The sequence below is a fragment of the Nesoenas mayeri genome, assembly GCF_963082525.1.
Source record: "Nesoenas mayeri genome assembly, chromosome: 1".
Classification (NCBI taxonomy): Eukaryota; Metazoa; Chordata; class Aves; order Columbiformes; family Columbidae; genus Nesoenas; species Nesoenas mayeri.
The window spans coordinates 47,862,809-48,006,987 of record NC_137541.1 but is presented as its reverse complement, the minus strand read 5'-3'; the positions used below and the strand labels follow the sequence as shown (position 1 = coordinate 48,006,987).

The following is a 144,179-nucleotide window of genomic DNA, read 5'->3' as shown; positions in this document are numbered from 1 at the left end:
AGTTCTGCTGCTTTTAGAATTCTCTTTCATCTTTCTTTCCCCATCCTTGAACAAAATAGTTAACACTACTAAGTAAGAGATTTGCTTACACATAATTATCAATTGTAATCTTGGTTTACTGGTATGCAATTTATCAAGGGCCATATTTTAACTTTTCTGCTGACTTCCCAATAGTCCTTTGTCTATCTAGACCATTTAGCAAGAATTCATCAAGATAAAAAATTTATCAGTTCAAATGACACTTATTTCTTAGTTTGTCATAAGTTCTTTATTTTGAGACTGTGCGTCTTTCACTTTTCAGTCTGCCATTTTTCTGCATTTTCTTTGCTAGCTATAAAAACATAATCCAGTTGAAGGTGTTTCTTTGGCAGGCAAGGAGAACAACATTAATGTATGAGAAATTATGTACTTTGATTGATTAAAAGTCTACCTAGCCCATACTACCAATCTTGATAATAGCTAGCAAAAGTTGTTTAAGGACTTCCTGAGCCAGAGGTTCCATCCCAAATAGTTGGCAAGGGTTGTTCTTGCAAGAATTTGTCTGATCCTTTTTCGAACACATGTAAACTTTTAGCTTCTAGAATATCCCACGGCAATTAGTTCCACTATGTATGTATGTGCTGTATGAAAACAATTCTTTTTGTATGTGTGTTTTAAACCAAATCACTTCATTTGAAATGCTTTCATTTCCAAATTGCTACAAATAGTGAATTGTGGTTCCAATTTTTTCTTCCCTTCACCATATATGATACTAGAAATTCTTTCATAGACCTCAGCTCTTTTTTAAGCTCAAATCCTCATTTACTTAATATTTCTTTATCTGGAAGGAGGTGAATAATCATTTCCAAAAGGCTTCCAGGAACACCTTGAGCAGACCCACAGAACATTTGATTTGAGGACCAATGCTCAGGTTCCATGCACAGCCTCTCAGTTATAAGACAGGTAGTGGTGCTCTGCATCACTCTCTGGTCATTTGTGTGGCTCACTTTCAGACTTATTGCAATGCCTTTAAAGTCTGAAAGGTGTGGGGTCACTTTGCAGCTTACCCTGTCACAGGAGACTTACAGTTGTAAACTGTGCATCAGAGTCATTTGGCAAAAATGTAAGAAGGGAGAGCACAGCACAACTTGACAAGATCTTTCAGATCCAGCACATCTAGACCTCAACTGAGCCTCTGAGACATGCAGGTAAGCAGCCAGACAAGCACCTGCTTAGTACTCAGCCATCTCTCTGTTACCACATTGCTTAAGAAAAATGTGCAATTACTCCAGCAAGCAGTTTTACATGATATGTAGGCAGACTGTGTGTGCTGCACTTTAACAGCCTCTAGCTATAAATAACATTATTAGGAAAGCACATTGCCTTAGATGGAGAGAACAGAGATAATCACCTTTCTGACTGTCTAGAAATATATTTAGATTTCATGTTTAAAGATTAAAAATAGACTCAACAAATGCATTCAGTTTTAGATATTGGGTTAAGTTTCTTACCCAAATGATACAATTGACACAATAATGTCAACAGTTTATTAAGTTTTGAAACTCATTAAAATCCTGGTCAAAAATCTGAGACCTTTAAAGGATCTTTAATTAAAAGATGAAAATCAGGGCTGTGATAAATTTGTTCCAGGAGGTAAAACACAGCTGGCTGACACAGCTACTCCCCAGCTTTGTACACGTACCACCCTCCTGATGGACACCACCGCCCTGAACCTGGGACAGCTGAACCACCACAGATTTCGCTTGGGTTTCCACCCAGTATTAAGTCTGGTTTATGCAAAATGCCAGCTGGGAAATTCTGGCTGATTTTGAGGGGGACATTCTGCATGGCTCCCTGCCACATCAGGGATGTTATGGGCTAAAGTCATGTTCCTATTGTCCCTGCCCCAGGACCAGATGGTGGGGCTACTTGGCATGTCCTGCACTGTCCTCTTCATACAGCAAAATAGAAAAGTGGTGGCTGCAACCTATCACTGACGTCTTTCTTGCTCTCATACCTTCAATTCCTCCTTCTTGGTGATGGAAAGAAAGACCCTGAGCCCTGTGCCTCTGTTTCTGCTGTTGCACTGCTTTGTCCATTCCACCTTTCATAGACATGCTGGCCTGCTAAAAAAGCTGAGTGTCCCACATGGCAGAGCCTAACCTGGGAAGCCTGGGAGCCATTTGTCCAGCCAGCTTGTCCCCAGGAAGCTGTGTAACCACACAGCATGCAGCTCCCTGTGGGCAGCCACTTCAGCATACCTTCTGACTCAAGAAAGTGCATATGGCTTTGTGGTAAGCTAAATGAGTGAGTTTTCACAGAAGCCAGATTAACCCAGCCACCTTGTGCTCCTGCAGTCTGTGGATGTTCATGCCACAGCTTTCACAAGCATATACAGAAAGGTCTGCACTGGATGTCTGCAGTGGACACAATCAGGACCATTAAAGACCTTCATATTGTTTCTTTCAGTTTGGTCCACTGAAGGCCCAAGCAGCCTCAAAACAGCAGCGTTGCTCCAAAGCCTCCCAGCCTCACCTGTGACCAGCTGGGTATGCATATCTCTGTAGAAAAAATTAACTGGCCAGACTAGTGAGCTACCTATCAAACTAGGCCAACTAGGCTGGACTTCCATTTTCTGTGTGTGGAGATACAAAATAAATACATGTGTACATTAAACCACAGCACATTATTTAATGAGCAGAGGACATAAGTGGCCCATACAGGATATTCATTCACACAGGATACCTGCTCCAAACACTCCTTGCTATAAATTTTGGTTTGGTTGTTTTCTTGACAGAAGGGCAATCCCACACCCAGGCACTCCCAATATGTTCTCAACAAAGTTGTAAAACGAGCTCTCTGAGTCAGCAGTTACACATCATGGGTAAATACATTTGATAATGACCCACAGCCTCGCCAAAGGTTTACGTTCTACAAGGATGTCTAGTGTGGGACTTTGTTGGCATGCAAGGTCTTGTGTGAGTGCCAAATCTAGATTAAATCTCTCATGTGGAATAAATTATTTTTATCATTTATGTAGAGTATAAATAAGGTAAAAAATCCTGTATTTTTGTCTTCATAATTTTGTTAATTTGAAATCAAATTTTTGCACCTTCTTTTGATTATCACATACTTGCCTCTGCTCATCATCTGTTCACCTAGCCAGAATGATTGGTCCTTGATCTTCATAACTTTCCAAATTTCATTGTAGCTGACCTATTATGGTTGCTCATCTCAGCTATTTATTGAGGAGAGAATGACCATAAATAGAGATGTGTCTTAACAAAGAAGCACCGAAGACATAGAAACTACCTTTCTCTTAATGTTTATATCACATATTAACTGAGTAGCTGATAATACAAGTGACATCCAAGTTAAAAACAAACTGCCTCATTATAAGCAAGGCAGTGAGCAGACATCTGGCTTCTAAAGGATATTCTACTTCCTGCTGCTTTCCACATACGTAATGTTTATTTTACATTTCAGCAGGCTTATGCAAACTGGACAACTCTACAAATTTCTGATTAGATTGTTTAACTTTCTGGTGAATGAGTGGTACAAATCCCTCTTTGTGACAAAACCCAGAAGTCAAACGTATTGCAGACTCTTGCCATAGAGATTTGGCTCTTTAATTTGAACAGTGGCAACTCGGGGTCTTGGTGTGATGGTGAAGAAAGTACCACAATCCTTGCTTGCACAGACATTAAGCCAGTGGATAATGTTTGATATGTGCAATTTTTGTTTACTTTATTCTAAAAACATCCACTTTGTAATTGCTATACAGGGTATTTAGAAGCTTCATAATAAGATAGTTCTTTAATTAAAACAATTTCTCCCCAAATGATGAGACTGTCACCACAGACTTCAGTCAAACACAGTACCTCTAAAGCAAGGTGAGTTACACAGTCTTTTTCCATAAGCATTTATTATAGAATATTTTTAGATTAGTTTCAGTTGCTATTAATTCCCATGAATATTCCTGATCTAACCTCCCTTCCTACTAGGGGCATGACCCAGCTCTTAGCAAAATAGATGGGAACCTTTCCATTAATTTCAGTGGGAACTAAAGTGATCCCTAAAGATCAATTAGCAGATCATTGTTTAGTTATGTGCAAAGCTCTGCTAGGGATGGATTTTACAACTATCTTGTAAAGGAGCCATCCAGAAAATGGAACTTTGTTTCCTGTGATTCATGGCCCCATCAAGTAAAGCAATAGAATGCATTATGAGTGCTAATGTGAGTACCAATATCTAGACAAATATATCGTTTATTCACTGCCATCAGGGCTCTTGAAAAGAATACCCCATAAATTCTTAATGATAAGTACCTAAAATAAGTGTCACTGAGACACGATCAGAGCAGAAAACAAACAAGATATCATATTCTGAGATCTTTTTAGTAGTGTTTAATTATTACACTTGAAGAGAGTACTGTCCTTTCTGAAATAAATATTTTTCTAAAGGTGACATTTACATAGATCATAAAATAAAGTCTCCTAATTAGAGCATATATGAGGAAATCAATGGAGGAAAAAAAGGTTGCTTCACTGTTTCATACTCTCTCACAGCTTAGACAGTTAAAAACAGATTCCAATTTCCAGATAATCCACATTTGTCCAGAACCAAATGCCAACACTTGTGTTTTCGTTAAATCAGTATCTAACTAGCATTTTGAAGAAATATTAGTTAGAGATGTGGGGAAAAAAAAAAAAAAGAAGTGATCAAATAAAGTACAACATGCATTTACTATGCGAGGCTATCTGTCTTTCAGGAAAAATAAAAGGTGGGTAAATCATTTGAGAAGCGTCACTAGGAAATTCTTTATTCAATAAAGAGGTTTACTGCAAATATAGGTGAATAATGAAGAGGAGACAACAGGTAATGTTGAAAGGATAACTTGGGGCTAGAGGAAGATTAGCAAAGGATTTTCTAAAAGATCAGTCAGAGCCCATTTTCTTGAATACTGTCATGAGAGAATTTGGCACAGAAATAGAAATACGCTAATGAAAGCTGGTGACAATTCTTACTTGAAAGTATTTGCCATCACATTGGGGGAGCAGGCTATTTTAAAGGAAGTAGACAGCTTTGCAGCCTAAAGTATTAGAAATGGGATAAAATGCAACATTATCTTGGATTTGATGATCTGAAAGGTCCTTTCCAACCTGAATGGTTCTATGATTATGACTGCAAAGTTTTTCAATTACTAATAAGAAGGTACATTGCTAGAACACACTGGGTGGAAAAAAGTAAGGGGTAGAAACAACTGAGAGCCTCAGTTGCTCACAGGATGATTACGATCCATCACTGTGATCTGACTGTGAAGAAGACAACTTGCAACCCCCATAAATCCTTTTTCCAGGAGACAAAATAAACTATTAATGTAATCATGAGACCTCCTCTGTAAATAGATCTATTGCCTGTGTTCAAGAAAGATGAATGCAAGCTGAAAGAAATATAGTGAACAAAGTAATGACAAGCAACTGAAAGAGCTTACCTTGTCTAGCAAAACAAGAACTGTGAAGTGATATGTTTGCCACACTTCTGGGGTAAAACAGAGGAGACAGAAAAAATAATAGAGCTAGAGGACAATGTCAGGATGATTAAGGCCACGTATAAACCAGCCATGGGTGAACATAGTCTAGAAATTAGGAAAAATTTTGTAACCATCAGAACGTTATGATCTGGAACACCTTTTCTTCTACAAGTGTGGGGCTATACTGTTGCAGTGGAGCTTCATGAGTTTGTAAGGAAGACAATATAATGTGGCCATCTGAGACAGAAAAGATTTGCACTTCCAAGCTGAAGTTTTATACACATTGATTTCAATCTTCACCTCACTTAAAATCTCCTGGGGTGCTTTTGATGAGTAGATAGGTGAATCTGGATCATTCAGGACCCAGCTGCAGTTTCACCACCAGCCCTTGAGGCTGATGACTGGTTGCAGCAAGTTCAAGAACAAATTACCAATCAGACTGTGAACGAGAGGTAAAATGGATGTAATCTATGGCAGAATATTTTCCCTTGCTGCTACATCACACGGTATGAAGTGTCTTGAAGAGATGGAACAATTTTTTTTTCATTCCCTTCACCTTTGCGTCATATTTACCTTCATAAATGTAGGCCATTAAATTGACTGATGCATAAGTATTCCCAAGGAGAGAAACAGAGTAACTCATATTCTTGATATATTCTTGTTACCAGTTGAATCTAGGATTATTTTCTGCGAACATTACAAAAGCTTTCCACAGGTGCAAACTACGGTGATAACAGTGTTTCTTCAATAAACGCTTCTCAGTATCATCAAGATTTTTTGTTCAAACCTATAGTTCTGCTAAGTATCTGTGTGGCTTTGTTGTAAAAGCAAGAACTGTCTCAGGTTGTTGGAAGGATTCAGATACTAGCAGTAATTTTTGTACAGTTTACTTTCATTTGCAGTCTTCCCTTTTGCTGAATGAACATCATGCGCTTTCACGGTGTTGTATGAAGTGCTGTTAACTTTGCTTTACAGATGGGGACCTGAGAGACTATATGACTCACTGAAAAAGAAGTACAGAAATACTGTGAAGAGATCACAAGCAAAATATCCCAAGGCCTGAAGTAGCATTCTAGACATTGAATAACCCTTCTCTTTCAGCCTAGAAAACTTCAGCTGAGGTTACCAGGGGTTCCTTCATGTGAAAGGCCAATGGGATACATGCTTGGAATAGAAAGTACTCACTGAAGTCACATATATTTCTAGTCTGTGCAGCTGAAATGACAAACAAAAGGCCATCAATACTTCCTACGACACAGAAGAGATGTGGCTACAGAAGGACTCTTGGCACTCAAGCCTGTTAATTTTGGCTCTCTAAATAAAGGGTTGTGCTGTCCTGGAAAAAAAGGCGTTCTGTTTCTGTTGTAAAAGGGGATGTGTAAGAACAGAGACAGGCAAATACACAAGAGAGCTTAAAGAAGGAAACCTCTGATGCACTGTGTGTTTCAGATCTTTATCATTGATTTAACTTGTCTGTGGCAAGTACCTGTTGTTTATAGACCTCACGTTCCTCTCTGATGAGTGATTTGGGCTGTGTTGATTATGAATAGTGAATAGTCTGACTGTTTATAACTGATCTGCTTTGCCTACTTGCCCTGTAGAAGTTATCAAGAAGTTTTTTCCAGTGAGATATTCTCCATGGTTGCTGAAATCTTGTCTTATGTCTTCTGTTCAGGACTAAGCACCTATTAGAAATACGGGATAAAGTTGTACTCACACTGCTTTACTTTTAGGGACAAGTGTCTGTCAGACATCTCAATGTCCAGTACCAGCTGACAGAGTTACACACCCACATCCCACTTACTGAGGCAGTTATTTAGAGTTAGTCAATAAGAAACACCAAGATTAGGGTTGTGTTTTAAATAACCTTTTCTTTAAGAGTTAAGGTCTCTGAAAGACACCTATGAGGAAAGACCTTGCAATATCCTTGAGGTCCATACCCCCAGATCTAACTTTTGGATAGGGTTAATTTGCACTTTTTCTTTATGTGGTATCAATAGAGAAGGAACCAACCTTTTCCATGATGGCCTAGTGGCTGTAGCATCTTTCTTTTGCCTGCAGAGGATTAGAGCCATGTCTCCCTTCTAAAGTGAGATTACACAGATAAGAAAGTTATTGATTAGCCTGCAACTGACAAGACTCTTCTCTCCCTCTGCTAAAGTATGAAGCAAAGAGGTAAAGACTGGTGGGAAAGAGAAATAATGGCTCCATGGTCTCAGTAGTCAGCCTTTCTCTTGTAGGAGAGCTCTGCAAAGCCACTGCTACCAAGGCACTGCAGTCCTGGTCCCTTGCTGAACAGTGGCATCACTGACAAAATAGATGGGTCTTCCTGCAAGTTTGGTTTGAAATTTCTAATGCTGAGAATGGCTCCAGATCTTCTTCAGAAGAAATATAAGTCATTACACAAAAACTGGACTCCTAAATCCCTAGCTTTTCAAAAAGAAAGTGGCCAGCATTGGTTTTTTGAGAGGCTTTATGCTATCAGCATATATTAAGGATTCTCTGAGCATCAAGTGTCTCAAGGAACTTAGATGATGGAACTACTACTGCTGATCTCAGATGAGGTCTGCTCAAAAGAGATCTCTGTGACAAAGCACAGACTTATAACACTAGCCACCAGGACAATTTCAGGTTGAAGAGGTAAGCACATACTGAGGTTAGCAGCTTTTTCTAGCAACCAGGTTTTCTATCATGATTTCAGATTTAGGTTCCTCAGAAACACTTTTTTCCTACTTTAGGATTAAAATCCTCTGCAATACATAGCTCTTGGTCCAGTCACATGCATTAGCGGTAAAGTCCAAAAGCAAAACCAAGCATGAATTGTCAGCTTTGTCCACACAAAAATACTCATCAAAAGTGCAAACATGAAAGGTCTCTGGAGGCTGTTACTCTGGATATCCACTGTGTCAGATTTTGGACCCTGCTGACTTCAGAGACATGTAACTGAAAACAGATCTTCACCGTGTACGTCTAAATGGCTTTGCTTTATTTGTATTATGATCAGTTAACTCACCTTAGGTGCCAAGTGTTGAAGGTGTAAGTGAAGCTAAAGTGGAAAAATAATGTGTTGTTACATACCCAAAAAGCCTCTTCATTGTGCGAACTCTGACCATTGGTACTGGTGATATTGTGGTATCAGTGACACTGCAGTGACATTCCTTGTGAATACAACAACCTGGCAAGAAAGCATAAAGAAATCACATTTAGAGAAACTTCTCTTTCATCTTGATTGCCCTACATTTTGAGAAAAACTGGCAGAAACCAGCTTTGAGGAACAGCTTTGCCCTGCTTGGCAGATGCGTCCTCTGTGCCGGCTGCCAGCAGAGCTCCAAAGTGATCTCACCATCATCTTCTCTTTAGCCTCATTTCCTGAGGAACTTGAGCTTCTCTATTCATGCTGCCTTTCCATTTGTATCCCAGTTTGTCTGTCATTCACCTCCTACCCTGGTACCTTTTAAATCTGACAGCTGCTGACAATAACATCAGACAAAAAGGGAGGATTTCCAATGGGAGGTAAGTTCCTACAAGGTTTGTGAAAATCAACAGGTGGGTAGAGGAAAGTAATTAATGCAAATTAGAGAAAAGAGAAACAGAGAAAAGTTTCAATATAAGCTCCACAAGACCTTCTGGCTGGAAAATCACTATGCATGTTTCTACTTTCTGATCAGCATGCATCGGCAGCACTGTGCTACCTCAGCCCATAGTTAAGGGATATAGGGGTAAAATGAGGTGAAGAAAAAATGGGGAATTAGAGAAAACAGAAGTAAGTAAGGATTAATGTGATGATATATGGCAGACGTGAGGGAACTGGGGAAGTCTTACAGACTTTTGAGAGAAACTGTGATTATTATGGGAAGGTCCGATGAAAATCCATAGGAAGTCAGGCTTCCTTGTTCAGTTTCTCATGAAACAGGATACATGACAAATTTAAAACTGAACCAGCTCAAAGTATAGCAGCAAAAATGCAGGCGTTCAGAATACAACCAATCTACAATTTCATTAGATACTGTCTTCATTCTAGATTAGGCCCAATTTAACAACAGATGCAGCTGCGCCTGTGCAGTAACCATATTCAGAGTGAAAAAGGACTTCATAGAATCATAGAATGTCCTGAGTTGGAAGGGACCCACAAGGATCATCGAGTCCAACTTCTGTCCCTGCTTATGACAACCTCACAGTTCACAGTGTCTGAGGGCGTTGTCCAGTTTTTTCTTGAACACTGTCAGGCTTGGGGCCATGACTGCCTTCCTGGGGAGTCTGTTCCAGTGCCCCACCACCCTCTGGGTGAAGAACCTTTTCCTAATGTCCAACCTATACCTCTCCTGGCACATTTTCCTGTCATTCCCTCAGGTTCTGTAATCAGTCAACAGAGAGATCAGCGCCTTCCCTTCCTCCTCCCCTTGTGAGGAAGCTGTAGACTGTGATAAGGTTTCCTCTTAGTCTTCTCCAGACTCAACAAATCAAGTTACTTTAGCCGCTCCTCATACAGCTTCTCCTCTAAACCCTTGACCAACTTTGTAGCCCCCTTCTGGACACGCTACAGTAGCTTTATATCCATTTTATCCAGTGATGCCCAGAACTGCACCCAGTGCTCCAGGTGAGGCCGCACCAGTGCAGGGCAGAGTGGGACAATCACCTCCCTGGTTCATCTGGCAATGCTGTGCTGGATGCACCCAGGACACGGTTGGCCTTCTTGGCTGCCAGGACACACTGTTGGCTCATGTTCAACTTGCCATCGACCAGAACCCCCAGATCCCTCTCTGCAGAGCTGCCTTCCAGCACCTCGTGCCCCAGTCTGTATGTACGGCCAGGGTTGCCATGTTCCAGGAGCAAAATTCAGCACTTGCCCTTGTTAAACTTCATGCAGCTGGTGATTGCCCAATCCTCCATTTTGTCCAGATCTCTCTGCAGGGCCTCTCTGCCTTAAGCTTTCAATAAAAGCTCTTGCTTTGTTGCTCCGCTGCTGAAAACTGAGTATCTGAGTTTAAACTAAGGAAACATTGGCTGCACCAAGTACTAAATGTGGGTTATTTCCAAGCATAAATGATACCCTTGCCATGGATGAAACAGGCCCCCGTCAAAGATCAACAGACGTCTCCACTGTCACATACTTCAGCTTCCTGTTTGCTGCCAGCATCTGATCCTCTCATCATTCACGCTGAATATATGCTTGCTCACTCCCAGGCTCCCTCCTGAAGCAAAATGACTAGTTTCCTTGGAGAGGAAGCCTGGATGCAGTTGACAGAATAGTTTGCTCCAGGCTCCGCTCCAGACAGACAAAATGCACTTGGACTGCAGCAAGTTTAACTCTCTCAGCCCATGACAGTTGTCTGATGTTATTCCAACAGGCCTTGTGTCCTCAAATCCCCTACATGCTGTCATGGCACACCACAAACAGGCAATACATACTTTGAATTAGTAAATCACAAAAGCTTAATAAATAAGCTCTCAGGGCCATATGGGGCCAGAGAAGACCTGAGCCAAGCACTATCCCAAATCCAGCCACGCTGCCCTAAAGAGAGTAGCTACTCCTGAGCAATACAGACAGGAGTCATCTTGCATCACTTGGCCTGGGGTCAGAGACTACCCTTGGGGCAGCTGCCCTGGTAGCACCAAAACACAGTCCCAGAGAAGCCAGGGCAGACGCTGTGGAGCTTACAACAAAAGAAGTTTGCTGGACTCACCTCAGGCTTATGGCTGGAATTCAAACTATTCACACTGATAGGTGCCACCCCTCACCATCAGCTTTCAGTTGGGAGACTCTGGCAGCCCCTACAGCCCTTATCCTCAGAGACTGGTTAAAGTATTCTCTCAAAATAGATAATGAGGTAATAATTTTATTTTCCTAGTTGCTTAAGGATAGTGTTAGAAGAGTTAATCCAGGGATCAAAGGTCTTTGTTAGCAGAGTGTCTTTTGAATCCCATGTGTGCTGGTCACAAAAATAACACAGAAAGTATACAGATCTGAAAATGACAGACAGGGTGGAAACCAGATAAGCTGCTACCTTTTAATGGCATTTATTGTCTTCTAAATGTTTGGGTCAAGTTTGATTTCACTGATTTATGTAATTTGTTGGGGGATCTAGCCAGCTGCTGAATCTTTTCATGCAAGTAAAACTTCCCAACAGGGCCTTAAACTCCAGTGACGAGTACAGTTGTTTGTATGTCAACTGCGGCTTCTATTTATAGGATGATGAAAATATCCCCCAATCAGTAAGTCTCTAAGAGACAGGCATTTCATAAAAATAGGTTATTAAAAAAAACAATCAAACAAACAAACAGAAACAAAAACAAAGCATGTTTTAGGTTAACCAAAACATTGATATTCCAAACTCTCCTCACAACCCTTATATTTAAGGCATTCATAAATTCAGACAGTAAACCCATTCAGGCACAAACACACCAGCTTTACATAGGATAAGGAATTCAGGTATTCAGGGAAAAGGAATATTAATATATACTATGGCGAATGAACACAACACTAAGTGGAGGTTTTTAATGACTCACATAAAATTAAATTAACCGCTTTCTGTGATACCCAGTAGAGCTTGCAAGAAGGTACTTACCAGAGGTGTATGTGCTTTTAAAGGGTGTTGATTTAAGACCTGATTTGTTTGAAGATTGACTTGAAAGAATTTCAAAGGATGTAGCTTAATTAAAAATATTCCAAACTCTGCATTCCTTGTAAAACCTTTTGACCTCTCACGACATTTAATGCTTGAAGGTGAGGAGCTGACTGACTGCTTCTCACTTCACCAAAGGCATCCTGATCCTTCCCCCCATGCAACAACCATCATTAATTGTTGATAGGTGCTCATTACACCAACCTAAAACGAGCGTCTGGAGAAGTGGCAGGTTAGTGTGTTGCAGGCACCTATGGCACTGGGGGGCCTTTTTCCAGCTGTGTCTCAGACCTGGCTCACCCTTTCAAAGATCCCAAGAACAGAAGATGCACGCAAAGCTCTGTGCATTGCAGCCATCACAAAGTCTGGCATTCCCACCAGTGGAGGAATCAGATGGAGCTATCCATTAACAGGCCAGCAAGGAGTCATTAGAGGGACTCCTCCAACCCCTGCTGCCTCCCGTGACAGATGGTCTGCTGTCACCCCCTCCAAGGGGGCCTCTCACCATGCAAGCTGTTTGCATTCAGTCAACACTTTGCTTTTATAGGCCTGTGGAGCCAAGGATTGCTAGACTTTTGAACCCCAGGCTAACTTCTGTCTGGCTACAGCCTCATTTTCTGGAGCCGAAATCTTTTTTAACAACTACACAATAACAAGTAATTAGGGTAAAGTCTGCTAATCTTCTCCTTTGGGCCTGGAGGTTGTGTATTCAGAATCCGGTGAAGGTAGAATTACTGCCATCAAAGCCTGAGGTTACTTTGTAAAAGGGGTTGAACTCTAGGTCAAGGAAATGTTAACTGGACTAAGAGAGATCAGGGCAGATAGTGTTAAAATTAAAACTGTCTTACTGAGATAATGCAGAATTGACTGCTTTTGCTCTGGAAACTAGCTGAATGCAAGATGTGAAGGGAAGGCTAGAGCATTTCTTTCAAAAGGTGTAGCAATAAAGAATCTATTGACTTACTTTCATTTGGGAATTTATTTTTAGTCTCTTTATTCAGTAAGACAAAAGTAAAAGATCTTATTTTTTATGCCATCTTGTATTTGGGCCAGGCTGTTTCCTAAAGCTGTTTGATTTACTAAATTAAATAAGCTATTTCTTAAATATCTTCCCTCTCTCTTCCAAAAGCCTCAGCACAAAATTCTTTAGAAATTGAGAGGTTTCTGCTTTTGACTTAAGAGTTCTGTGGACAAATGGGACTTGCTGCGTGGTCAGAAGAATAAAAAAGGATAAACTCACATGTACAGTGGAAGAAACAAGCAACACAAGAGAGTGGCATTTGTGCAGTGTCCTGAGTATAACATGAGGCTGAGTTTTGTGCCTTTGCTGCTTGCCCATAGCACAGGTTGAGGGCAGATTCCAGTTTTTTAAGTGATTAGGGCCCAACCACTGAAAATCTTTAAATATTCAAAACAAGATCAGAGATTTTGCCTGGAAATCCATCACAGAGCGGGGCAGCCCTCATTCCACAGCATGGAGTCACTCCAAAATTAATTCCGCTCGCTGCCGTCAAGGATAACAGATATGCCGCTACCTCCTCGCCAGTATCAAAGCTGACAGCTCCAACAGGATCAGCGGCACTTTGTTCTCCCTCATTGCTGTGAGCAGCCCTCTGCCTGCTGTTGCCAGTAGATTTTGAGCCCCTATATGGAAGCGGAAGAGTGGAAATGTCGAGGCCAGCTATTTCCCGTGCCAGGTCCCGCTGGGCTCTGTCACAGCACCCTGGCCACTTCCCTCGCTTTTGGGAAATGGACGGAAATGCTTTGGCTGACATAGGCAAGGGATATCTTTGGAAATCCTCAGTATGTGACGGTAATTAGCACAGCAGTGGAATTACCTTGCAGTTCAATTCTCAGAGCAAAGGTGTATTTACTGTGCTGTAGTTGCCAGCTGGATTAAGCCAAGCACAGTAAAGCACACACAGCTTTCTGCTTCCAAGCTGAGCTGTCAGGAGGATCCTCTCCTGACTCTTCTGTGAAGCTGAAGGCTCCCAGGGTGGCTGGTACATATACTGTCATAGCAGAAAAAGTGTTTTGTACAAGAACAATGGTAGCAAAAACAACTCTCAGCTCTGTGGTGGGACACTTGTGTGTGCACAGAAAGATGCCTCCAGCCCAAGGAAGTGGCATCCTAGAGCTCTCCCCTGGGCTGTGGATAGGAGGAGACTTTCCAGTCTCTCCAGAAAAAAAAAAAAAAAGATAATAGCCAGCCTTCTTTAGTTTTCTGTCATTTTGTTGGCATTTCCCAGGGGTTTTTGGGAACGCCAGGCTGGCATGAGAATGCAAACTTTCTCCACACGTGAACTAAATGAAACAGGTCTCATCAGTAATAGCTTCCTTTTGTGATGAGAAAGTTTTGCATATATTTTCTTTTAATTATATCAGAATAAAATAAATTAGTGGTGATGACTAATCAGAAGACACAAAGCTTTTTTTTTTTTTTTTCTTTTGAAGCATTCTTCTGACAGTGCAATAGAAAATGACAAGTGCATTTTTATGTTAATTATGGTCATGTGAATTACCCCACATAAATGGCACAACAACAATGCTAAAATCCACCAAAATGAAGGGTGCCTTTTTTTTCCAAAACCTAGCACAGGAGCAGTGTCCATGGTACAACAAACGCTGGGATATGGTTTTTCAAGTTCAGATTAGAGGAAACTGCTCTCTGATGCACTAGCAGCAACACTAAAACTTTTGCAGCCTGACTGTCAGCTCCATCTCAATGTGGTGACTATGACTGCTTCCCTTATAGTCTGGTGGCTTTTTAGTTTTCTGTACAAACAACAGCTTGTTCATCGTATTCTTGTTATTGCACGCACAGAGCAAGTATTTTAGTACTGCTCAAGCTTTGTCACACACTCCTTACCTTGGGCTATAACTCATGTCTGCTTCCTACCATCTTTGTATAAAAGAGCATTTATTAAACTCTCTGGTACTGAGTCCAAAAGAAGCAAACATACTGTCTTTAGCCAGGTCTGTGATTACCAACAGATCAAAGACACACTTGACAAAAATTGTGACTTCTAGGCAGACACTCGAGATACAGAAGGAGCTAGAAACTTCTACAGGGAATGAATCAATCATCACCATCACTGTAAACAGAAGGCACAAGGAACAGAATCATCTGACGTTCACTCTGGAACAATACAGGTTCCTTTCTGTCTTTCTTGAATAACAGAAACTCAGATTTACAAGAATATATTAGAAAGTTTATTTTTCCTTTTATCCCTCAAGTAATGGCACTCACACATGGCTCCTGGGCCTCATTCCTCACTGTATTACTTCAGCTTTATTTCAGGGACCCAATTTATAATGCTGCAATGACATGAAGCATGAGTTCTGTCTGTGATGCTCTAAAAAGCAAAAGCATAGGATGGACTTTTAAGTGGCTTGTGACTTAGGACCAAGTTGCCTAAGTTCCCTGTTTGATGTTCCTCTGTTTGTGAGGACCAGCTCCCCAGGGTGTGAGGGCTCTGTGCTTCCCAAACAGTTTCTTCCTCCCTTATGCTGAGCGACCAAAACACAAGGGCATTTATAATAGTTCATTAGTTAATTCAGAAAATTCTAGTACTGTGAGAAATTGCCTTGCCCAAGAATTCCTGGCTTCTTCTATTATTAGTCGATATTATTAATTACTATGCAGCTTGCAGTGTGCAATGTGTTTTCATAGCCAAAAGAAAGCCCCAGTGTCTGATTTTGCAAATAGTTAAGTGTGTGAATAACTTTACTGACAGGAATAAGCTCACTGAACTCTGTAATAAGACTCAGCAATCTGAGGAGGTAGATAAGAACTGTCATTCTGGAATACAGCAACATGCACATTCTTTAAGTCAGGCTACACACTACCTGGCTGTACAGGACTCAGGAAAAAGAGAAATTTACTTTTCACCACAGATAACTATCGTATTTATTATTAACATCACAATAATGGCCCATAGCTCTAACCAACCCTCATTAGACAAGGTACTGTATAAACATACCAGATGATTAAATCCTTGGCAAAGGAAGCTTACATACAGTTTGAAGCATAAAAAATGAGAATCCTGTTAATTTTATCTCACAGTAATTGACAGATTCTTTTAAAACCTTAATACTGTAATAACAAACTGAGGGCTTGAGTATGATCTCCACTACTCTTGTGTAAAGCCACAGGAATGCCGTTCGTTTAGGTCTCATCAGAGAGGTTCAAATATGTATTACTGGGATGAAGCAAAAAACGCTATTAGAAGAGTATTATTAAGGTTGCGATGCCAAGCACATTGAAGGTTACAGAAGAACTTGTGCACCTACCTGACACCTAACACTCCTCAAAACACACAAAGTTTAACTGCTGATGAACCTCAGAAAGAGCTATCTTTCGTCATCTCTTGCCTTTCCAGCAACAACACCATGACACCTTGCTTTCTGTCAACTGGCATACATTTCCTCCTCTGTCTAACCCCAAAACTGTTCCTCAATAACTGATCTCATCCATATTTTGCCCAGGAAAAAAAAAAAAAGGGATGTAAAGAGTACACTCTTACACATATAAACTGCACAGAGTAGAGACATTCGAGCTAGCTGTGATTGGTGGGGCTGGCATTTCTGCAAGCTGCTCAACACCAGGAGCCATCTCAGCTAAATTTTATTGCTGCTAACTTTAAAGAAAGTTCAAGATGCAGTTGCTTCGCATGTGCAAATCACCATCTTCCAACTGCTCAAATCCTGGGCAAACTGAGGTTTTTGGGGAAGCAGCACCAGGCGCGTTCCCAGCGTACTCTGCCAGATCTCACGTCCCTTCCTGCAGGCACAGAGTGCCGAAGCTGTTCAAGGAAACAGTAACAGATTTTGCTACACAGACAAAAAATAAGGCATTTTCTTTTTTTTTTTTTTTTTTTAAAAAAAAAAGGGGGGGGGGGCAAGTCTATTAGAATGACATTTTCATAGGGACATTCTTTTCTTTTCATCTTTATAGACTGGCCTGAGGCATGTATATTCAAGTCCAAACAAAGTCTAGCAAAGTTGTAAACATCTGAAATTAAAGTTCTCCTATAAGAGGAAGCATTGGTCCACCTTAATAATAGACATTGTTGTCTGCTCTTACGGTAATTTGCAAATATAAAAAAGCTTCTGTCCACATAGAGTAGCCTGCAAAATTTCACTTCAAACAAACAAACAAAAAAACCTGGGTGCAGGACTGTAAAGATGTGTGTGAAAGACTAATTTGTTTTTCCTGTTTTGTATTCCCAGAAATCAAACGTATTTTGTCTGTATATGTAACAAAAACATCCTCCATGGAATCTGAGTGTTACTGAATTCCTGATGCTTAAATGGGATATCAGCTAAGTGTTGGGCTTCAGCATGGGCTCAATTTCAGCCCAGATGAGAGGTGCTGCACTACATTTCTTCACAGAGAGCAAGGCTGGCCTAGAAATTCCTCAAATGAATGGGAAAGAAACACTGACACAAAAAATGAAATTTAGATCCTAATCAATTGAGCAATAGCTGAAGTCTCACTGATTCTGAATTTTTTTTTTATGTGTTAGTAGGTTCCCAGGACACTAAAATTATCATTTTTTGAAACAAGGTGAAAATTTCTCTCTCACTGCATTTAGATGTTTTTATTTTTTCGCTCAATACCTAGTTCAGAATCCTATAACATTACTGTATGCAGGAAAAATGTTCTACAAAAATCTATAATGTCCATAATGGTCTCTATATAGAGGCAGATAATGTCTTCAAGGGATTCAAGAGGGTTACAACCACCAGTCTGTGGCAGAGTCTCTACTGGTAGTCTCTGCTGCTATACTGATGTACATCATTTGTGTGTCCAACCCACCAGCTGAACAGTTAATGTGTTTTCACAAATACTAAATACTAGTGCTTCTAGTCTGATTTTGTTAGGACATCATTTTCCAACAAAGGGAAAAAAACCACCACCTTTAAACTATTAAGAACTTTTGCCCTGAGTAAACCAAGTGTCAGTCATCAATTTGTTTTTCAGATGGCTTCACTTGCAGATGGGAATCTATTTCCTAGAGAGTTGAGGTCAGCATGGGGGGAAAAAAAAAAAAAAAAAAAAAAAAAGAAGAAGAAAAAAAAAGAAGAAAAGAGAAGCTTCCATAATGCCCCAAAACACGACTTTAACAGAAAAACAGAGAAGTTTGTTAAAATAAAAATCTTGGAGTTACGCAAGGACATTGCCCATTTGGGAAAGTAGAAGATCTCAGCAGCAGGACTTTCCAAAACACTTGTGCCTCCGGCGAAATGAGCAAAGTGCTTCACCATGGTCTCCACATTATGGTAAACAGACCTCCCACATAGTATCATTTTATGTCGCTGGTATCTGCAGTGCTGGAACGGCCTCGGGATGGGAGAGCGCCAGCATTGCTGCGCGCTTCCTGCGTCCTGGGGATCGCAGCTGTGAAATGGAGCAGGGTGCACTTTCTGTTGCATCTCTCAAATATAGTCCTGAATGCAACTCCTGTCATTAAGAAATATTTCCTAAACAGACTCTATACCCCCACTTTCCATCTGATAATCATCTCCTTATGTTTGTGGTAAGTCAACATGCTTCATCTTTGCCTTATGAGGAAAGGCTATGGCTGTGAGCACTCCAAAATTCCCTCAGCACTTGCAGATCCCTACGATAACAAATAACAGAAAACATCTAACATTCTTTTTTCTTTTCCTTACAGAGACAAGCACTTTATTCAAAAGACAGCAGCTCACATACCAGCTTTCTGCCTGTGCTATCTACTAAGTTACAGCACATGCTTATCTCTCAAATTTGGCAACGAAGAAAGGAGGTGCGTGATGCAGCCCCATCCGTTTCTGGCTGTTGGGCGTGGGAGGAAAGGGCAGAGCTTGCATATTCCAATGTCACCACACGCCATGAGAAAACACCAGTGGGTAGCCTTTATTTCCCTTTGGCTATAAGGTGTTTGAAGCAAATTCAGCCACCTTCCTGGAATGCAGCATCGCACTGGGGTCTCAGGAGTCACTCGTGTGCGCTGCTGCATGATGAAGGGGTCTGGCCCCATATTTGTGTTCCTGAGGTAACTGGGCAATGCTGAACACGCACACTAAAGGTCTATGGGGGCATCGAACTGAGCTTAGCAATTTGTTCCACTATCTTCACTCAGGCAAAGCTTCTAGTGATTTATAGCAGTGTGGAGAGAAGGCCTAAGCTGTAGCCTTGTTATAATGTTCACATGCAATTGTTTTTGCTGGAGCTCTGGATAAAGTGTCATCGTGCTTCTCAACAAGGAAAAATTTTTGAATAAGCTTTTCAGAATGCAAAAGAAGCCAAAGAAATACTCTCCAGACACACGATCATTAAGCCTGGCTTCAGTTTTGTCAGCAGAGCCGCCTTTGGCAGCCATGTGTTAGAACTCTCCCTGCTTTCGTCCCCACTCCCTGTTCCTCAGAGGGGATGAATACTCTGGATGGACCCAGACGAAAGGCTGCTTCCCCATGCCCACATTCTCTATTAGCAGTGGCAGAGCACTGGGTGCTATATAGGGAGGACCCAGGGAAGCCAAACCTACACAATGACAGGGAATGGAGATGGAGAATAAATTCATCTTCTGGTAACTGGCAAGAGGACAGGAGTGGTATTTTCTTACTTCTTCTTCTCATATACACCTTTCCTGTAGTTCACTAAAGCTGATTGAGTCTTTGATACTCATCCTGTTTTTCACTGTGAAAGCAAAAAGCAGCAGGGAGGCTTAAGGCTGGGAGAAACTGGAGTTGATTTAGGAAACAAGACAAACAGGAAGAGAGCAACTGGGAAAAAAAGGTAAGAAAATGGAAGAGAAGAAAAGATGGACCATGGAGCTTAGGAAAAGATCTGGAAGAAAGCATGGGAGAAGAGAAGCATTAAAAAAGGACAGAGAGAATGTATAAAGAGAAAGTGATGGATAGAACAACAACAAACAAAAACCCAACCAAACAACAAACGCAACAACAACAAAACACAGAAAGAGATGGAAGATATTTCATATGTGGCCATAGAGGGGTTTGAAAGGGTGTGACCAAGAAAGAGGAAATGCAGGAAGAGGAACCAGCACAGTGAGCTACACAATGTTCTTGCAAAGAAAATCTAAAGCAAAGTGCTAATGTGCATCCAAATACTGAGGGGAACCTCAGCCTCACCAGAGCAAAGGGTACATGGATGCCAAAGGACACAACTTCACTCTTAGTGTTAAAGACACAGATGGGTTCAGTGAGAAAGTTCTGATCACTCTTGAGGGTACAGTTTTCCTTTCTGAGATCTCCATAGCTTCTGAAAGAATTCAGAAGAATCCCACTTCTATAGGACCATATTGTTTGGAAGTGAACCTCAGGTTCATCAAGTCAAAGCATAACCTAACTCTAGCATTAAACCATGTCCCTAAGAACCTCATCTAAATGCCTTTTAAACACCTCCAGGGATGGTGACTCAACCACTTCCCTTGGCAGCCTGTTCCTATGCCTGGCAACCCTTTCCAGGAAGAAATTTTTCCTAATATCCAATCTAAACCTCCCCTGATGCAACTTGAGGCCATTTCCTCTTGTCTTACCACTTGCTACTTGGGAGAAGAGACTAACACCCTTCATGCTACAGCCTTCTTCCAGGTAGTTGTAGAGAGCAATAAGGTCTTCCCTCAGCCTCCTTTTCTCCAGGCTAAACAGCCCCAGTTCCCTCAGCTGCTCCTCACCAGACTTGTGCTCCAGACCCCTCACCAGCTTCATCACCCTCCTCTACACTCTCTCTAGTACCTCAATGTCTTTATTATGATGATGGGCCCAAAACTGAACACAATATTCAAGGTAGGGCCTCACCAGCACCAAGTACAGTGGAATGATCACTTTTCTATAATATGAAGTAGGCTGTGACTTTCTTAGCTGCAAAGGGGGGATATTCTCCCTCCTTTCCCCTATATACATTAGGTCTGTCCCTGCAGGCACAAAGGATTTATTCTTCCCTTTACATATTACTTTACCAGTTGAGGAATTGCAATAGCTGCCAAACCCCCCAGAAGTACAAGACCTCTGCCTCATCCCAGCAAGGACCAAAATGAGGGAGGGGAAAGATGAAGCAAGTTATTTTGAAACAAGGGCTGGTGGGGGGCAGAGAAGGGGAGCAAGTAAAGCCCAGCCTCAGTAAAGCTGGCAAGTGTTTGTGTATCGAGATCCATTCTCTTCCCTGTGCTAGAGCAGAGGTACCCAGGAACCTGCTTGGAGAGGCTAAGCATTACTGGTGAGCAGCCTCTCCATTTTTCCTTCCAAACCATTTGTAATTAAGAGCTGGCACATGAGAGAAAGTGAACATCCCCAGCAAAAACAGAGGCTGAAGCAGGTTTTGTTTTGCCTGTGACCAAAATTATTCCCACCCAGACCTGGTTCAAGTTCAGCCAAGGTTTCTGACTAACAGCCCTGGTTCAGGCCTCGCTCAAGGAAAAATCTGGAACAAGTTTTCTGCCCAACTCTGCTGTAGTGTGCGTGTGTGTGTGTCTGTGAGCAAAGCTGGCTTGCGTTGCTTCCTTGTCCTGAAAAATGATGAATTGCAGAAGTACCCATTTGGTGTTAGTCATTCGGTGCAGCAGGAAGGAAGCAGGAAGCCCTTGTGAGCACTAACTTTTCAAAGCAGCTTGCAAAGAAAGCCAAGGCCCTCCTCCCCTAGGCTACATCTCTGCGTGCTGCTCTTTACCTCCTCACCCCAACAGGGCACCTCATCACAATTAACATTTGCAGCTCATTCAGCCAGAAATATTTGCTCAGTGCAAACAGCTGAGGCATTCGGCTCCAGCCCCTTTGCTGTGCGAGGCATATGAAAAGGCGGGGGGAAGAGGAGCCCTACACTTGCTGAACGAGAGAGACCCAATTGCACTCAACAGGTTCAGTTCACGCTGTGACCCTGCCCGGCTTCCTGCTATTCAGATGTGTTACTTCCCCTTTGTGGTAATGGCCTGTGGCAGCCGGCCAGAAAACACTATTAATTTCAGAAGCGGCCTGACAACAAACCCACATCGAAAACGAGAGGAAGTGGCGGGGAGGCCATCTGTTGACTTCAGCAGAACAGTAGGGACACAGCTATGTAGGTTCTACAAGGAAAGCAGATTAATAATCCACAAAGAGGAAACTGGCTAAAATTATCCACAGATCATATTTTAAAAAAAAAAAAAAAGGGAGTCACTTGAGCTGCAGCTGGACAGGAAATTGCTAGAGCTGCTTGCAAATCTCCACTTTGAACAGAGCAGCACAGGGAATGCCAAGAGCGGAAACGGTTCAAAACTGGATTAGCACAAGCCAAGTTTAACTGCAACCCACTTCTACTTTCACAGTTTATGCACTCAATCTAGGCCACTACTGCATGAGACACTGACTCACTTTTTTCCCATGTTTCATTTGCTTTTCATTTCACACACTTGCAGTTTCTAAAATTACTTGAAATTTGCTCCGGCTGCCAGTTCTGCAGAACCCCAGACAACAGCCCCAGCTGCAGCATCAGCCCATCGCCGCGGTGCTGCACGCGGATTTTTGGCACCATCCTGCCTTGGGCCACTTCTCATCAGGAAGGATGTTAATGGAAATAAATGGCAGCAGGAAGCGTTGCAATCACTATAATCCCCCTTTTTCCTTCTGCAGAGGCAGGACTACTTGGAGGGTCCAAAGAGGAAATGAGGTGACTAAGGGTATATAGAGACTTTTCCTCCTTGCCTTCACCTGCTAAATTGAAATGTGGCTGAACAACAACAGAAAAAAAAATAGAAAAAAAAAAATCATTTACAGGCTGCAGACTGTTGATGAATCTGTGGAATGAGCTCCTGCCAAACAGAAAAGGAGAGCACAAACCCAGCTCCTGGCACCTGTAATAGAGCGGTCAAAACTTGTACTCAAACCCAGAAAACAGCAGCTCCCCACTCTTACAAAGAAAAATCCATATGGCCCAGGGCCAGGTATATCCCTGAGGCAGCAAAGGGATGACACAATACTTACAAAATACTTTGCAATTAACCTAAAGGCCTTCAAAAGCATTCTCTTCACCAAAGCAAGACAAAAATCCAGCACATGCACTGTTTATTCATTTAGGCACCAGTGGACCAAAGGGGAAATCAAGGCTTTATTGTCTTAGGGGTTGTACAAAAGCTATTGAAAGCAATCATTACCTCTAAACATAACCACATGTGTATGTGCAATTAACCACACCCACACAGAGGGGAAAGGGGGAAGAAACCAGCCAGGTTCTCAATAGCCAAAAATAGTTATTTATTAATAATTTAAGGTTTTACATTCTTATAGTAAACTCCATCTTAAAACTTTTACACCGTGAATTAGACTCTCCCTTATTGGCAACCGTGTGCAGGTTCACTGTGCGTACACACAGGTACAAATGCTCGCACATACTTCCAGTTTTATATGAAAAAAAAAGAAAGACGCAAAATATTGCATTTGAGGTGAAGCTCCCTGAAGAATTTGTACAGAGGTAATGCACTGTTTAGCACATCTGAAGTTTTAAAAAGTGATCAAAAATCTTTTGCATTCAAAGACAAATCTCCTCCCAGATGATCTATTTACAAAAGGTAAGGCAAAAAATTAATTTAATTTAAAAAATATATATATATATATCATGTGGAAACCACATCAAGAGCGTGAGGAAAAAAAAGTCACCACAAGAAAAATATATGAAAGAAGAGACTGTACTTGCTCACAAAACATGACTTACAAACTTCTCACCATTGCCATTTCTCCCTCATGGAAAACTTGCTTCAGCTGAACAATAAAATTATGCATGCTGCAAATATATTCTTTGCAATTAAAAAAAAAAGAATTTATGAAGAGAACAAAAACATGGATCTCCCTTGGATTGATTTCTTGAATACATGTGAATTCAAAAAAATAAAAACTCAAATCAATTTAAGATTAAATATTTACATAGATCAAGTAGGATACTACCAAGCTTCTGGCAAACAAGTACTCCAAATACAACTAAGCTGAAATCTCTTTCTTTGGCTCCTCTAAATTAAAACAAACAAACAAAAATAACCAGTCTTCACTGAAGACAAAAATGTGTGTCACAGATCCGAAAGCAGAGAGGGAAGCAGGACAGTTGCAGTCTCCTGAGAACACATGCTCAGCCTGTCCAGCCTTACCCTACCCCCCTGCAAGTCCTCAGATCCAAGACACTGCACAAGCAGGGACGAGCGCACTGCCCACCTGCCACCAGGTCACTGTGGTGCTTCCCCGAGAGCTCACCACATTCCCTCCCTTCGTCATAGCCGATTCCATACTGTGTAACCTTTCCTAGCTTGCACTGGCAGCTGCTTTTTGATAGCAGAGGCCAGAAAAGGAGAAAGCTGCGTTTTCTTTATCACTGCCAAAGAGAAACCGTTGAGGAGTGATCCCATGAAATGGACAGGAGAAGGGAGGTGGTGGGAGCTCACGTGGACTGCAGGGAATCCACCTGGAAGACGTTCTGGTTGGAAGGGGTGGTGAAGTACAGCTGCTGGTTTGGCACTCGATTGTCACAGGGGCTGCTCAGCCCCAGAGTCCGCTCAAAGTCCAGCAGCTGACCCATGAAGTTGAAATTGGGTGAAATGTTGGACTTCTTCATTTTGACAATATCATAGGCATCATTCATAGACAAGTTGAGCTTCTGCATGAGGTAGGCCACTGTCACCGTGACCGAGCGGCTGATCCCTGCTAAGCAATGCACCAGGACACCGCAGTTCTTCCCCCGTGCTTCATCTGTACAGAGACAAAGAGGCAGAGAAGGACACATAAGACAGGGGGTTGGTAACTGATCTCTCAACACAAGTGAGATCAGTATCAAGCAGGAAGAAAGGACGATTCTGATCCCAGTGGCCAGCAGCGCAATGCAAGAGTTAACCTCACTGGTTTAAAACCAGAACAAGAGGAGAATCAACCCCCCTACGTATAGGTACCCAAGTCCAAGAGCTGAGAACACCAAGAATGAGACAAAGGGAGCAGGGTATGTTGCATGACACTGTTTTAAAAGTCAGTTTTAAAAGACAGGCTTTTGCCTGGAGATTTGCCTCGAATTCTTACAGTCCCCTTGCCCCAGCATGGAAATCCTGCAATATGTCACTGAATGCCTTTTATACAGACCAGCAGACTGCAAAGGTCTATTAAATTATTCTCCAACTGTTGTGCAGCTAACAATGGAGGTATTCAGGCATTTTAAAAGAATGAGGGAAGTCACAGGGGACAGCCCATTAGGAGGAACAGGATGTCAACATTGGTTGAAAATGGGTTCCTTTGTAATAGGAAATGCATTACAATGCCTGGAGATTAGTTTCTTTGTGGCTTCCAGCCCACATTTCTTCCTGCTGGGCTCAGATTACCTACATACTCCACTACTACCGGTATCATTCAACCGGATTACAGCACAGCTTCCCAATAGATAATGCAATGCCCACCCCGCCGCACCCCGATGGGGTGTTTTTAGTCCTCCCTGAAACGAAGGAGAGTTCAGATTTTAACCAGAACTTCTTGAGCCCAAGGGAACGTGTTTCCAAAGCTCACAGATAACGTCTAAGGGCCGGTTAAGCGAGGCACCGAGCCCGAGAGGTATATCATTATTACCATAAGATTTAATTAAAGCTCTGACTATACATTTGCCAAGGATACCCGTTATGAATGACTTGTATTTAAAACTTGAAGTTAGCTTCTCAGGTATTTTTTATTATACTATTATTTAGTAACCTCAAGCGAGGAAAAAAAAAAATGAACAGCATGCAACAAAAGTAAGGATGAATAAGCCATCAACCCCTGGCTCATCTACCTGCCCCCTCCCGCCAGGAAGAGATTTAAAAAGATCCCCCATCCTGCACATTGCTCAGTCCCCAGCTCCAACACAAACTGCTCGGGGTGGAATCCCGGAATCCCAGAGCCTGCCAAACCAAACCAGCAATGCGTTTGCAACTTGCAAACGTCGCGCTTACAATTCACCAGGGCTCCCCAATAACCCCCAAAGAGCCCCCATCCGCCCTTCAACTTAAGATGGCTTTAAAACTAGAGAGCGAGCATTCCCCGGAGACTGACAGAATCGCTGCGACCGCTTCTCGCCCGAAATTTCCTTAATTCTGCCGCTTGACATATAGGTGGTTATCAAATAAACGGGTCTCACCTATAAAGGAGATGGCCTCAGGAAAGAACTGAGACAGATTTTGGCTCCAGTGGTCAGAGATCGGGATCTGTTTGTACTTGAATTCGCCGGCATTTTCAAAGAGATTAGGCAGGTTGGGGGTAACATTCAAGATGTATTTAATGCCAAACTCTTCTAAAACGTCCAGATTAGTGGAGTCCTTGGCACAGCCTAAGTAGAGGTAGGGTAAAATCTCCACCGGGAAGGAAGGCTGGTTGTTGGAGAGAGGGCTGCCATCGGAGTCCGTGGCACTATTGGGGTCTCTGTCAATGTCAGATTCAATGTCTGATGAGGAATCGGAGCTGATTCGAAGGCCTCCCAAGCCCAGAACTGGCAAAGGAGGAGAGCTGCTGCTACACGAACTGTCTAGGTTAGTTTCGCAGTGCAGGGCGAACTCGGCCTGGAACTTGCTGAAACCACCTGGGGAGAAAAACGAAGCGGGGGGGGAAAAATGTAGCCTGATATAAGATGGCAAGCCGACTTCCCTGGTACCGTCCTGTCTGCAAAGGGTCAGCTGCTTCCCACCCTCTGGAGCCCCGGAAAAAAAAAAAAAAAAAAAAGTCCCAATCTCAGGCAGCCGGACTAACCTAAAAGAAGGCTTAAGAAAATCGCCCGCTGCGGCGGAGTGCTCAGCACATTGAAGATTAAAGCCCTGTGCCGCTTCGCCCTGCGGGGACCTCTGGAGACATGTCTCGGCGGCAAGTCCTTCTATCCTCCCCGGCTCATACCGGGATTCCCGTTAGCCCTGTCCTTCCCACGCCGCTATAGCGACTCCAGCCCTCGAGGTCTCTTTAAACAAAGCGAGGACAGGGATGCTGGGGAGGGAGAGGGCAAGGGGCTTTTCAGGTTGGCGTCTTCCAGAAGCCTCAGTGTGCAATGCCTGGGGGACGCTGCGGACAACCTCCCTCCCTTCCCCGGGCAGAGAACCGCACCGCCGAGTCGCGGTGCTCGCCTCCCCAACACCCACAGCCCCGGACCCCCCGGCAGGCAGGCAACGATCTGTCCCCTAACCCTGGGCGGCCCTTCTCACCTTCCAGATAAAATGCCTTGCAACCTTCGTCTTTAAGGCGTTTGAGGAGCAGCCCCAGCACAGACTCGCCGCCCGTGTTCTCGTTCCAGTCGCGGCTGTGCTCGTCGTACAGCACCACCGTGTCGGTGCCGCACCGGCGGGCGAAGCGCTCCCGGTCCTCCTCGCTGCTGGAGACGAGGGAGCGCAGGGGCAGGTTGCCCTTCTGCAGCCGCCGCAGCATGATGCCAGGGATGGCCACGTTGATGGCCGACTCGATGTGGGACGACTCGTACAACTCCTGCGGCCGACAGTCCATCAGCAGCAGCCGGTCGTTGCCCATCTCCAGCTGCTCGTTCAGCCACGCTACGGATTTACTAATCGCCATTTCCGACGCGAAAGGGACGGGTCTGAACGTATCTAGCATGAGGAAGGACGGGGGAAGCGGAGCGTGCTCTGGAAGCGCCCCTCTCTCTCACAGAGGCATGAGGCTGGCTTGGCGGGCGGGCTGCACCCCTCCAACTCCGCACAACTTATCTCCCTCCGCCCCAGGAAAATGAATCACGCAGCCCCCCCGCGCCGCCTCCCCCGCGCCGGGCGGCGGTGGAGTCACGGGGAGGCAGAAGCAGCCCCGGCGTGTGTGTGTAAGTGTGTGCGCGTGTAAGTGTATGTATGTATGTGTGTGTGTGTGTGTAAGAGTGTGTCTGTGTAAGTGTGTGTCCCTGCGTGCGCGCAGCCAGCCTGCCCGGTCTCTTCTTTTTTTTTTTTTTGTCAATGAATCCCTGAATGAACCTGCCTAATCGCTGCTGCAGCCCGAGCCCTTGGGCTTTTCCTCCGCCCGGAGTGAATGAAATCCAATTAACGTGCCGCCGCGCAGGGCTCCCCCACTCAGCGCAGAAACGCGCCGGGGGTGCCGGTGTTGGTGCCGCCGCTGCCGCTGCCCCTTCCCCGCCCGCAGCAGCAGCCGCCCCTCTGCCGCGGCCCCGCGCAGCCCGGCGACTCCTCAATGGGCACAACCGCGGGACGCCTCAATGGATACATTCTCCAGAACAGCCAATGGGGGCGCGCGGAAGGGGCTTGTTGCCGCGGCGACGGGCCGGCTGGAACAGGTTGTGTTGATGAATCGTTAATGAGTTTGTCATTCACAAAAAAACGGAAAGGAATTTCCGCTCCGGATAAGCCGAGTGCAAACAAGCGGCAGCCGCGGCGCGGCGGGCGGGGGTGGCGGGGGCAGGTGAGGGGGCGCGGCCCGGCCCGGCCCTCCCCTCCCCGCCGCGGGCACCAGCCGCGGGCGGAACAAAAGGCATCTTTTCTCTCTCTGTTTTCTCTCTCTAAATCTGATAGTAGTGGGGGGGCGGCTGCGTCCCCCTTAATTCCTCAGCACTGACCCCGGCCCGGTTTTTCATTAGGGAGTTCCGGGAGTCTCATTTTTAGGGAGGCGGGTAGCCCCTGTCCTCAGTTGATCTCTACACGGGTGAAGGGTAAACCCCGAGCTAACCTCTTCCTACGCGGCCCGGCTTTATTCGCTGCACGAAACGCAGCTGAGTAGCCGGTACCGCCGCAGGAGCAGCCTGCGGGCGCTGCTAGAGCCTGCCCGGGCCACCCTAAAAACGCGACCGGGGAAGGCGGCGCGGCCGGCCCCTCCAGGTAGCCGCTAACTGAACCGCGCTCACCCGGCTGCGACGCGGGGCCGCCGCTAGCGCTGAGCCCCCGCCAGCGCGGAGCCCCCAGACGCCCCCGGTGGCACGGGGAGCGCCCTGCCCGCCGCCAGAACGGCGGGGTCCGGCCCGGGGGGCCCGTCGCACCTGGCAGCCCCCGCGCAGGCGGCCCCCGGCCGCCGTACCGGCTCCTCCCGCGGGCGTCTTGCGGGTGGGGCCCCGGCGTCCAGCGCTTCCCCCTAGCCCCAGCCGGGCGGAAGGGCACTGCGGTCTCCGTCGCACCGGCAGGCGGTCGTGAGGGCTGCGAGGCTCGGCGGAGCGGCGCCGGGGTAGCTGGGGGCGGGAGCGACCGGGCGGAGCGGCGCCTGGGGGCCGGTGGAGTGGGGCTGGCGATGTCGGAGGCTGAGCCGGGCGGGGTTGTTCCAAGGTGCGGGTTAGCAAGGAGGTAAGTGAAAAACAAGGAGAGAAAATAAATCGGGAGAAGCCTGTCTTTAAATGCTAATCCCGTCGCCAACATCTGCCCGGGAATAAAATTGTTCTGAAGAAGCTAATCTCATTTACACTGCTGCTGTGCTTCAGGGCTGATTATTTTTAACCTCGGCTGAAGGAGGTTCCTTAGGTAGGAAGTGACTGGAGAGCGTTGACCCTGGGAACACATGGGGTATGGACAGTCCTGTGTGTTGTGCTCAGAAAAAAGCCATGACGTTAATTAAAGTTGGCACATCAGTCACTGCGGTTTCAAGCAAGGCTGACACCCAGATGGTATTAAAGACATCCTCCCAGCGGGGATTTTGAGAGGATCCCTGCTTGCTACCTTTTTCGAAGGCCTGAAAGTGGGACTGAAGTGTTACACAAATCTTGCCCTGGCCCTAAACTGGGGCATTTAGCCAGTCCGATGTGCATTTCGCTGGACACATGCACACATACCACCTACCTTGTCCCACCGCTCAGTGGGGCCAAATTCTCCAGTTTGCTTTGCCCGCCATTAAAGACTTTCCAGGCTGTTCTTACCAAGTGCTTTACTTGCTGTTCAGCTCTGTGCCTTCAGGGTACGGTGTTTAATTGTTCAGAGCAGTAACAGAGCAAAGCAGGAACCTTTGATTTTTATGTATTAATTTGTTGATTCCCCACCCCACTACATTTAAGTTTTTGGTTTTGTTTTTTTTTTCAACCCATGTAAGTGCTCAAGCAGGACAGCAAATTTGTTGGGGCTGGCACTGTTGGTCATGCAGTATTAATATGGCAAACAGCACAGTCCTGGTAAAATGAATAATCAGGTCATTATTTAAGTCCTACTTTTATTTATTCTTAAACGTGGCACCATATTTATTCTTTATCTTCTCAAGTGTATGAGGTGAACTTTTGTTCAGATTTTACAAACTAATGTAACCCTGACCTCAGCCTTACCAACCATCGATTTCAGGCTTAAGAAATGGAATTTCTGGAAACAGAAGTTCTGTGAAACACAAGCAAATGAAAGAGAAACTCTCAAATAACCTCAACTGTAGTTATCTCTTAAGTTGCAGTGTAATGCAATGTTTGTCTTACAGCCATCCCGAACATTTTCAATATAACGATTTCGATATAACATTGTGACAATTCCCAGCTAGTCTGACATAATGGTAAATACATTTTGTTCCTTGTAATCCATGTTGCTATTAATTAACATAATTCTTTGGGGTTACATTGTATTTGATTACACAGAAAAACATCAGCATATTACAGAATTAGGATTAAAAGAAAACAGAACAAGCCTCAAATTACTTCCATCAAACACTTCCACATTCATATAAGGTAAATTTGCCTCTCTGGTGACTAAAATATTTTAGGAAGAAAACATGTTCTAATTATCATCTTCAGGGCATTTTCAGTGACGTTTCATGGCAGTGGTTTAAAATAAAAATCTTAGTCATTCAACGTTTCAACCGAAAGCTACGTATTATGCAAGCAGTTCATCAAACCCATTGAGATACCTGCCTAGCAGTAATGCAACAATAAATAATGATAGCATTTAAAGAGATTTTTATTGCTAGCACTGTCAGATCAGATTGAAATGTTACGAGCATTAAGGTTAAGTATATGAAGGCAATAAAATGCTAGATGAAGCATGCTCAAGAGAGTTGTATTTCCCCAGTGGAGCTGGGACAGAGACTTGTAATGAGGATGGCTATCACCAGCTAATTGCATGGCAGCACTCTGAGGGTGGCATTTGTTGAGCTGGGACCCAGGCAGGAGGTTTTGCACTGCAGCAGAGTTCAAGAAGTAAAACTCTAATTACACCTTTTGAATTTGTAGTGGTACCTCCCTCAGCACACACCAGCTGAAGAAGACTGAAGGAGAATGAAAACTATGTGGGACATTGTTATCTTTGTGTTCATGTGCATGTATGAGCTCACTTTTCCTCTTTCTGTCTGAACCACACTGTCCTGTCAGTCACTGAGGGATGCAGCAGTGGACTCAATTAACCATGCTACCATTGATGCTTTGTCAGAGACCAGATCTACAGCCCAAGCCTCACCAGGAGGTGAGGTCACTTATCCTTCAGCTTCCAGAAGTTTTTGCAGTACCTAGGCAGTATAAAGAGCCTATTCCTGTTAACCATGACCCCCTCAGTCATCCACTCACTGACAGAGTTAGCTTTTGAACCCTGAAATGTGGGGTTTGTCTTACTTTTGGTTTGTTTTTTAAATTTATACCTCCCTGGCTGCAAATGAAACCTCTTCACCCTAGCTCAAAGCATACTCATCACAAAAAGCCTATTTTGCTGGTTTTTGGATCATAATCTTTTGCTCATTCTTGGCATGTGTAAAAGCCTGAATAGATCACTGTGAGTGTCTATAACCTGAGCTTGTCTTGCCCAGAGATGCAGACACAGAGGACAAGTCCCTCATGGAGGATGGAGATTAGAGTTCAGTGTTGCTTTGTCCAGTTCCTTCATGTCTCTCCCTGCAACAAGAACCCTGGCCCTGAATTAGGCAGGCAGGCTATCTACATAGTGTAATGGGAGAGAGAAGTACCAAGAAGGCAAGTATCTATGACATTTTGAAACCAGGCCAGCTGGGCCGCTGTGAGACCTTTCACAGCCTGGGATACCGAGGCAGCGATGTGGAGGCATCCTCAGGAGGTCAAGTACTGATGAAGTTTCTTCTTTCATCAGACATCAGGGATGGGAAGTTTTCTTCTTATGTGTTTTCTTCCTCTAAAGGTGCAGGTTCGGCCTTCTACTTGACTTGGAGCAGAATTTGATAGAAGCCTGTCTTTCCATGAGAAGATGAAGCCTAGAACAGGAAAGGCTTTTCTGCTTCTTTGGTCAGACCTTTCCCATGTTGCATCAATCAATATTTATCATACAAATGCAGGGACTCCAGCCTTGGTTTTCCACATCCCACTGATGACTTGAATCGAATTTGCAGACACACTGTCTTTCTCAGTGCTGTTTGATGTCAGGCAAGTGATGTATACTCTGGGATTGCCTGGTGGAGAAGGCCAAGGAGCATGAAACATGCTGGCATCAGGATTTTGGTTGAGAAGCAAGCTCAACTCAACTCTGCAAGTGCCAGTGCTTGGAAAATGTAATGGAGACAGGTTTCTCCACTGACAGGTCATGCTTAGGCATGGGTTTTGAGGATCTTGACTGTCAGCTTTGACTGAACCATCAGATGTCTGTGATTCAGCTAGGTAGTCATTCAACTTTAGATGTCAGAAGTTAGATGTTATGTGTCAGCTAGACGTTTCTCTTAATAATCACTTTCAGGGGGTCTTCAGAGAGGACAAACTGCACACTGGAGCTGCTCGGTTCCCTTCACCATCTCTAAATAGTGCCTAGTGCAACCAGCCCTTGCTTTTAGGTGCTTACCTTACAGTCTGTGATTCTTACCTATAGGTTTATCTGTAAGTCCCTCTCATAGTTCCTTTTAATTCCAGTGAAAGTGAGAATTAATGGTCTGTCTGAGTTGGTTTGTGTGAATGATCTATTTGAAAATAGAAGTACAGAAGCCATCCTGCTGTCCATGAAGTACAGTGCCTTTAGTGCAGCACTGGTTTGTGGAGGGTGCCTCAAAGAGAGAACAAAATTGCCCTATAAAGCATTTTACTTGTTTTATGTAAAGCACAAACAATTTATGGAAATGGCATTTAACCGATTATTCAATGTCCAATTATTCATATCTAAAATAATTCCTGAAGTTGGAGAAATAAAACACCGAATGACTCCATTTAGGAAATCCTTTTGACTCAAGTGCTTTCCTTGAAACAGCAAATAGCTGGATGACCTCAAGCACATATTTAATTGTGCCTTGTAATAAAGTAATTTAATTAGCAATTACTTAGGAATGATGCTTTATAATACTTAACAGCTGTTACAGGCATGCATTTATTCAAGAGATTTTATTTTCTTTCAACTTCTTACATTATAAACTAAGTTCCCTTCTGAATGTAGCTCATATGCAAGTTCTCCAAATGGTTCCTCAGGGTGCACAAAGGTGAGCAGTTTTGTTTGACAGCAGATCACTAATGACTGTAGGAGTCTCCTTTCTTAGAGGATAAAACTAAGCTTGTGGGAGGGCAGTGCAAGACACATATGTAGCCAGGCTCACAGTGTATTGGCCAAGCAAACAGGCCAGCACTTTATCTTTTATTTTATTTTTTCCCCACCAAGTACTGCCATTGGTAGTGGCAGTTTTTGTGGCACTGGCCTGTGTATCACTTTGCATTGGTTTGCATTCTGCTGGCAACAGATTCGTAGCACGAGTGGGCAACTCTGTCTTAAAAATAATAAATATTAAGAGAACAGAAGAATAAATACTAAGAGAACAGTATGTGTGTGCATACTTTTCTTATGATCAAGTACATGTTAATTTGAAAGCTTTCAAATTAAAAAATGGACAGTATAATAAAGGCAAAAAAGAGAAGCAGACAATTTTAAAAGTGGTACTGAGACTGCAACTGAATAAAAATACTGATATGACCTTAAATTTAGTGGTAGTAATGAAATTAATAAATTAGCTTACTAGCTGGAATCCAGATTCATATAATTCTATTACCTTAGCTGAGGAAAAAAGCAACTCCTATTCAAAAGTCCCAATCTGTGATGCTATTTATATAGGGACAACAATGTCCTTATATCAACTCTTTGCCGACACCAAGGAGTTCAGTAGAACCTAAAGCGTATTCTCGTGTTTTGCATGCTGGTGTGTTTCTCTCTACTGTTGCATGCTATTCAGGGACAGCCTGTATCTCGCTTTACTGGACACATACATCACACCAGATGAGGCTGCTGAGAAAATGCTATAATCTCTTTAGTGCTGCCCTTTTTGATGTGCTTGTAAGGGCTTACTAGGCACTAACACGTGGGCTTACCTGGGAGGGTATTAGTGCTATCGCTGAAGTATGTTCCTTCAATAGCACTGTTCCATTTTCATCAAGTTCACTCATCCTGCAAGGAGGCAAACCTGACAGCATCAAGCAAGTATAGAAACCAGTGCTAAAGTTGTATTTTCCTCTACGTTTACAAGTCCCCTGCTCCCAAATCTCTCTTGTTGTCACCATGAGAATGAAGCCTGCCCCTAGGATGACTGAAGGCTTGTTCTAGACCGTGAAAAGAGTAAATAAGGACTGTGTTTGCACAATGCAGAGTAAATCAGCTGTACAGAGAGCAGAGCAGGGACAAATTACGTAAGAAAAATGATCTTCATCCTGGGACAGGCATATTCAGGAAAAGAAATGCCGCACAGCTATCTTATGTTCTGGTTCCAAAGAGAGGCAATTAGGAGTCCAACCCAGGCATGAGCAATTCAATTTCTGCTCTCTGGTTTTCATATGGCCACTGGAATATGTGCTGGGGACCCGATGGAGCCAAGCACACAGTTTGGCTCCAGGATGTCACAGGGGGAGAAACATGGACAGATACATGTCCTGGCACCTGCAACTCTCATTTAGCACATCTGCTTTACTCTTCACAGATGTAACCTGCACGGGGACCTCTCCTGGGCCAGGCAGGACCTGCACCAAGTGAGGTAGATGCACTGACAGAGACGAGCATTTAGTTGTTACTGGATCTGGGGGTTTCCCTGGTGACCTGCTGATGTCAAACACCATTTGGTAAAAGCTTATCGAGGGGGAATCACCAAACTGATGGCCTGACTTAGGTGCTAAAAAGTCCTACTCTGTTAAAAAAAACAGGGCTCAAATCACATGCTGAATTTGAAGCACCAGCGGCATTGCTGGCTTCCAGGGGACAGCGTGTCACATAATTCTTCATGTCCTGTGGTGCAAGGACCTAGCTTTCTGGTTTAGTTTGCTACGTTGTGCACCACCACACTTTCCTCCCCATGCCCACCCCTCTTCCCCCAGCCCCCCTCAAAAAGGCAAAAACCAAAAACAAAAAACAGGAGATAAAAAAGAAAACTGCCAAACTACAGTGGTCTCAAGGGGTCAGTCACCATAACTCGTAAGTCTCACAGATCGACTTAGTAATTTAATTTGGAAGCTCAAGAGATGCTGGTCGGTGTCAGAGGGAAACCAGTAGAAAGAATTTGGTGCAAATAGAACAAATGGGGAAAGGATAATGCTGTAAACATGGAGCAGTATTTAAAATGTCCAGGGCAGTACTAGGTTGTACGTATTACTAGAGAAGTATATATTTAAGGTGTGCAGTTTTTTTAAAGGTATGCATCTCAGGTACAGCCATGAATAGGTATGGTAGTTATTCCTTCACCTTTGATTCAGCATTTAAGAGCTTTGCAGTATACAACATGCCTTGAAGACTGGGTGTGTACAAGTGTAATCTCTGCAAATGTTGACAGGAGAACTGCTGCTCTTAAATTTATCCTGGCTTTAGTATGCTAGGATATTTATAAGGATTTAATACAAGAACTGTCCCATCTGAGTACCAGCTCATCACTGGTTATGTCAGAGCACAGTGGTTTGATGATTACAGTACTGTTCATGGTCACAGTTCATGTTACTCATTTGGTACATCAGTGCCATCAGCATACCGCGAAGGTAAATTATGTTAAATTATTACTTTCTCTGAGCAGTTTTGTAGTATGGCAGTAAAGCATAAACCATTTTCACAAAGTTTCCTATTCTGGCTAAACTGTGCACATACATCGTTCTTCAAGCATTCACGAGAGGTTGCTGTAGAGACACCTACATCCCTAAGGGTGTATGCATCCAGTGATGCATTGGAGCCTCCCTGCTCTTTCTCAGAGGTATTCTCCATACTTTATAAATGTTGATTTCTTATTTTGTTTTTGCTTCCAGTCCCATTTTGCACCCGCCTGCTTCATTTCATGTGGCAGTCCCATCAGATCAGAGAAGTGTTTCTGGATCACATTGGAATGTGCATGGAGATAAAGAAGCGTGCAGGAAGCAAGGACCAGGATCCAGCAGTGCCCTGCTCCCTTTCCAGTCTGTGCCAGGTCAGAGCTAGGATGAGCTGCACGGAGGGGAGTGCTGTCCTGTAGATAAGAATGGCCAGCTGTAATAGCTGGATTCAGAAAGGTGAACATTACACAGCACAGAGGTCAAAACTGAGTAGGCTCTAGGTACAGTTGCTTCTGTGTCTTTCTAAAGCAAGGAGAATCCTGAAGATCATGGCCAGCCACATCCAGTCCCAGCTCTGGCCTTGTATGGGGCTCAGACATTTTCAGAGAGCAGATACATTCTGCAGCACTGCCATTTTTGGCTGCTGCCTCTGTGATGGGTGGGCAGGATCTCAAAGATATAGATTCCTTTTTTTTTTTTTTCGGCGTGAGGCGTAACTTTCTTGAATCAGGGAAATCACATTAGAATTACGCTGTGGATGATGTATCCTAGATGGTAAGATCTTCAGATACGTAGAGGAATGCTCAGTGAGTCAGCCCTGCAATTTTTGGTGGAGTAGGTCTATTCCGGCGTGTGGGTGTTTGCAGAACAATTACGTAAGTGTCAGGGTAGCGAGGAACTTTTGACATTTCTGGCAGCTTAACTTTCTTTTCAGTCAAAAATATATTAATTGTTGTTCTCTTGCATTAAGCACACATCATTGCCTTAACTGGATTTGGGGGGCATTTTTTTTAAGCATCAGTTGTCAGGGCAAGTCTTGGAGCAGTTTTATTCTTGAGGAAACGGGAGATTTTTCACAGCTACAGTGAGACGAACATTTGTGAGAACCATTTTAAATCATATAAGAGGGTGTGAAAGTTGCTGTGCCATATGCCTAGAATTTACTATGGTAAAACTAATTACTGCCACTGAACGCAATGGCCTGTCAGCATTGTCATCATCACACCCACCCTCAACACCTTTTCTTTTTATTTTTTTTTGAGTTTTAGTTTGCCTGACTATTTTGCCTGTGTAGTTTCTGGGCTGCAGAATGATAATGCAACATCCTAACTAACACTTGAAATGCCTTATGGTTTATATTTGAGATACGTTTGGTACCCCACTGAAGTATGGTGGATATGAGGCAACTGCTTTCCTGTGTATTACACAGGGAAAGAAAGAGAACTGGTTTTTCTCTCAAGAGCAAGATACCAAAATTAGTCTGACTAGGTCAGTGTCCAAATGGCATTTTTGAGAAGATTTCTCTCTAAAGATTAACAATGAAAGAAACAAAAACTGATAACTGTTTTATTTCTTATTTAAGTTGTGCCTTTGGTACCAAAACTCTCCAGTCAAACTAGCTAATGAATTTTTTTTTCTTTTTTAATCTGGATAAATGTGAAATATTTCTAATTATCATGACCTTGATATACTGTTTCTTCTTTTACATGGTACGATTAATGAGCTAGGTCACAATGCTGAATGGTGCTGGTCATGCAGCTGACATGCCTGAGCAATCATCTAGCAAAACAGCATTTGTCTGTGGCTCTTGGAGAGTCAAAAAACAGCTGTAGGATGATTTTCACTTGAAAAAGTGTATTTTCTGAAGTCAGTCAGAGAGAAGGGTTCTCTTACATGCTCTGTGGGTTCAGAGGGAGGACTGAACCTACCATCTGTGTGGATGCTTATCTACACACAGCATGTTGGCTGTGATAGCTCTGATAGTCCTTACAGAAACTGGAAGTGTGTAAGATGAGGACACTACCACTCACAGTATGTAGTGAGGAATCACTGAGATAACCTGTGGGTTTGGGGCTCTCACCAGTATATTTTTGTCCAGGAATTGTCCTAATTAGTGAGGACAACTTCAGCCTGGTTGTTCTGGCTTAATGATATCTACATTATACCAGCTCAGACTCTTTGCATAAAGGGGTACATTTTATCACTTGTCTCTGAAAATAGCAGACTCAAAGTTTGAATCTCAAGTCGCTGCAATCATCCAATTGTTCCTCCAAAACTTAGAAAATTTTGGAGATCTGCAGTGTGAATCTGTGGCCTTGTATCACACGCAGCCTGGTGGACTGAAGGGATTCATTGTTCTGATGTGTGCAGAAGGAATTGCATAAATCCAATGAGCAAAAACAAAGGGACTCTCAGTGCCTCATATTTCCTCCCAAGGTTTTATGCAAAGTAAATAAAGGAAAGAAGTCTTCTGCCTTGAGTGTTCGAGACGAGAGCACTCTTCACTTCAGGCCAGTGCTTATAATCACCACCCATGTCAATATATGTAGTTACTCAGAGAAAACTGGGAGCAAATACGCATGAGTTCTTGCATACCAAGAGCTCTCTATGCTCGCTGATAAAATTAATTTCTCTTACACTCAGACACAGACTAATTATTTAAAAACAATTGCTCCCACTCCCTTGGGACTCATTAACAACACACATGATGCCTCTGCTACATCAGGTGGATGAGAACTGTTACATACAGGTAGGAAGAGGTCACCTACCTGCATCATTCAGCTTCAGGACAACTCAGAAACCTTCAACAGGATATTTCCTTTGAAGGGTTTTGTTAGCTGGACTTTTTTTTTCTTTACTGAAAACCTACAGAAGTAATTTCATGAATGCTGCATTATTAATTGGGAAAGCTATAGGAAAATACTGATTAAAATCTGCTGTCAGATGAACACCTGTCTGTCTCTATTGAGGATGTATCACTTGATTCAATCACTTTGATGCTATTTATCTCATATGAGTAAGATGATCAGTATTCTCAAGCTAGAGACTGAACTGGAAACAAATAAAGAGTGGTAGGTATTCTGGTTTTAGTGGAGACAACTATAGGTACTTCAATCCAATTCTCTTTATCAATATGTTTCACAACAAATAGTAACTGTAACATTAAAATAGTAGCAAGAAACAATAGGAAAATTCATAGCCATTAGATTAACATCAGCCTGAGCTGAGGAAACTGTTTTAGATGTAGTGCCTCAGTTCCCTGTGAGTGGCGTTACAGCAGTTTTCAAGCTAGGTGAGCTGACATAGTAGGGCAAAAACAGTGTCTGAAATAGGACCCATGATGTTAGTTATCTGTCTGCTCTTAAAAGCATAGACCATATTCATTTTACAACTGAGCGCCTGCAAAAATATATTTCATTTTACTTGAGAAGGCAAATGAGGCCAAAATTACTGAGAAATTAACCAAGGCCTTTTTCTTCTCAGGGCTTGGAATTGATCAGTCACTCTGGTCATCCATTAAGTTGGATTCAGCACATTGCCTTTAGAAAAAAAGGGGAAAATGGACTTCTGACCACAGAGTCAGTAGACATGAGATGGGAAAAGGTTACCAGAGGGATCAGTTCCAGCTGCGGCAAGGCAAGCTCCAAGCAGGGCTTGCAAGTAAGGTGAAGGTGACCCTGAAACCTCCTCTATACCAACAGCTACCCTGAGGATCTGTGCAGCTCTAGCCCCGAACCCCTTATCGCCTTTCCTCCCAAATTCCCACCTGACCTTCATACTCAGGACTCCAAAAAAACATGTGAGCTTCCTCTATTCACTGTGGGTTGAAGAGTTTGCCTGTGAGCAACTCCTGGGCATCTGATGTGTGTCCTACATGCACTGCGGTGAGGCACGCTGATGAACGGGTTACACGGGCTGGTGAGGAGGGAACTGAACATTTGCTGAGGTTGGTTTTGCCTAAGGCCATCCCTTAGAGCAAAAGCCTCTTTGGGAGCAGCCAGGAGACTTTTTTTCTCTCTTGGGGTGGGGTTATGAGCTGTGCCTGAGGTTGGTGAGGAAGTAGCAAGGTCTAGACAAAGTGGGGCTGCTGAACCTGAAGTAACAGCCCCGCATGAAATGTGGTCTCTCTATCTGAAAATGGACTGCCCAGATAGTCCAGTCTCTGTCTGAGCTCTTCTTACTGGCATCAGGAGAAAACACCTTAGCCAACATATTTTTAGAGACTGTTTTCTATAGCTCTCCATAAGCTACCCAGCAAGGCCATCTGTTGAAACTCAAGGTGTTTGTTTTTGTTTCTGCTGCTGTGTGAGATGGCATCTCAGATTTCTTTGTGGGCATGGTCTAGTTCACTTTTGGAGGAAATACAAAATGCTTCTTGAGAAGTGGCAGGGAGGACTTTGTTCTCTGACTCCTTTCCTTCCCTTCCCTCAAGTCTGAAGAAGGGTTTCTAGGAAGCAACTTTTGGTTTGGTTTAGATTGGGGTTTTTTAGAACACATAGCACTTTAGGAACCTACGGTCACAATATACTTGGAAGAAAGAAGAGGGGTGTATGATTTCAGAGGAATCAAAATGAATTCCTGAGATCTGTATGTCAAAGATTTCCTGCAGGGGTTTTCTTAGCACATGTCCATGTTCTTCTGAAATTTCCTGTGTTTTTTCAGGGCTTTCATAAGAACATGTGTGCAGTATTTGCTATGGAGTACCCCTTTGACCAGTGTGAGTTTTACCTTCCAAGAATCAACTTCATCTGAAGCAACCTCAAGATCACATAAAAAAAATATTTTTGCCCTGCTGTCAGGGACATTTGCGAACGATGGAAAACCATCCATATGGCTAAACAGACTATCTCCACTCCCCCACAAGTAGCGACTTAGAGGATGAAAGTAATATTCATCCTGATCATCTGTTTTGTAACAGGATATTTATCTCAAGCTTTCAAGAATGTCATTATTATTGGGGGAGGAGGGGAATGGGCAGTACAACAGGTTCTGTAATAGATTATTGGTGCTGGGAAGCAGGTAAGCTGGAGGGAAGGAAACCTGCCTGGACCCCACCAGCCCTGCTGTTGCCCAGGAAGAAGGGCTGTGGGCCCATGATGATACAAGGAGGAGGAAGCATTCCCACTATGATCTATTAGGAGTCCAAGGAGACTACGTGGGGTTTGAAAAATGGTAGGACCCTGAAAGGGAGGCAGGGGGGATGTGTGAAGAGAGGACTGGTTAGGACAAGGACTAGGAACAAGGCTGCAAAAGTTTCAGTGAGCACATCCTTGAAAGCGAATCCCATTGCACTGCACAGAGGCTGGTAGTGGAGGAGGCTGAACCTCATCTCTGGGTCTCTGATCCAGTTAAGCAAATGGCACCATTCTGGTTGATACTGACCCAGAGTATGGCTTAGTGTTTGTGTATGCCTTAAAATGACCTAATTTAAACTCAATTTCTGAACTGAGGAGCATGAAAATTTCAAAGCTTTTTGCTTGCAGTCAGGACTTCCAGGGCTGGTATTAATAGCTTTGGTGTACTGTACTCCATTGATTTAAAGCACCTGTGCTTCTAAAAGTCAGGATTTTATCAATTTTTTTATCACTTACACAGGAAACAGTGCTGGACTTAATGCTATTTATCCAGCTGGACATATTGACTTTGACTTAGGAGATCAAAGCATCTGGGTTAGGGATTGTGTAACATCTTCCTATAAGAACTGTCAGGGGTAAATTTACCAAAGCCTGAAACTTTGATTGATGGTCGTTTTGCATGAGTGTTCAGCCTCAGGAAGCACACAATAGATCCTTTCTTTTCATGGAGCTGCAGGCTGTGGCACCTTTAAACATACATATTTTGAAACACATTTCATCATCGTCTGGAACATAACAGTACACAAAACCCTGGAGGTACACTTGAAAGTGAGCTTTCCCTTGGCTCCAAGGTGGTGACCCAAGACCCTTTAAGATGCAGCTTGCTGTAGTGCCAGCTGGGAACCAGTAAGGGGAAAAAGTTTTTTTGTTTGTTCTGGAGTTTTGTTGGTTGATTGGTTTTGGTTTTCTTTTGGTTTTGGCTGTTTGTTTTGTTTTTGTTTTGGTGGTTTTTATTTTGGGGTTTTGTGTGTTTGTTGTTTGTTTTGTTTTGTTGGGGTTTTTTTTGTTGTTTGTGGGGTTTTGTTTGTTTTGTTTTGTTTGTTTGTTTGTTTCCCTTGTATTACTAGCATTTCCCAATAGGTAAGAGACTGGAAAGTGCTAGCTCAGGAGCTCAGAGATTCAGTCCTGTGCTCCTGTGACGACTTCTCGCTGCACTGGAGGCAACAGCACAGCCTGCCAGAAAGATGCGTCCCTTCCTCTGAGGCTGGATAGGAGAGACTTGACTTCTTGTCCCAGCTTAAGGTGAGACAAATCACCTTTGGTGAACTGACTTCCAACTTTCCCCATCTATGTATATATGAAGGGTACTAAATACACTTGTTAAACACTTTGACATCTTATGTCACCAATTATTGAGGGTTTATTCACATCCTCTAACTTTTAAAAGGTGAGGTACTGTCCCCCTTCACTAGAGTAATGAGGAAAGACTACACAGAGCAGAGTTCAGCAGGGGACCCAAATTTAGGGGCACTAGCTGCCTCCTAACAGAGAATACCTTCTACTGTTGGCTATAAAGGGACCCATGGAGAGTAATCTCTTGCCTCTGTTTATTACTGTCCATCCCTAGGTTTGAAAGCCATACAGAGCTTTGATCTGCTCTGAAAATCATTAGCATTGTATAAGACAGCATTACTCTTTTTTTGGCCACGTGCTGAGGGTGCAGATGATGCCCAAATGATGGGCCAGCTCTGTTTTGGCCCATCCCATCTCTGTAGCTGTGCCCTGTGGGTCTGCCTTTGGGGCACTTACCCAAGACTTAGTTATCTGTAGCCAGCTTGCTCCGACCTGGAGCAGTGAGGGTGTTTTGAGTGGTGGTAAAGTGGCTTGTTGCTACCACCATCATTTTTTTGCAGCCTTTGTCCTGAGCATGCCACCGCCTGCCTGCGCACATCTGGCCTGTGTTGCTGCAGTGCACACAGGCCTCCTGTCCTGCAGAAGTGCAGCAATCTTAAAATGTTCTGTGGGATTTTCCTTTTTTTTTTTTCTTTTCTTTAGCTACAAACAAACAAACCCTAAATATTTGGAGTGCAGATTGCATGGCTCAAGGACTCAGGATGATTAAAAGCAGGAGCCACACAGAGACATCCAGAAATGATTGTTTTTAACAAGACAGGAACTTTGTCTGAAAACAGGATGACCTGCTGCAAAAGACGCCAACAAATCCCCGTAGAGCTTTAGAAAAATACAAGCAGGCGCCTGAGTGTGCTTTAAAAAAAAAAAAAATCCTGCCTAGTAATAAAAAGAGATGTGAGGGTAAACAGGAAAAGAGCACTCCACACTGCGAGAGCAGCCAGGAGGAGGAGAGGCTGGGGAGGGCGCTGATCTGAAAACCTGATATGGAAACTGAAAGGACAGATTTCTTAATATTCCCCAGGACAAACTCCCTGTGAAAACACAGCCTCAATGCAGCTTTGAGTAGCAGTTCCCTACTATTTCTCCTTGTGGCTTTGTACTGGTAGTATGGAGGGTTTAAGAGGGTGGCACAGGCTCTGCAAGTTTTGTTGGGCTTGCTTCAGTTGCTATAAAGAACTGTCATTTCAGATTTCCATGACATACAGACTTAAGAGATATTTCTACTGCATAACCGTATTTCCTGAAGATAAAGTTCCTCAGTTCTGCACACCTGTGCTTCAGTTATACTGCAGTACGTCTTGCTTTCCCAGTTTTGGTGTGAATCTCGGGACATATGTTGTGTTTGCCACTAAGACCTAGCTTCTGAAGTTGTGTGATTTCATGACAATCTCAGTTTTCATGTATCTGAAACAAATCTTTCTAGGCTTCATGCCTAAGAAATCAAATCTTGAAATCATGTAGGCAGCTTACTATAATGTGTAGACTGAAAATCCTAATATTGCTATTTTCTGATGGTGAATTTTAAAATCAAATACTGTTTTGATTTAAGTAGTGCACTGCACTACTTGAGATTAAGGAGTAACAGTAGGCACTATGATCCGAGAATTTTACAATTTCCAAGAAATGAAACTAAAAATGAATTAATTTTTTGTCTTATCAATTAGGATATTGATATTTGGGCTTGATTATGATGACAACTTCTGCTTGTTGGCAGAATTTGTGGACCCAAAAATAAGCAGGTTTTCCATTGCAACTGTCAGTGAGACACCTGTAGCAATGAACATGATGGGATATGTACCCAGCACCAGGCCCAGGGATGGCAAAATCCTTTACGGAATGTTTCTCCTCAGTGCTGCTCCAAAGTCAAAGACTTCCTCAGAACTAAAATCTCAATTTAGCAGAGCTTGTGTTCATATATGACCAGAGACATCACAGAATCATAGAATGTCCTGAGTTGGAAGGGACCCACAAGGATCATAGAGTCCAACCCCTGTTCCTACATAGGACACCATGTGTCTGAGGGTGTTGTCCCATCACTTGAACACTGTCACGCCTGGGGCCGTGATGCCTCCCTGGGGAGACTGTTCCAGTGCTTCACCACCTTCTGGCTGAAGAACGTTTACCTAATGTCCAACCCAAAGCTTCCCTGGCACATCTTCCTGCCATTCCCTCAGATTTTGCCATTGGTCACCCATGAAAAGAGATCGGTGCCTGCCCCTCTGTCTCCCTTTGTGAGGAAACTGTAGGCCATGATGAGGTCTCTGCTCAGTCTTCTCCAGGCTGAACAAACAGATTCAGCAGGCCATAAAATCCAATGATGAAAAAAGATTCATCCTCTCAAATGTATGTCCTGGCCCCTACCAAAAGGCAGGGGAGTAGCTTGGGCTGATGTCAGTGTTTTGGCTTCATGTTGGGGCTTTCAACACAGAAGTTGCTCCCCTCAAACACCAGACTTCAGCTCTACTGCAGCAGCGATCCTTCCGCCCTTGCCCAAAGACCACAGCTTTTCTGTTCCAGTGGCTCCTGTGGAAAACACTGTAGTTCAAACACCAATGGCCTTGCAGACACTGAGGGGAATGGGAAAGAAGCTTTTGGATTGTCTTTCCTGGAAGCAGCCCTAAGTCCCTGGTGATGCACCTCTGGTGCCCTGGTGCTGGTGCTCCATCAGCTCCCTGTGGTTGTTCACAAGCCCTGGCCTGGGAGTGCTTCCATGTCCCTCTGTACCAGGCTGCCTTCCAGAGAGATTACAGCCTTTTTGGGTGGGGAGGCGGTGGAACAGAGAAGGAAGACTTGTTTGTGAGCTCTTCAGATGATGGAAAAGACATTAGACTCCACCCTCTTCTGGGTATTGCTTCAAGGCTGACAAAGAACAGCTCCTCCCAGGAGGAGGAGGGGTGCTGGGAGTGCTGCGGATGCAGGACTGTCTTGAAGCTGGGCACCTTGTGTTTGGGTCACAGCTCTGGGGAGGGTCATAGGGGTGATGGCTACGCCTGCATGCCTTTTTGGCCCCTGCATCTGATACAAAATGCTTCCCACTGAGGAGCTATTCAGTTTCGATTTGCCACCAGTTCACCTGCACTGTGTTGTTTTGTACCTGCTTTCTCAGGGAGCCAAGGACCCTGGGGACAAGAATTTATCCATTCTCTTTTTTATTGTATAATGAACACTGGGGATTTGCTTTTCTTTAGTATAAGTGAAAGGTGACTTGGTACTATTAACGTATGTGACTGCCCATAGATCAAATACTTATCTGTGGCCTGCAGCACCCTTCAGCACTGCACTACTTGAGATTAAGGAGTAACAGTAGGCACTATGATCAGAGAAATTTCCAATTTCCAAGAAATGAAACTAAAACTGAATTAATTTTTTGTCTCATCTAGATGGACAGAAGTACCAGCTTCTTAGTCCACAGGTTACCTAGTTATCTGATCTTCACATTCACGCTCACAAGGACACAAACACCTATAGCAGCACACTTCAGATTGCCGCTATAACTTCCAAGCTCACTGTGACCATAGAACACAAAAACCTACTTGCAGGGCACAGATAAGCTTAATTGTGGAAGGATCTTGAGAACTGTATTCTTACAAGGTGTTCTTGTCCTCCTCAGACAAGCAAAAACATGATATCATTTATATTGGTCTGAGAAAAATTAATTCTAAGTCGACATGTCAAGGCGGTAACAGCTTGATTAAAAAAAAAGAAAAAAGATTCTACAATAAGTGTGCAAGATATTTCAATACAACATTGGCGAAAAAAGAAAAAAAAAAAGTTAATTCCTTCTTCATAACTCAGAGATGCTTTAAACTCTGCCTTAAAATGAATATAAATCGTGTGAGATGTCCTAGGTCCCAAATTCATCTCATGAATTATCAAAGGAGTCGTAGCATCACTGGAGATCTAACATGGAAAAAAAGAGTTTCATATATACTATAAAATGGTGAGTTCAGGGCGGCTGCTCTAGATTTCTGCAAATATTTTTTTTTTCCAAAGATCTGTCATAAGTTAGAGGTAATGGCTTCTGTTTGTCACTTTTAATTTGAATGGTGGATCTTATGAACCTTTTTTAAATTTTGCATTTGCATTTGAGGACATTTTAACTCTTGCAATGAATTGTTCACCTCAGCCTCTTGGAAAGGAGTCATGGAGGACTGATGCCATTAGTGTCTGATAACTTCTAGGCCATTCACTCTTTAATGGGCTATGAAGTAATTGGCTGTTTTGGTGCTGCCCAGCAGGGTCTCTGGCTTGCCCAAGTATTGCTCCCTGATAGTGTCTGCAAACGCCTGACCTTCTTCACTGACAAAAAAAGGCCATTCAAACCAGCCATTTTACTGCAAAAAGCTCACTGGTTTGAGCAGTGACACAGCACCACCTTCTCTCCAGGGGGATGCTGCCTGTTGCAAGGGTCAGCCAGTGGGGAGGTGGATCCTGGAGAGAAGGCAGTGGGGAAAAGAGCAAAGGGGAAGCAGGCTGTCATTAAGATTTGAGAGAAAGGGGTTATTTAAGCAACAGGCCAAGGCTGACGGGGACCTCTGGAGACAATCCAGTCCAGGTTGCCTTCTCAGAGCAGGATCAGCCAGAGCAGTTTGCCTGGAACCAGATTCTGTACCTCTAGCTGTCAGCAGTGTAGAAGCAAGCCCAAAGTTGGAAGCCTTGAAGCCAGAAGTTGGGCATAGCACATTTTATGCCAAACTCATGCTGAGAGGTTCTGAGTTATGAGGGATGATACTCTGAAAAGACTATTTCAATGAAGCTCTTTGTATTCCAACTAGTCACACACTTTTTTTTCTCCCTCCAGATATTATTTTGCATCATCTTTGCCATATGGAAGAAAGGAATGATGCTGTTCTGATCTGCTGCCATAAAAATATGAAATGTTGTTTGTGTGATCTTCAGAGTAGATTAGAACTGGGAATTTCCACTTTGAAGGGATTTTCAACATGTTGAAATTCGTTTTCTCCTTTCAATCTAGACAAGTTACAGTATTGTCAAGTTTTCCTACAAATGAGAAATCCTGTCACAAATGGATTTGTAAAATATGTAAATGTTTTATTAATCTTTATAAAGAGTGTTTCAAAGCAAAATGTTAATTGATAACTGCCTTTTATTATTTTGATAATTTGATTTTTAAAGTAAAATTTGATCTTTTTGGCTATCTAGATTCTCAAAGTATTCCATCAGGAAGGACTCTCGGAGACAGTCAGCACCTGCATTGCTGCTTCCTCTGAATTCATCATTGACTTCTGGGAACAGAAAATAAGAAAATCATGAGTGCTGTTAGCAAGCCCAACTTTAAAGCATGCTATTTAGTACAAGGAGTTAAAAAAGAAGCACTGTGAAGATGGGAGCTGTGGGTAAGAATCTCTCCAGTGATATGTGTCATCTATGATTAGTTATACCTGAGATGTGAGGCATGATGATGGGGCTGCCAGTGCAGGGCACCTTGAATACTCTGTTCAGTTTTGGGCCAGTGACTACAAGAAAGACACTGAGGTGCTGGAGAGAGTTCAGAGGAGGGCAATAAGGCTGGTGAGGGGTCTGGAGCACAAGTCTGATGAGGAGTAGCTGAGGGAACTGGGGCTGTTCAGCCTGGAGAAAAGGAGGCTGAGGGGAGACCTTATTGCTATCTACAACTACCTGAAAGGAGGTTGTAGCAGGGAGGGTGTTGGTCTCTTCCCCCAAATAGCAAGTGATAGGATGAAGAGAAATTGCCTCAAGTTGCACCAGGGGAGGTTAATATTGGATATTAGTAAACATTTCTTCACAGAAAGTGTTGTCAGGCATTGGAACAGGCTGCCTAGGGAATGGTTAAGTTATCATTCCTAGAGGTGTTTAAAAGACATGTAGATAAGGTTTTAGGGACATGGTTTAGTGCCAGAGTTATGTTAACAGTTGGACTCAATTATCTTGAGGATTTCTTCTAACCAAAATGATTCTATGATTCTACGGTAAGTCTCTGTTTTCCTAACATAAAATGACACATGGATTTCCTTTACAGGAGACTGGCTATTCCTGGTAATAGAAATGATACAGACAACACAGGTACAACCTAATTCTCACAAAGGGCTCATGTATCGCTGCGTTGCCTTTCCCAGCAGTCTGGCTTCTGAAGAGACACGTTGGCTGCGGTGGCAGCGAGCCAGTGCTCCCTAGGCAGGTTCTCTGTTCCAGCTAATAAATCCTCCAGGACCTGCGGCTGGTAGCGCAGACTTGTGGTGGAGTGGCACTTCATCGGCTTGAACAAGAGATGGCCCAAGTGTAGGGTTCATACACCAGCAGAGCCACACTAGAGACAGTCTGCCCAACGTCCCAGCCACTTTTCCATGTCAGGAGTTGGTGCACTCGTGTCCCAGGCAGCGCTGCCTAGAGCTGATGGGTTTGGGCTCAGCCTCGTGGGGACATAGTCATCCTTCTTCTTGTCTTACCTGGCTCTGGAAGCAGGACAGACATGTCTGTGTGGTGATTCCCCAGAGTCAGCAGTCCTAGCTGGTTTAAGCCATCATCCCAATGGCATTGTTTGTCCCCCAAACAGCTCAGCAGTCCAGACACTGGGATAGAAACAAGCTCAGGGAGACCACCTGGCATAATTATACCTCTATAAGAACCAGATAAATTTGGTACTCTTACAAGGGCACTTACAGTACGGGGGAGATTGGACTTTGCATCACTGAGTTTATATGCCGTGGCTTGGGCTGTGGCAGCCCAGTCCCATGTGAAGACGGTTTTTACCCCTTCCTGTCTTCATTTCTTTATGGGGCATAAGCAATACAATATGATTTATTACGATACATTATACCAGTGCTTAAAAACAATGCAGCAAAAAGAAAAATTACAATTAACAGAGGACTGTATCCTCATGTATCCTAGTAAGTGTTTACAATAGCACAGAACAGGTTTCTGAGGCATTTGACATACAAAGTTCACCTTATGGCCTTTCATGGTATGAAATTCAGAACATTTTTGAAGTTTCTTGGCACTGCAGACTGCAAGTTACTGTTGACTAGATGAAGTGATGCCACAAGTGGGAAATGATAGATGAGGAGACAACGACAGATCTTGGGGTACAGACGAATGCATCTCCACTGTGTCTTGTTCAGTCTAAAATTGCTTGTAAGTTATTACTGTCCAGTGTCACCGCTGAGTGAAATAAAGCTGAACTGATTGCTAATACAGAGTCACTAGTCCTTGTCTCGTAGTCTGAATCTATACATCACAGCTCCAGGTTAAATCATATGTGTTAGGAGCAAACATAAAATAGCTACAGAGCTCAGAAGTGCAGATGACTGGGGAATCACATGTTAATGAGATAAAAAACTACATTTTCCCTCCCAAATGCAAAGGGACTGCTTAAAGAGGAGATTTTTCCTTGGTGGAAAAGCCATTTCCAAGTTGTTGGTTGTTGTGGGTTTTTCTGTTGTTTTGTTTGGTTTGGTTTTTTTTACATTGTTTTTGAGCATCATTCTAGCCTAGATAAAACAGCCAAGCTACCAAGAACAGGGTGATGTCACCCATGAATGATGCAGGAGCAGCTGGGAAAGGGAAGGAAGACCATCAGGGGCAAGGTGCTGGAGAGATACCTGGGAGCTTTGGCAGGGTGTTGAGCTAAATCCTGAAGAAAATCAAGCAGAGTCTAACTGGAGTCAAGAGCTGCTGCATGAGGGAGAGAAGGAGATGGGTGGATTCTTCTTCCCCATAATGATCCTGTGGTAAAAAACGACCAATAACTATAATGAGAAAAGAAATATAAGCGACCAGTGGAGAAAATGCTTAGTAAGGGCCAGAAAATGCCAGGCCTTCTCATGGTCCACTGACTCCCCTGCCAAGTAGCTGTGTCCTGCAGCTGATGGATAATCCTGGACACGGAACAGTCAGCCAGGGAAGGCTTTTCATGGCAGTGGTGTATACAAGGCAGTACTTCATCTCAAGGCTTCAGTGGAGGAAAGAGAGCAGAGATAACGTCCTGATGGGTAGTAGTGGGCAGAGATGTGGTGTTCTTTCATCATGCTAGTTTATGGCGTGGCAGCTGGGCTGAACACACTCATTTGTATTGAATTGCACAGTGTGTGAGTGTTCAGCAAACAAAGAGGCAGGTATCTGAAAACAAGGTATTTATAAAGGCTACAGATCAAGAGCAGGGTGAACTAAACCTGATCACAAATAGGCTTTAATGTTGCATCGAGGACAGTAACTCCCGCACAAGAGCAAAGAAGGGCGTTTGAATGTGTCGGCTGCTGGCTTCATGCATTCTGGCAAGGACCATCATGCTGATGTTTATAAACTCTCCCACAGGGTGTCTAGGAATAGCACAGGGGCTCTGGAAAGACAGACAAGTTCTCCAACAACAAATTGCATTTGAATTTTTTTGGGGGGTGAGGTAACTGAGCTGGGCGTGGGCCATCCAGCAGCAGTCCAAACCTGGCCAGCTGTGACAGGCTATACACTGGTGCAGTCCTCACTTGGGCAAAGTACTTCATTGGGGCTACCACAGCCCAGGCAGCCTTTGCTGGTGGGCCTTTCACTTCCTGAAAAGATCAGAATTAAAATGAGCTGGACAAGCAAGGCAAGCAAGGAAGAGAGATTTCGGACTCCTCTGCAATGACACTATAGCTAAGTGTCTGAAAATGTGCTTCCTGAGAGCAAACTGTTGCACATGAAACACTATGTTGTGACACGGAGTTGAAGAAAAAAAGATCAACGACTTTGCAGATGAATGAGCAAAGGGCCAAGACGACAAAACGAGCTCTTAGTTTGCCATAAAGCTGTTTGTTAAGCTTTCAAGTGTTGAGCAACAGGAATGTAAAACCTTTTTTCATTTTGGTGGCAAGAGGCAGCTGTGAAGGACGGGTACTCGTCTGCATTAAAAATTGACTTTTGCTAGACGGGTGTTCCTGGCAGGTTACACCTGCTTCCCACCCAGTGCCTTGCTGCCACTCTGTCTGGAGCAACGTGCTCTTAACAATAGCTGGTGGCTGGAAGGTACAGCGTGTGCTGCGCTGCTCATTTCCCCTTCCTCCCAGCCTGATTGTTATTGCAGTGCCCAGCAGCAAGAAGGGCTCTTTAACGCCATTAAGCTGTGAGAAACTGCCGCTGTGACAGTCAGGGTCTGACTTCACACTATACGAAGCTGAAAAACATGTAGAAGAGAGAAGATGCCTTCCTGTAAGTACTTTGTACTGTAAAGCATGTCTAGATACACAAACACCCGCAAGCACATGCATCCGGGAGGAGGTGTGTGTCCATGGGGGGAAATCCTGCCTGCACCGAAGTCAATGACAAAAGTTCCCACTGACCTTGGCAGGGCAGAGCTTCAGCAACTGCCTGTGCATGTGGTGGGATGTTGTGCAAGCGTGCAGACACACTGCGAGCGTATTTACTCACGGTCGGGCTGGGGGGTGGCAGCCTGAGACACACTAGAAATGTGCTGAAATACAGCTGGGGAGCGAGGGCTCACCCTGAAGCCAAGCCCCACACGCCAGCAGTGCTACATCGCCATGTTGTCACATCCTTCTGCATCACATCAGAGCTGGAGCAGCTTTATCTGCGTGCAAGTCACGAGAGCGTTCCTAGGCAGCGACCTTGCCTACCTCAGGGGACTAGAAGGGGTCTTGGGTTGCTTGTTTGGATTTGGCTTGGAGACTTTTTTTGTTTTGGTCTTTTTTTTACGTTTGTTTGGATTAGTCTAAAAGTTGGTGAACTGCTTTCATTTATTCTGTTCCCAAAATAGGTAGGATAGTTTTCAAGGGTCAATTAGAAGGGCTAAGAGGCCCTTGGCTAACCCTAATTCTACATTCAGTGATTTCATCCAGTTTATTTTACCCTTGGATCTGCCTTTGGGGAGGCAGAAGTTCAATCACTTCAGTCCCTTCTACAACTGACGTTAGAGTACTGTCTTGAAAACTACTATTTAAAGATTGATTATAATTCTATTCCAGTGATTTTTTTTTCAACTGTTTTGAATTTGTGCAGCTCTAAGCATCTTTCAGTATTAACATAGATGGAAATTTAAGATCTTAGCATAATGACTATGAAACTTGGTTTCCTTAGACACCTTTTGGAGATTCATTAAAAGTAACTTAGGGCACCAAAGTTTAAAGACCTGCTCTAGTATGTTTAGCTATAATGTGCCAAAACTTAAGTGGCTATTTTCACGTCAATTCCTGCATACAGTGGCTATTTTCAGATCAATCCCCGCTGTTACATTTTAATTTAAAATGCATATTATATTTATGGATTCCTCCTGTTCAAAACTGTAATTTTGTAATAGCTGGAGTGTCATTTTTTCTGTCCTTCTCTGGCACCGCAAGCATCGCAAACCTCTGTGGGGCACAGAATTAGGTGACTTCCCAAATTGGAGCTGTGATTCCTGTAGGAAAGCACCATGTATCAATGCCTGAGACCAAATTAGGGGCAGTATGCCAAGTTCTTTTGAGAATTTGGCCCTAACTGTAATTACCATAGCTGATGGCTGCCCACTTCTGAAAATCTGCTGCAATGTGCTGAACATTTGGAAACTCTGGTGATAAAGAGCAGCCAGTCAGTGGAGTGCTGTTTCAGTTCGAGGGCGATGTGAAGGACAGTAGAATGGGGGCCGGAGCTTCCAGTAAAGAAAAGCAGAAATGCATTCGGACTAATAGACGGTGTCTGTTCAAGATTCCAAACACCTGGTGAAACCAAACCAAAATGGAAGTATTGCTAACAAACGTCAAGCATACCTAGATCTGCCTAACAAGTATACAATGCTAAATCACTTCTGGCACAAAGAGTCTGAATTATTTTTGCAAAAGACTAGCATGTCCTTAGCTCCTGCAGAAGAGCTCTGAACTGAGATCCTGAATCCAGAGCCTTACTGTTTGGCAAATGCATCCTCACATCCCTACAGAGCTGTGACCCCTTAGCCATGCTCTGTGTTTCACTGGAAGAGCTGGGAATATTGCAAGCTGCTGATGAAGAAAAACTCCTGAACTGTTTTGGAGCTCTGAGATCTGGGTGGGTGAAATTTATTAAAATTTAATGGTTTTTTTTTCATCCATTTTAAAGATGTGTATGAACTACTTTCAGGATGTTATTGTCATCTGTAATTCTTTTTTTTTTTTTTTTTCAGTAAATCTTTACACTGACTATTTGCATATTCTTTATATTCTCTCTTTGGCATACCCCATACATAGAAACCTATTCAGGATAACACATAAACAACTGTAGTAACCACTCTATAAAGATTTAAGTGCGGTCATTGCCACAGTGCCTACAAACCAGATTCTGTCAAATTTACCTTCAAACAGGGATCTCAGTTGCCCCTGAGCATATCTGGATGACCCCTACATGTGTTAGCAATATGCTGCAATGACATACATGTGTTCCCACGTGGCCTATCCCCACACTGACGGCACAGGTTTCTTTGTTCAGAATCACATTATGCATATGTTTGTTATTCATGTTTCTGCTTCCTCAACTTTCCTTTGATGTAAATTTAATACAACTTTTTTCATCATTATTTGAAACAGAAACCTTGGGACAAAAGGAGCATCAAGTTTAGGATATACGGAATAACATTAGGCAATGTTTAATACTTTTTCTGCAAGCCTAAGCCATAATACATAATGCATAATTTTTAGAAGGAAAATGGAAGTCTCAGCTTTTATTCAGGAGCTACAGACCTAAAGTTATGTTCAGACTGAGATAATCTCAATGGCATTGAGCTGACCGAAGTCTACTGTAGAGAGTTTGTGTCAGGAGAGGCAGAAGGAGATTCAAATTGGCTTCAACTGTGCTGGAGACATCTTGTTCTACATGGACATTAGCTTCTAAGTCCCCTAAAAGTCCTATACTGTGTCATATGCAGTTCCAGAGAATGAAGGGAAAGATGCTTACATAAAGGTGCTTAATCTTAAGCTTTACATTTCTCTTTAAATATTTCTGAGCAACACCTTCACCTGTTATTCTCTTGTACAGTGTATGAAGATAAAGCTACTCTGTGCTTAACCTTTAAACAAAATTTCTGTGATTACTGGCCCTGGTTCCCAGAGTGACTGTGAGAAATGAACAGGGCAGATGGGAGCAGCCTTTCCCAGTGGATGCTACAGAGCATTTCTGTAATGATTTAAAGCCATGTTAAACAATAGCTTGTTCACATTCCAATGCAGAGCATCCCAAGATGCTGCATGAGGCAGGAGAGAGAACTCAAATTGCTTCTGCGGAGATGCTAGGCAATAATTAAAGGCTTATGTCTGAATCTTACAGCTAACAAACTGCTGTACAACAAGGGAAACTGCTCCCTAAGTAGCTTTTTACAAAACACTAAATATACTGTCATAACAATAAAACCTAACTATCCAGCTGCCTGTGAATTATGTGCATGTGCATGTGGACATCACGTCCCCTCTCTCCACTTGAATCCATGTCTTTCTGCTGCTGGAAAGTAGCAAAGGTCCTCCCAGGAGCAGCTGAAAAGTTTAATAAAAATAAGTCAGAGCTGCTTAATGTGCTTTTGCAATCTGGCTGCACTTTTTTTCTGAAAATCATGATTGTTCCTTAGGCAAAGTTCAGGGTGAAGAGAGAGCTGTTAGCATGGCCCCAAAGAGGGGGGAGAAAAAAAGCCACTTGCTCTCCCCCTTTTTGACATGACAAATAAAGACAAATGTGTGAAGGTATTAGAGCCCCACTGCAGAGCAGGAAGAGGAAAACAAATGGCAGCACACCATATGCCCATAATCCCAATTAAAATGTATTCAAATTCATTTCTCTTCTCCTCAGCTTCCCTTTTCCACACCAATGAGCAAGCATGTTTGACAACAGTGTGGGAATTTCTAGTTCACTGGGCATGTTTCCTTTCTCTTTGCCCTTGCATCTACCTGAGGCTGCTGCTCCAAACCCTCATTGTACACCCCAAAGCCACCCCTGTCTCCCCTCATGATACAGCCACACATTGTTGCATTGCACCATGGACTGTGGGAGAAAGCATACTGGGAAGCAGAAGACACGGCTTGAGGTAAAGCATTCTCAGTGGCAGTGCTGGGCTTCGTAGGAAATCATAGAATCGGAGAATAGTTTGGGTTGGAAGGGACCTTCAAACATCATCTAGTTCAAACCCCTGCAATAAGCAGGGACATCTTCAACTAGACCAGGTTGCTCAAAGTCCTGTCCAGCCTGGTCTTGAATGTCTGCAGGGATGCGGCATCTACCACCCCTCTGTGCAACCTGTGCCAGTGTTTCACCACCCTGATTGTAAAAACTTTCTTCCTCGTGTCTGGCCTGAATCTCCCCTCCTTTAGTTTAAAGTCATTACCTCTTGTCCTATCATAAGAGGCCCTGCTAAAAAGTCTGTCCACATCTTTCTCATAGACCCCTTTTAAGTACTTAAAGGCTGCAATAAAGTGTCCCTGGAGCCTTCTCTTCTCCAGGATGAACAACCCCAGCTCTCTCAGCCTGTCCTCACAGGACAGGTGTTCCAGCCCTCTGATCATTTTTGTGGCCTCCTCTGGACCATCTCCAACAGGTTCAACTCTTTCCTGTACTGAGGGCTCCAGAGCTGGATAGAGTGCTTCAGGTGGGTTCTCACCAGAGCAGAGCAGAGGAGCAGAATCACCTCCTTTGACCTGCTGGCCATGCTCCTTTTGATGCAGCCCAAGACACGATTTGCTTTCTGGGCTTGAAGTGCACATTGCCAGCTCATGACCAATCTTTCATTCACCAGTACCCCCATGTCCTTCTCAGTAGGGCTGCTTTCAATTCCTTCATCTGCCAGCCTGTATTGATACTAGGGGTTGCCCCAACCCAGGTGCAGGACCTTGCACTTGGACTTAGTGAACCTCATGAAATTTGCATGGACCTACTTCTCAAACTTGTCCAGGCCCCTTTGAATGACATACTGTCCCTCAGGAGTGTAAACCACACCATTCATCTTGATGTCATCCACGAATTTACTGACAGTGCACTTGATCCCACAGTCTATGTCATTGATGAAGATATTAAACAGTACTGGTCCCAGTACAGACCCCTGAGGGACACAACTTGTCACTGGTGTCCATCCAGACATTGTACCATTGACTGCTACTCAGTGCCACTGGCAAGGAAGAGGCAGAGAAAAAGTGCCGCAGGGTACTTAGCAGGCTGGAAAATGTCTTGGAGTCAGCGGGGTGGTGAACACATGAGAGGAAGCAGCATGGGCTGTTCATTAGAAGCTGAAGAGATGGAGAGAGGGAGAGGATGTTAGTGTGGCAAATCGATCTGCAAGCATCAAATTGATTTTAAAAAATGTAAAAGGATGCACTCACCATTATAAAATCGAACAGGAAGAGCAACAAATAAACATCATCCACAGTTCATAAAATCGTAGTTAGATAGATAGCAGAAACCTTTTCTTAGACAGGATAGCAGGCAACCTCATCTCCAGCTTTTCACATTTCTACTTTTCACTATTCTAACGCAGAACTAATTATTTCCTTCTAAAGACCATTCCCCCTCCTCTTCATCTTCCAATTGACATAAAAGCTGTTGATTTGCCTTATAATCACAGCATTGCTTTTCATTATTTGTCTCTTTCTTCAAACTCTGTTGCTTTCTCCCTTGCAGCATCTCTCAGATCTCAACCAAGAATTCAAAACACTTGCTTATAACTTTGCAGTCTCCAGGTTTTGGGTTTTACATCCCGCTCCTTGCCAGCCTTTTCACATCTCCATCCCACTGCTTCCTACACAGAGTACAACTGCTGGGTTGATATTACAGATGTAGAGATAAAATTCAATTCTCAAGGGCTGCCTTAGTGAAATGATTTTAACATACAGTTCCAGATAGTTTTTTCTCTGTGTATTTTCTTTATGCTTTTAGGTCCAGCACATTGACCTCTCACCTCTTGAGCAGGTGAACCAGCTGAGCTAGTATCCATCCCACTGTATCTGCTTTTCATCTGGCTTGGATCATTCGCCCTGATGTCTTTCAGTGAATGACCTGCCCATGCCCTCAGAAGAAAGGTCTCGTAGACCAGTTTGCTCCTATCAGGTCTCCATATGCTTTCTGATGCTGGGAGACCTCCAGGAAAGGTTCAAAGGAGGCGGGGGGAGATGTCACATATTATCTTGTTCTTCGAAAAGGCTGAAAATTTCTAGAAAACTTCATCCTGAAAAGGATACCTAGTATGGAAATTTCATTCAAACGTTGGGAAATTTATGGGAATGGCCTGCTACAAAAAGAAATGTAGGAAATTAGGGCTATTTGTGGCACACCCAGTCTGTGGTTTGAATAAATATTGGAGCTCTTGCTCACCGCTTTCCTAACCAGGATTCCCAAATGAGCTAAATGATTCTGCATGTCAAGCCATACTACTGCTGTATGAACTGTAATATTTACTTAAACTCCTTTTGCAGACAATGTACTGATTCAAGCTTGATCCCATAGCTGCTGCAAATGATGTCATTATTATACAGCTCATTATCCCACGACAGCTGGCAGAAATGAGCTTGGTAATCCACATGCAACTTTGAAAATGTGCCTGCACTTCTAACTGTCTTACCCACCATAACATCTTAATGGCCTCTTGGACAGGCATCTACCAAATAGTATCGGTACCAATGCTTCAGGCTCATTAAAAGAAGTGACAGAAAACAAGGCACATTCCTCTCTGCCTCGTGGAGAGGAGACTGAGGGGAGACCCCATTATAGTCTACAGCTTCCTCACAAGGTGAGGAGGAGGGGCAGGTGCTGATCTCTTCTCTCTGGCAACCAATGATAGAACCCAAGGAAAGGCAGGGAGATGTGCCAGGGGAGGTTTAGGTTGGACATTAGGAGAAGGTTCTTCACCCAGAGGGTGGTGGAGCACTGGAACAGGCTCCCAAGGGAGGCGTCACAGCCCCAAGCCTGACAGTGTTCAAGAAGAGACTGGACAACGCCCTCAGACACATGGTGTGAATCTTGGAGTTGTCCTATGCAGGGACAGGAGTTGGACTCGATGATCCTTGTGGGTCCCTTCCAACTCAGGACATTGTATGATTCTATGATTCACCCTGTCAGCGTATGCTGAGGTTATGCCCATGGTCATTTTTGCTGCGTGACTGTGGAGGCCACATCATCTCTGTTGTGTGAGGTAACCCATGAGAGAAATCTGTGAGGAGGCACAACATTTTGAGGTTGCCTCACACTATTCAGGGTTTGGCAGACCCATTGTTTATACAACATTATTACCAAACTGATGCTTTTGGGAAACTCCACCCATGAGCAATCCAGAAAACTTCCTGATATGCCCAACAAGACTTCAGCCAAGTGCACTAATTGTAGGCTGCAAAATATTTTTTCAGAGGAAAAGGATGGGAGAAAAGACAGGGTGAAAACAGAGAGAGGAAGAGATAAGCAAAGAACTGGCAGGCTACAGTAGGACAGACAATATAGGAAGTACAAAGTATTAGTGCAGGAGGCAGAGATGGTGGGTATGTTTGGGAAGACCGTTCAATGTAATTATCAGAGGCTGTACTTAAGCAGAATGGGGTTCATGTTTGTTCTCTCCCTGTCTCTCTCTCTGCCTGATTTCAGCTTCTGCTGGTGTTGCTGCTTCCAATCACACCCCCAAAAGTTAAAGCTGCTGCTTCTCTTTGGAGGTTTCAGCATTTGACAGGGCTTACAGCATCACGTAGAAAATTCCACTGGGGCACATCCCTTTCTTTCCCCATTCTTTCTATAGCTCTTGGCCATGCTGTGACAGCAACATTGTCTGATTGTGCTGGCTGAGCTAGCCTCTTGGACAACCCACTTTCAGATGTAATGGGTTTCCTGATTGAGAAAATATCATTAAAACATAGGGGTCTGAAAAAAAAGTGAGATGTTGTTGGGTAACACCAAGACCAACTCCAGAGTTTAAATCACCTGATCTTCTTGAAGTTGGCCAAATGCTTCTTCTCAGTCAGATACTTTTCAAAGCCAAATTAAGACAAGTACATAGACACAATTAACATACTGAAACTCGTGGGCTGAAAGAAAAATATGTATTGGAGATTATTAGAGGTTGAGGGCCTGGAGTACAAAGGTGACTGCCTACAGCCTGAGCCTTGAGGTGAAAGAGAAGTTATCTGCTTTCCCCAGCCCGCTTCACCTATTAAGCCTTCAGGACCACAGCACACGCCTGTGCAAGGTCCTGCCCTCAGATAACCCCACATTAAAGAGAAAAAATGAAACAATTGACACCCCCCAGGTGATTCAGACTGAAGCACAGAGAAATATCTCTGGCTTCAGGGAAGATAGAGCAGATAAACCAGGGAGCAGCAGGCAAAGCATAAGCAGTTGGCCACTGAGGTGGCTTTCTAGAGCGTATCTCTGTTCCTAAAATTCCAAGAACCACCTCATGTCCACAATTCCAGCAGCTGTGAGTGCTCAGAAGGCACCAGAGAGGTTGGTGCAGCCCCTGTGCCAGAAACAGGCCTGGGAGAAGTCAGTGAAGGAAACAGTGCTGAAGGGCATTGCTAGTACAGAGAAACTGCAGTATAATTAGGCATTTTAGAAAATAAGGAGGAAGCGACAATATTGGCACTAGAAGGTCTCCTGAAAATGCTCAGAAATTAAGCTCAGTGTGGTACAAAAATATTTCACTTCCAGGGCAGCTTCATCCAAGCAGCTTCTCTGGAAGGGAGAAAATCTGCTCTGGGTCTCCCATGTAGCAAACCAAGGTACCGGTCTGTGCGAGGTCCTTATTATTAAAATACCAAATTCTGAACAATCAGAAAAAGCCAGGCAGAGCCAATGCGTATTTCTCCCAAGACCTTTTCCCTCTAATTAAAGAAAAGAAAAAAAGAAGAAGTCAGGAAGAATCACAGGTTCAGTCCAGAGCCGTCCCGGAGCCGTGGAGCCTGGAGAGCTGCCAGGCAAGCTGGCAGGAAATCAGGAAGGCTTGTGGTGGAAACCTGCCTGTGTTCCATCGGAAGTTCATCCAAACAGAGGCACTTCAGCGAAACGTTTTGCTTACGACAAATCGGCATTCTCTGACAAAACTCTGTGCCGTTGGAAACCTCCCAGCCAGTGTTTCTTATTGCATAATTGTTCCAATAATAATAATAATAATAATAATAATAATAATAATAATAATAAAGAAACTGAGTGTGTCAAAGCTAACATTAACGAGCTACATTAGATATAGTTTTGTAAGTGGCTCCTTACAAGGGGGCAGATCTTAAAAATGAGATCTTGGGCATTTCAGTCTTGTTTTTCACCATGACTGCTGAAGGCTCAGCTTTGTTACCCTACAACATACACAAATGTAAAAGATGGTGGGTGAGGATAGAGCGATTTTATTGTATCCATCATTTTTGCATTCTGAAGAGCATTTTTCAAATATTACAGATTGTTAGCTTGGTGTTCCTCCCAAATGCATTAGACAGAAAAATATGGATAATTCCCTCCCAAAACTCAGATTATGTAACAAAGGCATAAATCGCTCACTTTGAAATGACTAACTTGAGCATCTAGAGAAAAGAGAGAAATGTGGAAAACACATACAGAACTTGGAATAGCTGAATAGTTGAGAGAAATTTTTACATAGAAGAGAAAAAGGACAAAATTAGGAATATTTATAGTTTTGAATGATACTGGAAAGCTCTCTCATTCTAGCATCTCTTCCTAAGGAGTACCCAAAAGGCCACAGGATAAGGTCTGCATACAAATTGGGGACTTAGTCCTGCATACTCTTCATTCACCTGGGCAGAGCCAGAAGTGGGAGGCTCTAATTCAGATAGCTGTGAAATAAACAGCAAAATATCCCTTTAACCAGAAGCTCGAGTTATAATGGCTGTATTTGTTTTCCACCTACCTTTGAAAGAGAACAGCTATCAGCCGCTATTCAAATTTCCCTTATTTGCCCCCAAGCTATGTGAATACAGTGCACAAGATTAAGACATTTTCAGCATGTAACTTCAATCATGTGAGAAGTCCCACTGATTTCAGGCAGCGACTTCCTATTGAGTCAGCAAAGTACTTGTGCCTGCGTGTGATGTGAAGATGACTAATCCCCCTGGCTGTGTCTGCGCCGACGGGAAGGTACATTGGGCAGGATGTCCTGTGGCCCCGGCCCCCAGCAGACGCCCTGGCTGCATCCTGGCTCAGGGCTGGGACAAGATCCTTGTGACCATGAGCTCTCACATGCTGTGCTTTCTTTTGGAAAGAAATCCCTGTGCCCGGAGCTGGCAAGAAGTGCACGAGCCTGCGGCCGGAGTGATTGAGGGGATGGAGCCATAGAATCATTTTGGTTGGAAGAGACCCTCAAGATCATTGAGTCCAACCATAACCTAACTCTGGCAGTAAACCATGTCCCTAAGAACCTCATCTACGCATCTTTTAAACACCTCCAGGGATGCTGACTCCACTACTTCCCTGAGCAGCCTGTTCCAATGCCTGACAGCCCCTTCTGTGAATAAATTTTTCCTAATACCTGATCTAAACCTCCCCTGGTGCAACTTGAGGCCATTTCCTCTCATCCTATCACCTGCTGCTTAGAAGAGACTAACACTGGAGATCTGGTCTATGAAGGGAGAGGCATCTATTCTGCCGCATGGCCCAAAGCCCAGCTTGGTGCTTAGTGTTCCCCACATGCTGAAACTCCCTGGTAACTTGGAGTGGTACTATATCAGCCCTGGCTTGAACGAGGCTGTCACAACTTCTCTAATGAACCTCTCACAGTCTTTCAATAATGCAGCTATTTATAGGCTAAGTCTATACTGAATAGATTAGAGAAGCTGTACAGAAACTCACAGTGTTTCAGCAATGAAGCTGTAGAGAAACATCGGTGCAGACTGAAACCACTCAGTACAGTTACATACAATCAAATATTATAATTTACTATGGTTTGCGTGATTACAATCAGTGCTTAACCAAAAGTTAATGGCATCTTATTACATTTATAAACTTTTCTTAGAAGGGAAAGCTGGTATTGTGAAGTACAAGAATTTTCAAGTCTTAAAGATTAAGAGCTAAACCCTGCTTTGCTCACAACATCCATTTTTAGGTGTAGTGTCACTCGATTTTAACAGAATAGCCCCACTAATCAGTGCAGAACTTGAACATAGTCAGAAACCATCAACAACCATCCCATCTTTCTCTTTCAAGTTGCTCTTTTTAGGCTCTAACAAATATCCTGGGTCTTGTGCTCCCAGCATGTATCACAGGGTGAAAATATTAAAAAAAAAGAATGATTAAAACTGTTCAGCAAGTGCACTTATGAGGAAGAAGTGCTGCCAGGAGCACTCTGTCCTTTTCACCACCAGAGTGTACTGCATCTTAAATGTTTCTTTTTGCGATGTGTGAGATTAAAGGCAGCATGAAGCAGCAAGACCTTTTGCACGTGGCTCACCTGGATCTTTCTTAGAAGAAATCAGAGAAAGGATTTTACTGCTTTGACCTTCCCTAACTTCTGTCTTTATGACACTTGTTCCTGACATTCAAATAAACAGCAGACCGCTGCAAACATGCTTTGCTTATCAATCTTATAAATCTTCTTCTGAATCTTACAAGAGAATTGACATTTGATACAGGTGTTGCAAAAGCGCAGTGAGCCTTTGGCTTCCACTGCGGCCAGAAAAGGCTCCAGTGACACCCTCCAGCACAGAAACTGGCAGTTCCTGCTACTTTCTCTTTGTCCTAATGTTTTATCTCTCTAAAAGGAGCAGAGATTTCCTCTGGAGACTAGGAGGAGGAAAAAAAAAAAAAAAAATCAAGACAGAGGTATTATTTCATTACAATACAAAGCACAAAAGGATGAAAAAGATGGCTAATAGTTGTCTTTTCTTCTTCTCTTCTGGCAATCGCTTCCTCTTTAGCAGCTTTGAAGAAGTTTTGAAGAAGCTTTGAAGTTGGGTCCCTCTGTTTTATCTAGGTCCGAAAGGGCGCAGGACATAAAAGGACTTAAAAACCTAACAACTACCAGAGTAGTTCCAGAATCCTTTTTTCAGATGGCATCAATACCCTCAGCATTTCTCAGCCCACTCCTGCCTGTGCGAGTGCACTGAGCCCCCTTGATGATCAAGTCCCTCCTATAGGCATGTGAAAATGGTGTGACCCCCATCACCAGCAGACTCAGTAACCCCCATTAATGCCGAAGTTACTGTGGGATCCCTAAATTAGATATTCCTGCACCTGCTTCCCAGATAGCCAAATTTCACATTCAGCTCTCTTCAGGCGAGGGAGAGGGAGTTTTGAAGGAGGAGGTCAGGTTGGGCACATGGACCCAAACCCTGCTACAAGTAGCCTAGATATTCTCAAAACCCTTTGGAATTACACTATCAAACAGCAGCTTTTCTGATCCTGACACACACAGATTTTTTTTTTTCCCGTTTTTAATTAATTTTTGCTTCTGAAGATAGGGAAGATGAAGGGGAGGAAGGTGAAGAGCTTAATCTGATTGTGTAGCTTCATGGCAGGAAATGTGTTAGTGAAAATAAGCAGTTTTTCTGCTTTAAGTTGCATTTACAAATACAGTGGTGGTACCTTCTCTAGAACTGCTGACTCTCTTACAAAATAAACATTTTTGAACAGAAGACATATTTTGTCTTCTGTAAGATTCCCCAGTGCTCACCAGGAAAAGTCTTCAACACTGATAAATAAAGGCCTTACTTTCATATTATTACAACATTTAAATGTAAGTACAATACTAAGTTATAAATATGCTCTGTAACAGGTAATAAATGCAGCTTACCACTCACCGACTAGTTTAGAAGGTCTATTTTTTTTCTGCTAGATTTAAAATTTCTGGTGAAATTGGTGAGGAGTGCACTCGGCACATCTTGTTAGCTGAGTCAATTGAAATTGCACCTGTTCTTGGATGCAAGTCACAACAAATGCAACCCATCTACAATGTAAAGAAAAGGACTTGTGTGCACTTTTTCCAATTAACATCTGCCTTTTGGCAAGTCATTAACCTATTTTCTCACAAAGGAACGGCTTCAATTGTATTATGCATCCGAAGCGTGCAAAAGTCCCTGAGGGGGCACTCTGACAAAAACATACTGTTCCTGGATCCAATGTGAACATACATATTCATTAATTGTTTGGAGCAAAGAGTACAGAATTTCTGATTTTTACAAGCCTTACAAGGCAAACAGGTTACATAAAGCTGTGTCCTTGGAAATACTTTCAGATCCTGGCTACCCTTATTCAGTAGAAAATGCAAGAGCGGTTTTGTGCTGTGATATGGCAATGAAAATAATTCAGCAACGTTGTAATAAGACTTTTAGGAAGAAAAAAAGGAAACCTGTTTACCCTAAAAATAGTGCAGGATATTTATTTAAAGAAATGTTAACAAATAAAGGTGGGAATTTGTATTTCTCATATCTCTCATGCTACAGAAACCTGTTCAGGCCATCCTAAAATGGTGAGAAGAACCTATTCTATCACTGTTTCTGCAGCTGGAAGATTAATCAGAATTTAAAGCTACAGTTAAGTTTCTCATCTTAAAGATGATGATAATGAAACAATGAGTTATTATCTTACACCCATAAAAGCAAGAAAAAAGAATTCCCCAAAGACGAGAAAGTTGTTCAGATACATTTGCCTCCAGAAAATGTTTGTCCAAAACTGTAAGTTTATAAAAAATGTGTCAGCTATATGTTCAGATCAAAAGAAAAATTGACGCGCCTTAAGGTTTGATGTTGCAACCAGAGGAAGTTTAGATTGGATATTAGGAAAAACTTCTTCCTGGAAAGGGTTGTCAGGCATTGGAACAGGCTGCCCAGGGACGTGGAGGAATCACCATCCCTGGAGGTGTTTCAAAGGTGTGTAGATGTGGCACTTAGGGACATGGTTTAGGGGCAGCCTTGGCAGTGTTAGGTTTACGGTTTGACTCAATCTTAAGGGTCATTTCCAACCTAAATAATTGTATGAAATAAGATATAAGACACAGTATTAACTGACAGCATTTCTTTCAGTTTGGAAGAGCATTTCTGTTTGGAAATGGCTGTAGAAACACATACAATGAGTTACTGGGCCACTGCATAACACTTTGAAGTTTAAGGAATTAGAAGGTGGGTTCCCCCAGCAACAGTGTCCTAGCGACACCAGGAGAGGTTATTCCTGCTGCCACCTTCTCTCTCTCCCTCACAAACCTCGGGGATCTACTGCTTGTCATTCAGACATGGGTGTTAATGTTGTTAATAAGTAATTGAGGCATTTTTGCCATAGCTGGCCTAGATGCCGGAAGTAGTCTTTCTCCAACAGGACAGCCTGTTTACATTTACTATCAGAGGCATAACTTAGCTTGAGGAAAGCTCAACTGCATCAGGCACGTGGTTCAGCTTCTTCAGAACATGTATAGATTTTCAGTACTTCGCTGCAGTCTGCAATACAGATATACTTTTCATAATCATTTAAAGACCTGTGCAGTTATTTTTTCACGTGGTGCAGAAGCACAACTAAGGCTAAACAGCTCTAGCTCTATAAGATAATTCAAATTAGTCAAGTTACCAGTTATTTGCCAGAGCACAAACCTTGGAGTAAGTGTATCTAAGACTTTAAGCAGCCTCTTCAAGTACTTTCAAGGGAAGTTTCTCTGTTCCACAGCTTTATTTGAAATTATATGAATCAAGAGAATGAGATAACTAACCCACATCAAAGTTCCTTTAAATGAAACACAATGTGAACTGGTTGTGGTTGTGTTTTAGGAGAGCAATCACAGCTTGAAAAAAAAAAAAAACCTCCATCCTTTCCTCAAAAAAACATCTCAAGTTATACAGACATCCCAAATGTCACGCATGTCGAGTTTCAATATCAAGAGGCCATCTGACAGAATGGAAAGAACACATCTTAACTTGGAAATGTTATTTTACCAGATTTACAAACAACAGAGGAATAAACTGGATTAAGTAGTTAATGCTCCAGGTCATAGGTACTGAAAAGGAAGAAGGATTAGTGATAGGAACTAAGGCAAACAGGAAAAATTCAGCAGAGTTGTTATTAAAAAAAATACAGAAGTAAAACAAAATTCCAAATCTTTTTGATAAATAATCCTGAAAAGCTTAAGAAAGAAAAAAAAAAAATCTACAGATTTAAAGCACATACATTCCATACATTTAAAGCATATACATTCCAATCAGAGAAAACAAGAAACAAGCAAAAGTTTTTAATAGCAACATGGTTTTGTGTCTTCTAATGGAGCAAAGAAAAGGCAAAGGCCACAACAACATTTGCAAATGCATAAAGGAAAGGACATCTGACCCAAAAGACAGTATTTACATAACTACAAATTATATAGCATTATAAACAATTGCGTATTCAAAGGTCAGGCTGTATGCATTGGAATATGCTGGACCATCCTTCCACAAAAAAACATCTTCAGCTAGAATGTTGCATAGAAATAGTTGCATCTAAAGACACTGCTTCTTTGTGATAAAACTGTGCTACTTAAGACTATGCTGAAAATACACGGTACTTGCTGGTAAAATGAGGGGATATCTGGCTATCTGAAGGCGATCACTATGAAAGAAAGTTATAAAAGAAAATTTGGCTGCTCATTGCTTTGACTCAAACCGCAATAGTATTTGCACAGTGAGCTTCTGTACTTAAGCTGAACTCTCTTGGTGTTAACAAGGTTCAGCCTGGGAAATGGGCTTTACCTATATACAGTCAGTTGCATAACTGGATTAAGATGCTCCCCTCATTTCATATTTTTCAACATACAAAACGTGAAGTTGCAAAAGTGGATGACTACCAAATTTTGATTATGGATTTACAACAGGTGTTCTGCAATTGCCATTTAAAAAAATAATAGGTAGATCTAAAGAAGCATTGATTTTTTTTCTATTAAAAAAACCCACAAGACCTCCAATCATTTTGCTAAAAATTGCATTTTTATTAAAAATAAAACCAAAATTATCATACATCGCAAAGTCTTTCCTCTTTTATAGCTTCATTCATACCGCATTAACTGATGGGGGACATTCATAGCATGAAAAGCTTGAGCACCTGTGGAATTCTTTGGAGAATGAGAATCTTTTGTACCTAGGATATAGATTTCGCATCATTTTATGTTTGGTTCAAACATATTCTTCAGAAGTATGAAGCTGGTTTTATTTTTCTAAATATGAAAAGCGAATTTTGATGGGGATGAGATAAGCAGAAGTGCTTGACTGCATCAGTCTGGCAGCTGAATTCACAAAGATGCAATTACAATTTCAAAGTTCAAGTAACTTCATGTTTATAGCTAAAAGTTTTTACACTACATCTTCTTGCAATCATCACTAAAATATTTAGAAGATAGAGAGTAACTGTTGCTACTGTTTTGTGAAATATTTGAGAGTATATAAGGGACAAAGAAAACCTCTGGCATTCTTGGAATTAGGGCTAATTAGGCATTATATAATGTAGGTGCTTGAGTAATGTGGCCTTAACACGAAGAACATTTTTTTCACAGTCCTTACCTGAATTAAAAAACCTGCATAGTACACTTCCAAAATAATTGCTATTAATCTAAATATACATAGTTTGTTGCTTAGCCATATCTAAAGATGTTATTAGGTTGAAACAAGAGTCCTGTACTGTTCAGTGGGAATGATTTTAGAAAAATATCCGTTTTGGCTAGGCTACATTTCATGAAATATAGAGCTAGAATATCTGCCTGCTAACAATGTTTAAAATGTGTTGTATATTTTTTTTCCTCACTTGTTATTACATTGACTTGCTAGAAAAGGAGGACTTTTGTTTTGCTTATAGCAAAATCCAATGAAGTAACCTTTATTATTTCCTTGTGAATATATGAAACATATTCATCAATACCGTTTTGATTTCATCTTTTATTCTTCCCGCCTTCCTTGAAGTAACATTTGTTGCTGATTTTCTAAGCATTCTTTCAATTTATCTTCAGTCAAAGTCAGACGTTGTTCCAGGATTGAAATAGTCTGCATGAAAAGGACAGTAATTTAAATTTGGTTTTGTACTACTCACAGAGTACTATAAAAGTGTGCAACATAGTAACGTAAGAAAAAACATTTTAACTCAACAGGAAAATATATCCAAAGACAGCTTTTCCTTAGCTATTCCCCTGTTTACAACTGTATTTAAAAATAACGGCTTTGTATCTTTGGAGATTGTCTGCAGCTTTAAAATTGTTTTCACGAATATTTTCTCTAAGACAGTGAAGTGTATATGTGCATACACAAATGACTTTGGGATACTATGCAAAATTTGCATCCAAATTTCAATAGAAAACCAGCCATCACTGGTGACCCCAAACAACATCTTCCAAAAAAACCTAAAAGAAACTTACAAGGCATCCTCAAAAAAAAGGAAGTGAGAAAAAAAAAGTACCATTACAGGCATTCTCCCAGAGATTACCTTCATCAGTAAATGTAGCTTTCTGGATACAGTCTAGCAGTTTCTTTTTAGTCCAATTTACTACACAAATCATTTTCAACTGATAACTTGACTCCATACTTCTCAAAACTTATTTCTTCAGTTAACATATATATTGGAAAAGAATGCAGAAAAAAAACAAACCAACCAACCAAACCTCAGACACTCCCTTTTGATTTGACTTCATGTTAATATACTACAGAGTAGTATCTTAAAATATAGGTTGGCTAAATCTGGATTACTAAAAACTGTTGAGCATTTATAAACAAGTGATTCAGGGTCGCTGACTGAGACTAGTATTTATGCATTTTCACTGACACTGGGAATTATTCCACTGCTTAGTTTCTTACCTAAGCCAACACCTTGAACACTAACTTTGAAAAGGGATTTAATGGTACATTGCCAATTTAGTTTGTTCATCCCTGGCTAATACATGACTGTTCAATGTGGAACCTGATGTCTGCTCAATAACTGGCTTCTGGTAAATCTACGCTAGATCTCACTACTGAAAAAAGGTGACTCTTTTCCTCCAGAGTTACAAAGACAACAATAATCTTTATGATTATGTAGCAGGAAGCTTCCATTTAGCAAACACAATACATGTGATCAATATTTGCTGAAAGGAAAAAAAACAAAACAGTCACTTAACTATACAAGTATTCAAAATAACCCCATAGACTTTAGTATTCTGACTTATGAACGTGGCTCTCGGGTTTTTTTGTCCGTTGGCAGCATTATAATTTTCCACTGCAAGTATTACCTGTTATTGCATACTTACTAGAGTCAAAACATCCAGCTGCCCCACAATTTGCTCCAAAGCATTACCCAGGGAGGGGGAGATGCCTGTTTGCTTGTCCATGTCATGCACAGCTGATCTGACCTCATTCTCTGTCTTCCTTTTTGAACTTCTTGCCAAGACTGAAGCAGGGGAATGCTGCAGATCCTCACTGCTGACATCATCCTTGAACACAGAAACACCATTTGAAGATTCAGTTGCCTTTGTTTTCATTGAATTGTAACCACACAATATAGGCAGAAAGGTCTGGCTTTTAACTGAAAAATAAAATTAAAAAAATCTATTTATACATCTATGTACATACACAAGGGCCTTCAGATTTGCTTCTTGTACCAGGTCCAATTCCTAACACCTCGGTTTGTTATGACCTAAGAGAGAATTTCAGCTATGATGGATGAAGCAATAAGAGAAATCTCAGCCATCTTTAGTTACATGTTTCAGGTGCATATGATTGAGGAACTACATGCAGTACTACTAGAGCTTGAATTAAAGCTTTGATAAATACTATTGCTGACCGGAGTTTTCTTCAAAAAATATAGCTCTAGTTCACAAAGGAATTCATTCACAGCAGACATATGGACAAAAAAAATCCATATGAGACTAGATGATCACAAGGGTTCCTTCCAGCTTCACAGTATGAAACCTTTGTTTAGTATGAAATAACCTCTTTTTTTCCTATAATAACTTTTTAAATGTCATTTTTAGTTGTTTATTCGGTGGTATTGCTTTTTGAGAAACTGATTCCTTCTGGAAATGGGAGAAGGAAACAACAGAAAAGACCTGCACAGTGCAACATTCAGAGATAAACAACTTTAATGTATAAACATTGCTCCAGGGTAACTGAGAAAACATGATCTTCCCAATTACTTCTGGTTTTGTTCATGCCTTGAAGTTCTTAACGGCACTTTTGAGTCACGGAAGGGTAAATAATCACTAATTCATTAGAACGTCCTTCATAACAACTTTACGTGATTTATCAATGACTTTTTGAGTCTTCTTTGAAAACTTCTTATACCTTCAGATAATTTTAGTTTATTTTTACACTAAAATAAACTGAGGTAGTTAAGTTTTATTAACTCTAGTTACATTTCTAATATCCATTACATTTACAAAATGACACTTTAAAATGGTTATGGTTTAACTGTTTCTCTGAAACATATAGACAGCTGATGAAAATAGCCATTAGCTATGCAAAGGTTAAATTCAGTCTTACCTGATATATTTAAAATATGCAATATTTGCAATGTAGTGAAAAATATATTTATCATGTAAAACTGAACAGATTTTCAAGAGAAAAAGTCTTGAAATCAAAGTCAGCCATTAAAATAAATTGTCACAAAATAATCTTGTAGAATGTAAATTGCTAGGCAGAATTAGTGACAATCCTTTACAAGATTACCTAGGCATGTTGATGAGTTTCTGTCAAGAATGATTTATGTGTAGTTGACCCTGCCTTTGAATCAATCAGGATCAGAGTGATGGATTAAATACCACTACTATGATAATGTCATGATTTTAAAAATAAATAATATTAAATCATAACAATATTATCAGGAACTGAAACTGCTGCATTACCCCCAATAACTTTCTTGTGTCTTCAGTTGCATCCTGCACAGTCCTGACCAACTCTCTCTGGACTCACTGTGCCGATTCTCCTAAAACTTCTCTAAGTGTTGGGCTTGTTTCTATCTACATCAATGAGAGAGGACTAAGCAAGAGACAAGTTGTGTCCACCATTTATCCGGAAGGGCTTTTCTTTTTACTAACAAAGCACAAGAGCAAACAAAAAATGCCACACTCACAGCCAGTAGAAGACAGTGGGTCTAGGGAGGGGAAGGGCTGAAAGCAGAGATTGTGGTGGGGTAAGAGGGTTTCATATCTTAGGAAAAAGAAGAAAGTCTCACCACCCTGTCTGGGTTAAAAGCTCCCTCATGCAGTTAAGCTCTGCAAGCACAGGTCTCAGCCTCCAGGTATGAACTCCTGAAGTGCAGAGCATGGGGTTGATAGGCACAGGGGAAGATACCCACGTGCATACTTCAGACCTTCACTTACAATGCTACAAAACCACATGGGGCCCTTCTCAAGGTTTGATAGTACCATGGTATTTGATGATATGCCACTTTCATTGATTCCATTATGATGAAAGAAACAGAAAAATGAACTAGAAGATACCTCCGGTTTCCATTCAGCCCTCTTTTCTGTGCTTGGTGACTGATTTATGCAAACAAACTAAGCATATCAAGTCATAAATGTCTGATGGAACTAATACTGAAATCCAGTAGTGATTTGTATTGATACTGGGTTGTGTCAAAAAAAGTAAAAGTGTGCCAGACATCAAACTACTGATTTCAAACATTGAACATCAGAGGCCATTCTACAGAATGTCCTAATGGTTTAAAACATTCGCACTCAACTACAGAGAACTGGCCTTCTCAGTCTAGGGTTATCTAAACTCATGGCTCAAAGCACAATGCTTTGTCAGCTATGATGCTGCCTTTAAAAGGCAGGAAACTGTGGCAGATAAGGGTACTCTCTCCAGCCATGCTGATTGAGTTTTGTCACTGGTCAACAGAAAGCAGATTTAGTTCAGTGGCCAGGATGCTCAGTCAGGAGCAGGTAAGCTCTGTTCCTATGAGAGGCTTTATGTATTTAATATTTAATAGCTAGGGGCTAAAATGAATAAAAACTCCATAGGATAAAGGATTTGGACCCAGAACTTCTCCACTCCTCACTACCTGGTTTAATTACATCTTTCTCTCCAGTACCATGAATTGCAATTTCTTCTCAATATGAAAAATCTTGTGATGTCAACTCCAAATTATTCCAAAGAATTGTACCTAGTGAGGGAGTCAGTTGATAGCACAAAATGAACTAGAATACAAATAGTTTGATTTTTCAGACAAGGCAGGCTGTAAAAAAAAAAAAAAAAAAAAAATAGACAAAAAAGAATTTCCCATTTAATTTTACTTTGTTTCAGCTCCTTGCTTTTTAGTATTAGAAGTCCTCAAAAGAAAATGTTCCGAATATCTCCGAATATTCTGTCTCACAATGTATTCCATGTACTTTTAGATGAGCATGAAGAATATAGGATTATTGCATCTTAAGACTGTCCATATCTTCCCTTTGCAGATTTCATTATATGAGATACCATTAATTCAATCCTAGAAGAGCTCAGATCCACTGTTATTTCTGACTTACCAAGTTGTAGCCGAGGTCCTTGGGAAACAGGATTAAGAGAAGCTTTTTGGTACGTTTTCTAACTCACAAGATGGAGACAGTTGCAAATGCTAGTTAACACAGAAAATACTAAGCTCAAGTTGGCATTCAGACATTAAAGAAAACATATTGCCATTAAAGAGTTGCTGCCTTACAACCAATCATACTACGAAGACGACCATCCTTGTATTTAACTACAACAGGAGAGTCTGTTAGAATAGACTTCTTAGTGAGATTTCTATAGAAAGATGATGAGATTATAGAAACCTTGCTTCTGTCTGTAAATTTAACTGCTTGCCCAGAAGCTTCGAAACCTCAACCAGGAGTAGTTAAAATTTACAGAGAGGTAGGGGGCTCACGGATTATGTTGCAACAAATTTCAGGAAAATTGGAGGCAGAGTAGATAGAACACATTGCAGACAAGATAGAACTCAACTGTTATATATTCTGCATGGCAGCAGTGAACCTGCCAGGTTATCACATGCCTTATGAAACACAGGCAGTTGATAAGGGAAGTTAAAAGTGTCAGTGAAAAACAGCCAGTTGGTGCAGGAACAATTTGCAAAGATTACGCAATTAGTCTCTGTAGACACCTGTATGTGTCCTCTGAAAATTTTGGCACCTTTTGCTGCTTTAAATCAAACCTAATGAAGGGGTGGGGTCTCAGAAGTAACTAAGTTTCTGAAAGCTTCAGGAAACAGTTTGCCAGTTTTCCACCTGAGGGTAACGTGGCTGTACAAGTTCACGCTCCTTTGCTTTGAAGGCAAATGAGGATGTGAGTTCCCGAAGTGAGAGAAAAACCCTGACTGGAACCCACTAATATCAATGAGCGCATTGGAAAGGAATCTAGCATAGTTTGTCTAATATTAATAAAGCTACTTGTACTACTGTTTTGAGAAGTAAATTCATTGTCTTGCAGTTTGAATGATACAAGTAATTAAATAACACAGCCAAGAGAGACCTAACTGGAAACTTCAACTGATACTCTTTGACTTTGCCTACAGCATATTGCTTTACAAGTTCAGTGTCCTAGGGATAACCTACTAATTGTCAAGTACTTAAAAAAATTAAAAACCAGATTTAACATTCAATGGCACTCAAATTAAAGATTTGCTACCTGTGATTTGAAGTTATTAGGATTTAAAAATTAATTTACACTAATGGAGCTGGAGAGGAAAACAATCTGAGGTTATTAGGCATTGACAAGTTCTTCTAAAACAGATCTGCTCTGAGGTTGCTGTTTCACAGTTTCTTTTCAAACAAGCCTCCTGTACTTCAGACTGAAAATGAAGTAGAGATTTCAGTGTAAGCTCCCACAAGGTGATTACAAATTTTACTATTACAGCCAATCTAGAAGGATTCTTCCAAGATAAGGAGGAAAGCCGTCAATTCAGGTTAACAGATCAAATGCTAAGCTACCAAAAATCTCACCAAACATTATTTTCTTACAGTAAAGTTCATCCAAAATTCAATGTTTCAGACAAATAGGCTGTGAAAAATGCTTTGTAGCTCAGTAAATTGCCACTAACATTGCCAAGTCAGAGTATGGGAAAAGTGTTCTTGCAATTTAGTGGGTTAAACAGGAAACTGAGATTCTTTGGTTATATATTCAAAGTCATTTAGGGACAATGTGACACAAAAGTAATAACGTAAATAAGGCAGAGGCCTCGATGTTTATAAAATCTGAAAGGATCAAACATAGTTAAGCAAATAATTGAACTTTCAAAATTGATAAGAGCAATGAAATTATAGAGCTTCAAATTCTCAACTTATCCAAGTTGTGCCAAAATGGTTGTCATTTTTATCCTATCCTGGAAATTTATACACATTTTTAAATGCTGTCAGACATCAAGTATACTGTTATATCCATGAGGTGCCTGATTTATATTTTAACCGCTTCTAGTACTCAAATTTACAATCTTGCTCAGCGATGGGGCCAAAACTGCTGAAACCTAATGCAACACCCAAATGCCAAAATGTTATAAAGGAGTGACACTAGTCTTAGTAGATTTCCTTTACTCTTAGATACCAATCAGTTCACGTCCACCACTTCCATTCAATGTAACCTTTTTAATAAAAGGTATTTTTAAAGGAACTCTTTCTACACAACAGCCTATTTTACACAAAGTGTTTCAAGAACTAGATGCTCCCTTTCCTTCAAATTAGCCGCTTTCTAAAGTACTTCATATAATACCAATTCAGGAACAACAATTCCATATGTTGCCAGCAATGTAAAAGTGCCTCATAATTCGAAAAACCACAAACTGTTCCAAAAGACTTCAGAATTATAGCTTATTTTGAGAGAATACATTTCAATAAGGCAATCAATTTTAAATTGTTACTTCTGGGAAAGCTAAAAAGATGAAAGTGTGTACAGTGTTTCCATTTGCAGCCTGTTAGTAATAAAATGGACTGACATTTGGGCAACTTCATGTGTGTCACAAATACGGAGGAGAAGGACCAGATTTAATTAATCAATAGGAAGTTATTACCATGACATTACCAAGCAGATGTTCGGTAGAAAATTAAGTTTAGCTTATAAATGATGTCACAAGCAGCAAGCCATAATTGCTCATCTTTGTTTCCTGTCAAGCAAAATAGCTAAAACCCTGTGGGTGGTACTTAATTGAACTGCGAAAAATCCTTACATATAACCTTATCACCTCTGCCTATTCCCAAATGTTTCCCCATGAAAGAGTCACAGATCACATAGAAAGAAATGCTGCATCTCTGTCTCCTTTCTCTTCATGGTGTATAAGAATAGAATCTGAATGAAATGCATCCCTATATAAAGATGCTTGAGGAGTTTTATTTATAGAGAAAAAATTCCCTCAAGAAAAACACATGAAAAAATACAAGTCTCTGTTACTTAATTGAAAATCATTAGTCTTCAATCTTCTAAGAGCTTCAAATTCAGAAAATATACACAACAGCTTCCAAATGAATATCTTAATGATCTTATAATTAAGATGGGCTTATATGAAAAAGTGACATTAGTAAGCTTCCTAATGAATCACAAAAATTGGCATGGTCTGCTTTTTAAAAATAATCCTTTTGAATTTTGAACACATGGCACATTTCCCTACTAATATTACAACATTTCTGATACCGTGATTAAAACAACTACAAACAATTAGTCATACATAGGGCATTAAGCTCAAATAGACCCAAGAGCAAAGGCATAACAGAGTACTTCTTACAAGACCTTGTTTTCCTGTATTTCATGTTTTTATCAAAATCACAAGAAGTTTCTCAGGAGATTAAACAGAACTATCATTATCACCATTTTTTCCCTCCATCTTGTGAATCTGCTCTTGAGCTAAAATGGTTCACTGTGGATACGCTAAGTTGTACCGTTTGGGAAACGTTTGTGGTTTTTTAGGCCATATGTATTCACAAATCGCTTCCATTGCTTTGAAAGATTTGTCTTTTTTCAGTCAATAAGTGATCCACATAAAACAGAGCTCTCTGATCTATTAGGCTAACACCGAGTCTGTTAAATCACGATCTGTTTTATCAGTTCCTACTGCAGAAAACTTCCCTGTCATTTCGGCTGATGCCAGCACTCTTCATTTCCTCTCCTCTCGCACGCACATGAATCAGCACAGCAAAAACCCACCCTGTGCCAAACTGCAGTTTTCTGCCCTTTGCTATCTGATGAGGTAGCGCTGGTATAATGTAATTGCCAACTTTAATCGAAGTTTCACATTCAAGCAGTAAAATACAGATAAACGATGTTGCGCATCTGAAACAAAGTTCTACCAGGCATTTCTAGCTCAAGCAGATCTTTTTCAGAACAACTCATAACACAGAATTTCACATTTAAAAAGTCTTTCATGGTCTCTTATGCATTTCAGTCTTCTCAATCTCTTAAAAAAATGTCCAAGGTAAAAATAAAAATTGAAAATGTAAGTGCACCTCTTCCAATCTGACAAGGAAATATTTGGTCTCTCCCTCTCCAGCACAGGTATCGTCACTGAAAGTAACACATTCATCAGTTCAGAACTTGGCCACAAGTGGTGGTATCAGGATACAAACTCACAGCTAAAAAACAAAGCCAGATTATCAGGCCGTATTCCTTAGCAAAAAAGGGGCATTTTCACCTAAAATGGAATAGCACTTTCTTAGTCTTAAAAATAACAAATTCAGCCTTAAGCTAGCTGAGTTTATAGAGGTCACAAGGTCAGTGCAGTACAATGAAAACTACTTGCTAATTTTTTCTTCTTTAAATATCAGTATGAAATTAATGGAAATCCCGATGCGCTTACAGCTCGGTCAAATTAATCAGATTTATTTATTTCTATCAGGATTATAGCTATGTTAAATTTAGCCTTGCTGGGATAACATGAAACAATAAAATATTCTATTCACAGGCACTTCTCAAGATATCCTGAACAGATAATTTTATGTAAAGAAATCATATCATATAAGTGTTCTTTCACACACATAATGAGAAACTGGATATGTGGTTTTGTTATGTCACCTTTTCCCCAGAAGTTTTATTTGCCTTTGCTGCTGAAGGTCTGAGAAGACACTGTAAAATAGTGTACATCCTACGCACCAAGTATTTTCCAGTCCCACATGTACAGAATCTAGTACAGAACAAAAAATTTTCTCCATATTCCATTAATGTCAAGACAACACAGAAAAATAACCAGAAATAAGCCTTGTTTTCTCCAAGAAATATAACAATCTTATTTCCCCAATAAAAAAACAATAGAAGTCCACACATATTTGAGCGCATCCAGTTAGAAATAAATAATATTTCTGAAATATTTTTCTAAACTCTTTGATCATTAGGAATACCTAAGCTTTACTCAAAACCTGAAAAACTGATTATTTAATTTCTAACAGAAATAGTTGTCTGCACAGTCAGAGTCTGATTCAATAAAGGGATGCACAAAAACTAAATAGTTATGCTCTGTTTCCACTGGATTTAGATATACCTAACCCTTAAAATTAAATACAGTACATACATAGAGTAAACTAAGCAGCTTGTAAAGGAAAAACAAAACAAGAAAATGCACAGCCCCCTCAAACATGTTCCAATTGAACCACTACATTTTAAGGATCTAGAGAAAACAGGATTTCCCCCCATAAAGCAAGAAATAGTGCTGAAAAATTAATAAACAAATAAATGTCTTGAACATCCCACTCAAACTAGACAGAAATCATTAAAGGTTCAATTTCCAAAGGTGAGAAATTCCCTGCCAGGAAGTCAGTTCTAAATATAACAGTTCAGGAAGATCACATTCAAACACTTTCATAAATTATAAAAATACTTGCATCACAGTCTGGTGAAGTTCCCATGGAGTGGAAAAGGGAAAACAAACCCCCCATTTTTAAAAAAAGAAAAAAAAGGAAGACCTGAGGAACTACAGGCCAGTCAGTCTCTCCTCTATTCCCAACATGATAATGGACCAGATCCTTCTGGAAACTACGCTAAGTCACATGGAAAATAAGGAGGTGATTGATGACAGCCAACATGGCTTCACTAAGGGCAAATCATACCTGATAAATTCAGTGGCCTTCTACAGCAGGGTTAGAATGCTAGTGATAAAGGAAGATCAACTGATGTCGTCTACCTGGAGTGGTGCAAAGCATTTGACACTGTCCCACACAACATCCTTGTCTCTAAATTGGAGAGACACGTGTTCGATGGATGGACCACTCAGTGGATAAGGTACTGGTTGGATGATCCCACTCAAAGAGTTGTGGTCAACAGCTTGATGTCCAAGTGGAGACCAGCGATGAGTGGTATTACTCAGGGGTTGGTACTGGGACCGGTGCTCTTCAACAACTTTGTTGGCAACGTGGACAGCGGGATTGAGTGCACCCTCAGCAAGTCTGCTGACAGCACCAAGATGTGTAGTGATCAAGGCCAGATTGGATGGGGCTTTGAGCAACCTGGTCTAATGGAAGGTGTCCCTGTCCATGGCACAGGGGTTGGAACTAGATGATCTTTGAGGTCCCTTCTAACCCAAACCATTCTATGATTCTACACCCACTAAAAACAATATGTACCCTATGGAATAAATGTAAAGTAAGGTAATAAATGATCTTCAATATATCTTCAGCAAGGAAGCTTTGTAAAGCTGAGGACAGATAACATGAAACCACAGAATCATTTCTACCTTTCACAGTTACAAAATAAAGCAGACAATTTAAATTTAGGGAAATAACTCTGGATTGCATGTGTGCACATCCAAGGGAAAATCTTGTAACTAAAATCAGTGTTAAAATTTCAAGTGATAACTTGGTTTTATCCATATAGAGTCCTAATAAAAATTATATTATGTACTCTGCTTGAACTTCTTATCCATACTAGGGCAGGGAAAAGTTGAAGGAGGGCAGGAGGAATACTTGTAACAGAAACTGGAAACACAATTAAATAGATACTAGAAATGACAGCAAATGAACAACCCTATATGGACACGGCCTCCTTTCTAATACTATAAATAGAATATTCTGCTATATTTGAGACTACAATTGCTAATGAATAACGAGAGAAGTAAAAAAGCCAAGGATTTTCCTAGCACATGGGCAAATTCCCTACACACCAAGTAGCAGATTGTGGAGGGTCACAGAGGGCATCAGATGAATGGATCACCAAATACATGGAGGGACAGAGGCAAGGTTACCTCAAAGTGTGAGAGCACAGCATCCTCACCAGGAACATGTCTACTCAAAGAAACGATAGCCATGCTTCTGGATTGCCTGCTTATGACTTCATTCTGTCTTCTTCCCCTTACTGAAGAAACTGACTGACAGTCTCTGCTTTAGACCGATAGGTGGCTAAATCAGTCTAACTGAAGTTCACGAAGAAACAATAGCTAGTAACAGTACGATTTATTGTGCAGAGTCTTAAACTATATATAAGGGCCAGCACTTCATTTATCTTATTCAAATGGCTGGCAAAGTCACCTAGTATATTAATTGGTATTGTTCAAAATGAATTGACAATGGAAAGAAATCAGTCAACAAAACCCAAGGAATTTCTTATTCTTGATAGCATATTCACTCCATGGAAAACCAAACCAAACCCATTTTAAAGTTTAATTTTTAAAACTAAATCATATGCTCTACAGTATGTGATTTCTCTAAGATAAGTGTCTCTTATAATTACTTAACCTGTTGGGCCAAAACCAATATTGATCAAGTTACACTGTATGTGAATGAGAAGAGCTAAAAGAACAGACTTCTGTCTCCAAACTCCACCTCTCCATAAGAATGAACAAAAAAATTACTGAAGATAAAAGCCTGAAAAGACAGACTCTGCCAGGACTAGAAGGACTAAAGGACACGAGTAACCTCCTCCTAAACCCAGCGGAAAGCTGAGAAGAGCTGCAGTTCCTGTGCACCAGGGGCCTGGTGCTTCAGTGGAGCAGGAGGTGGCTGCACAGGACAACCAATGCAGAGCAGGAGGTGGCTCTCTGTGCTGCAGGGCCTCCCTACATGCACATACATATACTGCATTAGCAGAAGCCCCTGCTGTAGAAGGAGCCCATGAGATCTTTTTGCCAGCCCATACATAAGTGTATACTCATACATATCTACACACAACCTTCTCTCAAAGTTACAGGCAAAGCCAACAGAAGCTCCTTTCAGTTGGCACCTGTACCAATGGTTTTTGTCAGGGTAACAGTGTCAGTGCTATGGTACAGTTGGGGTGTTTTTTCATACTTAGTACCAACATAACTCATGTCAACAGAACTACTACATAGACCAGGCTGATGTGGCCCCCAGTGAAAATTAGTTTCACACCCCTGGTATAGACAACGCTAGCTTACCTCCCACATTAGGAGATGCTAGGAGGTGCAGGGTGTCCACACAAAGATTTCACGGATAAATCTTCTTGTGTTAGCTGAGATCTGGCAGCTTTGACTTCCCTTCAGAGCAGGGGATAACAACAGGTGCATATGCCGCTTCACTGTGTGGCCACTGACAATACCACTGGGATTTTACTCCTACTTCCATGGAGCAAACAATCTCCTTCAATTCAAATTATTTACAAGAAAATATCAAGGAGCAGAAAGCATTAGAAACTATGTTAGCAATCCAGTATAGTAGAGTCCAAAGTTAAATCCAACACGGCCACAGCACAACTGCTTGAAGGCTTTGCCAAAGAGCCAGATGCTATTACTAGAGGAGGGTGGCGGGGGGGGAAGCAAAGCTCAAAGTTTCACAGCTCAAAACTGAAATCCCCTGACTATAGCCAGGAAAAAAAATACCTTACTATGTAATAGAGGAACACTCTTCCTCAGCATTTGACCAAGGCTTTTGTTAATAAAAAGTTACACCTATAATGGATGATGAAGAAAGTTTTGACAAGGATGTAAAATATTCTAACTGTAGTGTCACAAAAAAAACTCCTCTAACAATGAAATGAAGCTTCAAAATTTTCCTTGAAAAGTCAAATTTAAATGCTTTTGTTAGGTTTCATTTAACACCTAGAGAAAGAAGCAGAAGTCTACACTGAGCTATTTCAGTGCTCAGCATCAATAATATGCTGAGGATTTGGTCAAGTTGTCCAGTTTGTCCAGGTGAAAACAATACTCAGTGCTGCTGAGCTTAGTTCAGAGGTGGGATTTTCAAAAATTGCTTTAACAGCACTAGAATAACTTTATACTTAAGTCAGTTGAGGTTTATAATTTACTGTGATAAGAATGAAATTAGGGAACTGTAGAAACTGAGAAATTTGAGAACTGCATACAAATATCCAAGAAATGTTAACTTTGGAGTGGTCTGACATGCCTGTTATACTCTTAAAAATCATTTATTTTAATTAGTGTACTACCACAAATTTCTGTCAAAATACACACAGTGTTCAGCACCAATTAAAACACTAAATGTGTTGGCACATAAGATTGGTAGGTAGATAGGTTCTGCTTGGCTGTATTAAAAAAGGAATTCAACAACGATAAAAATTACAGTAAAAGCATTAAGGTTGCCAATAATAGCTTTATTTTGAAATGCTTCATAATTTTCTCCCACTGTTGGGCTGTGACAGTTGGAACTGTGAGGAAACCAAAATAAACACCTTACTGATTTAAAAATATGTTCTGTAACTCTGCCAGCTCATTAAAATCAGAATTCAATTAAAAAAAAAAAAAATCTGTGATAAACCAAGACAGTGAGTTTCAGTGCTCAAGCAATTCATTAGCTACCAGGCTCTAAAGATCGATCTTCTCCCTATTTGATACTTGATATTCATATTTTAGCCAATTTCTTCCTACTTGCAGTGACAAAAATTAAGAAACCATTGGAGATGACTAACTGTCAGCATGGGATAAATGGCAGGGCAGGGAAGGGTAGGGATAGTGGCCAACTCAGCAAGTTTCAATTCCAATAACATTTGTTATTCCTAAATTTCGCAGGAATTAGAACTAGGAGCTAGAAAAAGGTCTTGATCACTAAGTCCAGTCTTCAGGTATGAGAAAGAGTTTGCATCTATACCATTCTCACTGAGCAATCTCTTATTTTCGAACTGACAACATTCTCCATGCTGAATTTCTTCAATTATTATTTAATTATTTTTTTTAATTAAAAAAAAAAAGGAAGAAAAAAAGAAAAAAATAAATATAAGGTGAAACATTTTTATACAGGTTATGCTCTAGCCAAGCAAAAGCATAAAACCTTTCCACTTCTGCCTCAACAGATGCTCTTAATATCACAAAGGTCACATCCACAATCCCACTGACTTTTTAAAAAGTAAATACAGATAAACTATTTTGAAAATAATATGAGTAGTTAGTTAAAATTTAGGGGTGTGTTCTCCACTTCTGCAAACGATGCTGGGAGAAAGTCAGAATACAGAACCTGAGGCAACAGGAAGGGTGGAGAAGGAAAGCGATGACTTTACAAACTGCTGTCCCCATTCTCTCAGTTCTTTGTGTGAGAACATCCTATGGATTAAGATCCTGATTCAAATTATCAGTAATGTGACATGGCTGGCTGCTTTGCAGTCAGCTTTTCCTCCCTGCCAACCTGAAAAGAGAGGGGAAAAACAACAACAACAAAAAAGAAACCAAACAAAACCAAACTACAACCACAAACCACTGTCACAAACTCCTGTCTCTCTCAGCAGCAAAGTGCTATGAGACCAATAGCTTGTGCAAGTTCCACTTCATGATCCTTACAGGATCCCATCACCTCCGAGGTGCAGAGAGGCAGTTGGCAAACACAGCAGAAAGGACACAACCTGGTCTACTGTCCATGACAATTCACAACCACATGTTCCAAATCCAGTCACTCTCACACCTTATTACTCCTTCTTGATACAAGAGTAAACTCAGCTTACAATTTCCACTCTCTGTAGCGATGCTCATGTGACAAGAAAAACTGAGGTACTACAAGCAGCTATACAACTTACGAGAAACAAGACCGATTATTACTCTTTCATTCAGCAAGGTGTAGCATCTATTGCACACAAGAGGTTCTGAGGACCAGGTTCACTCTGGATTGGCACATCTCTCTTCCCTTAATGTACACAAGTTGAAAATAGTAGCGCAATTTGTGTATTTTAAAAACACGTCACACAGGGTAGTAAAACACATACACAAAGAAATACAACTGAGGAAGTGTTGACTGGATGGTCGGGTAGGGAGGTGGACTGTGAACTGACTGAAGAAGTCAGAGAGTCACAGTCAATGGGGAAGAGTCTAGTTGGAGGCCTGTATCTAGTGGAGTGCCTCAAGGGTCAGTACTGGGACCAGTACTATCCAATATATTCATCAATGACTTGGATGAGGGAATAGAGTGCACTGTCAGCAAGTTTGCTGATGACACCAAACTGGGAGGAGTGGCTGACACATCAGAAGGCTGTGCTGCCATCCAGAGACCTGGACAGGCTGGAGAGTTGGGCAGGGAAAAATTTAATGAAATATAACAAGGGAAAGTGTAGAGTCTTGCATCTGAGCAGGAACAACCCCAGGTTTTAGTATAAGTTGGGGAACAACAAGTTAGAGAGCAGTGTAGGGGAAAGGGACCTGGGGTTCCTGTTGGACAGCAGGATGACCATGAGCCAGCACTGTGCCCTTGTGGCCAAGAGGGCCAATGGCATCCTGGGGTGTATTAGAAGAGGGGTGGTTAGTAGGTCGAGAGAGGTTATCCTCCCCCTCTACTCTGCCCTGGTGAGACCACACCTGGAATACTGCGTCCAGTTCTGGGCCCCTCAGTTCAAGAGGGACAGGGAACTGCTGGAGAGAGTCCAGCACAGGGCAACAAAGGTGATTAAGGGAGTGGAGCATCTCCCTTATGAGGAAAGGCTGAGGGAGCTGGGTCTCTTTAGCTTGGAGAAGAGGAAACTGAGGGATGACCTCATTAATGTTTACAAATATTAAAGGGTGAGTGTCACGAGGATGGAGCCAGGCTCTTCTCAGTGATGACCAATGATAAGACAAGGAGTACAAACTGGAACACAGGAGGTTCCACTTAAATATGAGAAGAAACTTCTTCACAGTGAGGGTGACAGAGCACTGGAACAGGCTGCCCAGGGAGGTTGTGGAGTCTCCTTCTATGAAGACATTCAAACCCACCTGGACGCCTTCCTGTGTAACCTGATCTAGGTATTCCTGCTCCGGCAGGGGGATTGGACTAGATGATCTTCCAAGGTCCCTTCCAGCCCCTAACATTCTGTGATTCTGTGAAATATCACACCAGAATATAAGGAAATATAGATATATATACATATATATATATACACACACACACATACAAAGTGGTGATAGCAAGAATATATGGAATTGTATCTCCATGCAAAGTACAAGAGAATATATCTTTTCCCATAGTCTAATGAAAACATACAGCATCTCTGATCCTCCCTGCCATCTGTGTCTCTGCTTCTTAAGGAAAATAATTTCTAATAATAATAACGGACAACATTACACAAACATTTTCTACTGATCAGGCAAGTTAAGCACCTGACACTTACATGTAAGGTACTCCTGTTAAGAAGTGGAGCTCTGATTCTGAAGTGTGCTTGCACTCCCTCATGCTTACGGTCACCTGGCGCTTTCGTTCCAAGTAAAGTACATTTTTCTAAATAGTTTGGTTGTATGGGTTAAGAGTTGAATTAAGGATATAACTGAATTGAAAGAAATATATATAAAGCTATAAATACTTTTTAAATACTAAACTAGCATTAATGAAAAACTGCATTAAATAAATACCACTGGGGTATAGAAAAGAAATATAAACACAACTATGCTAAAGGGCATGTAAACCAGAATATCATAGTGTAATGTTCTCTTTATTAATTTCATTCGATTAAGGCTGATTGTGTGCTTACAACTGCACAGGGGAGCTAAACAACGTGTAATCCATTGTATAGTATCAGTTATGACAAGTAGTGGTCTAGTCAAGATGAGGAGATGTCACACTCAGTGGGATATGGAAGGAGGCACATCCCTATTATGTGCCACACTCCATATTTGATGTTAAAATGGCAATAAAAACAAAAGCAGTTTGCACTATAATCCCAGATCAACAGCTGGCATTCTGGTCCTAAATAACAAATTCCTGTTGGGGACCTGGAGACTTCACAGATAAAATATACTGTTGCTTTTTACAACTGTAAAAGGCAGAATAATACAAATGACCATAAATTAGAAGTGATGGAAAACAGCTGATCAGGATAACTGAAGGCCTCAGCAAAAAACTCTATGGCCATTAGAATTAAGAGCAATAAAAATGACATTTTAGCCCTCTTTCCTAAGGAAACAATGTTGAGACTACCATTTCGATCTGCTTAAGCCCACACCTCACTTTTAAGTTTCAAACTTGTAGCAGATTTAAGAGGGTCTGATGAAGAGATATCCTAGAGAGAACTGATTTTATATAAGTTTCCTGAGAAGACATTGCCAGTCAAAGGAGACAAATCATTAAGAAGCCCCACTGGGTGAAAGGCTCTGGCATAAGTTTACACATTATTGGAGACCAGAGAATATATACAAGAGAAACAGAACTTATAATTACCTCAAAGCAAGGAAAAAAGCTTCAAATAAAACATTACAGTCAGCTTTGAAACATACATTTGTAGGAAGTTAGTCTACATTGTTTCTGTCACTTAAGGATTATTCACACATTACAAATATAAGGAAAAAAGTAGTCCTAGCAATGGCATACTTATCAGCTAGAAGTGTTAAAGAGTGATGCAGAAAATTTTTCAAGTGGTTAATCGAATATTTTTATCTTCCATTTTGGAAGATAATAAACACTGTAACTATAATTGTAGCGAAATACTTTCTATATTCCAACCACAGAAAAAAGCCAAACTGTTGAACAGTTTACACTGTACGCAAATATTTTAAAATCCTGGGTTACATAGTTTGTACTCAATGGTTTTGAAACAACAACAAAGGTAATGGTACTGATTTTTAATATATCATAGAATAATAAAGAAATACCAGGGGAATGGGAAAGCTGACATTCCATCAGTAGTTAGAAAGGATAAACAGGATAAGGATGTGGTCACAGGTCACAGTCAGCTTGGGAATTGTGTCAGGGAAAAACACTGAGAAGTTGATTTAGGACATATATAGCAAAGATTTAAGGCATAACATCAAGAAATCAATACGGTTTGAGAAAGAAATCATCTGTCAAAGTAATAATGAAATGTTCAAACTGTTCCTGATAGAAGTACTTTTTAAAAAAACCCACATGATACGCATGCTACAATTTTAATTAACACATTTTAGGTTGTAATGCACTATGAAGTCAATTATCTAGCTAGTGTTCCTTCAAAATCAGTTAAATCAGAAGATTACTACAGAATTATGCTGTTTTTAGTGATTATGCTGAAATCCATTCTTGTTTTAGTTCCATGCAAAACGTACCAGCGATCTGGAAGCTCAAGTTGATGGACAACACAAAAGGCATACTGGAAACTACTAAAATAGTCAGGATTACTTGGAGATCTGACTTCATTCAGCTGTCCAAATGCAACTTTATGTACACATGTAAGATCCCACAGATTAAAACACCGTAGAGTAATATATTATAGAAAGCAAAGGTGTTGAAAAGAATTGAAATAACATAATACATAACTGAGTGAAATGATGAAACTTTGATTTATAAGGTTGAGTGAAGACTTACAGTAACTTCTTACACGTAGTTTTAACTAGCTTAAAGTACTGAGCAAAAGGTAGTATTACACTGTTACACTACACAGGCAGAAATTGCAAGTATGGACACAGAATTACCACCCTAAAAGATGTGCGAGAAATGAGGAAACACCTATAAGAATGAATCGTGGCTTGGAAGAGTAATATTTTCAGCGAGGAACATCTGACACTGGTTTATCTAAGAACAGGTTAAAGATAAAGTAATTAATTATCTTAAATCTGTGCCAAGAAAGTGGGTTTCCTCTAGAATAAAAATACTGCAATAGTCAAAACTCAGAGTAGTATCACAATGCCTGCACTTCAGGTACCTGATGGGCAGTGAGGAAGTGATACCTTTGCGCTCAGGAAGTACAATCACTCAGATCCACCTTTTTGTTTTTTTTCCTCCTCCCTCAAACACTGTTTATTGCAAAATGCATAAGGGCGATGGAATCCAGAGTTTCTCCTCCAGAATACCCTAATCACCAACCGTGGACTGCTTCTCACTTGCTTTCCTCTGATGCCACATACTTTGAGCTTTTACTTTACAGTGCTTCAAATTCAAGCACACAGGATGAAGCTGCCTCCATTCAGCTTTTGTCGCAGTTACCTGCTGTTTAAGTTACAGCCATGCAGACAGAAGAAAGCAAACTGAATCCTCTTAGGCTGAAAAATTGAATCCAACACACCTACCACCTGAACAAAAGGAAGCCATTACTACCACCTCCTTAGCTTGTGTTTTTCCATTGCATTTTAAGAAATATGTTCAGATGCATCACATGTGAAACACATCTGTAGATGTTCCATGACAATCACATTGGATACACGGACACTGGTCAACCCCAGTTAGGTTACAGCCAGCATTAGTCTCCTACTTAATGAGAAAAAATTATTTGGAGATTATTTCCTTTGCGCTGGTATTAGTGTTCGGATAGCTGAGCAGCTTAGCGAATTGACTTGGATGGAATTAACCAGACAAAACCAGTTGTTAAGTTAAAATGACTACAAAATCATCCTTTAGCATTGTCCTACCTAATTTCTGATTCCGAAACTATTTTGGTGGAATGTACAAACCAAGCTGCTTTCAGAACTTTTCTATATCAAACATCTAACTGATGAAGGAACATTTTTGCCCTTGGTGCTGTATCTTATTTGAAAAGTCTCAGTCTTGTTTTAAGCAACCTATGAAATTTTTGGATCTGCCTCAGAGTTTTCATTATCTCACATGAAGCAAATAACTACATGTCTTACAGCAAACTAGATAGTAACACAGCATGGTTTGCAAGGAGAGATATGTTGTGTTAGAAGAGTTGATATATTTGGAAAACACTCAAACAAGCTTTTAGGCAGAAAGCACCCACTGGGTTTAGATATCACTGTAATCTAAGTGATAAATACAAGCACTGTCACTTAGGAAAAATAAGAAAAGACTTAAACAGTATTGAAGTGTTTTGCTTTTATAACAAACCTGCATTAATCATTTTGAATAACATAAAGTGAAAAATAAATATAATCATTATATTCAAGGTTCTACCACAGCTGCAAGCAGGCTGTGCTAAACTTAGGCTCCAGTAGTATTTAAGAACAGAGGGTAATTCAAGGGCAGTATTTTAGCTTTAGTATTTTGTTTTCTGACATGCTTGATCTGTAGCACAGCTCTATCATCCAACCTAAGATAAACAAAAATAAAACGTTGCAACCTTCTCTAAGAGTCAGGCACTGTGAACTAATCCAAACATTTGCTTCTCAGTCTCACAAAACATGTGCAATTTTAGAAGTATAAAGTCCCAAGAATACTAAGAAGTTCAAAATTTAACTTGTGCTACTGCATAAAAAAAATAAAACAGGTGTTTAGAGAGTAACAGAGCTACTGAATGCTAACTTCATTAACTTCCATTAAGCTAAATGACTCACAAATGGCATGTGTATCAGTAGTAAATCATCATCTAGGTCAGCAGGAAGCTCATTATGGACTGACAATCCAAGTGACAGAAACACTTTTCTACAAGTGCTATAGTAGTAATTTCCTGTGTGAAAGGCTTGCTGCTGTTCCGGCATTCCTCAGGGGACAGTTCTTCTCAGAGGATGTTACTCTTCCCCAGGAAGAGGAAGGAACCAGTTGTTATTGGATGTGTGGGCTGATAGCTGTCGGGCATTTTCTGCATGCCACAGAATCAGCTGTGAGAACTGTGAATGCAGCTTAGATTCCCACCCAAAGCAGGGGAAAACACTGCTTGGGCAGACAAGGTCAGAGCGTACACATACAGTATCTCAGGAAGTTGAAACAGAAATAATACCTGGAACTTCCATCCCTCTAGTTCCCAGAAATGTGCTGATTTGCTACAGGAACAATATACAGACATGGATCAACTTGAAAAGAGTTCCTGAAGCACTGCATTGTTGCTGTAAGATCTTACACAAAGTAAAATATTGTCAGTTCTGAAACTCATCTATAGCAAGCCAGTTATCCCACAAAACAGTACCAAAAAATAGTCCAGCAACTGCATTTGTTAATAGTGTCACTATTGGCAAAAGCAACAAAATTGAACAAACTGCCTTGTGAGGAAATTAAATATTGAAACTTAATCTTTTATATGGTGAAGGCAGTGGGATATAGATTTTTTTTCTTTTTTTCCCCTTTTAGGTCCCTCCTCTCCTGAGCTTCCTGTCCTACAGCAACTCAAGTTCCCCCTGTATGTGCTGTGACACTCTTACAGGGCAGGTCACCAGTAGCTGGCCCATGCCTAGTTCACTATCAGTTAATTCAGTGTCACATCCCACTGGCTTTTTCTTCAGTGGCAGCACTAATGTTTCATTATTTTGCTAACTGCTTATCTCCAAACTTAGTTAAAAAACAAAACAAACACAAAAAACACACAACAAACCACAACACTGACTATTGGATTAAAATAATATTAGGGAGATAGGACAGAGACAGATAAATAAACAGTGTAATTTCATAAGGTACATTTCCTCAGGAAAGCAGGCTAAAAATAGTATAGGAAATATTATATTCTTGCACTCTCTAGTGCCCAAATTGAGAATTCTGTCTCCAATGAAAACCTGACTTTCTCTCAAGCTCCAGTTCACTCAAAGAATATAATGAAACCTATTAAGGAACATCAAGACATGTATTATTACCTAATTATGTACAACACATTTCCTGTTCTCTCCTTGTAAACCAGCAGTTACACGCTGTGTTAGAATAGCACCGCTGCAAAACACAAGGGCCATTTGGGTCATATTCTTCTTTTATTACAAATGTTGAGTTCAGCTTCATGTTATTTGATACTAGTGGTATCAAAGCATATTGCTTTCACGATTAAGCATGTAAATCTTTTTAAACCTGCCTGCACTTCTAAAGAGGCTCAAAATGCAAGTTTAGAAATTCACTGTTCAATGTGCCAAATGCTTCAATCCTTTCGGCACTTGTGACAGAAGAAGAGCTGGTTTGTTTGTACACACCACACTTTCAGAAGGCCCCAAGCTGGGCATCGGAACAGTCCATCTCTGCGGCCTCATGGTTTTTCCAGGTGGATGAGGTGCAGCCTTTGGGAGGAATGGGAGACTTTCCTTCCCTGAGAGCAGCTGAACCTGTTTAGCTGCAGAGCTGTGGGGAGAAGGCAGCTTATACTCTTCCCCTAGCCTCACACACTGTACCTGTGTAGCATGTAAAGAGTAGAAAGGTCTGTCTGGAGTGTCCTGTAAGCCAAGATGACACTAAAAATTGCTTCTCTAAAAACAAGATTGGACAGAGAAAGATTCATTTGCAAAGATACTAGAGCGGCGTTCACAAATTTTTATTCTACCACACTGAACACTTTGAGCTCCTCTATTTATATTAACAGAATTTATTCTATGTTTTTATAAGATCTAGCATAAGAGATTCAGAGCCTGTTTGAAAGTTCTTGCTATGCTCATCAACAGAAAAGGTGTAGACAGCTTTATGCCAAAACTTTGGAGGAAGACCATTCCCTAATTTCATTTGGAGTTCAGATCACAGAGTTGGCAGTTTATTCAAATATGCATTTGCTGGTAATCAGAAGAATAGCAGTATATGAAAAAAAAAGATCTACAGCTACTCAGGGAGTGGCCTTTCTTATTTCTGTCTCTGGGAGCAAGGAAGGTAAGGAAATGGGAAAGGCTGGGAACTGTGAATTTTTATCAAAGCCCTTCTACTGGTGGGACCACTCCTAAATGCAGAGTTCAGTCTAATTGGCAACTGAATTTTGGACAAGAAACACAAACAGGACAATTTTATCTTTTTCTTAGAGGACAATGATTCCAGTCTTCCCTTCAAAGGGATAGCACGAGAACTTTCCTTCAGTGGAGAAAAATGTATGAATATCATGCAACGATCAGAGTTTAAAGTGAAGGGCTGAATGTCCAAGGCCCCAAGGAAGTCTGATATCCACGAACCACAGAAAACTGTTGTGCTTTTGGCTGAACTATAACAAGCAACGAGGGCAACCACTGTGTACAGTGAGGTGCCATATAAGTTTTGCTCTACTGGCTGTTCACTTCTGAACTGGCCTTGGGCCCCAGAGCAGATGATCTATGTATAAAATTCCTATTCTTTCCTTTCTTCCTTTTCCCCTTCACTTAACCTCACTGAAGACAGTTGATATTTATTTCCATGTAAGACTGGAAACAAGAAAGGATGCAAATCAGAACAAATTTGAAGTTGTATGTTAAGGAAAATATGCAGTGTTTTTAGCTTTTAAGATAAAATTTCTTTTGTCATCCCCTTCTACAGGAATCTGGAGTTGTGCTAAGCCATGCAAGGAAGAGACATTATTCCAAGGTCTTTTCAAATGAAATTCCTGTGACGAAGAACAGTTGTTTAAGCCTTCAGATGTACACAGATGGAATAACTAGAAGCAAATTTTGGATTCATAATTGCTGTCTTTGCAAAATATATCGGTTGTTTTCTGGGTTGGGGATTTTTTTTTGTTATACTCAAAATAAAGGCAGAAAAAGTCAAAGACATCTAAACCCTGACATACATAGTGCAGAAGCAACATGTATAGGATAAATTGAGAGTACAGATACTTCAATTTTTTGCATCACATCACCTACTATAAATGCAGTTTATACGCTGACTTACTCAGAGGAACAGAAGTTGCACGTACTCTTACTTGCTTTCACATTTTACAAGTGTGAGGGGTGGAATTTATTTGGTCACTTTATTTTAAAACATAACAATTGTTCCTCTTTGAGGCAAAAGAAACATCCTATCTTTCCTTTTCGAATAATTAACTTAGTCTTAACTTCGTAGAAATCGTACTGTAAATGAACAATAAACCTGTCTTGTTTTCACTGTTAACTAGCACTGGAAAAGAACAGCAAACATCTCCCAGCCAGTGCAGACATTCTGACTTCCAGATTACAGTACATTGCTTTGCTTCTTCCAAATCCTGTTTACATGAGCAAGGTCATGGGATGGAACATTAGAGAGCCTGTACAGTGATTTCCTGCTGCTATCAGTAAAAACTACCAAGACATCATCAACTTTCCCTTGTTCCCAACATCTTATCAGGGACCAGAGATTACTGATGTATTGCCTTACAGACTTAAAAAACCCAACCTCCCTAAAAACTGTAAGTAAAATCAGAGGATGAAACAAGAGGAAATAGTCCCAAAGGGAAACAAGATTTCCAGTTTCTTCTTTTCAAGAGCCCAAAAAACAAAGGCAACATTAAGCAGCTTGATGCTCTGAGAAGGGGTGGGAGAGAGACAGTAATGTATTTGGGGTCTTCAATGAGATAGAAAGGAGAAACAGCCACCCCACCCTCAAACCCTGACCCCAATTCAGTGAACATTTTCAGAGTGTAAAAGGCTAGAACACGCCTCACTTTTAATAACTGCAACATATGAAGGCTCTTACCCTTGAAGAAGTCAGGGCATTACACAAATACCAGTTAGTTAAGCATATATAGCTTGTGTTTACACTGGTTTCAGTAACACACAGGAGAACTGAATAAAAGAATCATCAAATTCAAAGCTATTTTTCTGACAGTAATAATACACAGACAGAAATTCTTAAAGTTTTTGTAATTATAGTCCAAAAGAAAGCAGCTCCATACTGAATATTACACTGAAGTTTTTCCACTGACACAAAGATCATAATTTCCTTCACTAAGTTTACAAAGGAAGTTGCATCAGTGTGAATCTTTGATGAAACCAGGTTTTTCTCTATGTTCAAAAAGAACTGGCTTTACAGCTTTAAGACAGAACACAAGCTGAAAAGATAAATTATTAAACTCTCTAAATTCTAAACATGTTAAGTGTTTTCTAGCAAAATCCCTATGAGAACTTCCATATCTCCATATCTTGGCTTAGTCTTTGAAGCAAGAAAAAATGCCTACTTATGTAGGTTTTAAAAATTTAATTACTTTTATTCAGTGTGGAAGTTATAGATTGTTGGCTTTGATGAAGCAACAAATTAAAATTCCTTGAAAAGAAGTGGAGGAGTGGAAGGAAAAGAAAATACTGGTATTTCCTCGTACAGATACAGCTCAAAATAAAAATGAATTGTTAAGAAAATATCTAAAAATATATTTTAAATTCCCAATGAAGAATCAACAGTGTTAAATTTTCAAACATTTCTTTTTCAAACCTCCTCCGGGCAGACTGTTGTCAAGAATAGATACAAAGTGATACTTCGCTGAACCTTAATTATCGGAGTTTTGTGTCCTGTTTCAGGCTTCTCAATACAAGAGAGACATTGACATCCTGGAGCAAGTCCAGCAGAGGGTGAGCAAGATGGTGAGGGGGCTAAAACACATGATACACTAGAAGAGGCAGAGAAACAGATTTGTTCAGCCTTAAAATGGAAGGATACAGGGAGATCTTGCTGCCATCTCAAGTATCTAGTGAGTGGACAGAGAGAAGATAGAGCCAGACACTTATTAGGTGACCACTGTGATAGGACTAGAGGCAACACACATGGTAGAACATAGGAAATTCTAGCTATATTTTATATAAAAAGAAAAATTCACCAGTTAAACACCAGAGCAAGCTGCCCAGAAAGATGGCAGAATCTGCACCCTTACACATATTAACAAATGAAGTGGAGGTGATCCAAGCGGGCCCTGCTTTACAGGGGAGGTTAGAAGAAATTACTCCAGACATCTCTCCCTACCTATACTGCTCTATAATTTTTATTAACAACACTTTACAGAAGAAAAGGAATACCTTTTTGCACTGCCACAAAGCATATTATATTCCAATAGCTGAAGAAAAGATTCTCAGAGAGAATCTGTCTCCCACTTTCTGGAGTAGCTTAAGATCTATGGGAGTTCTCCCGCTTATCATTAGGAATTTTGATAGCCTTTCAACAAAACATTATGAGGTTTTGTATAGACTTCCAATCTCCCTGAAGATCTTCCGGGGTGGGGTGGGAGTGGGGGGTGGGGGGGGCTTCAGGGAACTCATCACTGATCCTACAAAGGCTTCAAAGTTGTTACTTATACCAGTCTTTAAATACTTGAGATGGTGATCCAAGACAGGCTGTGCCACTCTTCTTCAGTGGAAAAAAAATCAAAGCACATATGTTGATTAGCTACTTCCAGAGGCCCAGGGACTTGCCAAAGTGGTTTGTAAATAACCCTTAGGGCCTTGTTGTGTTACATGCATGACAGATAAAGATGCTGAACAAGAAACCTAAAAGATATGTAAATGCAGAGTGCATTTTTCTCTCCACACATATCAGAAGGGCAGAACTGCTTAAGCTAGGGAAAGACACTTCAAAAAGAAGAAATAGGTATAGACAGGACATTTGTAAATTAAACTGGCAATCTGATGAAAGATTTGTAGTCATTTGAATAGCATTCTTCCAGTAGAAGTAGGGCCAAAAAGCCATAAACAGCTTTAAGATGGGTCCTGACAAGTTTGCAGGGAAGGAAAAAGAAAAAATTGTACAGTGATATTGTCTTTGATAACCATTAGAATAAGAGAACCTGGGGGGAGGTGGAATCAAGAGGAAATCCAAAAGTGAACGTGGAGTGGGAAGAAATCCAGCATCTGTCTCTCTTCTTTTAATTCTTATGAAGAACACATGAAGCCTCAATAGAAAAGGCCCCTATACATTAGGGAAATCAAGGCAGTTTCAGATGGAAAGGTTAAACTCACAGAGATGCAGAACCTTTGGAAACCAGACACAAAGAGGCTAGATGACCGGTCTGATTAAGAAACAAGTCATAATTCCTCAAACAACAGAAGCTGCTAGTGCAGCAGACAGACACTAGACAGGATGATGACACTAAAAGATGAACTAATATTAGGAAGCAGAGGGGATCAGACAGGTTGGCTAAGTTAGGGAAAGCATTACTTACTATGGGGAAGGAAGGATGCTAGTGGTAGAGAACACATGGAAGTGGTTTCTGGATTTGTGTCAATAGTGGTGTGTTGGACAGGCGAGTTGTCTTTAAGGCTGTAGTCTGAGTAACGAGGATACAGAAAAAGTTGCTAGGTGAAAAAAAGATGCAGATGGTGAATGCTGAGATACCAAAAGGTGAGAATCTATGGTGAACAGAAGATCAAGATAATGGAAAGAAAACGTGTTGATTACTGACACAGTCAAAAGGCATGAATTTTGAAGTGAAATTTTTGTAATGAAGATGGCTGTGAAAAGCCAGCCAGCAATCTAAAGGATGCTGTCTCTAGTAGGCCAACTTATTCCTACTATGAGTTCTGGGCATAAAGTTTTATAAACTTCTCTCATATTAAAAATATTAACTAAAATTATTGGCAGACTTATAGCTATGTACCAAAGAATTACAGCGTAATCATAAATTTGAATTCTGTGATCAGTATTAAGAAAGTAATGAACACAGATTTTAAAGTGGTATGTAGCCAATACATTATACCCACCACTATAAACTGTCAAGCCTACTAAAGAGATTCCTGTAAGCCTGCAAATTACTTTTGACAGAAATTAACTTAAAGAACTATATTTTCATGTTGAAAACACAACACCACTGCTAAACCTTAAAAGATAATGAATTCTTATCTCTTAAATATAAGTTATTATATGATTATTTGCTTTGAAGCAAAAGTTTCTCTTAGACATGGACCACTGTACCATGATCTGCACTAAATGATCTCAAAGAATTTTATAAAATACCTTCACAACATACCTTTTTATAAAGCATTCATGACAAAATAGAACAGCAAAAACCACACCTGCTGCCTATTTATTAACCCTTCAGCCACACAAACTCTTGTTCTGGTAACTAAAATTGCCCAAGATACAATTTGTGCCTTCACAGGAACAGATTCAGAGCTAAAAGAGAAATTCTCATTTTAACCTAATTCAAGAACAGTACGTCTTTTAGATTTCATACCAGGAGAGCATATTTCTCCTCCTACGAAACTACCGCTAAAACACTGCCTTCCTTTCCTCCCACATGCCATACCAATGTCATATGAAAAGCTAACACTAGAAGCATCTAATCATATGATTCTGTCTTAAAATGTGTTACTTTTTTTTTCTCCTCCTAGAGAGCTACTAGATGCCTTAAAAGGAGAAAAAACTAAAACATCGCTTTTGGATTTTTATCAACAAGGCAACTATTCTTTAAGTTTCCCATTATTTGCAGATCAAGACAGAGTTACCAAAAGTGTCTGAGAATAAGCCACAAATTTTTAACAATAATATTTAGCTATATCAATAATTAACATGGGCTTATAATTAGAATGTCTGCTTAGGTATATGGGTTAAATTACTGAAAGCTTTGCTATTATACCATCTTCTGGTTAGCCTTGGGAACTGCAAAAGAAAGCTTAGATTGAAAGTCAGGATATTGAGCTCTGACCAGTTGTCAACTGTTAAAAAAATATATATTTTATTCATAGAGACAGAAAAGAGTACATTTCCAATAATATGTTAGTTTAAGCTATATCCTGTCTTCCTCCCGCCACCCATCCCTCTCAGAAGGCAACTTACTGGAGTACTGAAAGATGAAGAGGAACTGATCTCGATGACAGGTGGGTCAAGTGTTTGTGTATTAGTCACATCAAAGGCAGGGTTGACCTGTTGAAAATTAATTATAATAATTATTATTTCAGCACCAATGGAGAAAGAGAAATAAGACTGAAATAAAAAGACCATTTGATACATCAAGGCATCACTCTTAATAAAGATTGGAAACAGGCTTTAAAATTTGTAAAAATAAAGATAGAACATTACCCGCAACCATGTAAAATGCAATCATAATATTGAAAAATAATCCAGATACACATTTATTACAGAGATATAATTTATACTTCATAAACATCCATCACCCAAAATTAACTCAGAGATTTCAACCACAAGAAGTACAAGTATTAAGAAGTTCAGTTTTATGGCAAGTCAATAAAAATGAAGTTACAAATAGTACATCCATTTCAAACTAGTAGGACAGCTAACTCAAAACCTCCCCAAAGCTGAAACCATGTAATTAACTGTAACCAATATTGATGAACAGTAGAAAGTATTCAAACTTCCCAACTCTGTAACTGCCACCTGCAGGTGCTTTAGAAAGTTTTTGTATATGCTCCTGCTAAGTTACAGTGCCTCCTACACTTAAATTGACATAGACATATTAAAGTCTGTACTATATTAAAATGTAGTCCTTAAAGCAGTGAACAACCTCAGGCAGTCAAATCAATGCTGGTACCGTAGCACAGAGTGGAAATAGGGTAAAGCTAGAGTTATATGGATTACCAAGCTACCACTGCTAGTAAAGTTTTAGTACTGGACTAAGTTAATGTTTTCTGTAGCTACAAACAGAAAAATTATGGCAAGCTGTAGCTATCACGTGCTTGCAGCAGCACCCATATTGTCTGCTCTAGCTTGCCTCTAGTTCACAAAAAATTTGTTCCCACTTCAGCTAAAATAGGCTTAAAAACTATTCCACAGATCTTCAGCTTCACCAAAACACAAGCTTCTAGCATGCACTTGTGTATAACTACAGCATTCATGTTCCAATCACCCAGCTTCATGATACCAGGATTCAAAGAACCTTACACGTCAATGGCTGGCATGCTTGCAGCATACTATTGGCAGCTGAACCTGAAATCTTTTCCTGACATGCATCATTTGTGTCATGAAAAGGAGAGGACAATCATAGAATAGTTTGGGCTGGAAGAGACCTTCAAAGGTCATCTAGTCCATCCCCCCTTGCAATAAGCAGGGACATCCTCAACTAGATCAGGTTGCCTAGAGCCCCTTCCAGCCTGGCCTGGAATGTCTGCAGGGATGGAGCATCTACCACCTCTCTGGGCAACCTGTGTTTCATCACCCTCAATATAAAAAAATTCTTCCTCATGTCTAGTCTGAATCTCCCCTCTTCTAGTTTAAAACCATTACCCTTTGTCCAATTGTAACATGCCTCTCAAAAAGTCTGTCCCCATCTTTCTTATATGCCTCCCTGCACCTACAAGACTAGACAGAACAGGGACAGCAGGTGCCTATCATCTATCAATAATGTAGAGAAGTTACTGCAGTATTATTACCAATAGCTCTTGGATCATCTTCTTTGAGATAATATCTCCTTGTTATACAAATCAGAGATATATTGTAGAATTAGTTATATATTTTTCTTTATACAGGGCTGCTAAATAAATACATGGTATGATTAATTTCAGAAAATGTGCTCCTCATGGGGAAGTGTCATATCCTGAAGCTGTAATGAAAGTCTCCTCTGCATATAGTCCTGCTTAAATCTTTATCAGAGATAAGGGGAATTTGAGGGGTATTGTAAACACTGACTAGGGGTGCAGGAACTGTTATAGGTCATATTAAAATATATATCTCTATATACAGATATGTAAAATCATTAAGCAACAAGTCAGAAATGCCTAAAAAAAAAAAAAAAAAATACAAAATCATGAAAGCTTGTAGCTAAGCCCTTCTTGTAAATATTTGTGTTTAATATTGCACTAAAAACTAATGAGGTAGTGGAATGAATCTAAGCGCAAAAGTTCCAAATGACTTGGCATTTCCTGCCAAGGTGATGTAGTTAGCTCTCAATCTCACCAAATACATTTGGAAAAAATTTAGCTTTAAAAATCAAGAAAGAAAAAACAGAAGACTAAAAAGCAAGGTAGAGACAACTGTCATATATTACTGATTTTCCATAACACTCTAAGGCTTTCCTTTAACTATCTGGCGAATTGATATATATGTATTTTCATTATCTTCTTCCAATATGATGATACAATAATCACATTTTAATCCATAATATAAAAAATATATATTTGAAGGAAGGTTTTACAGAACCTTTCATTTAAGAAATTAGAGATTTCTAAAGACTAAAGTGAAGCAAAATCAAAATATATTATTTGAAAAAAAAGTGAGAGGCAGGAATCAGGATCACTGCTTAGGACAGAGAATTAGGGGAGCAACAAAAGAAGCAGGCCCAGTAATTATATGATTCTCAGCCATATGCTTTAAGTAAATGATACCCGCCTGTTGATTTTAATAAAGTATATCCAATCTCAACACCCCATTCACTTTAATTCTATTAAACATTTATTTTTTATATAATACCAATGTCTTATGAAACATATTTATAAAAATTAAAGAGGAAGCTTTAAATGTCTCTCACAAAGTATTTCTAGGATGTAGCTAGCTGTGAAATAGTCTCTCCAAACACACCGAGAAGAAATTCAACTTTAAATTTGATTAAATACTCTTCTTTTTGCTAGACTGGAGCCCTGGAGCCAAGCAAGCTACATATTCTTATTTCTACTGCCACCTAGTGTATATTTGGATTCCTTCATCTAAGAAAATACAATGAAAGTTACACTGAAAATTTTAAGATGAAACTAAATCAAGAGTAGCTTTTCCTGCTCAGGATATAAACTCTACACATTTTAATGTGTTAAAAACCTCAGTGCTATGTTTTCAAATGAAATGTATTTTATTTTCCATCCACTTCAATGGGGTCTCTAGTACATAAAAGATTAATTATGTACAAACATGGGAAATTCAGAAATACAACTGTCACCAAGTGGAATACATTTGTTTTGGTATTACCTACTAAACATAATATTTTCAGATATCCTCAAATGAACCTTATCTCAGAGAGGAAATGACTGGTATTTATCTCAGCTAAATACAGACATACTGCTAGACATCTGTATTTGAAATGGTCACTCAGGATTACCTCTATGGTCAATGGAAAAAAGTAGATGCCTTCAGAGAACAAATAATGTACTTAGATTTTCAAATTTTCTAAATAACTGTAGTGATAAGCTTTAAACCCCTACTTACTTGAATATTCAAGAATCGCATTGATCAGTGCAGTTAGAGAACAGTTGTAAAGATTTATATATAAGTCAAGAGCATGAAATTCAACACTTAACATTCAAGTTACTGCTGGTCTGAAGAAGAGGAAACACAAGTAAGGAATTTCTTGTAAAAGTTAATTATGCTTCAGAAAGTAGGCAGGGAGAGAGAAAAAAATAAGAGAAGGTATGTTAGATATTACTGGCTCTGTGTACATCTTTAAAGAGCGAGTGAGGAAAAGTTCTGAGAAGAGGTGAAAGTGCGCTCAAGCTCCATGTTTCAGCTGCTACCCTGAACATAAAATACCAGGTGATACCTGCAATTCTTAATGCCCTTGTGAGAGCTTTTTTATTGAAAACAGCAATTGCAAGTGGTGATATGTGAAAACACTATAACTGTCTCTCTGAACTCAGCTAAATACATTCTAAGCAAAGCCAGCGCCATTTTGTGAGGACCGTTTTCACAGAACCAAGTTCTGGAATATCAGGGACCTTGTCACATGGAGGCAAGCAGGGATAGAGAAACAACAACTCTCCAAAAGCAGTAAGAAACTTGGAGAGGCATGAAACACTAGGAATTTAAAATGCATGGACAGAATTACTTCCCTCTTGAGTTTTACCTGTACATCTATTGAACTTTCTGTGTTCTATCACCTTGAATTTTGTCCTAAGGCAATCCATCTTCATTCCTGCTATAGAGGGGACTAAATTTAAGCAGCTCAGTATAACTCAGGGCAATGTATAACACATCTCAAGTGTATAGATGACATTGTAGTGGCTTGTAGGAAACCTTAAAAGGTCACCTACACTTTTAAATATCCAATATTTGAACTGTCTGCCTATGACTCTTGCACATGTTACCAAGTGTCTTACAAATACTGTTACTTCAATTTAGTCAAGATCAATCAACTTCTCCAGTTTCTCATGGAAAAAAAAAAAACAAACAAAAAACTAAACAGAAATCAAGCAGTTCTGCATTTTGTCTGAGGTGCAGAACAGGTATTAGGAAAAACTGTGTCATTATAATTGCTATGCAGTACTGGAACAGATAACCTAGAGAGACTGGGGAAGCTTTGTCTGTCCTCAAGGGCCCCCTAACTAGACAAAACCATGACTGACTTGATGTACCATTGGCAACAAGACCAGACCTCCAAAAGCTCCCTCTAACTGACATGCCTGCAATTCAAGTCCTCCTTTCCCTGGTATATTAGAAACACGATGAGCCACAGAAAAGTGAGGGTGATGTTGCAATGGAACTGCCTAGTACTAACATTGTCTCTATTGCCTGTTGCTAGAAAGAACTTGGGATGCTTAAAGAAAAAAAAAAAAAAATGTTTGAACTGAGAAGAGAGACAAATATTTTTCTTCATTTCTTCTCCAAACAACAGTATATACCGTGGAGCTAGAAATGCTGTATTTTTCAGTTACAGGAGGAAATATTTAGGAAGATGCAACACTGAAAAACTTGAACCGTAGTGCTACCAAAGCATGTTACTGCTGGTGGAATTTTTCAAGAAAAATTATGTCTCTGCCCAGATGGTGAGGTCCATTCTTCCTCAGCACAACAAAGCAACATAATTGTTGCTGAGACAGACAAGAAGGGAAATAAAAGGGAAATAAAAAAGGAAAAGAGAAATAACATTTGATCACTTTAACACTGTCTAAACTATTATATTATTACATCAATTCTGAAAATAAGCTGGGATGATCCTAATCATTATTATTTACCTTGGAAATATAAAAATATAGTACATTACAGTAATATCAGTTTTGTTGAAACTATGAGCACTGTTCTGCCTCAAAGAATATAATATACCTCATGTTTATTGGAGAGCAAGATATTCTACAGATAATGTGATGTTAATAGCAAACCAAACACAGTAACTTTATTCTTGAAATCCTGAAGTTAGGACAGAAAAGATATCACAGGAGTCCAAAACGTTACTATGACAAACATCAAAGTTATAAAAACCTTTTACTACTAGGGAGCAGCTAACCCAGAAGCCTATAAACTACAAATGTCACAGGCATGCAGAAATGCAAACATTACATTAAGTGAACTCTGTCAAAGCTACCTGATAAATAATTTCTTGACATTCAACCACCAAATTTCCTTTATGTGCCCTTACAGTGTTGGTAATGAGGTGCTTCCTAGACTTAATTTAACTTAAGCCTGAATTAATTAATGCTTTCCAGAGCTCCTCAATTACCTGGGACTGCGGGATAGGGCGAGCAGTGGGTAGGCAAAGAAGAAAAACCAAAAACAACTGGAAAATTGCTTTAGAGAATATTCATACCTTCACTAAGCATCTGAGCAGAAGTCTGGAAAAGCTGACCTGAAATGAAAGCAACTAAACCCTACAGCTATAAGCTCCTGTGTTCATTTAGCATGTGTTATAAGTGGGTGCCATTTGAATGGGTCTTGGAGCAAACTCTTGATGCAGCAAGAGTGGTTTAAATCTGCTGACAAATGCTGTGATTGAGTTTGTTGCAGCACTGACCACCTATACTGAAGGATGCTACCAGTTATTTTCATTCATTGACCTTACAGTGGATGCGACAGTCTGGCAGAGAACTTTGTTTATGAAGCTTCTCATACGTGCAATTGTCCTGCTCTTGTTCTGACCAAAATAAGCATCAGAAAGCTTCACATCCAACTTGACAACAGAACCAGACACATGAAAATATTAAGTGATGGATTCTATTAAGGCTCCCTTCCTCCACCAAAATATTTTCCATCTTTATACTAAAGTTGCATACACACACACAAAAAGCTTAATATCCTCAAATCTGAATGTTTTAAAAGTCTGCACAGGAAACAAATGCCATGGCAGCAGTGTCTACATTTTATATGAACAAAACCAGGCAATGTTGAATTTCTATGGGACTCTCATAAATCTATAACAGCAACCAAAAAGTTCCTAGATTTACATTAGATACAGCTCTTGGACACCAGAGGTACCTGGAGAACATCAAAGAGGAGATAAAAGTATGGGGAATCCCATGCAGAAGCTAGCCAGACCTACCAAGGACAGTCACTGGGGTTTTAGCATAAACGATGGTCTTGTCTAAGGCACAGTACTGTTTAACTTTATAGCATAGCTTTCAGACAACCTGACAAACACAGGACTTTCCAAATACTGACACAATATTTGACATTTCACTTTAGTTCCCTAATTCCAAGTACTTCCAAGGGTTGCTGGTAAAAGGTTTGGCAGCTAAGTAGCTGCAGAATGAAATTATCAGGAAATCAGATGACACTGACCTACTGCTCTATAGTGCCACAAAACACACTACAAGCCTAGAAAGGTTTTCCAAACTTTTGGGTAGATATCAAGATCTTCTCACAATACCTAAAGGACTTGCAAAGAGGGACAACTAATCAAGTTATTACTTGCAGTAATAATGCCACCTTGTCCAGCTTATAATGATATATTTTGAGTAGCATCCTAAAGCTCACTGAAGATTCATGTATCTTCTGCAAGTTTGCCATGTTACTTCTGCAGAAACCAGACATAGCCTATGTTTTGTTCAAATCAGGTGTGGAGTGCAGACTTACACAAGGAGTATGAAAAGAATTCACCAGGATAAATCTGACAGCATCATTGAGCCTAGTAACCTTAATGTGGATTCATAAGCTATTGTCACTTCCAAAATATTACACATAACAAAAAGTTCTCTAGTAAACACAGAACACATTCAACCATAAATGTTTGACAGTATTTACAAAAGCTTCTGGTTTCCTATGTTAGAGTACTTCTTGCACTCACCTCAACTGACTGAAGTTTTTCATCATGGAGATGAGGTGACCTTGGGTAAATATCAAGAAGATGAGGAGGATCATCAATATGTGTTCTTCTAATATGATGTTTAAGAACTTCTTTATAATCAAGTGAATCAAAGTTGGTTTTCCATAGTAATACCTGTAAAGAAGCCATCATACTGATAACTACTTGAAGCCTATTCAGTGCCCAAAACGTAACTATTCAGCAAAGTCTACTATTATACTAATAGATCACAACATCAGAATGAGCCTGCTGTCATCACTTGGTTTGATGTCTACTACAACACAGGCATTTCTCCAGAGTATCTTGTACTTCAAGTCTAATGAGAACAGTTCAATCTATTAAAAAGAAAAAAAAAAAGTAGAAGATGTCTCAATAATCATAAAATAAAGCAAACTTCTGTACCACTGCATTGTACTAAGTTATTTTTCTGCCATATCAAGGGGTCAAATACTATCAAATTTCTGTCCCCTATAAAGGCTTGCCAGTCAAACAAAAAAGTTTGAGGTAACAAGAGAAATGACAGAGTACCACAGAACTCTGAAGCACCTGGTTCCAGTGTTTTAGCAACAGGAATCTGTTTTCTGAACCTTCATCCAATGATATTCAAGTTTGACACAATATACAACAGTCACACCATGGCCAAATGCAGAAGGCAGTAGAATGCAGAGGTAAGATAGTTGAAGGTTGTCCATCCAGCCTTATGGATAGACCAGGAAAACAAATCATAATGCACAATATTGATCTTACGTGACAAAATTATATATGTAAGTAATTTAATTAAGTTTACTACAAGTTTACATGATTTGAGTTTTTTGTTATTTTAAGTGCTAAGGGAAAAATTAAAATAAAAAAGATGGCAGTTTCCGAAAGTCCACTGTTGATTTTTATAGCTGCTCCCTAAATTAGAAGAAAAAAAGATGGGACCATGCTCTGACTTAAAATTACTCACCTGTCCAAGCAAAAGTATTTTTGACAAAAAAATATTTTTCAGAAATTAATAAACTATACATAAGCAGCACAAATCACTTTTTTCCACAGAATTTCAAGCCGACTAAATAATATTTTTAATATATTCTTAAGTAGTTGCATTGTTACAAGTTCATTTCAGGTTTAACATCTTTCATGACTCTGTTGAGGGGAAGACCCTAAATATACACTGGGAGACACAGTGCACCCATAAAGATAGACCCAAACCAACTGAGACATTAGTAACAGTGAAAAGTGGGATGTGTGGATCTCAGTACAAACTATATAAACCTGCCTCAGAACCTGGCACTTGCAGGACAGTTAGGTGTTAGATTAGCTGATTCACAACAGCTCACTGTGCTATAAGAAGGAGGTCCTGTTTTCTCTCTCTCACCTCTTCTCAGTTGTGTAGTTCCATTACCTCCATCCAGCATAAAGTTATTCACTTTTTTTATGTGGCTTTTCCCCATTTTTTCAGGCTAATTTTCTACTGGTTTAGCAATTTGACCTGGCTCAGAACTGAGTGTACACAAGGGTATAGGCAGGAGGCAGCAGAAGTAGGGCCTTTCATCAGTAGTGATCGATTGAGCTGCTCAAGTTCTAAATACATTTTATATGGCTCTAAAGTGGAAGGCCATGCTGCTGCAGCTTCATCATTACCCATAATAAAATTAGTAAAACCAGCACAGAAACACCTGTGTATGCCTTGAATATCTCAACTGCAAACAGTGTAAAGGCAATTATGTACAACCCTAGAAAAATACTTATTCCATAAGGAAGTATTTCCCTTTATGTCAAGGCAATCCCCAGACACAATGACTTGTCTGTTCTACATGGCAAGAACTGAACTAACGGCACAGGCTACTATCTTCCAAAGGCATGGTATAACTTTGCTCTTTGACTTAAAAATTAGAGTAAAATGTCTTATGTCTTCCATGGAACCAGGTAAATGAAATAATCTGTCATGTGCACATACAGCCAAGAAGCGTGAGGAACACAAACTTCAGAACTACCTGTTCAGGGTTTTTTTGATTGAGGAAAGAAGCAAACAAGAAGAAATAAAAGAAGTATGCAGTGCTTGTTTCAAATACTTGACATGTTTCTGAACAAAGCCCTCAGCTGGCTCTGCATTAACCAGAGAGAAATTTGAAACTAAAAGCAGAGATACTGGTTCTCCTTCTTTGACGGAGGAAAAACAGATTTTATCTGTTGTTTGAAAATGTATTGGTTTTGAAATAATACATGTATAGAGCAAGTGATCCGTGATAAAATCACAACTCACGCTGAGGACAGACAGTATCTTTTGGATACTGCATGAGGGACAGAAGATGATCATTTCATGGCCAGTCTCTGTCCATCAGCTTGACATTGCCAATCTGACAGCAGAACTTTTCAAATGAACACACCCTAGAGTAAACCAATTTAATTCTATCACAATCCTCCTGGCAGACCTAGAAGGCAGCTGTGGACAGGATGGCAAACAAGGATGTTTGTGGAATACATATGTGCATACAACAGAAAAAGGAATAAAGTTACATTTACTACAGATAAAGTTATATACATAGGCAGTTACCACATCATGGTTAGTACTGCACATTTTAAAAACTTGAAATATAAAAGTGGAAGTAACAGCAAAATAATTAGCTCTCTCCCACCAGAACATTCACAAGAAAAAGTGAAAAACTTCAGACATAAATGTGCCTTTATGTAAGGTAAATAAAACCAGGTTTCATTACTAGACCTACTAGGACTACTTTTTAAATTCAACATTTACCTAAGAAAGCACTTCCTGATGAAACTGGATACACACTCATGCATTCAGCATGAAACCACTACACCAAACTGCTGAGAAACTAAATAATCTTAAAGATTTTGCACTATAATACCTACTTATTCCATGATCCCACGTGCCACCAGCCCTACAGCATAGAGGAGAAATGCAATGAATGATCTGGCTGCACTGAACATGAATGTCATTCAGGAGGCCCCAAATTCAAAGGAGCCTTGCAATAAGACAGGCATTCCCAGGTTATGCTGGCATTTATTTGGGAGGTTGAGTCAGGCTTAATACTATAGGCCGATCATCAGTTTCTCCAATGAAGCTTCTGTCACGTGGCCTAGTTTAATATATGCGCTTCCCCACAAGTTAAGTACAATATACCAACTGTCATAAAACTCAAAAGAAAGTGCTCATGAAAAGTAAGGTCAGCAGTTCAGGATTACCGAAAAATCAAAGTTTCCTCTTGGAACTGAAAAATTATCATAAAATAAACCTTTAATATGGAAAACAAAAGATTAAAGGCTCAAAGAATAAATATCTTTCCCCCATTCTTGGTTGCATTTGTTTTGTTTTTCTTGTTGTTTTTTTTTTTTTTTGTTGGGATTTTGTTTGTTCATTTGTTTTGTAGTTGTCCTTTTCTTTTTCCGCTTGTAAAATTAATGTTGGAAGACTGCCAACATTTTAACTTTTCCAATGACTGAAAGTCTTGGCACTACTACTTATTACTGCCTTGCAATTGAAAGCAATTTTGTTTTGTTTGAGTACTTTCAAGTCATTCTAGAAGGTGTGCTACTTGAAGCATCAAGCAAAAACCAGAAACAGACTGTATTCTTCCCAATGATACTGAATGTTTTTAACTGAAAAGTATTCATTATTTTCCAAGACTGTCTCTGTTACAAGCTGAAACACATTTCTGATGCCGCAGAACAGAATATAAATGTGATTTGTGGTAAATTCAAAAGATCTTCATTTCTACAGCACAGCTTTCTGTGTCTACATTGAGCTTTTAGCTTTTTATAACAGGAGACAACAAAAAAGGCAACTAGTATTAAGGAACATTTCAGACTGTGAAACTCTAAGCCTTGGGCTACAAAAGTTTTTTCTTTTTGGAGAATGTGAAGACCTTATAGTTACAAAAATACCACCAAGCTCGGAATCATGAGATTTATCACAGCAGATGAAGATTAATTATAAGATTTGCTGTTTAATGTCAAACAACTTTTTTGTTTTAAATGCTCAAACAACTCTTCCTTGTATGAAATCCAGTACCTTGCTGTTTCACCAATGTAAACTAGCAAGGCTAATAGATGATTTTTTTTCCCCTGAAAGTGTTCCCAGTAGTAAAGCTTAATTCTTATGATTACAGAGTAGTGACTTCAAATAAGTGAAAACCTAATGGAGCATGTAGGTGTTAATACTAGTTGCAACACAAATGTTGACACTGAACTACAACACAAACTATTTCTATTTAAATATCTTTCTTTTATTTCAATATGTAAAATAGAAGTGGCTAGTATTGTGATCTTCTCATCATAACATCCAAGTGAAAGTAGTTAAAGTTTTTAAATTACGTATTCATCTTTTTCCCCCCTTCAAATTTAACTTTAGGCTAAACAAAGTCTATATAACACACTCCTAGACAGAATGCATGTCAGCATACTGTAAATATAGTATGTCACAGTAACATGCTAATTAACTCCCATCTACTCTAACAACCATTAAGACATTTGAAGAGAGAATATCACAAACCTGAGCATCTGCTCCACCTGAGGCAAATTTCTCACCACCTTTTGAAAAAGCCACAGAAAGTACAGGTCCCTGAAAGGGAAAAGAAATAGCACAGAGTAAAATTATGCTATTACTGTAATCATGGTATTTTAATGCAATCAAAATGCAACACTTGCGCCATTACCTAATATAGAATTTTCAATGTTAATAAAATAGGGAACAATTTAACTCTAGTGAAACTTTTGCAAAACAACTTGATTGAAGAACATTGTACACATTTGTAAGATGCTGCGTTACAATTATTATAATCAATACTAGGAAAATAGTGGCATTTTCCTTAGATTTTGTTTTAAAGCTACAATGAAAAAGCAAATATATTACATTACTCAAGACAATGTGTTTCAATGATTTATTATCAAAAGTAAGGCTTGTTTTGCATTAAGAGGAAAGCAAGAAAATGTCTACCATTCTTAACAAAAGTTATCTTCCATAAGCTTACTCCTCCTTAGAAAGCACCATTTTTCAATAGGCAAAGACTCACATCTCAAATAATTGATTTTGACAATCAAAAGAGTCAATAATTAATTAATTCAGAACATGATCTATGATGCAGCATTAAGCATGCATACAATATTAACAGATTAACTGCATGGTCATAGGTAAAAATCGATGCATTTCCTTATCACTTGTGACAAGATGTATAAATACAACACTTGGCTGTCCTCTAATGTGCAAGTTGCAAGATGCAAGATACAAGATACAATGGCATTAATGTTACTTTCCCATTGAAAAGATACTGAACAACCTATTAAGATGTTCATTTAAATAAGGTTTTTGTGTATACCTTGTGTCCATGAAGAGTGTAAATAAGTCTTCCTTCTAAGAGGTCCAAAATCTTAAGGGTACCATCAGTAGAAGCAGTGATGAGATAGTTACCAGAAGGGTGGAACGATACACAATTAACCCCTGCTCTGTGAACTAATTTACAGAAGACAATATTCAAAAGACTATAGATATCTACTAATAGGAAATGTACCCTTTATTTCTTCACTCTTTTTTACTTCCCAAACAACAACCTACTTCATTTAAGGGAAAAACAAAGTGCTAGGACACAGATCACTCTGCAAACTATTTGCTTAGTTCTATTCTAAAACTTAAGAGAAGCATTGCAAAGGAATAGTCAGGATTCAGTCTGGAGTTTTAGAGTTGCTAGACTGTAAAAAGATTATTTTACAAAACACCAACATGACCTGTTTGTACACTTTCCCCAGTAAGGAAAGAAATTGTACAATCTACATAAATCACATTTCATTACAAAGAACTCCATTCTAAAGAAAATACAAACTACATTGTTTTTACCTTGGTAATGCTGCAGTAACTTTTTCATTCGAATATCCCACAGTTTCACTGTATGATTGGAACCTGCAGAAGCTATACACGTACCACTTGGGTTGAAATCCACAAAATTTGGAAATCTAAGTAAAATTAATGAAAATAGAATGATTACATGTTTCCACAGAAATTTCTGGAGAGAGATATATCTAGAAAACCTTGTTAACACTGAGTTGCCACTAACGTGTGTGAAATCCACATGTATGGAAACTCATGTAAGGTATTTCAAGCAACTGAAATAAGCAACAGAAAACAAGATGTGCCTGACAGATCAGACTCCATAATCTGGCTTTTGTTAAAAAGATAGTACAACTGCTCTGACTCAAACCTGCACAGCTTGTGTTGGAGTACAAAGTTCCTAGCAAAAAGTGCTGCAAAGAGTTTGTAAGCAGCAAGTAAAATAATTTTGTCTAAGAGCAGAATATCCTGCGATAACCTATTAGCTTGGAAAAAGATAGAGATTGCAGCAACAAAATTAGCAAAGCACATATACAAGATTAATATTCTACTGCATTTCTTAATTAAAACTGTGGCTCCAAGATGTTTAAGAAAACTTCAGATAAGTAAAAGCAAGTATTTTCTAAACCTTAAAAGGCAGGTCACTGAAGTTAACAGAACACTGTTTTCATCAACAAGTGGAAAGTTCTTGAACTTCTTGTTGGAGCATTCAATAACAAACAGCATTATTGAAATGGGGAAAAAAACATGAAAGCATTCAAAAATCCAAGAGCAATCTGAATTCTCTCTGGCTTATTTCTTGACTATTATATTTTCAGATACAACATATATATGTTAACACCGCAAAACATGGATTTAATCTCATTAAAACTATACATTTATATTTGTCCTTTTTTGTAGTAACACTTACCCTTCATAATCTAAGAAGCTATCAATACAAGTTTTATTTCTTGTATCCCAGATCTTAACAGATTTATCCTCACTGCAAGAGGCTATTAGTCTTTCATCAGGGGAATATCTGGAATATGCAAATGAATACATTACTAAACAACGGATGCTACCTGAATGAGCATTAAAGACATAATTGGCAAAACACCAGAACCAAGAAAGTCTGTTTGGAATTAAAATGTGTAACATTCGAAGAACATTTGAATTTCTCATAGTCTTCACAGAGTAATAAAACCTCCTCCCTCCACTCCTCCCATCATCCTCCTTACCCCCAATCCCATTTCACAATGATTTTAAACAGCCATAAGCAAGAGAAAGGGGCAGGGGAAGAGGTAACAGGAGGCTAAGGCTATCACTTCAGATGCCAAAGAGATAATTATAGAAAACTATAGGCAAAAAGACAAAGAGGACAGAGCAGAAACTTGTGTTCCATTTTAACCTACATATACATTCTCCTGCGAGTTCTCTCTAGACTTACGAACTGTCAGCAAAACATTCATTATTCCTAGACTGGCAACAAGAACTTCCATATAGCATTTCCTAGAGCTTTCATTTTTCTTCTCAATGATCAGACACATTGGAGCTTTGTAGGGCTCTGCACTTCACCAATGCTAAAATTCTTTCTCAAGAGGTTTAAATCAGGCCTCTCAGCTGCAGATTTTCCATTATTATGGAAAGAAAAAAAAAACAAAACAAAACACACACACAGAAAAGAAGAATCTTTTCTTGTCTTTGAAGAGCTGCCCTGCCTTTAAATAAGGTGAGAATCTTAACCTGCAGTACAAAGACCATTTCTTCTACCTTTTCTAATTATGTAAGCTTAACACATTTTGACTCACAACCATTCCTTTATACCGCTTTTGTTCCAAGAATAGTTGATAAAACTCCTACTACCATGCATAACAAAACTAGAAGCAAGTGAATGCTGTGAAACAAGTTAATACAACATAAAAACATACAGAATTTGAGAAACAGACAGGATACCAACTGAAATTAAATACAGATGACCTTATTTCTCCTTTAAAGTAAAAGAATTAACACACAGCAACAGATTTTGTATGTACATATATTAACATAGAGAAAGCTTTCATCCTTCAACTAGATTTATATCCAATGTGCATGTGTAAGACTGATTTATTAAATTGCATTATTAGTGATAGATCATCACTTATGCACAGATTTTTCTTCTCCCAGTTTTGCCCTAAGAACTAAAAACCCTTTTTTAGAAGTTCTGCTTCTTTTTACAAAGAGAATAAAAACAACACTTACTTGGCACAGCGAACCCAATGAGTGTGTTGGAATAGGGAAAACAAATGACGCTGATGGCGAACACTCCATATTTTTATTGACTTATCATTGGATGCTGAAACTAGAAAGTGGCCATCATGTGAGAAGTTTACACAACGAACAGATGCTGTATGACCTTTCAGTACCGATGATTCTCCATGACTGCAAGGAAAAAAAAAAAAAAGAAAACAAAAACCTCACACCATTATATTGAATTGAAAGGGTTTAAAATGCCACAAAACTCAAAGTTAACATATTTGAAATCTTATCCAAATGAAAAAGCAACATATACAGACTAAAATCTTAGTGTTGTCAATAATTGTTTGCCTTATTTGTATATTAAATGTTAGAGTAACAGATTTTGAAGTAATTGTATTTAATATGACCAATTTTAGAAGAGTGCAATTAACTAGCAGCATTAGCTTCCATAAGGTATTCGAACTAGCATTTATTATTTTTTTTGATATAGCAATCTACAAAATGCTTAAGAGTTAAAGTAACATCAGTCTTTCTAAGTTCATCCTGAATAGCTTGTAATCACTGCAACTTGAGAGGAGTCTAAAAAGGCAAATTCAAAATATCTTCCTTTGCAAAAATGCTATTGTTTCCTTTATCACTTATCTTCCCAAAATGAAGTGCAGCCATGCAATCCTTATTAAAAGGAATACATCCTTTAGGCCAGAGAAATTGTACCAAGTATAGTTCTACACGCGTTAAATTATCACCTCTGAATTGTCATATTTTTCTGTGGAAACCATAGAATATCAAATGAAGAACAAAGTAACACAGTAACGAACCGTGTTGCTTGTACTCTCAGTCTCTATTCCTGTCAATGCCCTGTCAGGGATATGGAAAGCAAAAAAACTTTTATTGGGTAAACACTCCAATAGTCAAATTGTGCATTAATGAAACACACAGCCAGCATCACCCAGTTGCACTCACATGCAAGGAACCCATAGTCTGACAGTACGATCTTGAGAAGCTGAAGCAAGAAGCTGCCCATCTGGTGAGAACTGGACGCTGGTCACTGCTTCTGCATGGCCTATGAATTTGTAAGCTCTGCACTGTGCCTTCAACTTCCACACCATGAGAAACCTATCCAAAGAGGAGGTAACTGGCAAGAAATGGAAGATATATCAGAAGTCTGGTCACCACTATTAGAAAAAAAATTCAGAGCTAATGACTATGGACTTGGATTCACCAGTGAACTTACTGCGTGTCAGTGGGAGGGAGCAGTTATTGGGTTTTAATGAACACTTGGCCTGAGCAGAAGCCTGACAGCCAGCAATGCCAACACCAGGCTTTTGGAAGGACATGAGAAGATTGGGAGGAGTAAAGGATAATTCTTAAAAGGTAATTCTCCCACATATTCAGCAAACTGGCTTACAAGTACTTTAAATATCTAGAACAACAACAACAACAAAAATCTAAAGCCAAACATCACACACATGTCATTAAGTATGAATCCAGATCTGGCATTACCAAATCCTGAGAACAAGAGACATCTTCACTTTGATCTTGGAGATGGAATTTGATTAAAGTATCAAGCGTATAACTCTGATAAGACAGGCCACCTTAAACCCAAAATATAATATCTAACAGTTCAGGTATCTAAAGTGAATATCCAAATAAGATTATAGGATTATCGTATTTAAGTACCAATTTTTTAATACTAGCATCTATCCAGTTCAAAACGTAATGTGAAGTTGTCAGTCTGATAATAGAAAGAGACGAACTTTTTGGTTTTGCAGTCACTTTACAGGTGGACCTTACTATCTATACTGGAAAAAGCAGACAAGGCTTTTACCAGAGCTTCATCATTTTCAGAGAACTATAAGCAGCAAAAACAATGAGCAGTTGAATTGAACTGATGAGTGTGATATTCCTGCGCCCCTATAATCTTCATCTCTGCTAAGTGCTAGCAAGCAGATCATAAAAAAAAACAAGGGACTCACAGTCCCACCTCTCAATTATAAAATTCCTACCCCTAGTGCAGCAAGTGAGGGAGAGTAAGACCAGGGACCTCCTGGAAGTTGAAGAGGACATGAAAAGGATGGTTCTTCCCTTCCCAGCCTCTTTCAGGCACCAACATAGCACAAAGGAACTGAGTGTGTTTATTAGCAAGGCAAGCCTCAAGCAAAAGATTAGATATTAAACTCTCCTTAGGGATTTGGCACAGAAATATTTTTACTCCCAAAAGACTAGATTCTGGTAAAAGATGTGGGACCAGACTATCCCCATGCCTATGTCAATAGCCTTAAATTTGACACTAAAGTACAGGATATTACTCGCCTCCAACTTTTCAGAACTCTATTTTACAGCAGGCTGTTTCTAATTGTACTTGAATGATTTATTTTTTTCCTTTTGCTACAGAAAAATGTGACCTAGCATGGTATAAAACAGAAAGGAGGAAACAAAACGTAAGCTAAATAGAATTGAAAGCATCACATTGGAAATGTGGAACAGACAAGATTGATGGTTTCTGGGAAAAAAAAAAAAAAACAACCCAAAACAAACCAAACAAACAAAAAAACCCAAACCAAACCAAACCAAAAATTATCAAGTACCTATGGTACTTTCAGTTCTGAAAAAATGAAGGAACTATTTCAAAAGATAACAGTACAATAAATTCAAAGCCTGGTTTCTTGTAGCTTCCTCTCTCACAGATGGATTACCCTAAGGTTAATGAGACACACACAGGAATCTGAAGTTCTTCTTTCACATGGACATCCACAAGAGTCTTCCTTGTTGTCCCTCTGGACTCCCTGTTGCCTACATTCATCCTCTCTCCATCCTTAGGTAGGTTTCTCTCTTGAAGTCACTCACTTATTACCATGACACTCAAAGGCTATTATTATCACCAATATTTGAAGTTTCAGCCCAGCTGACACCACCCCAGGGCTGAGCGATAGGAGAGGTTAAGGACTTGCACAGGAAAGGGTGAGTAACTGACAGATCTATTGCAGAATTATTTTAAGGCACACAGACTGACGTGACTCTATACCTGAGCAGCACAGGAGAGGCATAAACCCAGACAAAAAAACTCTAAACCAAAATTCTGAAACTTTTTTGAACTTTGGCCCCTATCCTGCCAAGGAATCATAGAATAGTTATGGTTTATCTAGTCCAACCCCTCTGCAATGAGTAGAGACATCTTCAACTAGATCAGGTTGCTCAGAGCAATGTCCAGCCTGGCCTTGAATGTTTCCAGGGATGGGGCACCTCCCACCTCTCTGTGCAACCTGTGCTAGCGTTTTACCACCTTCAAAAAACAGGTTTGGTTCCTTTACTGTTAACAACCTCAGCCAAGCCACACTATTCTCTGTTCAAACAGGTTAAAAATCAATTTTTGTGCATATGGCTAACACATAAGCATTTTGCTGTAACAGCAAACATTTTCTCTTTGCTAACCACAGGCACTAAATAAGATTCTACACGGTAATGATGTTGACAGCAATAATTTCTACTATCAATACTAATCTTAAACAGTTTTATACATGAAAAAGTACTACTATTATAAAATAAGCTTCTCTAGTTCTCTTTGCATTCCATTTTAAGGGATTTTGCCTACTTCATAACAACGCTTCTCCATTTTACTCAAGCACAGTATCTTAAGGATTGCTTCTTAATTCTTTATGCGTTTTGCTTCCCTCAAGTTCATGTTGTTCATGTATTTAAGTGTTCAAAAAGAGGAGAGAAAGAACTTTCCAGGACAGATTACATGAGTTCCTACAGCAACGAAGACCAGACCCAGCTGATGCATTCTGTCAGCACTTAAGTAAGTAAAGGCAGCAGTCTACAGTCTGACTTACAGTCACCAGACCACCAGTAAATGGTCCACAGCAGATCTCCAAGGACAAGTTAAAGTACTGTAACTGAAACAAAAGACATATAGAGGGTCCAGAATAATTTGTTAGGATGGGCCATACCACAAACAAGTCTATTGCACGTGCTCCTCAGAGAAAACACTACATAGCCAGAACCATGTTTAGAGAGGTGAAAGACAAAAACTGTCCTTGCTGTCATAATTAAAATAATTGATCAACTGCAAAATATAACAGAAAGCAAACTGAAAATTCACACTGATCTGATTCCAATATGGAATGTAGTCCACTTTATAACTTCAATGGTTTTTTTAAATAAAAATAATCAGTGCTTTCTGTACCCACCCAAGTAGAGCTGACACATCTCTAGGTAATTTGCTTTTCTGGTGATGAGTCATAACAGAATTAAATACCAAAGAGTGAAGATTTGGCATTATGCAAAGGCCAAGTTTACACATCGCTTTGCTGCAGTTCTCTAAACAGATACCCAGGCTTTACCTATGCCATGAAAAAGATGTTATGGTATTTGCAATGATACCAAGTTCAGTTTACAAGTTGTGAATATTTATGGTATACATTTTCATCTATACACGTGTGTATGAAGACACAAGGTGCCACACTGTAGGATTACTATTACACTCCCATTTCCCAGAATACCACAGTACCAACTACAAGTTGTGCAGAAGATCAGAAGATCCATACTTAGCCAGGCTTTAACATCTAGTTGTACCTCTTGGTCACTCTTTTTTTCCCCTCAAATACTTAGGAATCCCCAATATGATTAATTCAGTGCAAGAACTACAGGTCAGACAGAGTACAGGGCTGTTCATACGAGATGCCTATGAATATTCAGACACTACCCCACCAAAAAACCCACACGCTTCACAGGAACGTTGGAAATTTCAGTGTGATAAGGCAGAACGTCACAATACAAACACATTTAACAGTGACTTGCAAGATTTCATTCTTGGAGGAAAACAATTACTAATCAAATCTCTTTGAAGGGAACCAGTCTGGAACTCTAAGCACAGTGGATGACTTACAAGGAACTTTTAATAACTCCCGTAAGTTCAAGTTCGTGGCAGTTTTTTATTTTATGCTGCATATACAGACGCAAGCAGAAGGGACTTACAAAGAAGCAGCACACTACCCAACATTTAATTATCATTCTGGATTTTATTTTTTTCAAAATAAATCCCAGAGCCCTCCCACATTTATTCAGTGTTAAGTCTACATTCAATTTCATTTAAGTCACTTAAAATCAGTAGTTTATATACAAGTGTTCCCCAAATTTTCCAAGTCCAACAACATAGAAAGTCTTTCAGAGTTTCAGATTTTCCAGAAATCTGCATGCACTGAAAACCATCTGAATTGGAATATTTCTGAAAAATTCCTGCAACTCAGTTCAAAATCAGGGGAATGTGAAATGGCAACGGTTCGGTGTTTTTTTTTCCTTTCTCTATTTAGCTCCTCCCCCAGCCTTTTTTATTCCCCTTAGGAATAAATTGAACTTTATTTATTTTAAGGTCCAGGTTATTTACTTTTGCTTTTTCTTTTTTTCCTTTTAGTTTTGTTATAACTACAAAAATATAATGAGAGGTGATGGGCAAATGGAGTAAGGGTTCAGATATATGAAGTTATTATCCCTGTAAGAGGCAGATTCACTTTGACTTATTGCTTAAATAGATAAGGAACACTTTGTCAGTTTTAACATGAAGGTAGTTCTTTATATGAAATGCAGTTTTTGCCAAGTCCTAGAAAAGTTAATTGTATAAAAGTTGCATAGTCTATATTCACACCATTAAATTACTTTCATCTGAGAAAACATGTATCGCACATAAAACTTGTGCTCTGCCATGCAGGAGAATCCGAGTCTTTTTCTTGTTATTTCTATGGAACATAGCAGTCTACAGCAAGCTTTACACAAAAGCACATACTTTGTATAATATATTGCCCCAGCACATAATGACTGGCTGCTTTTTGAAATTTGATAAATGGTTCATTACTTTTACATCTACTAAAAGAATTCCTTGCTGCAAAGTGGAATGGAATTTTTCAGGAATGTCTCCCTTATATAGTAAAGAAGTTCCCCTTTTCTAAGAAGAAAAAAAAAAAGTAAGCTCAGGGAAAAGAAAAAATTGCAAGTAACCACCTAAAAATAAGTTAAAGACTTAAACCAACTCATGCCACACAGTGGCAAGCATTCTTAGCACAATTCAACACTACATTACCAGCTCCAAGTTTTCTCCTTCTGTTCCCCTTCCGTCTTAGCCTCCCTCTACCCAGATTGCTCAACTCTTTGAAACCGCTAAGATTCAAGAATACACCTTAACTTGCTCTTGTTTTATTTTTGGCAAGTCTTCACTTATTTCAGGTCTCACTTGCTCCCTTTTAACCCTCCTTCCTACTAACACCTGCAGCAAAAGTACACCTACTACATTCTTTAAGTATCTAGATTCTTATTGCTTATTAGCTCAAGTTCCTACCTACCAGCCCCAGGTCAAGAATTACCACACCATGGCTACTGGAAAACATTATCACTTCACTGAAAACAACAACAAAAAAAAGCTGGAATGCCTGACCCATTAAGATAAGTGTTCAGTTTAAATCATGTAAAGCTAAAAACACAGATACTAACACAAGATTTTTTTTTCCAAGTACACAATAGATCTATCACATCTACTGTCTATAATCACATTCAAAACAGATTAGTGACAGAATTCAAGAATCAATATTCTTCAAAACTCTACATAATAGGATACATAAAACACTCTAAGCTGTTCTCTGAACCACCTAACCAACAAATCTTAGTTTCCTCCAAGCAGCCCTTTACTTTGTTAACTCCCTTCACTTCAGGAACTCCAGCTTCGCAATCTTACTCGAGGTTTCCCATGGTACTGTTGTGACTAGAAAGAGGCATCATATGCTGCATTATCTCAAAACTCTGCCTAGGGCTGAGGTATTCCAGCTGTTGCCAAAACACGATGCAAAAGAGACCAAGTTTTCCCTGTATCTCCATCTACCCTTCTGGCAGGACCCCACCCCCCTCCAAAAAAAAAAAAAAAAAAAAAAAAAAAGGGTGCATAGACCAGGCACATTAGCTACATGTCCCTAGGATGCCAGGCTTAACATAGAAAAGCTTACTCAGAGGCAAAATAAATATTAAATGTATAGCTAAGAAACAGCAGTAGTTAATGCAATTCTGTGCTGTCTCTCCTCCTCCATTACCTTTAAACTGATTTTTTTTATTTGTAGCCATCCCTATTTCTTCCCATTTGTGGTACTGCCAGCATGTCATTGGTTCAGCTGCTACCACACTCTTCTCTAAATGCATGAGAGCACCTGACTCACCTTTATGACATAACTTTGAGACTAGGCACAAAGCTGCAAAACAATGCCAAAGCCCATCTACTAAAGAAACTCCCTTTTCTTCAATGTAATATAACTGTCACCCTGAAACCCCTAGGAGAATGTAAATGCCCAGAAAACTGCAGACCACTACAAGACTTAAGATTCAACTTGCCACATCAATGTCAATTCAATCACATGCTACTGTACCATTACTTATAGATACATAAGTTATCAAGTACCTGCAATATAGGTCAGTTAATTCCACTGCAAGAACCTTTACTTCTGTAAGTAAAGATTCTTTACTGTCACGCATCATTACCTTGCATGTCTAATATGTATTTTTTAAAGAAAATAAAAACCCTCCTCAGTCCACTCAAAAGCCTTTGTTTTACCATAATCAAGACAGAACAAAGTACGAAAATAACAGATCGAAATTTTACAAAAATAAAAGGCATTATATCTGTATTCAATTTTTTAGAAACTAAACCCCAGTATTTACTTTTGCTTTCCATAGAGTTCACCACAGCAGATATACTTTCTACACCACTACAGATGCATCTGAAGACATTCCAAGGTAAACAACTGCATGTTGCTATCTGCTCACAAATGTAAAAACCTTGGAGATCATGGTCCATTAGATTTGTACAACCAGCAGTGATTATTTTTCAAATTTCCAAATCTGATTTTTATCTGCAGCATTACAAGTTCTCATTTGCACATCAGCACGTCCCTCAGCTGTACGATAAGCAGTAAGGCACTTTCCTGAATGAGGATGATAAATAGTCCCATCTTCTTTGAAATGCCATATAATAACTTCTGGGATGGGAGATCCATCTTTTGGGCAGTTCCTCATAGTTATGAAGTCTTCATGCTCAGGGACTTCAGCACATAGCTCAGTTACAGAGTTAAATCTAATCTCCTTATTCGATGTGTATTCAAAAAATTGATTGCCTCCCTGACCATGACATCCAAAGAGAGAAAGGTGAGCCCCAGTAGGATGATTTTCTGGCAAGGCGTAGTCAAGGCACTCTGAAGCTATTCCTGCACTGCGGATAGCACCATGCCAGCCAGGACGATCTTCTGGTACATGCAACTCCGCAAATATGTTTTTTAAATACCAGTTAAAACTCTTGCATTTCAAACGCTCCCTTAGTATCTTTCTTTCAGAAATATCACCATAGTTTTCTTTTCTTGCTGAAGGATTTCTGTTGTAAAAGTGCTCTTTGTACTCATCCATCCACACCTCAGCAGCACGTGCCGTGTTCTGAAGGAAATTTGGTCTGGCATAGGGTGCGCGCTTTGGAAACACATGGCCTACGTGGGAGCATGGATGAATTTCCAACATGCCTCCACACTGCCAAACCCTAAATGATAATTCTAAGTTCTCCCCTCCCCAAACATCCATTCCGGTATCATAAGTACCCAAGTACTCAAAATACTTCTTGCTGACAGCAAACAAGCCACCAGCCATAGTTGGGGATCTGATTGGGTCAGTTTCAGATTTGCGCCTAAGACGTTCATGTTTAGGCACTGAGTGCCACTGGAATGTTAGCCGCCAGTCAAAGCCCCCAATCATGGGTTCTGCTGTTTGCATGTAGTATTCAAACGTTTTCCAGTCAATGGTGTCAATGACAGGACAAACAATAACAGTCTCATTCTCAGCAATCCTCTCAAGCAGTGGTTCCAGCCAGCCAGAGACACATTCACAGTGACAGTCTAGGAACGTGAGGACATCACCGGTGGCAAAAGTAGCGCCAATTAAGCGTGCACGAACCAGTCCTTCTCGTTTGTTGGTTCTTATCAAACGAACTCTTTTCAGACTGCTTATGTATTTTTCAAGATCAGTCTTCAAATATACTTTATCACTCAAGTCATCCACCAGTATAATTTCTTTTAGAAGCACTGAAGGTGATGTTTCAAGAACACTATGTATCGTCCGCAGCAATGTTGACCAAGCTTCATTGTAAAAAGCAATTATTACAGATGTTGTAGGCAGTCTTCTGTAGTTGTAAGACTTAGCTTTACAGCCACTCAGTCGATTATCTTCAATGTGCCGGTGCAGAGAGATTTTATCACTCAAGTAAATGTTTATTGCATACTTCTCAATCAGCTCTTCTTCCTGTTTCTTTTCCTCAGGACTCAGCTGCAGGTGAGAAGGCTTACCCCACTCTCCTGGGGAATAAGAATCAGGCGGGGATTTGTCATAAACTGGACGAGCCAAATCCATAGCTTCTTCTGCTCTGTCAGAAAAGCGCCTCTCCCATTTCCCTTTGGTGATGCTCTCCCCGGCGAGGGAGGCACCGAAGGAAGAAACCGACAGCTCGACCACGAAGTATGCGATCATCAAGAAGCCGAGAAACACACAGCTTTTACGGACCCACGTCCATCTTCTCACCAGACGGATCCTCATCGTAGGCAATTAGAAGCAGCCCCAAGCTGAGAGGAGCTCCCTGACCGTGACCAGGACTGGGGGGCCCAGCTTCGGGCTCGGGTCGCCGGCCGAGCCTGCAGTCAGTCTCTCCGTGGCGGGCCCGGAGGTTTCCCGGGGGGCCGCGGCGCAGCAGCGGCGGCACGAAGCAGCCCCCCGCCCCTCCGGCCTCGGCGCTCCCCTCACTTACTTCCTCCTCCTCCTCTCTCGCCGCGGGACAAACCCCTCCTCCCGCCTCGTGGTTTGCTCAAAAAGTTGTCGCTTAAGGAAGGGGCAGAGACTCCTCGGCCCGCCCGGCCGGCGGGGGAGCCCGCCCCGCCTCCGCGCCCGGCGGCTCCGCCGGCTGAGGGAAGGAAGGAACATAGAAGGGAGGGAGGGAGCCGCCCCACCCGAAAGCAAACAGCGCCCGGCCCCCGGCACTCACCCAGCCCCGCGCCGTCCGCGTTGAAGGCGACGCCCGTCACCGCCGCTCTGTGGCCCCGGAGAGTCCGGATCAAAGCGGGGTCCTCCTGGGAGAGAGGGTGCGCACCGTCAGGCGCCGGCTGGGGGCCCCGCCTCCCCCCGCCCCTCCGGAGCCGTTAACGTCCCGCACGCGGTGGGGACACGGCCGCTAAAGGGCTCTACGCCCTCTGCCGCCTCGGCTGCCCGCGCCCGCCGCCGGGCCCTTACCAGCGCGGAGGCCATGGGCGGAGCGGGACGCCGCGACAGCGGTTGCCGGAGCGGCGCGGCGGCCCGTCAAACCCCCCGCGCTCTAGTCACGGCCGGTCGAGCCCCGAATTCATCCGCGGCGCCAACAGCGCGTCTTTCGATCCGCCCATTCGCCGGCCGCCGCGGAGAGGCGGTGAGGCTGTGGATCCGCCCCTATCGGTTGTATAGGTGCTCGACTCCCTGTTAAAGGCGCAGAGCCGCAGCGCCCCTCGCGTTAAGTTGGGGTTCGGCGCGTGCTGTCGTCGGCGCGTCCGCGGTGTCCGGTTGTACCGGGGCGGCCTCTCTGGTCGGGCCGGGGAAGATTAAATTATCTTGTCTCTGAAATAAATAACTTACGCTTTTCCTATGGATAAACAACGTTTAATCCAATTCCTTGTATTCCTTAAACACGTGTTCATTAGAGCATAAGCAAAACAGCGCTGGGTGCGCGGGGGATTCACTCCGCCCAACACGCACACTTTTAACAATAAGAAGTGTGCTTAAATACAGTATGGTATTACATATTCATAATGACCCCAGAAACGCCTATACATATTCGTGACCTTTCCCGCTTTTTATTAAAATGAGTCTCAGATAACCATTTACATATTCCCCTCCTTGGTCCTCCCCTGTTGCGCCTGCGCAATGTCACTTGGTGAATTTGAGGAAGGGTCTTTAGGGGTCTTTGGATGAAGGCTCCTTCAGCTTCGTCACAGTGGACTTTTTACCTTTGGCTCATTAGGAGGAACTGGCTGGAATCCAAGCTACCAAACCGACTGGAACCAGACTGGTGCCCTCCTTTTTGCTGTAAATCTTGGCTATCTTGTCTCCTCAAGGTTGCAGCTGGTGCTGTAGAACTTCTTATCTCGGCATTTAATGAAGTCCTGTTTTGTTTTTTTTTTAGCACAATTAGTTACATACAGCTCTAAGCTAGATATTAATAATATGGTTTAAAATGTTAGCTTGTTAGTAGGCCCTTATTATATAGTTGCTTAACCCTTAAAATGTTAGTTCCCTCTATCAATATAACTTCCTAAACAAGTTTCATAACTTTTTACATAGAACTTAACCACCTTTTCCTTTCTCCAGGTTCAGAGCCCATGCCTCATTTGGTTATACCTGTAAACATTAAACATCTTAGCACGAATCACAACTGCATTTTTCACATCTCCGAATTTGTCCCTTTGGTTGGAACACGGCAGCTTGTGGTTGGGACGGGCTGAGCTACTGCCGAGCGGGAGTTGTTCTGTGGGTGCTGGAGATGCGGGGCCTGGGGGGTCATTATTTGAAAAAGAGAAGTGATTGTGCCACTGTACTCGCCACCTTGAATACTGTGTTCAGTTTTGGGCCCCTCATCATAATAAAGACATTGAAGTACTAGAGATATTGCAGAGAAGGGTGATGAAGCTGGTGAGGGGCCTGGAGCACAAGTCTGATGAGGAGCAGCTGAGGGAACTGGGGCTTTTTAGCCTGGAGATAAGGAGGCTGAGGGGAGACCTTAATGCTCTCTACAACTACCTGGAAGGAGGTTGTGGCATGGAAGGTGTTGGTCTCGTCTCACAAGTAGCAAATGACAAAACAAGAGAAAATGACTTCAGGTTGTGCCAGGGGAGGTTTAGATTGGATATCAGGGAAAAATTCTTCATGGAAAGGGTTGTCAGGCATTGGAACAGGCTGCTCAGGGAAGTGTGGAGTCACCATCCCTGGAGGTGTTTAAAAGGCATTTAGATGAGATTCTTAGGGACGTGGTTTAGTGCTAGAGTTAGATTTGGTTATGGTTGGACTCGATGATCCTGAGGGTCTCTTCCAACTGAAGTGATGCTATGAAAAAAAGACCAGCCCTCAAACCCCATTTTTTTTCTTCCAGCCCACGAGGGAACCCCCTGGTGCTGGTTCTTTGCCGGCATGCAGCACAATGCCCGGAGCTACACTGTCGGTGTTTCGGCTGGGCAGCTGGAGGAGGCCGGGGCCATGGGGAGGCTGTGCAGGGCCTGAGGTGCTGCTGCTCTGGCTGCAGATGGAGCGGGCTTTCACCTGCCTGCTCTTGAGGACCTGTTCTTTCCGGTTAGCTGACAGCAAACCTGAAGAAGCGAAATTTACAAAGATAGTGAAAGGCCTTGCCCATGTTACCTCAATTTTGTGACTTATACATCAGTGCAGGAAAGCACTGGTTAACGCCTCATACTGGTTTTGCATTAAGCATCTTTAGTATTGTCGTCTGTTTTTTCTCTTAGCCTATTAGTGCTTTCCAGATTTCCAAGTCAGTACTCAGTTTTGTATCATACAGGTATCATCCTCTAATACTTTGAAAAAGTACAACTAGCTTTTTTTTTCTTTAAAAAACAAAACCAAACCAAACATGAATTTTGGTGTTACTAGTGCTGTGAATGTTTATGCAGCTTCATGTAACCTAGGTAAGGAAACTAATCTCACTGAAAAAATACTGCCTCAATAGCTATGCTAATAAAAATGAGATTGGCATCATTTTGTAAAAGGGAGGGCTGTGACAGCAAAACTGTCATTAGATATGAAAGTCTTCGTGAAGAAGTAACTTATACTGCAATTACCTTTATTTTTTTTTTTTTAATCTAGCCTGCATTTTACAGAGTTTCATCTGACATTAAACTCCTACATCTAAAGAAACAGGTCAGTAATTAGGCCAACATGCAAGATTTGTCAGTTATAGGACAGTTCCAAATCAATTGCATTTAACCAAGAAATGCACATTTAAAATAATAATTTTATAAGTGCTGAAAAAAGCAGGATTATCACAAGTATGTAAGAAGTTTTCCATTAAAATCTGCTAGATACTTCTTATATTGATGTTTTGCAGACTGATAGTTTGTCTTTACAGCTTCAGAACACAAACTTTTTTTTTAAGTGGTGAGACAGGATACATTGACTTTAACTTGAACATAACTACACCTACAGTTTTATGTCATTATTTGTTCTTGTTGGTGTTGGTTTTGGGGTTTTTTGGTTTGTGGGTTTATTGGGGTTTTGTTTGTTTGTTTGTTTTTGTCGGTTATCTTTTGTCTTTTTTTTATACAGCTCACACACCTATCCTTTTGTGTTAGCTCCCATGATTTAGTTATCACAAAGAAAGGTGTAGCACTAAACAAAGCTGGTAATGAGAAGACTCAACATTCTTCTGACATGTTGCAGGAGTAGTGAGTTAACTAATTAAAATTAAATTCACTTGGCCTCTTCACCACTATTGAAGTCTTCCAGTCATTTCTCAACTGTTTTTCTGTCTTTTTTCTTCTATGGTTTATCAGCTATGAATGAGACCTCTCATCAGGTAGACAGCCAAGCTACATTTAGATCCTGTCCCTCTGGGAAGCATTTTCTCTTGAATGACATAATCTACCTTCTATGCTCTTGTAATTGTGTATTATGTTATCTCAGTATTCCTGGTAAGTTATGTTCTCAGGTTCATTTTTATTCTGGAAGCTCCTTAAAACCCAGTGGACAGAAGTATATGTTATTTTATTTACAAGCTGAGCTAAATGACAATTCTGTCGTACTGAATCTTTTTCCTTTTGCCTTCTTCACAGCTGCTATATTTCCTGCAGCTCAGTATCCTTTTCTCATTTTAGGGTGCTAGCAATAAACTGTAATCTGTATTCTGCCCACAAAATTCCTGAATTATGAAGTGCCAGCTGACAGGCACAAAGCAATGGACAGACTGGGGTTACTGAAAGAGGGCAGCATCTCTCTTTCTACAAATTGCTGGAAGAGCATTTCTCAAACTGTAGGACTTACAAGGTTAATCTGTTCCTCACTGCTGCTCCTCATGTGAGAGTGTTTTGAAGACTCCCAAATGCTTGTAGGAAGTAAAGTATTCCCTTGCCACAGACATATAATTAGCTATAATGATTGTCGTTATAAAGCTGGCAGGTAATAGTTTTTATGCTGATTAATTTTTCTCATTAGCATGCATAGTTTTTATTTTTAGAATTATTGTAACGCCTAATAATTTAATACAATTATGAGCTGGCATTGTCTTTTTAAGGTTGAGAATAACTGTTCTGCCACATACAAGTGCGATCTACTATATTAAGTTGTTGTGCACTGTGATGACAATGATAAATGATGCTTCAGAAAATATCTTCCAAGTGTCACATCTCAGTAGGCTGTTGTTTCAGCAGCTGTGAAGCTTTTTCTCAGGTATTGAGTTAAGGTAGTATATGTCCAAATAGAAATCATATACACAGAAGAACACTAAAATTGCAACTCATGGTCACTGCAGGAAAGTACCTAATAAAAGTGTGTGTAGAATTCAAGGACACATGGATGAACATAGTACCCTTTGTGCATGTATGTCACACATAAATTTCACCAATCACTTAGGATTTCATAATAAATGAGGTAATATATGCACAAGGGACAAATGTAATATACTAGCCCACATAAAGTACTGTCATATCTAAAATGAGGACTTTGTAACTTTAATGTTAATGTTAATGCAGACTTTAAAATAAAACTGAGGACCTCAACTTTAGCTGCACGGGATCATACTGGGAGCAGCTGCATTAGCAGTAGAGTTGCCAAAAGCCCCAGAGAGGCCTTTGGCCCTTGGATTGTTGGCAGACAGGGGACACAAGCAGACAGTGGTGCTCCATGGGCACTGGAGGGAAGTGTGAGATAAGTTTTGCCAGCATCATGCATCCACCTACCTGCAGAAGAATGTAGTCTCAGGGCACGAATATTTAATTATAGGCTGTCTTGCAGCTGTAGAACCATTATATTAATAGCTTATGCCCCCAGCGTATTTCCAACCTCTTATCCTATGTTTTTTTTTTTCTCCTACATCAAAATGGCTATGAAAATAAATATTAAGACTGTAAAGTAACTTGTGGGTACTGTATTTTTTCTAGTTTTGTTGAAACTTTCTTCTCAAAATCCCATTAAAGTCTGTTTGCCAATAGCGGCAAGAAAATGGAAAAGATAAGGATATAAAGTATATACAGATAGATTTGAAATGCATGGGTGATTTGGAGTATGTATGATGTTATTAAACTTATAGTCTAAGAAATATAGTCCAAGAATCCTTCTGGGGTCCTGAGAGAACTGGCAGGTGTAGTTGCTAAGCCATTCTCCATCCTATTTGAAAAGTCATAGCAACTGGATGAAGTCCCCAGTGACTAAAGAAAAGAGAACATCACACCTAGATCCCAGAAAGTACTGACCAGGCAGTGTTGCCTTTGTGCTCAATAAGATCATGGAGCAGATCCTCCCAGAAGTTATTCTGAAGCATATGGAAAATGAGGTGATTAGAGACAGCCGACATGGCTTCACCAAGGGCAAATCATGCCTGACTAACCTAGTGGCCTTCTATGATGGAGCGACTGTGCCAGTGGACAAGGGAATAGTAACTGATGTCATCTACCTGGACTTCTGTAAAGCCTTTAATATGGTCCCCCACAATATTCTTGCCTGTAAGCTGGAGAGGTACAGATTTGATGGAGGGACTATTAGATGGATAAGGAATTGGCTGGATAGATGCATCTGAGGGGTTAGAGTCAGTGGCTCAGTGTCCAAATGGAAATCAGTGATGGATGGTGTCCCTCAAGGGTTTGTTTTGGGACCAATACTATTTAATATCTTCATTAAGGACATAGACAGTGGGATTTTTAGACAGCAAGTTTGTGAATGACACCAAGCGGAGTGGTGCAATTGATACAATAGAGGGACAGGATGCCAGCCAGGGGACCTTGACAGGTGTGAGGAGCGGAACTGGACAAACCTCATGAAGTTCTACAGAGCCAAGTGTGAGGTCCTGCACGTGGCTCAGGATAATTCCCAGTATCAGTACAGACTGGAGCATGAAAGTATTGAGAGCAACCCTACAGAGAGGGACTTGGGGATACTGGTGGATGAAAAGCTGAACATGAGCTGGCAATGTGCACTTGCAGCCCAGAAAGTCAACCATTTCCTGGGCTACATCAAAAGTAATATGACCAGCAGGTCAAGGGAGGTAATTCTTCCCCTCTACTCCACTCTGGTGACACCCCAGCTGGAGCCCTGCATCCATCTCTGGGGCCCCCAACATAAGAAGGACATGGGCCTGTGGGAGCAGGTCCAGAGGAGGCCATCAAAATGATCAGAGGTCTGTTGTAGCTGATAAATATTTGATATTTTTCCTTTCTCAGCATATAGATTGTATTTTACTGAAGGCTAAATAAGAGAACTGAAAATACCTGAAGGGGAACATGTGTAAAGGAAAACTGCATAATTTAAAATCAGCACTTTAAACGAAATAACTATCTGCGTAAGAAGCTGAGGGTTACAATTACTCTGCCAAAGAACTTGTCTTAGAATCATTAGAATTTGTATAAAAGTAGGTGTGTTATCCAAAGGGATTTTTCCATTTGTTCCTTTAATTAGACACTTTTGTGTAAAAGATACATATCTTTCTAATGACTCCAGAGACCAAATTCCTTTATGTTTCTCCCTAAGTACCCAAACAGCACGGTAAATATACTGACATAGTAATATGCAGCTGAAGCACACACTGAGCTGCATGTAAATCTCTTTAGTGTTACTTGCAATATCGGATAATAGCTCACACTCTCTATAATGTGTGTGCATTGTTAGAATCTGAGAATGTTTGCAGGCACCAACTGTTTTCTGATAACAGGACTGGTTTGACTATGGAATTTTCTGGGATGATCTTATTATGGTGTTTTATAGCAGTGGCATCACTACCCACTACCTGACTGGAGACCCATATGCAATTCCAAATTTAAAGAACATCTTTCTCTTTCTTCCATTTGTTTTTGTTTGGGATTTTTTTTGTTTGTTTGTTTGTTTTGGTTTTTTTAAATAATGTTTTAATGGTTGATCAATACACATAATATTTGCTGTGACACCAGTAACATGGATACGTATTTTGTTGGTATATATTGATTTATTTCAGTGAGCTTGTGACTCGTTTTTTTAAAAAGTAAAGCAGATACGCGGTATGATGGCTCTTTGGAATAATTTAGTACAATGTAGCAAAGGTTAGAACAAATTTATTAACACTTCAGGAGATGATGTGTAGAATGGTGTTTATAGAGTGTGTTTATAGAATATCTTCCATTTAGTATTGCTTAACAATAGCATCATTTAGGGTAATGCAGATATGAACTGCAAGAGTGAGTTGATGAAAACAGATGAACAGTGAACTGTTGTATGGAGATACTGACCTTGGTGAAGTATCTGTTCAGGTATGTGTCACAAGGCAACATGTCACGTAAAGAAACTAGTAAGGAGAATGAACTAGGGGATGGAATAAACAGGACCAAGAGAAACGAAAATAAGAAATTTAAGTAGAAAAATGAGCTCTTGATATCTGAGCTTACTTAATTTTAGGGAAAAATGTAATTTTTTTTCAAGTCTGAACTCCATGAAACCAAATTTTGGCTTAACTTACAAATTTATGGTTAAAAGGTGGCAGTAAATCTGTTTGCTGGGTGTTAAGGAGGAACTTGGTGTTTGCACATTGCAGAATTCATATTAGCAGGTATTTCATAAGTTCATGTGGTTTGTTTTAAACTAGACTACACTAAAACTGTATAGGTGATGTTTTCAGCCATTAAACTGAAGATATAGAGAATATAAGGAGGGATAAAACCTTAATACATCACGCTTGACTCAGCTTTTTAAGGGGAAAAATACTATATGCATTCGCTTTAAACAAAAAAATGTAAAGAAGCACTTGTTTTTAGTACCTCAAGTAACAATTGATCAGTATTTTTCAGGAACCCAAAAAGCTGTTAGAAACACTCGCAAAAATACCCTCTTTTCCCTTTGTACATAGATGGACAAACAGGATATGGGACAGAAACGTGAAGAAGTGAATGAAAGATGTTCAGATCTGAAGGCTGTGTAATAATCCAGAGCATATCAGTGAGGGTGGGTAGTTTATTATTTTATTTCTATTTTCTGATCTTGAAGGAACAAAACGGAAAGGGATGCATAGGTGTTACTATAAGGCTTCGGGGAACTTGGATGAAAAATTACAAGATGTGCATATTATAGCAAAAAATAATCAGATATGTGAATATTGTGCTTTTTACTCAGAGATTGTGAAGTATTTTTCTAGTCCTTCATTTCTGTAGAAACGTACACAGTGATGAGGCTATTTGAAGGCTGCTGTTGAAAATGTGCCCTCCAAAGAAGCAAATTTTAGGGGAGATTTTAACAAAATCAGAAGTAGAATTCACATCTGACTCCCAGTTCTGATTTCAGGGCTCCTGCAAATTACTGGTGTATCTCCAAGGAATACCTACAAAAATATGTAGAAATAAAATTCAGAGTTGTAAGAGTTGTTCTTTTAAGTAAAGCCACTTGCTAAAATTTCGTATAAATGAGTATAACACAGTCCTACTTGGCTAATGACATTTTCTGTTCAAAAATCTTGATATTACACCATATTCAACCACTGTTTTGTGTCATGCTTTGTTCAAATCTCATTCTGTTGCTTTATGTTATGTTAAGACAGAAGTAGTCACTTCTGTCAACTGGTTAAATTCATACTAGTAGTATTATATTTGTCTGTAACTTTTGTTTTCCACTAGCTATTTGTTGGGGTTTTTTTTTTGGTATCAGTGTTAAATGGAAGAACAAGGGAATGGCAGTTTCTGTGTTTCTTGCATTGCCTTGGATTTGGCATTTTACAGCAAGAGGTATACAGGTATGTGAGCACTACCTGGATTCACAGTGTGGTTTAGGCCTGAGTCAGAACTCAAGGGGTTTTTAAAATTATCTCCTGCTTATGTTGCTGAATTCTAAATTTGCTTTAGGGGTCTCCTAGCTCAGGTTGAAATTTAATGGGCAGTTCAGTGTCAGCAAGGTACGACAAGGTTTGTGCGTTGGCAGTGTGTCTAATTATGCTAGCTTAACACTAGATCATTTCAGGTGCCTTTAAAATCAAGTTACTGTCATAATTTTGAATTTTATTGAATCCTTGTACCATATTTATACTTAGTCATAGTATCAAAACAGTCATAAATAAATCCAGTGGTTAGCTGCTGTCAAAAGGGGTGTCATCACTCCTTCTTTTCAAGTTGGCATTAGTCATCATTTGACCCGGGAGTGAAGTGGTTTAGAGTGCTAAACCGACATGAATAGTAGTGTGGTGGTTGCTTATTTATTGTTGGTTTAGTGTTCTCAGGATCAGGGTAACTGGCACATGTTGAGTGGCTTGGAGCTTCCTGCTGCACGTGGTGCTGCTCCTCTTGGCAGTACTTAGCCAATAAATTGTCTTAGAGATGTTGTCAAATGACACCCTTAGACAATTAATTTTTCTAGTTTCATTGCTTACAGCTGCTACCTCATGCTCATCTAGTAACAACAACAATCATAATTCCTATGCTAATTTAATTTTTCTGCTGCTGATGAGAGGAGAAAATGGAAATTACATTATTGCCTGTATTTTATAAGCTTTCTTGTCTGCACTTACCCAAGGAGGACTAGAAGAAAACACACATAAACATATCAAATACAAGCAAACAGTGAAAGTACAATAGAAAGACTAAAGCAAGTACTTGAAACCAATGACCAGAACTACCAGGTGCAAAGTATGAGAAATGATAACAAATGTAATTACAGAAACAAGTGAGGAAAAGCAATATACCATTATTATTGGAAAAGAAGGAACTTAAGGGTGCCTGAACACCTGCAGCTACACACAGATGGAGTATGTAGCTGTAAAAGAATCACGAGGGAAGGGCCAATTGATCTTCTGGGTCCTTCCCACTGACTTCCAGTTCAACAAGTCTATTTGTAGTGGCAAAAGAGAGGGAACATGGTATCCAGAGAGATGGAGAAGGAAGCAAAAGAGTGCACTCAGTGGATCAAGGATGGTCTTCAACTGCACAGCTTGGTGTACACACCATGTTTTATCTGTGCCATTAGCTTCTTCTGCTAAAAGCTTGCTGAAGGCCAGGTTCTGACCCATCAGAGACTTCAGGTGTTTAGCACACAGCTGCACAATGTACATTTGTTTAGCAATGACACGATGCTACACTCCCAGCTCCACACCACCCATGCTTACTGTGCCGTCTCTGAAAAGGATCCTTGACTCCACATCTCATGACTGGTCCAGAGATGACTTGGGCACTGAATTAGAAATGTCATTGCTCTATCCTCTGCTGCCACTTTATGGAATGTACCTAAGGACCAAACTAGCAGGTTATTCTACCAGGGCTGGACTATATTTTGTTAGTACACTTAAAAGAACAAGAAGAATTTGATTCCACCCTCCCTTAAGTTAGTTTCCAGAGAGACAGGAGCAAGGTGTTTCTGACCAGTAAGAGTCACCTGTTTCAGGTTCAGGATTGCTACAGTGAAGACTGAGTCACATGAGAGAGAAAAATCCTTACAGATTACATTTTTGCCACTTCATAGGCAACCCTAAATGCTGATTGATCTGCACTCATCATTGCTATGCCAGATCAGGGTAGGGATTTCCTTTTCTGGAGAAGGAAAGCCTACATCTGTACATTATTTTTTATGTTTTCTGTTACAGAACTGGCTGCTTGGGCAGGAAGAGCTTTCCCAGCGTGACAGTTGGCAAACCCACAACATGACAGAGGACCGCAGATGCTTCCTGCTGCTACCATTTAGGTTTTCTCTTGAATATTATTACTTGTGTGGCTGGTGCACACAGGATGAAGGGGGTACTAGGACCTTCAGACTCTCAGAAGTTTTATTATTAAATACATGGTCCTGTTTGCATGCTTGCATCAAGAATAAAAGCTGCCACCCTAAATGAGACAGCTAGACACTGGTCTGATTCAAAGTGTAAGTGGCGGTTACATCTGGTCAAATGCTGCTTATCAAACAATCAATCTGACCAACAGGCCCTATTCCACTGCTGAGATATGTATAATAAATATTGTGGGTTGTTTTTAGGGTAGAAACTCCAAGCTGCAAATATCTTCCCCACTTCACACCTTCTTTGCTTAAACTCCCTTTCTTCTCCTGCAGGAAGGCTATATACATGACTAGCTATATGCGCGTCAGCTTGCTTTAGGACTTCTTGCAGGAGCTCTAATGTTATGGAATTTTATGCTGATCTCTGCATAATGACTGTTTTTTTTTTTTCAGAGAGACACGACTTCTGAATGGCTGAACAACTCACATACTGTACAGTGGAGAGAAGCAGAATGTGGCATCTGCTTAATATCACAAAATGGAGACTGGTCCCAGCTGTGAGGAGGGCCAACAGGGCCTCATAGCAGACAAGACATATAGCACATCAATATCACTGTAATCAGTGAGCGCTGCAGAAAAAAACCAGAAGACAAAGTGCCTTTTCTTTCAAAATTAGGATATTTAGGCGCCACAGCTTCTGCAGATGCAGTAGCAGAAACCGCGCAGGAAGCGTGCTCTGGTGGCTTCTGCCCCTTTGAAGCTAACCCAGGCAGTTTCCCTTTGGTGTGCTGTGGGGCTGCACCCTAACAAGTATTTTCATACCACATGAGTTCTCTGACTGAGACAAAACACTAAGTTAATACTAAAATGATCATGAGGCAGCCTGTTAGAGACAATAACACCTAACTTACTTTGTGCACTGTTTACATTTTTTTGCACTTCCTAATTGCCACACTAATTCTTACTCAAAAATTGTTTGCTGGCTACTTTAACTCTAGTTTAAGAGAATCCATCCTTAACTAGACTTTGTCTTCAAAAACACAGCCTGCTGTTAATATAAACAGCTTGTTCCCGCACCTATAGAACGGACAGGGTGTGCTTTGAATTTCCCAGTTGTTGTCAGAAAAGAGTCCTATGTACTTGCTACAGTAGCTGCCTTCAAGATCACTCCTGTTGCAAAAAGGTTTTCCTGCCATAGTGTTGAAGATGATCATGAAACTTTTATGTTCACCAAAAGCATATGAACGTTTGCAGTTGGGCACATTATACTGAGACAACATTTAATTGTGCTAGCCACATTTAATTTTTGCATTCTAAATAAAAAGCACTAGATTAAATTTCTTACATCAGTTTACTTGGAACACTTGGTATTCTAGTCTTGTTACACTCCCTCCAACATATCACTAGTGTGAAATCATACAATGATCCGTATTAGTTGTCAAATTTTGGTATTCAAAATTACAGCATGGATCATAGTAGGTTCTCCTCCAAATCAAAGCAAGAAGATGACTGAAATGCTCAAGCAAAAGTATGAAATGATAGAGGGCATAGTTTGTACCACTCTTGACATTAGTGCCCTGAGCTGGAGGAGCCAGTGAGACCCTTTTCAGCTTGTATATTCATTCTTTTTGCTCCTCTCACTCCTATCCTTTCCTTTGAAACTTTCAGCAGCCTCTTTGCTGCTCCTGCTTTTCTTTCCATTCTCCCCTTTCACCCCCCACTTAACTTCCTTCATCCACAGTATTTTAGCCGTTGCTTCCTCCACTTCTAGTTGCCAGGGCACAAAAAGCCACAGAGGCGAGCATCTTTCTGCTTGAGCTTTGCTCTCCAGAGAAGTGCCCACACAGCATGTTTTGCAGCAGCAGTTTCCCCAGAAAGCGGTTCCGGTGCGGTTCACCACTCTGTCACAGCAGCTGTTGAAATGGCACAACTGAGGGGACACTGCAGGATGAGAGGAGTGGAAGCAGAGGAGGTGACCTGAGACAGCATCATGGAGTACAGTCACTGTGAAAAGCTCAGCTGCAACCTTATCATGTTCCCCTGCAACCAGGTGGAGAAGTTTGCTCAGAACAAGGACAATTTTCAGACAATTGTGCAGGACAATGGACAAGGCTGACTATATAGATATCTAGCTGTTTGTGACTTGCCCATGCTTTCCACCGGAAAGCATAACACATCCCCACCACCAGGAGATCCTCCCTGACAAGTGTCAAAGCTTGTTCAGAAGCTTGGAGATGGTAGAGTATCAGCAGCAACAAGTATTAAGAGAAAAATAACACTTCTCCTTCCAATTCTATTCTTTGATATGGTTAAGCCCTTTTGTTTCATAACATTATTGTTCCCTCCCAAAAGCAATCCTCTGTAGCTGTATAATTCTCTTAAGTGGTTAATGGTTAAATTTGTTTCTCAATGAAGGTTCCTCAAAGGCCTGATTTCTAAGTTACAGTATCAAGCTTTGCAGGAGTGAAATAAGGCGAGAAAGCCACAGGAGCACTTGTATTTGGCAATATCCCAAATTTAGTCAGTTTGGAAATAACTATCTATCTATGGCTTAACTGTTGAACTTGGATTGATTCTAAGAGCAATATTTCAAACTGGGGTTATTATAGCATGCAGAAACATGTTTTGGCATTTCAGTCTTTTTGACAATGATTATCAGAGATCAAGCATGACCTTGGAAAACAAACACTGAGACATCTATTGGTTGTGCTGATTGCCTTTGGGGACAGTAATGAAGAAAGCTGATGCAAAAATAGTTTTCTCAAGTAGTGTTTTACCACTCTTCATCCAGTGATCAAAAAGCCTATAGCACTCCTTCATTCAAACATATAAAATGCTGATTGTGTTGATTGGTATCAAGCTGACACATGATCATTTAGTTGACATTCAGGCTCCCACTGTTTGTAGCCCTTTTGGAAAAGAGCAAAGTCAGTGAGCTTTAAAGCTGTAATAACTGTATTCAAGTATTGACATGTCTGCAGAATGGCTGGGGACCCCTGCTATCACAAGCTCTTTAAAAATGGCAGTTCAGAATGCTTTTAACCTCCTTCTCCAGAGCTTAGTTATTCTTTTATTGAAACATTAATAGCTTTGGACTGAAACGTGTTGCAATATACTGGCCCTACAGAAGAAAATTCAAATTATTTCTGCACTTTTAAGGTAGAGAGCCAGAATACAGCATATTAAGATTTAGTGGAGTAGACACTACTCCACATCTTCCAAACATACTTTTTTTAAATCTGGTTTAGCTTCAAAAACAATGCATTATTTCTAACAAAAAAGACTATGACAACTCTTTTGCAGAAACCTAGCTATTTTTTCAATAGTTAGAATGTCAAATTTCTATTTGAATTATCTCACATTACTTTAACATTTGGTCATCCAGATAGCTAATTTTACTATACCATTTATGTGTGGAATATTAGACAGAAACTTTTCCTATTACATCCTTTTATAGACAGGAATGGCAGTTTTTAATGTCAGGCTTCCTACATTAACATTTAAAGTTTTATATGCAATTCTCTGAGAACCAGTAAAAAAAATTGACTCCAAATCTGATATAACACTAAATTCTCCAATTGTAAAAGAAGTATTTTTGTAATTCAAGGCAAAAGAGGGAACATTTGTGTGTAACAGCAGAACTGCTACTGCATTTAGTTTAATTTCATAGGTATTGTGCTTAGTTAGATAAAAGCCTGTAACACTACCACTCCATGAATTAAGATAAGGAGAAAAGTCAGCTTTTCAATTTCATTTAAATTATAGACTTATATGATTGATGATATATTTTTCACTGCTCTTTATTCTTGATCAGTTAGAACAATGATATAGATTTCATTAACTTTTTATGACTGCAAAAGAACTTTATTTTTCACATAAAAGCAGAAAAAACACACAGTATCTTTGAGAAAAAAGGAGCAGGTTCTTGCAAAAGTCCTAAGTAGAGGGCAGGGCAGTGAAACCACACAAATTTGGCAATAAGTCAGCTGTTGCCCTGAAGTGGTTAAATACATCTGGCTTGTAGTACAAACCGCATACATAGATTTTTCTAAAACACTAGAAGTCATAAGCAAAATTTAACATATACCCATTGAAGACAGTTTAAAAATAGGATCACAGGATAATTCAGGGTGGAAGGGGCTTTGGGAAGTCATCTGATGCAAACTCCTGCTCTAAGCAGTAGAACTTCATGGAGTTTCACTCAGACTATTTTGTGAAGCATCATTTCTTTCATGCCTGAAAGGCCAAAAAGGCTGTGAATTTTCCTCATTAAAAAGTTATTTTCTGCTGAATAGTCTTCCATCTCCACAAAAGAATAACTGAATAAGCTTTTATTTTGAACATTTTAATACTGATATAACCCAGCATCCCTCTTCACAGCTCACAATATCTTCCCAGGCAGCTGTTCACAGAACTGCATTGCACTGTGATGGGATAAGCTCTGGAAAGAGGGGAAGAAGCAGAGAGAAGGCACACAAAACCTGTGCAGTTCAGCACTGAACAGTGACAGCTAAACTCTGTGTTATTTCTCCTGCAGGTTTCTCTCCTAACAGAGATAAAAAAATAAAAAATCCTTCTACAGAGGAATGGGAACTGCAAGTTTTTTTCAATGCACATACGCTATCCCCTTTCTTCTGCACTTAATGTCCTCATCTTTCCAAAAAAAGATCGAAGCCACTGAGGACAACTGAGGTCCCTCTGTTGTAAGAAGTCCTCTGAGATACATAATAGGCCAACAAGCACAGGAAATTGTCTTATATGCAGTGGCTCAAAGCCTAAAAGTTGTAGCATTTCAGACAAAAAACTAACAAGGTAGAGTTGCTTATGCTTAATCATATCATTCTGGGAGTACTTTTAAAATGGTAGTATCTTTCAGTGCTGTTGTCTAGAGCAATTATAGGAAAACTCTTTTGACAAGCAGTATGGAAGGAACTAGCTATGAAAAATGTAGTTTCTTAAAATAGGACAGTTGTTTTGTTTTGGTTTTTTTTTGTTTTGTTTTTTTCCTTATTATTAGTTTAATTTTAAAGTTTCAAAGGTCAAAAGATCTACCATAGAGTTATTCACCTGATTACTTAGAGCATCACTATTCCAGAAGGCCCATCATGTATTTACTGAGATTAGCTAAACTTAATGCCATTTTAAGACATTAATTTTTGACTCTCCCAGTCATTGTTCAAAAAGGTTTCCGATAGCAGAAGTGATCAGAGCTCTTCTATCCCAGTAAGCATCAAAGCAGGCAAATGTCAGCAAGCCCCTTGGTCAGGTCAGGTTAAGAGAAAGACAAGTGACAGTTTCTTTCTTGCTTTGCATCAGGTTTGATCACTCCAGTAATTGATTTCTTTGTTGAACTCTACCCATACATACAAATAATATCTGTGAGGCTAATGGGGAAACCCTACAGAACTGCAACTCCTGCTCCAGAATTTCAGGATCATCGAATGGCCAGGGTTGGCAGGAATGTTTGCAGATCATCTTGTCCAACCTCTTGCTCAAAGCAGGGTTAGCTACATCAAGTTGCTTAGGGCTGTGTCTAGCTGGCTTTGGAGCACCTCCAATGATAAAGACTCCAGAACCTCTCTGGGCAACCTGGCCCAGCATCTGACCAGTGGAAAACAGTGTTTTGTTGTGTTCAGGCAAAATGTCACATATTGAAACTTGTGTGTGTTGCCCCTTGTCCTGTCAGTAGGCACCACTGAGAAGTATTTGGCTCCCTCCTTTCATTTTACTCATCACTTGTACACAACTGTGACAAAATAGACCCCTATACATCTGAAGAGGTTAATGCTTTGGGGTGCTTAGTGTTTTTGGGAATGGTGGGGTGGGTGGGATAGGGCAAGAGGGGCTGTTAGGCAGATGTTTCCTACCTGTGGTCAAGGGATCTGTGCAGCACAAGACGGTCCTGAAGGCCACATTGTATGTGCAGAACATCACAGCCTGCCTCCATGTATAGGGGTCTGCTGGTTAGGATCATTACGCTTGTTCAAGTGAATGTTTTCTTATACAACTACCTTACATTGCCTTTGCATGTATTTTCCTTATTAAGTCCTCATAGGCCTTTTTTGCGTATTTTCAAAGCCCTGCCCTTAGGGCTGTTTAAGAGAAGCTAGTCTTCAAGGCGTACCTGACAGAAGTCTGCTGTGCTTTTGAAGTTTCCTGCCCAAAGCTTAAATTTAAAAGTGTTAGACTAATTCTCAGCACCTGTACATCTGCAAGGATGACCAAAGTCTCACTATATATAGAGCTGGAACCTTGTCTATATACCAAGGTGCTTTCATACAAGCAGGCACAGAGGTACAAACAAACATCAAGGGCTCAGCTAGGTAAGGGGTTTTTTTAACTACCTGGGAGAAACATTTGGTCTTAAATGTTCATTCTCTACTCCTTATTCTTATGTTTATTTGCTGTTCATTTTTAGTCCAAAATTTAATTCTTCAAGCCTTCACGCCAATTAAAAAGTCGAAGGAGCACATTAAGGATCCTTCACTGGAAACACAAACAGCCACATAGCACAGAACTTTTTCCGTCTGTTTACTGATAGTGGGAGAGATCTTGAAGTAGAAGGCAGGAGATCACAAGGCAGGGTAGGAAGGTGATAAAGGAGGCAACTTCACAATTGCAACTCTTACTCTACCTGTCCTTCACTGATTCCCTGCTGTAGTCTTTGGCAGACTGGAAGGGGGAAGAGAAGAAAGGGAGAAGATATCAAGCTTTAGATCATGTCCATACTACTGCTAGATTCATTAGAACAGAGCTTAGTTCATTTGATAAAAGGAAAAATGCTAGGAATGATTGATCTTTTTGGAAATTAAAATATGGCAGAAAGTACCTTTTCCAGAGTAATTTTTTAATTTTAAAGTGCTAGTTTAATAGAGTGCTTTTTGGATTATAGTCCTCAATGAATTAAACCATTACACTGATCAGAATATTAATGTGCAATACATGGCAAGTGATTAAAGACATTCCTTCCCGTCTTTAAATGTAGCATTGCTCAGAAAACAAATCCTAGTGCTTCCTACCAAAATATCAATTCCTAGAGCTCCCTGTTTCAGGTAATCTGTGCCTCACCCAGGTATCCTTTTACAGGTCCTATGACAAGGATCTGAATATTCTAAATTGATAGTTTTGCAGGTTCCCCCCGAAGTACATAGAACAAAACACTATGCAGTAGCTGCCAGCAAAATATTCAAAACAAGCTCTATATTTCCCCACAAGCATCAGCCACATAGTGACTTCAGATCTTGAGACTGGCTTAGGTCATAACTGAAGATGCTTTTGCCTGCAGCCATCAGAGCAACCAACTTGTGGAAAAGGGAAAATGTCAAGTTAAAGCCTGCATTTGTAAACATGAAATAATAAAAAATAACAGCTGTATCTTCTGGGGTTTATTTGTAGGGTGTGGGTTGTTTGTTTTCTTCCAAGTGTAACTACCTTAATCAGAAGTTTTGGGAGGCTATTCACACAAAGTTTAGAAGCATTTGAACTGCATACTCTGATTCCCTACTGGAGACTCTGAAAGCTTTGAAACAGGAAAAGCTATTATAATAGTACTTGCTGTGTGCCCTCGCAATTGTCACAGAACAATGCCAAGATTGTGCCTTTGCTAAGCAGGAAGCCCTAGAAAGTTTTCTGTATGATCATACTTATGGTCTTCCAGCATACTTCAGCTTCATGCCCTGGAACAGAGGCAGCCTAGGAAAGCAGATGAAGATGTTCAGAATACTGTTAGATACTGCTAACTTCTCAATGAATCAAATGGATACATAATGCATATTTGCCTTTCAATGAGCAACTCCTGCTTCGTAGTTGGATCAACATTTGTCACCGCACCAGAATTTGAGATGCCAGGCGATGTTCCAGTGTTCCAGATTGTACACTTCCATCAACCAAATGCTGTTAATTCACATAAATCCTCTTGCTAGTCATTTCCAAGCTGGAATTCCCACCATCTCCCAGTAGGGGCAAGCCAAGGAACTCTTTTCATTCTAACAATTTTACAGATTTTTAGAAAACTAAGAGATGGTAGATGCATATAACATTAGTAGAGTTACAGAGGGATTACCTACATCTTGAAGATCATATAGGGCTGAAGCAAGCTACTGCCCATCTTCTGCAATGCTAGGCATCCTTATCTGTCTTTTAAAGGAATATACCCAAAACACTTAACAAAAGCTGAAGTGATCATTAAGTTGTATGTCTACCCAGAACAAAATCTTCTGCCTGCTCCACACAGGGCAGGAGAAACCTGCCTGCTTCCTTGCAGCTGTTCATGTTTTGGACATAAACTGTCATCTCTTTTTATATATAATGTCCTATTAATGCTGCTGAGTCCAGTTTGCTGCCATTACTGAGAAACACTCCCTGATTTGTCAGATTTGCAGTGTACTCACCAACTCTAGCTTTGTGCTTTGCAGCTAGAATAGTGCTGCCACTGTCTAGTGACCTACCTTTTTCATGCTGTCTTCAGGTGTTTTAAGCCCATCCTACAGTTTTCTAAGCAAATCCTCATCCTAGATGTCACTTTGAACAAAAAGGACAAGTAGTACCTGTAGGAGGCTTTTGGTTTAGACACTGTATGAACCATATCTCCTTGATGGATGCTGCAGTCTCTTGAAGAAGGTAGTTAGATGGTTCTGTATACAGTCCAGGAGAGAAGATTAAGGAGGAACAGCTCTCAGGCTCTTGATTCTGGCCCAGAATTTCTCATGACATGGCCCTGAATAAGCAGGGCAGTTCAGCCTGGAGATAAGTCGGAGCTGGACCCTCCGTGCTGGCCCGGCTTATCCAACAAAGTTAAGATATTTCAGTGAGGGCTTGAAATCTGTAAGATCCAAAGATATGCACTGCTCGGGGAGAGGGCGGGGGCTGAAAAAGCAGGAGCTCTTTAGAACCAAGTATTTGCATCAGTAAAGCAGTACAGACATTAAGACATTCTACTGTAATTTATGCAAGGCATAATATGATCTGGGTTCCTCTAGGACTCTGCAGCAGCTGGCACTACTAGCAGACACTGAACTTGTCAGGCCTTTGGAACAATGTGCCAATACCGTCAGCCATACATGAGTTATCCTTTCATGAATATTACATTTGCTTGCTTACTTTGAAACACATTGGAAAAGGTCCCATTATTCTAAGAAAGTCTCTGAAAACGTTAGTTTACATGTTTTTTGGCTGCTTACACTTGCTAGAAACCCCTGCATTTAGCCATTAGTTTGACTTCCATGATTCCCTCCAGACTACTCCATGAAGCAGCATTTTCCTCTTCCTGTTAAGACCAGTATGGAAAAAATTAATACCCTTAAATAAAAATTTTCACCCCTCCCTCAGAGCCAACATTAGATGTTCTGGCATGTCTTATATATAAGTATAGTGGACGTCCTGCTCAGGTTAAGCCACTTCAAACAGTAGTCAGTCTAGAACTGCATTTGTGTTAAAAGTTACTATTGCTTGGTCAGAATTCAGTGTACACCATGACCTCTCAAAGGGAATGAGCTGAAAGTCATAGCAAGAGCTATTTAACAAAATTGGCATGCATTTCAGGTTTGTATCAGTACTGTACTGACATTCAAGAATTTTAGTCCCCATACAGACTGAGATGAACAGCACTTTTATTTATTTCAGTTACAAGAAGAAAGACAAGTAAACCTTACAACCAGAAAGGCAATGAAGGCCTCATGAGTTAAGTGATAACCATTTCATAATCTAGGCAATGTTATGATTTCTTGAGATCACAAAGAAAGCACACCCCCTCTTAAATTTCTCCTTATTTCTTTAAGGAAATTTCCTTTAAGAACAGCACACTGGTGTTAACAGAACCAAGAGGGACCAGCAATGTACAAAGCCTACATTCACTCTCCCACTACCTGCAAAACGCTTAAGTGTAGACTTTATTCCGAAAAATATAGCACGCAGTTGTGATCATAGCTAGAAAGGGAAAAATCAAAGTCTCTTTCCAAATGACGTCAAATTATGATGTGTTAATGAGGTTAAAGGAAGATACTTTCTCACATGGCAGTGTACATCATTGGTAAATAAACTCTCCTCATTTTAAGCCAATGCATATCTGACTTCTGTAGTAGGGGGAAACAGTTTACACAAAAACTGGTCCCCCTACCAAGCATTCTACGAAAGAACTACGACATAAGGGAAGTGCTAGAAACATAGGAGAAATTACTACTATACAAAGTGTCAAGTGCAAACCCCCCTTGCCTAGAATCCAGCATATATACTTAAGTACAATAGAAAAGACTGAATTCAGGAGTGGCTGACAGTGGGATGCAGTGCTACAGATTTAACATTCATCACTAAAGGACAAACCCTGGCATGCATGTATCCCACCACAAGGGACAGACACACTTGAGGTTCTTAACCTGCTCATTTCTGCAGTTTCCTCTAGTAGTATCTCCTCCCTCATTACCAGCTTAATTCCTGCACTCCTTTGAAGAGACCTCTTTTAAAATCTCTGAAATTTTGGATTATTTGGCCAAAAAAAAAAAACTAAAAAATAATTAAAAAAAAAAAATTGCTAAAGAACGCAGAGCTGGAAAAAGAAAGGAAAAAAGTTTTGAACACATCTCTTCAATTGCTCTTCTAAACAGTGTTGGATGTAGAAAACATGGGCAAGTACCAGAAGATCAAGTACTGTTCCATCATCCTTTGCTGTTTAAACAATATACTTGAGGCAGACCAGAACGTCTTCAGTCAATCACTAGCACGTCAGTTTTGGTGCACAAGGTACTCAAGTGAAAAATGTGTTTTCACCCATGCTACATGTCAGTTCTCAGTTTCCCCTTATTTAAGTGGTCAGGGTACATTTATTATGCAGTACTCACAGCAAGTCTCGGAATTTCAGGTAGACCTATTCATTCCCAAGGAGTTTCATTTTGGCTTAAGTGAAGGCTTTGGAGTACCTTAACTTACATTCATTCTGGAAGCAGCCACCGTGATTCCATTTACCCAAAGTACTACTTTTAGTGGGGCTGTTACCATCTTGAAATTGCAGTTTAAACTTAACCAGTAATACAAAAGAGTACTTTCTAGTGTTTCCAGTGAATGAGCTGAGAAAAAAAAAAAAAATCTGTAAGAAATCATTGCTGCAATTTTATTTTAACAAAAGGGCAGATTTATTCATGTTTACAAACAAGTTTCAAAAACAAAAAGGAGAACATGTATGCTACCCACTAACAACCTTTCAAAATGCCAACAGCCCTCATGCTGCATGAAGGATTCTA

General features: G+C 40.5%; 3 protein-coding genes across 4 annotated transcripts; all 3 read right to left on the bottom strand.

The window, feature by feature from the left end:
• Window positions 1-24,541: 24,541 nt before the first annotated feature.
• On the bottom strand, window positions 24,542-27,702 carry DUSP6 (dual specificity phosphatase 6; the record flags this gene model as incomplete). 2 transcript variants are annotated; one of them, XM_080363919.1, is made up of 3 exons in its annotated part: window positions 24,542-24,849; window positions 26,252-26,689; window positions 27,300-27,702. In XM_080363919.1, 3 exons carry the CDS (start codon window positions 27,700-27,702, stop codon window positions 24,542-24,544), a joined length of 1,149 nt encoding a protein of 382 aa, XP_080220045.1. The 2 variants fall into 2 exon arrangements, with proteins under 2 accessions (XP_080220045.1, XP_080220046.1); XM_080363920.1 differs by lacking the exon at window positions 26,252-26,689.
• A 40,093-nt stretch (window positions 27,703-67,795) lies between these two features.
• POC1B (POC1 centriolar protein B) lies at window positions 67,796-122,396 on the bottom strand (the record flags this gene model as incomplete). Its single annotated transcript, XM_080363871.1, is given in 18 exon segments — window positions 67,796-68,321; window positions 69,554-69,736; window positions 95,226-95,241; window positions 95,243-95,294; window positions 95,297-95,354; window positions 95,356-95,358; window positions 96,839-96,925; window positions 103,935-104,087; window positions 108,448-108,516; window positions 109,271-109,404; window positions 109,786-109,901; window positions 110,687-110,794; window positions 111,994-112,173; window positions 112,954-113,125; window positions 122,039-122,123; window positions 122,284-122,331; window positions 122,334-122,369; window positions 122,373-122,396. Coding segments are annotated over 18 exon segments (1,629 nt in total). The 3' UTR covers window positions 67,796-68,216.
• GALNT4 (polypeptide N-acetylgalactosaminyltransferase 4) lies at window positions 119,845-121,596 on the bottom strand (the record flags this gene model as incomplete). Its single annotated transcript, XM_080363755.1, has 1 exon — window positions 119,845-121,596. One exon carries the CDS (start codon window positions 121,594-121,596, stop codon window positions 119,845-119,847), a length of 1,752 nt encoding a protein of 583 aa, XP_080219881.1.
• Window positions 122,397-144,179: the final 21,783 nt, after the last annotated feature.